Source organism: Barbus barbus, assembly GCF_936440315.1.
Source record: "Barbus barbus genome assembly, chromosome: 32".
NCBI classification, from domain to species: domain Eukaryota; kingdom Metazoa; phylum Chordata; class Actinopteri; order Cypriniformes; family Cyprinidae; genus Barbus; species Barbus barbus.
Genome location: NC_136760.1, coordinates 2,619,263 through 2,724,160, shown reverse-complemented (window position 1 = coordinate 2,724,160; position 104,898 = coordinate 2,619,263). Strand labels below are relative to the sequence as shown.

Genomic DNA, 104,898 nt, shown 5'->3' with positions numbered 1-104,898 from the left:
GTGTATTTCATGTTTATTATAGCTTGCTTATAATATTAAAAGTTCAGATTCTAAACCAATTTTATATCGTTACAATATCGACATAAGTAAACGAACAATGTGTGTTATTTTTATGTGTCACATGCACCAAGATATTCCCAAACGTGTCGGATGACATAAAAAGCGTCACTTTTGACAACTCCAGGACTTTTGTATAAAAACTACAGATCGTACTACTTCCGCATTTTTGAAGCCCGCTCCCGGATCATCTGATCGAGCCCAATGCATTATGGGTGCTGTAGTTATTCTACCTTTTTTTTTACTTCGCCATGGCCCTGTTTTGCGTTTCTACTGCATAGGTAGCCAACTTTCATAAAATCCCATCTTGTCAGCGATGACTTAACCTTACTAAGGGTTTGTTGTTGTTCATTTTGTTGCTAACAGTGTTACTTAGCCATACATGAACATATAGGGTTTATAAAAATCTGATTTAACACTAAATGTAAGCAGGAATTGAGAGGATCATACAGATGGGTTTTTCTTTTCCATTCCATTATTCATTGTCAATAATCTTCTCTCCTGTCAGTTCATAAATGCTGAAGTCTATAACATACTGGTAAAAATTTCTGAATGTTAGTGTAAAAAAATCAGCTGTTTTCAGCAAGCCAACAACAAAACACCTCAATCGCTTAATCGGAGACATCTAGTCTTCCCCTGCCCCAGAGTCGACACAATGGTGGGCTGCTGACAGCTCACTCAGGGCGGGTCTATAAGACGGTCTGTGCAGAACTACGTCATACTGACAGGAATCTCAGAACAGCCTGATTTGAGAGAGGGGATTTTAAAATAGGGATTTATAAAAAAACACTGGGTGGATTTTTATCATTATAGGGTGGTTGTGTACACACACTTCCAACACACATTTTGCTCAAACAACTTGTAAAGTTATTTTTGCATCCGATGACCACTTCAAGGCTTTACAATTAAACATTGTTTTCGCTTTGTTAGTCTTTTAATACAAGTAGTGACCTATTTCTATTTTAAAATGAGTGAAATTTTACAGGATAAATCCTATGAGCAATCTTGAACAATACCTCCCCAAATTTATTATTATTATTACTGCAGTCTGGAGACTTTAAAGGTATCTTTCTAGTTGACATCCTGAAATTGTGATCTCCAAAATCCTAAAGGAACAGTGGAGAGAGATTTCTTATAATTACTATTACAATTCTTGTCTTTTAAATGTATACCTCCCAACTTAAGACTGAAATCTAAGTTGTTAAAGTTCTAAGTGCTATAATTTTCTAGCAATTTAATTTAATTTCTAGCAAGTTCTGATGACATGGCATTAAATACAGTCATGGACTCCTTGACAGGTAGGTATACATAAAATTAAAGTTTTTCTTATAATTCAGAATAAGAATGTACTTGATTTTGAAACATCTAATACTATATTTAAACTGAAATGGATATAGAATTATATTGTGATATTACTCATTTGAAAAATGTATAGGTGGTTTTGAATATCTTTTTAACTGTAATTTTAATATTAACAAACTATCCATAAAACTGTCAAATTTTCATAAACAGGCATAATTAGCCTATCATGGGTGGGTATATACAAACACAATTTATCTCCTCGCATGGAAAAAAAATTATAATCCTTTTTATCTTGGATTAGAAATATATATACAGTATATGCATTAAACAACATTAAATTAAGCCTGCATTAAACTTTGGAACTGCATTATTTACTTTCACGACTAATAAAAATAAGAAAGGAGATATTGGATTTCCTTGTTTAACACATCTACTTATACTAAACCCTTGAGTGGTACCCCAAAGTGTAGTAGTTTAACAGAACTATTCCAATTTGTGTATAATGTTCGCTGCACAAATAAAGTTGTTGCCAAATCCAAAGAAATCAAGACCTTCAAATAAAAAGGTATGATTTACAGTACAGTATCAAATGCATTATAATAATCTATAAATAGATTGTAACTATCATAATTTAATAGACAATTACAGTCAATCCAATCTAGTCTTAGTCGAATATTATTGCCAGTATATCTTAAGGAGATGATACAAAGCGACATTGTTTGGACACTTTCCTATTGAGAATAGGCAACACATTTATATATATATATATATATATATATATATATATATATATATATATTTGTCTCACCTGGTTGCAACATTGCTCAAAGTGTATCATCACTTTCTGCCATACTGGAATGATCAAAACACTTGAGAGCAAGTGGCCTGTGTGTCTGTAACCCTAGTAATATACATTTATTAATATCTATATCTGCAACACACTTCATCAGACGATTTTTCTAAACTAACACAATACAACAAGATGAAGCCGATAGCTAAAAGGTACTATAGTTTAAAACCCGTAACACTGAGTTATTCAAAAAAGCAACAGCAAACCTGTAAAAGTTTATCTATTTTCTTCAGGAATTAACATTTCATCGGTTTTTACATCCAGACGCTGCGCAACGTTGTAGCATCTTGACGATATATAGAGGGTTCCACAATAGCTGACGCGTCGACTTGTGTGGAGCAGTCCAATGCGGCATCTAGCGATGCATTTCTGTGCTCCTGAACGGTTTGTGCGCAGCTCCGCTGAATAAATAGACAATTAATTTACTAGAAATCCCGAACATACAGTTTAAACACCGTATATACAGTGAGAGTTTGACATGTAATCACAACTAGCGCGTGAAAGTGAAAGCGTCCGTATGTAATTATCTGACCACGAGAGGGAGACATCAGACAACAGCGACCAAGCTGCAAAAGTGATTCATATTTCCATTCGGTTTCACTTCTGTAGCTCCTCTAAGTGTTAGTTACATCATCTGGAGTTTTCTCAGATAACTAAATATTCATTTCAGGCGCAGAAAAGTACCTCATGCTTCTCTATGACACACAAAACCGTGACAATCCACGACACACATGCATCACAAAGACTTTTTAGAAAGCGTGCTTCATTTAAAGTAAGCCACAGTCTATTAATAGCTATAAGATTATAACAACAAATGGCTACTGTTATGTGCAAAATACGCAACATTTGTCAACACTGTAAAAGTTTCTGACACGTTTTAATTCAGAATCAGAAAGAGCTTGGCCAATATGTTTCAGTTTCACACGAGGAATTTGTTATAATGACAGAACAGTGCAGCTGAGAGACAGCAACAGGACATAGATAATAAAGAATAATATAGGCTACACATATACAAAACAGCAAAAACACAATATATAATATAGTATAGTATAGTATACTATTCAACAGTTAAACGGAGCTTTCAGTTCATTTATATTAAAGCGAATGTTGAATTTGCCAATATTTATAATATAATATTTTATAAATATACTACTCAAGAATCGGTGCATTAAATCGAATCCAAATGCAGAATATCGCAAGTTGTATTTATATTATAGCCTATACACTTTATAGGCAAAAACACATCTTTCCTACTTACGCAATATTTGATTTTCTAAAATGAGTGAGTAAAAGTTACTGTAATAAGGGCATCCCTGTGTTTCAGGAGAACTGTCTGATCTGTCGCAGTTCTTTGTGATCTCCAGATGTTTAGTGACACAGATCAGGCTTTTCGGAATCAAGCAAGCAGTGACTGAGCTCTGATGATGATGGAGATGATGTGTGCGCGTGGGTGTGTTCACTCCGGTGCCGGACAGCGTTCACATTACAGTCCACTCCGACCACGAGAATGACGAACACGGCTTAAGCTCTCGAGGTCGGAGTCACTCGGATAACAATTTTGGAGACATTTTGGTGATTCGACTCGCCATCTGAGGAGTTTACGATGTCAGGCTCGTTTTGTCGAAGTTTATACGCCTTTAACGGGGATCAGCATCAGCAGGGACTGAAGTTTGAGGCTGGAGAAGTGATCAGAATAACGCAAACTCTGGACGGAGGCTGGTGGGAGGGAGAGAAGGACGGAGTCAAGGGATGGTTTCCCTCAACTTACGTGCAGGTGGAGGTAAACTCGTCATCACAGGTGTGTGTGTGTGTGTGTGTGTGTGTGTGTGTGTGTGCTCTCACTGAACCATCGCGTCTAAACACGGGAACTGTATCGGCTACTTTATGGTTATAAAAACGTTGTGGGAATGTTGTTTTGAAATGTTTCTAACACGTGACTAGAACGGTATTCAAAGATTACAAAAACTCTATACTAACTCTATTTCACTCTTAATTATATGAACGGCTATTTCTAATATTCTTAGGGTGGGTGGCACCAACGAGGATTAATCTTAAATCTAGATTAAATCAAAGTTTATAATAATTCTGTTGCACCAAACTTTAAACATTGTTTAGAAATAAACAGGTTTACATTTAGGCTACACCATCAGTTTGATCCTGGATTTATTTCATATATAAAATAGATTAACCTTAATCCTGTTGCTCCATAGCTTTAAACTCAAACTTAAATCTCAATCAAGGGTTAACTTTAAATTTACATGTGAGGAGGTTGAAATACAATAAAGTGCACTTACAGTTCCAGTATGTGTCTGACTGAACAAAGACAGAAACAGTGTGTGTGTCGTCAGGTCTCATAGAGGTGTTTATTATAAATAAAATTGACAATTCGAAGATTGTAAGAACGTTAAAATGCCCAGTTTTCTTATCGTGGTTGTAACGTTATTTAAAGGTTACATGAACGTTTTTAGAACGTTCGGTAGGTTCCAATAAAATGTTTAGGATATTCTGAGCACATTATTTTAAGAGCGTTTTATCTCAACATTATGAGAAACGTTAACGTTAATCAAGTTTAAATAACACCATCGTTCCTTACTTTCTCAACGTTATATCAAATATAAAAAAAGGAATAAACAGAACTTTTGGCCTAACATTTAGGCGATATAACTTTAAATAGCCTTATTGGTGAAAGTTGAGAGAACTTTCTGAGTAGTTGTTTCTTTACTAATCCTGCGGGGGGGAATGTTCTGAGTAATTTTAGGGTGTTCAGTGTGAAATCTGTGATTCATTCCTACTAATGCCACTCATTTACACGCCCATCGAAAGGTTTCAAACCGGTTCTGAATGTTTCCCTCATGATGGGCATCTGTCTCTGATGAAGCGATACCATGACCGGTGTTGTGCCCATTTTCCACTCCTTTATTACCTCTCTCTTACTTCCTCGTTTCTCAAGTTCGGTCTTTTCATATCTCTGTCAACATGAAACTTGCACTTGTTTTGTGTGAATTAAACGTTACACATTAAGAAACCATAGTCAAATGCTGATATATATTCACTCACGTCAGTTTTGTAGACTAGGCTAAGCTCAACCTGCCCGTGTTGATATCACATGTCCAGCCTAATGTTATTGATCAAGTTACTAGGCTAGAAACTTTACAAAAAGCATAAATTTAGAAGTGCATTTATCACATTCTGACATAAACACAGTATAGAGCGATTAAGGGAATCTAAACTTGCCTTACAATCCATTTGAACTGATTCAGAGGATAACGATTCCAGCTGTTATCAAGCAAATGTTAAATGACAACATGTCTATTTTTCGAGTTAGGCTATTCAGCAATATATATGTGTGTAAACACAAAAATTGCAGTGCAGAGTGGAAGATATGGCCAAAATACAATTTCACAGTATGAGGTATTTTATCTCAGAATAACTATATATCACATTATAGGTATTAAAAGTTAAGAATAATAACAAATTAAAAATAAGAAAAATGATGCAAATAACAAACAATAGTATATATACAATATAAGATTTTATGTTCAAGTAAACTTGCAGTAAAATGCAAGTTTAGCATTCAAGTAAGAAATAGGCTACGACAGAAATTAAATAATCAAATGTAAATGAAACACTGCATTGACTGAAAGAATTATTCACTGATCCTTATTAAAGCTACTAAAGTTTTTCAGCCAAGATAAGTGTGAATTTTCTCTGATTTCTTTCCCCGTTTAAAAGTTATTGGACCTGTTGGAACAGATAAGCTAGAGTCGCATGATTTATTTATTTTTCCCTAAACCTGTTCAGTGCAAACCCATCTGGAGACTTCACAGGGCTGATTGTCTACAAAACACTTAAACAAATACTAACCCATAACCCTAACCTAAACCAGATCCATTGATCAGTCAGTCCATTCATGATTTCAGATGAACTTTTCATGACAGGTGACCATGATTGAGCTGACCAATGAAATCAGCTGAGGGGCGGAGTTTGATGGATAGATAGATCCATATGTAGATGATTAAAATGCTAGTAATTCATGCTTGTTGATTTAGAGGATGCTCACTCATCTAATGTGTTTCTCATCCTTTGTTTGGCTTTCATTAGAATCTAAACATCCGAGGGTGTAAATAGTTCCTCTGATCTGTTCACCTCTACAGCATCAGTTTGTTATGGTGCATCGCCTCACTTTCTCATTTCCTGTGTTTGGTGACAAACCAAATGTGCAAATGCTGTGATATATAGTGTCTCTATAAATATCTGGCTCAAATTAATGCTACTCTGACAAATATTCACTGTGTGACAACTAACCCTGCTCTCCACTAACCTCTATATTAACACATCATGCTTGTTTTAACCGGTGTAACCAGTCCTGTACAAACATCAGCCATTGGATGGATGGATGTGTGACAGCAGATTCACATACACTATCACATACATGACAGTGAGAAAGTTCACAGCAGACCAATACCAATACCAGACCAAGACATTAGTTGATGGACTGGAGTGGTGTGGATTTCTTGAGGATTATTGTGATGTTTTTATCAGCTGTTTGGTCTCTTATTCTGACGGCACCCATTCGCTGCAGAGGATCCATTGGTGAGCAAGTGATGCAATGCTGCATTTCTCCAAATCTGATGAAGAAACAAACTCATCTACATCTTGGATGGCCTTAGAATGAGCACGTTTTCAGAAAATGTTAATTTTTGGGCAAACTATTGCTTTAATGCTTCAGTTTGTAAGCATTTTGTTAATTCGTTAATAACGTCCAACACACACATATTTGTTTCTCGAATCAAACAAACTTTGAGAAAATACATAAGCCAGATGATCTGTAAATAGATTATCTGTTCTAAATAGCTTTCATATAAGTTGTTCACCTGCTGTAACAGACTAATTAATAAAGCAGTAGTGTCAGTGACTGACGTGACAAACACTGAATGAATCTGACTGAATGCTTGGCGAATTACAGCATCGCTCTGGAAAGATTACAGAATGACTGACAGGCTGTAATTAACAATGGAAATGTTCTGCTAACCAGAATGAATTTTGTCAGACTCTCGTTCTGTGCAGAGAGAGAGAGAAACGAGTTGAACAGGAGGTGGAATACAGAGGGAAACTGTACAAAACAGGCCTTGTTATCAGTCACACTGATAACTATTGTTTGCCATCTCAGTCTGTGGGAGTTTCGTGCTTCTCATCTGAGAACGACCGTGACGCTCTTAAGTTTTACATCTGGAGAATCAAAACAAAGTCCAGAGAGTGTTCAGTCGTGCAGCAGCATGTTGATTTACATGTTTTCTCTCTCTTTGGGTCTGGAAGAGACGTCTCACCCTCTCCAGTGCTTTAACATCCCTCCGCTCACGGCTCTGCTGAGAATTAGTTTGCAAGCTTGTGTGAGAAATGACACTCCAGACAGAGTGCTGTTTCTCTCACTGATTGATCCTCTTTCACCTTATAAACTTTATATTTCATTAAACAGGCATATTTTCTCATGAGATGCGCGTAAGTGAAATTGTCCAGGTTGGTCAGGCCGCTGAAGTGTAAACATCAGTCTAGAGTTAAAGCAGCGCTCTGTCACTGAGGGCTGTTAATAAGCGTGAAAGTGATAGAATGGATGAGTGAATAATAGGAAACAGACACTTCCCTTATTTGCCCTGATGGGCTGAAACTGCTGACAGGGTAAAATAGGCCCGGGGGGGCTCCTGGCTTAAACACATTGTATGAGTTTGCTTTCTAAAGCAACCTATTCTGCACAAATATGGAGAAAACTTTAAACTCATAAGGAAGAAAGTTCTTGGCTTTTAATTATACAATATCTTTATTGTATTTTTATTACTTCATAATTTTATTACTGTCAAAAAAGAATATTTGTATTAATTTATTGTTATTAGGAATGGTTGTTAGTATTAAGAATAATCACATCTTTCTTACTGTAAGGATATATTTTTTTTATTAATAAGAAGGATTAATTGAAAACAAGAATGATTTATCTTCTAATCATATTAAATGTCTAGAATGTATTTTTTTAATTATTGTGAATAAATAATTTTGTCATTACTATAACATATATATATCATCAATAAATAATATTAGTAATGATAATAAAGAGCAATAATATAAATAATAACTTTATTAATAACAATAATACATGTTTTATTATAAAAATAAGAATCTTTCTATTAATAAGAAAGGTTAATGAGAAAACCAGAAAGATCCTGCCTTTTCATTAAATTAGAAGTCTAGAATTATTTTATTATTGTGGATAAATGATTTTACTGTTAGTACTACATTTTTATTTTCAATAAATAATATTGGTATTATTAAGTTCTTATATTATTGTTTTTCTTAATAATAATAAGAATAATAATAATAAATAATGTCATTATAAAAATAAGAATACTTGTATTAACAAAAAATAAAACAAGAAAGATCTTGCCTTTAAATTAAATTAGGAGTCTAGATATTTAAAAAAAAGTATTATTATAAAAAAAAAAAAAATATTATTGCATATTTTATTTTCAATAAATATTACTACTATTTAGTACTTATTATTATGGTTAATAATAATAACTATTATTAATATTATAATTAATAATAATATAATAACAACATCAACAGTAGTAGTAATAGTAGTTTTTTTTTTATTAACAAGACTGCCTTTTAATTTTTATAACAAGAAGAAAAGTCCCTTTAAGGGAAGTCCTAAGATCATTGAGCAGCGTCTCAGTAAGAGCCATCAGGCCCTGAAGTGCTCTGTGTTGATCCAGTGCTGTCACACACTCACACACATATGTTGGGTGGATCCGCTGGCTTTTGTGAGGGTCAGGAAAGCCTGACTCACACAGAGCGGCTCATTCATGACGACTCCGATTCTCTGAACATGAAGTCAAACGTGCGGATCTGGACCGATGGAGTCACACTGACTCACGATCACGTCTGACTGCGCTCTCTCTCAGCAACACTGGGAATACCTTAATAGATTTACGAAATTAACCATTAAAAATGCTACAAATACTCCTGTATAAATCAGTACAGACTGTAGCCAGTCATTTGAATACAGATCTATCAGATCTGATGATTGACACACACACTGTATATGCAGTATGTCAGTGGTTCTCAAAGTGTAGTATATGAGCTTCCTCTAGTGGTACGCAGCAGAATCTCTGAATTAAATAGAAATTAGGCCGCGTGTTTTTTTCCCCCGAGGCTAGCGAAGTTTTAAAATTGTTTTAAAAGGGAGCGTCTTTTTCATGCTGAGCACTCAGGCGTTTTTTTCTCGGTGCCGAAAGTTGAAGAATTTTCATCTTTGGGTAAAACTTAGCGCTCGTCACATTTTTGGCACGCTAAACAATCACAGCGGAGGAGGGCCGGGTCTAATACCTTCACACCCTGCTTGTACTACGACTGAACAACAATGGAGAAGTTAATATTGCTTGTCTCCGAGTATTTATGTCTTTACCAGATGGAATTGCCGGAGTACCGTAATATTGTTATGAAAAATAATGCTTGGAGAAACATTTCATTTTCTGAGGTGGTACTTGGTGTAAAAAGTTTGAGAACCACTGCACTATGTCATATACGAGCAACTGTTAAATCAGGCCGAATGTGTCCAACGGGCCAATGAAGGTCACGAGAGCTCAAATCCACAAGATTCAGTATTCAAAGCATTCTTTCCTGGAGTGTTTGACGGATCATTCCTGATTTTACAAGCATAGTCTGAATGAGGCGTGAAGAAGCGTGTGCAAAAGTGCAAGATTTCTACATACACTTACAGGGAAAGACCAGAGGCTTCTGATATCATACCGCTATCATATTCCATAGGGACTGAAAGCATGCATGTTGAGAGCATTACAAGAGCCTGTATTTACCGTTATTGATCCTGATGTGTCTGAGAGTCGGGTTGATGAGGTTCTGGAGACGCAAGCTGTCTGTTTGTGTCCATGGGCACATTTGGCATCTGATGATGGACGTCCTCAGGGTTTAGATGGTCAGCCATCTGAAACATGCATTATTTAATCATACATATGTCAGGACAAGCCGGCACATCAACCCAGATCAGAACATGAACCGAAGCATGGGGGAGATTGAGTAACTCACAGCATTATAGTTAACTAAATCATTACTTAAAATAAAATAAACACTAAAGTGCAAGTAAAATATTTAAAATTAAAACATATATATATTTCAGGAAGTTGACTAATGCTAAAACTGAAAAACTAAAATTAAAATATATAGACATTTCTAAAATATTAGACAAAAAAACTATAAAAAGAATAATGTCAACACAAAAAAATGTATAAAACCTTAATTAAAATGAAAACAGAAAATACAAAAATAAAATCTACTTCAAGCTGAAATGTTCAAAATTCAAAGTTGTAATCATAAAATAATTTCTTTTTTTGCCAATTTACTGATGTAATTATATATTTCAATTATATATTTAGATAAACTTAAGTCCTGCATATATTAGGGCAATTAGAAAAGCAGCATTGTATGTGACTTACAGTATGACCGATATATGAACTCAACAGAGTCTCAGAAAATGAATGAGAGCAGTTACTTGTCTTCATTTAATTTAGGCAAGGCAAGTTTATTTATATAGCACATTTCATACACAGTGGTAATTCAAAGTGCTTTATATAAAAGGAAGTAAAATAGTCATTAAAAAAAAAAATAATCACAAGAATAAAAAATAAGGAATTAAAATAATAATAATAATAATAATAATAATAACAAGGAATTTAAAAACAAAATATTGTCAACCTTTGTTCAAACTCTTCCGCACTAAGTGAAAAAACCTACCAAAACACCTGATTATTCCACTACTTCACCCCCTACTTACTTTGACCATCATATCTGACCTATTCGCTAAAACACGCGGTGCGCCCCTGTCTGTAATGGTAGGAATTTAGAGTTGGGAGAGCAATTAACGACTAGAACCCCCCTTCTAGCGTCTCACATTCTCTCTGTATTTCCTATACCTTCAAATTCAGTTTTGCCTCTACGGCTCTTAGTGCCTTAGAGAATGCGTGTTGTAAGTGTAAGGACATGAGGACTGGTGTGATATGCTCAGATTTTCTGGTTCTAGTCAGAATCCTGGCAGCAGTGTTCTGGATGAGCTGCAGCTGTCTAATGGTCTTCTTTGGAAGGCCGGTGAGGAGACCATTACAATAATCTCACATCTAAAGACCCCTCTGTCAAGCTCCTGAAGTTTGCACCACACACCACACTGACCGGCCTCATCCAGGACGGTGACGAGTCTGCTTACAGACAGGAGGTTAAGGAGCTGGCTGTCTGGTGCAGTCTTAACAACCTGGAGCTTAACAAGCTCAAAACTGTGGAGATGATGATTGTGGACTTCAGGAGAAACCCCCCTGCTCTCCCTCCACTCACCATCATGAACAGCACTGTGACTGCAGTGGAGTCATTCAGGTTCCTGGGCACCACAATTTCTCAGGACCTGAAGTGGGACATTCACATTGACTATGTTGTCAAAAAGGCCCAGCAGAGGTTGTACTTCCTTCGCCAGCTGAGGAAGTTCAACCTGCCACAGGACTTGCTGAAACAGTTCTACTCTGCCACCATTGAATCCATCCTCTGCACTTCAATAACTGTCTGGTTCAGCTCAGCTACCAAATAATTTGTGTATTATAATTAGGTTAATTTTGTATTAAAAGTAAATCCAGTACAGTAATATTGTCCTATGTATAATGTACTTGATGAGTGAGAAGGTTATTAAAGGGACAGTTCACCCTCAAATCAACATTTTGTCATCATTTGCTCGTATAATTTTCTTTCTTCTGTGGAACACAAACATATGATTATTGTGAAAAGACAAGAAAACAACTCCTGTTGTGTTGTGAGGAGGACAGAATGTGTTGATGGGCTGAATGATTTGGCTGAGCTGTCTCGGCCTCTACATACCATGTTTGATTTAGCATCACGAGATAGAGAGCACGCTGACATCTGGCACTGAATCCTTCCCACACATTTCCAGCATTCTCAACTGGATGAAATTACGAGTGGGGAAACCTCAATGAGCTAAACGCTGGAGAAACACTGCCAGCAGCTCCAGCACAGCAGAGATTCAAATCCTACAGACGCACAACATCCAACAACACACCCTGCATGTGTGACAGAAGTACAGAAACAACTAACACATCTCTAGCATCATTTGCTGCAATCAAATCCATACATTTTTCATACACTCAAAATCTGTATGCAATCCATTTAAACTAAAACCATATTATATCTGATCAGAAATTTCTCATTAATGTGAATGAATGTGATTTTGTTTTTTGTGTGTGTGAAAAAGTTTTGAATGTTAAAATGTTAGTACTGTATTTATCTCTTTTCTATCAATTAGAAAAAAAAAAAAAAAAAAAAAAAAAATATATATATATATATATATATATATATATATATATATATATATATATTCTTTGAAATTTCAAATGTCGCAATTTTTTTATACTGATGTGAAATTACAAAAACAATAGAAGTACATATTCATGTTTATCCACAAAATTCAGTCCCAAAAGTGTGTAAGATATGGTGAAAAGACTTAATATATTTTACAAAACTTTTTAACACTAATATAACTTCATAGACAATTTTACAAAATGTATTTTTGACACCTAATGGGACTCCATACACACCCAGGTCAAAATGGGAGCACAAAACATGTAACATTGTTTTATTAATTTTATTATTATTTTATAAATGGTTATATCTCTTAAAAAAATAGCTGTGTCAGCGCTGATAGCCTCGTGGGTGGCACATCGACATATAACGCTGTTGCTCTTCAGGCATCCTAAATTCGAGACCTGGCTTGTGGACCTATCTTGATCCTGTCCCTCTCTCTTTCTTCCACTTTGCTTCCTGTTCTCTCTGCACTGCAAAAAAAAAAAAAAAATCTGAAGTAAAAAAGATAAGTAAATAAATACAACCCAAATGGAAATGTTGGGACATTTTTTAAATTTGAATAAAATTAAAACTAAAAGACTTTCAAATCACAGGAGGCAATATTTTATTCACAATAGAACACAGAGAACATAAGAAATTTTTAAACTGATAAAATCTCCACTTTTTCCACTAAATGACCTCATTTCAAATTTGATGCCTGCTATAGGTCTCAAAAAAGTTGGAGCGGGGGTAACAAAGGGCTGAAAAGCAAGACATTTTGAAAAGATTCAGCAGGGAGAACATCTAGCAACTAATTAAGTTAATTGACATCAGGTCTGTAACATGAATAGCTATAAAAGTGATGTCTTAGAGAGGCAGAGTCTCTCAGAAGTAAAGATGGGCAGAAGCTCCCCAATCTGTGAAAGAGTGTGTAAAAAGCTTGTAGAATACTTTAAAAACAACGTTCCTCAACGTCATATTGGAAAGGCTTTGCAATCATCTACAGTGCATAACATCATCAAAAGCTTCAGAGAAACTGGAGATATCTCTGTGCGTAAGGGACAAGGCCGAGGATCTTTGTTGGATGCCTGTGGTCTTCGGGCCCTCAGACGACTGCATCGGCATGATTCTGTCATTGACATTACTAAATGGGCTCAGGAATACTTCCAGAAACCACTGTCGGTGAACACAATCTGCCGTGATATCTGCAGATGCCAACTAAAGCTCTATCATGCAAAAAGGACGAGGATGAGGTGTCCTGTGGGCCAAGGCTCATTTAAAATGGACTGTTTCAAACTGGAAAAGTGTTCTATGGTCAGACGAGTCCAAATTTGACATTCTTGTTGGAAATCACGGACGCCGTGTCCTCCGGGCTAAAGAGGAGGGAGACCTTCCAGCATGTTATCAGTGTTCAGTTCAAAAGCCAGCATCTCTGATTGTATGGGGGTGCATAAGTGCATACGGTATGGAGCATACAGCTTGCATGTTTTGGAAGGCACTATGAATGCTGAAAGGAATATAAATGTTTTAGAGCAACATATGCTCCCCTCCAGACGACGTCTATTTCAGCAGGACAATGCAAAATAACATTTAAACATTTAAAAGCAGCTATTAACACAGCATGTCTTTGTCGTAGAAGAGTTCACCTATAGAGAACATTTGGCGCATCATTAAATGAAAAATAGGTCAAAGACGACCACAAACTCTTCAGAAGCTGGAAACCAATATCAGGCAAGAATGGGACCAAATTTCAACACCAAAACTCCAGAAAATCATAACCTCGATGCCCAGATGTCTTCAAACTGTTTTGACAAGAAGAGGAGATGCCCCCGTCCCAACTATTTTAAGACCTGTAGCGGGCATCAAATTGTAAAATTTCTCAGTTTAAACATTTGTTATGTTCTCTAAGTTCTATTGTAAATCAAATATTGGGAATGCTCATGAGATTTGAAAGTCTTTTAGTTTTCATTTTATTAAAATAAAAAAAAAAAACGTTTTTAGAATTCGGGTTGTAAAATTTAAATAAATAAATACCTAAATGTGTCTTTTGAGGGTCTTGAAGCATTTGCAAAGTTATTTTCCCTTACTAAAAACTATGCCTTTTTTTAATAGGAGTTTTTATGTCAATGCAATGACATGAACCAATTCTGTGGAACATTTTCATAATCTAAAGAACTTTTTCCACTATAAAGAACCCTTAGTGGTTCCATGGATGTTAAAGGTTATTCAAGGAGCCATGGATGCCAATAAAGAACCTTGATTTTTAAGTGTAGCTATCCGAAGTCTTTTACAGGTCCCTATCTGTGCTTGTGAACGTGTGTCAGTGGAAATGGATGGACTGTGTATTTTAGCACTGAACATATTTTTTTCCAGTGAAGCTTCTTCAGAAATTACTGACATCATTCATTCCCCTTGTGTTGCAGAAACTGTCCTTAATGTCTCCTCTGGACGAGCCGCTGCCCAGAGACTGGAAGTGCTACATGTCACCGCAAGGATGCAGATACTACGTCAACACCGTCAGCAACGGTAAGACTCTCCAATGCAAATAAATCAGAGGTGCACAAACTTTTTAACACAAAGGGCCAAAAATCAAACCCCACTGAGGAATGTAGGCCATAAGTTCCATTACGTATGTATTATATTATATAAAAATGTATTAACATATATTTTATATAATATTTTTTATTTTTTATAATAATATATTATAATCAATTAAAATATTTATTTTATTTATTTATTTATTTATGTATTTATTTATTTATTACATATTAACGCAAAAAAGTTTAAAAGAAGTTGAAAAATAAATATAAATTATAATTTTTTCCCCTATTCTTTTCCTCTCATCTTGTGATAAGGCAATGGCCAATGGCCAAATCAAAGATGATCACTGGCATCTGCACTAGACCTACAGTCGTGCAGTGTTTTCTCGTTGGTTGCAGATGATGTTGTTGTCATGTGCAAGACTCTGAGACACATTGAACAGCAGCTGTGAATGTCTGCAGGCAGTCAAGCACGTCTGGTACAGGCTGATCTGACCAGATCAGAGGGTCGGTGTTGATATCTCCACTTCTCATTGTGTCCAAACAATCAGCATTGTCCCGGTCAGAGCCATCAGTCAGCACACAATGCCATGTTTACAGCCACAGTGTATTCTGTATGCCACAGTTAAAAGTGAAGAAACACTTTCAAAAATCACCTCCGTTACCTGCTATAACATCTCTGGGCACTTTTCTCACATTTTAAATGCGTCTATGAAGTTTCCATGCCCACGTTCTGCAAAATTCACACCATTCACACTAATGTGTTGCTAAAAGAAGCATCATCCCTTCTGCTGCAGCTTACATTTGTCTCAGCACATTTTTACCCTGTTTTCAAGATCTTTTACTTTGAATGTATGTAAGCATATTTTAATTATTTAAAAAAAGTATTTTTCAGAGTAATTTTTTACAAATATAAATTATATTATCAATATCATGATTTTGTCATGACTTTATGCCTCCTAAAAATTCTAAAATAAATTATATTAAAATACTCAGCATAAAAGGCAGTTTACAGTATTAATGGAATGTATTTTTTTATATATATATATTTATCTAGTAAGCTAATAAGGTAGGACAAATTTTTTTTTATTCAAATAATTTTTTATTAAAATTACATTTCAATGCAATGTACAGTAAAAACAATAAAAAACTGAAGAAAATACTTTGTCCTTCTACTTCAAAATGTCATGTTTAATTCAATGTGTTACTTGCAGCTTCTTTGTAATTATTTGTGAAATTTATTAGCAATTTCTGTGAAAATTTTTTCAAAAGTAAATACCACGCCAATTTTGTTTTTATTTTATTACTTTCAAACTGAGTGGAAGAAAAGCTACTACTATACTGATTTAAAGGCTTGAAGATTCACATTTAGGTACTTGACATTTAATAATGAACACATTCATCTTCCCCATGGTTTCTATTACATCACTTGTATTTCCATGGTTGCCACTGACACTCAAAAACAGCCCAACTCCACCAATAAAGTGGGCAGTAAAGGTGACATTCGCTCCTCGTTATTACTCGAGCTAAACTGTGAAACAGAGGGAAGGCGTGAGTTGTGAAAGCAAGAAAACAAATCAATCTTCCAACCAAGCAATTACAATAATCCTACAAAGTCTGTGAGTAAGAGAAACTGGAATCCACCGAGAGTTTCATCACGCCTTCCAGATCCAGTCCTGCCTGATTAATGTTTATTAGGACGTTATTAACTTCTCTGGGTTCGTTACTCATTCACATAAAGTCAGTCTCACACAAACACAGAACCAGCTAAACAGTGTGAGAGTCTTTTAAGCTCCATGGTTTTAGCTTGATTTGTTGTTTGTGTTGAAATTCACGTGGATGAAACAGAGGGTTGTTGTGTTGTGTGATCACCATGGTTACACGTGTATGTGTGTGTGTGTGTGTGTGTGTGTGTGTGTGGTTTCCTTCCTCTTCTTGGCTGTGGTTTGGTGAATGTGTTTTCTTCTGGGGAACACACATGAATATGAATAAATGAATAGCTAAACCGCTTGTTTCAGATCAACCTCACTAACCTGCAGGTGGAGAGTTCAGGAAACCCTCTGAGCTCTAAAATAGATCTACTCTACATGAGAAGGATGTGAAAAGGATGTTAAACTGTATGCATAAATGTATAAAAATGTATGCATTTCTGTTGCATTGGTATCGAAGCTTGGTTCTGCCGGATAAAAACATAAAATTATGAAAATTCCAAAAAAAAATTCCCCTCACAATTCTGCATTTATTCTCAAAATTGTGAGAAAAAAGTCAGAATTGTTAGATCGAAATTAAAAATTGTGAATATAAACTAAGAATTGCAAGATATAAATGTAGAATTGTGATAAAAAATCTAAATTGCGAGATATAAACCCGCAACTGGGAGAAAAAAATAGTCGGAATTAACTTTTTTTTATTCCATGGTGGAATCAAAAGAAAACAGAATTGTGAGATGTAACAAAAAGTTGCAAAAAAGTCAGAATTGTAAGATATAAATCTAGAATTGCGATTAAAAATCTGAATTGCAAGATGTAAACTTAGAATTGTGAGATATAAACTTGCAACTGCAAAAAAATTAAGTATTAATTGTGATGTAAAAAGTCACAATTATCTTTTTTTATTCCATGGTAAAAAATAAATAAATTTGTGAGATATAAACGCAGAATTGCAAGACATAAATGCAGAATTGTGAAAAAAAGTCTAAATTACAAGATAAAAATTCTCAGTACTCAAAGGAAAAATCAGAATTGTGAGAAAAAGGCAGAATTGTTAGATAAAAAGTCACAATTACAGTCTAGAATATTTTATTTAGTGGCAGAAAGGGCTTCCATAGATTAGCCTCCCCGAATTTTGCAAAAAAGTAACAATTGTTATCAAAAATGTTTCCTGAACACTGTCATTGGTCAAGACAACTGATAGCTCCGCCCCAAACTCATGTGATTGGTTGAGTCAGTGTTGCTGATGCTGGGCAGGTTAAGATGCTGCTCAAACTCTTTAAAATCACCACATTAACACAGTATTTACACTTTTCTGATGAAACAATCCAAGAATGGATTGTATTAATCTATATTTGAAGATTGACAGAAATTAATACCATTAACACTTTAAAAATCTGTTTCGACTTGATCATAAGAACTGAATGGAATGATCAAGACAATGAAATATTTTAGATGCATTGTTTTTTCTTCCCAAAATTAAACCTCAGTTTCAGGTAAAATCGAGCAGATCAGTTTGATTACTAAGACTGAATTCAATGCCAGTAGCCAAACTTTGTGTTTGTATTTGCTGCCATGTACGAAGATGAAATCTGTTTCGTAATGGTTTGATTGAACGCTCATAACTCATGCAGTAGCTGGAGGAGCAACAGAGCCAATACAGATGGTGCTAAATTAAAGATGAACTACAGAACGCAAAAACTAGGCCATTATTCATCGCCCACAGAGCCAAAGCACAACATTGGTCACAGATTGGAGGACCGTGACACAGTCCCGATCTGGCCAGAAGATCAGTCGCGGCTGAGCACAAACTACAACAATACTGTAGATGTCGAGCCCAGTCCTGCCGTCCAAACGCTCACAGCTCGTTTGAAGTAAATAATTAGACTAATCAGCTTCTCAGATGCTCGTTGCTTAGTAACCGGCTTCTCTGTTTCATAGTTCGCCAGGCTGTTTCCGAACTTCACAATTCTATATGGTGGTGATGGCGCAGTGGATAAGACACATGCCTTTGGTGTGAGAGACCTGGGTTCGAATCCACTGTGAGACACCAATGTGTCCCTGAGCAAGACACTTAACCCCTAGTTGCTCCAGAGGCGTGCGACCTCTGACATATATAGCAATTGTAAGTCGCTTTGGATAAAAGCGTCAGCTAAATGAATAAATGGAAATGTAAATGTATATGCAGAGGACACATGGAATTTGTATTCATGAAACTGTGTATGCATGTCTAATATAGATTATTTTCATCACATTCTCCTTCATCTTCACACTAAATACTTCTGCATTCGATCTGTTGTCAATTCATGTCTTTAGTGGTAAATCAGAGAAATAATATAATACTTATTATTACTTAAAATCCAGGCTAGTTATGTATGTTTACTGAACAGCTCAAGTAACTATTTGAAGGAGAAATACAATAATTATTATAGCAAATGACTTATGATTTGATTCCCTGTAAATTAACAAAAATGACACAAGGAAGACATCTGTACTTGCTCAATACAGGTTTTCAGTAAATCTCTGTCGATGGTTTTTGGGAGGATTGATTTGTGTCTGTCTGTGAATATCTGATACGGCCACTGTGAGAGCATTGTGCATTAAGTTATTACCGATGTGGCGTTTACTGAGCATTACCTCCCAACAGAAGAAAACAGATGATGTAATTAACAGGAAATGGTTTGATTTTGCTCTTGTTTTTTTTCCAGAGACAACATGGGAGCGGCCGTCCAGCACGCCTGGCACCCCGAAAACACCAGTGAAACACAAGAACTCTGTCCCGACAGGTGGGGAATGCACCTTTACATATGAAAACCAGCATTTATATGTAATTCAAATAGCCTAGGTGAAAAGTTGCAAAAAATGCCTGCACACTGTGAGGGTGAAAAAAATCAACAAAAGAGCAAATGCAAAACGGCAAACATTTAGTTCAAAACATAACCTTCTCCAGTAATCAGTAATAACCTAATCAGTGTGCAGTTTAAAACTGCTGTTTTCTGATAGCCATCATAAATAGTGGAAATGAAAAGACGTGTATGATGCATCCAAACTGAATGGAGAGCATTGACTGTCAGAGCTTTTGGCCAGAGGCGTTTTATCTGGACGGAGTGAAACCACGGCGGCCTCTGATTACAGATTTTCTGTTTTTCAGTTTTATCATGTGTTTGGAACCCTGGACACTCACAGATAATCTGTGGGAATCTCTAACAGCAGATATAAACAACAACAGCATATTTGATTGATTTGATCGCTCAGGTTATATTGAAGGAATAGTTCACAAGTAATCCACACCACTCCAGTCCATCAGTTCCACCACATCTTGTCTGTGTGTTTGTAAGAAACAAATCCATCAAGATGTTTTTAACTTCAAACAGTTGCTTATGGAGTCCATAATCCATCAGGAGAGAAATCTGAACAGATCAAACACCAATTACAAGCCAAAATAGCTCTAAACAAATATGTTGGTGGATTTTGATGTGAGAGAACAACAGGAGATGGACTGTTTTACTGGAGGAAGCATTATTATGGATTATATACTCATATTTTAGCAACATTTTGAAGCTAAAAACATCTTAATGAATTTGTTTAATGCAAACATGCAGCTTTTGGGTTCACAAGACATTTACTGATGGACTGGAGCGGTATGAATTATTTGTGGATTATTGTGATGTTTTTATTAGCTGTTTGGACTCTCATTCTGACGGCACCCATTCACTGCAGAGGATCCATTTCTCCAAATCTGTTCAGCCTGAAAATGTTAGGAAACAAAGTGAGAACCAGTGATTGAGAACAAAGCAGTGCTTGTTCAGTATCAAACGCGTCTGCCTCCTTAATAAATCTTAGTAAAACTTTAACAGAAAGGAGTGTGAGATACTCACTCATTAAAGATTCACAGCTTGAAATCTGTTGAACAGTTGAAGTTAATAATTCACCTCAGTGTACAGACATGCTCTCAACACCAGCCAATCAAACTCTAGTTAGATTTGCCTATCTAGGAACAGCCTTTCTAGGTCAACCGCTTCACTGTGGAAATCCACAGGAAAGATTTGAGGACAGATTTGCAGCTATCATTGATCAAGATTTTTATTCGTCACATACACAATTATACAGAGTATAACCAGCAGTGAACAGGTCAGAATTTGTAGATCAGATCACTAACTGGTCAAAAATTTCATCTGCTACCTTTAGACTAGCCCAGTATAGTCCTGCTGTAGCCTCTCACATTTAAGTCTGACAAAGCTAACTAAATAAAATAAATTAAGCAAATTCTGAAAATGCCATAGAAAATGGACTAAAATTATCCCATTTAAGCCGCTATTTTAGTCTAGAAATTTCAATAATTTTTGTGATACAATATGGCTTAAAATCACAAAAAAGCAGAACAATGTCAATCTGGAAAACTTGACCGTTATCAAAAATAAAGTGGTGCCTAAAAGTCTGAAAATGCTTCTGTTTTGCTTAATTTTATTTATTTAATGTTGTTTCAATATGCATATTTTTTAATATTTAAGACTTAAAATATGAAAATACATACTTGCATAATAAAACATATTAAATTATGATTTTGAAAAAAATTATACATTTTGTTTTAATGCTTTAGATTTAATACGTTTTTTTTTCAAATATTGACAGTATTTGAGTTTGAGTGAGAACTTGAATTAAAAAGGAAAATGAAAAGTCACAAGTTCTTAGTAATTGTAGTTTGTTTCTTTTTGTTTTAATTCTACAGTATCATTTTGAACGTTGTGACCTTGAAACATTCTTTATATCCAGGTTTAAATTCATCTAAAGCCCTATTCGCACGGGATTAGTATTACCTGGTGACCTCCAGTCATTTGTAATAATTGCGGAGGTTGTCTGTGATCTTAATCCCGTGCGAATCAGCCATTTCTGTAATTTGTAAAGTAAAAATTTCCCCACAAATGACCTACCATATTTCACCAAACACTGAGGTCCTGTGATAATTTTAGTCCCGTGCCAATCGGCATCTCTGTGATTTGGCCAGCATTTGGTGGGTTGTATATCATTTTTCAAGGTTTTTGTTTCCTGTGCGCCTTTTTATGCATCTTTCACGAAGAATGGAGCTGCGATGGAGTGTTTAGTATTTTGGGTGCTGTCATATCGCTACACCATACAATTTGCAGAAAGAGAAAGCTGAATAGGTTTAATGTATTACAAATAAATAAAGCTTGAGATATTATTTTAACCTGTATGACACGGGGCACAAAACTATATTAGTTTCTTTTTTTTCTTTTTTTTAAATCCATCTAATTGGACCATAGAACGGGACTCTCAAAGCCTTGACAGCCAGGTATCCAGGAGATTAGTCAGTAATTTCGAGTAAAATCACAGGCTTCGCTTATCCCGTGTGAATGCACCACACGAAATTCAGATGTGTGTGGGGGGAGGGGGGATTTCAAAATCACACATGGTCCCCAGATAATACTAATCCTGTGCGAATAGACTGTCATTGTGCTCTCAGACTACAGTAGATCACAGTAGTTCAGCACTTGTCCAAAATCTTTTCCTCCTCCATCCATCCATCCACAAATCAGCTAATGGAGAATCTACTGTCCCACCTCCGTCCTGAGCTCCGTTTAGTACTCTTGATTTGATTTGCACCAGCTATCAGCATTTAAAATGTCTAAAAGCACATCTTAATGATAGATGGACAGGATAATCGCGTCCACCAGAGATCCAACTTGTGGACGGCACACCATAGAGCAAATGACATTATGAGCCAGCTGAAGAGAAATGAGTGTCATTGACATGGACTGAGGGAGGAAACAGTAGACATGTTCAGGATGAGCACATCTCAGCAGAAAGCCTGTCTCATCACTCTTCCTAAACAAGTGACCAACTGGAAAATGAGGAGCATTTGAATATGTTTACTTCCTGTGATGGATGACTGTAATAAACTCACACAATTAACGGTTAAATCAATAGTTCAAATAAACATTTTCTGAAAATATAGTCATCCTCAGGCCATCCAAGATGTAGATGAGTTTGTTACTTTGTCAGATTTGGAGAAATTGCATCACTTGCTCATCAGTGGATCCTCTGCAGTGAATGGGTGCCGTCAGAATGAGAGTCCAAACAGCTGATAAAAACATCACAATAATCCACCAGTAATCCACACCATTCCAGTCCATCAGTTAACGTCTTGTGAAACCAAAAGAAACAAATCCATCAAGATGTTTTTACTAAAATATGAGCATAATCCATATAATAGCGCTTCCTCCACTGGTCTGAATCAGGAGAGAAATCTGCACAGATCAAGCACCGTTTACAAGCCAAAACAGTCCAGAACAGCTCTAAACAAATATGTGGGTGGATTTTGATGTAAAATACAACTGGAGGAGATGGACTTGTTCACTGGAGGAAGCATTATCATAGATTATATTACTGGTATTTTAGTTAAAAGCATATTAATAATGGATCTGTTTCTTACAAACACACAGCTTTTGGCTTCACAAGATGTTAACTGATGGACTGGAGTGGTGTGGATTACTTGTGGATTACTGTGATGTTTTTATCAGATGTTTGGACTTTCATTCTGACGGCACCCATTCACTGCAGAGCATCCATTGGTGAGCAAGTGATGCAGTGCTACATTTCTCCAAATCTGATGAAGAAACAAACTCATCTACATCTTGGATGGCCTGAGAGTATGGACGTTTTCAGATTTTTATTTTTGGATTAACTATTGCCTTAAATCAATGTTCTTAAACTCAATTCCTGGAGGGCTACAGCTCTGCACGGTTTAGCTCCGACTCTAATCAAACACACCTGATCCAGCTAATCAAGGTCTTCAGGATTACTAGAAACTTCAAAGCAGGTGTGACTTGGAGCTGGTTGGAACTAAACTCTGCAGAGCTGTTGAGTTTGAGACCACTGCCTTAAATTGTCTCTCAGACGTATTTAAATTAATTGTTGGTAACTATCATTGTGCTTTAGGAATAATGAGTTTGAGCGAGGGCTTTTTGCTCTGACATTTGAAATGACCCTCCCTTGATAAAGCAGAATGGAGCAGCTTGTTATCGCACACAGACCATCAGCATCAATAGAGGCTCTTTTGTTCTACAAATATAGTCAGGCGGTTTATAATTAGACCGAGTGCAGGAGGTGCTGTAACGCATCTGGAAGGCTGGAGATATTGTGTCTCAATGATAAAGGAATCGCTTTCTTCTTCAGGTGCTTGTTCTCTGACTACTGTTGTCCTTGGCCTGCTGACTGGAGCTATCAGGGGGTAGTTTACACAAAAACCGAGTCCACTGGTGTATTCTGAATGACTCTTATGAGCAGATTCTTTTTAGCGAATCAAAAACATACACAACCATGCAGTCTGATTCCTGAACGGTTGACTCTTATGAGACGATTCTTCCTAGTGATTCAGAAACATAGACAACCAGTGTAGTCAAATTCCTTAAAGAGTGACTCTTATGAACTGATTCTTTTTAGCGATTCCAAAACATGAATTGGCTTTTTTTAGTGTATCAATGAACCATATGAGTGAATTCTTCTTCTAAGGCAGTGTTGTCTGGAAAGCCGCTTTGGTGCAGCGTGTTTTGTGACAAACATTGTATGAATTCAATGCACAAAGAGAGACTTGCATTGATTCTGTACACAATAGCAGTGCATGCTTTTCATTACTGTTCTGCGTCTTTGTTACACGACCTTGTGAGAGGAAAAGATGTTGATCTCTCCTGGCTCTAAATCAAACTAATCTCAGTGTTTTCTTCCTCTCCAGTGAATGGATTTCATGGTAATGGCAGCCCGTTGCATCAGACTGAGCCATCGCATGTACTGATGCGGAAGACCAGCACAGATCAACAGGTACGGCTGATCTCTCACATATGGACTAGTTCTCATTTATACATTTAGCAGATTCCTCTGGACTACAAATTTGATTTCCTTCCCAAAGTTATTTTTGGTTGTCTCTCCATCTGCATCACTGGCATTAAAACAATAAACTAACGGACATTTATTCAAGCTGAGACTCTTTGAGCTAGTTAAATTTTTCATTGCATATCAATTTATTGATGATTCAACATTGATATGATTTTTTTTTGGAGGGATTATAAAGCAGTTTCTCAATCTGCCAAAGTCTAATATTATCCCAAAGGTGCTTTTTATCAGTCTGCCAGGAAACGAGTTGCATTTATAATAATAAATGATAATGATAATGATAAAATGAGTGCTTCTCAGAAAGAACCTGAACTTGATTTATCCCGTTTAGGTTCTTTGAAAAATCAGTGTGTTTTTGAAGCAATTTCTAGCAATCAAATTAATTACTCATGATCAGATCTGAGTATTTTACTTTATTTTCTGAGTTACACAGTACTGATGATTTTTAAAAGATATGAATGCTTTTGTTCAGCAAGGCTGCATTAAATTGATCAAATGTGACAGTAAAAACATTCATAACGTTACGAAATATTTCTATTTCAAATAAATGCAGTTTTTTTATATTTCCATTCATCAGAGCATCCTGAAAAATAAGATGCATCATGGGTTCAACAAAAATATTTGGCAGCACAACTGTTGATAATAATCAGAAATGTTTCTTGAGTGATTTCTGAAGGATCATATGACACTGAAGACTGGAGTAATGATGCTGAAAATTCAGCTTTGATCACAGGACTAAATTCTATTTTAACATATATTCACATCCAAAACAGTATACAATATTTCACAGTATTACTGTTTTCACTGCATTTTTTAATCAAATAAGCCGTGGTAAGCAGAAGAGATGTCTTTTAAAAACATTACAAATTATTCAAAATGTTCATCTGTGAAACAATCAGCACTTATTATTATTATTATTATTACAGTGTTATATGAATATTTCTCCTCACGTCAATCTGTCATTGCTAAGGTTGAGTGCTCCATGGGTTGGTCAGGCGTTTTCTTCCTGTTTAAGTGGGCGTTTTTGGCCAGAATCAGCTGTAATGTGCTTATGCTCTTAATCAAAGCTCTGGCTTTACAAGACTAACTATTAGTAAGCCATTCGTAGGCTGATTCTCCTGAAAACGCCTGTGTGCTGCTCTCAAAACATTGCATCCCGACACAGCAACATCAGCTCAACCAATCGTGTAAGTTTGGGGGCGGAACTATGTCAAGCCAACCAATGGAAAACAAGGGGGAGTGTTCAGAAAAACGTGTTGCAGTGGCACAATATCACCTTCAATGAGCATTTAGTGAAGGTGCGGCAGATGCCACCAATGAAACCCAAACGCAAGTAAACCAAGAGACTTTTCTTTTCTCTCTCCCTCCTCCTGATGAACTCAGGGTGGAGATGAACCACACACACACACACACATCGCAGCATCATGATGATGTCTGACGCTCAGTTTTGTGTCTTCTGTCAGAGTCCTGGCTCGACTTCACCCAGCAGGACGCAGGAGTGTGAATCCACAGTAACTGTGAGTATGACAGCTAAACAAACACACGAAGAAGACAAACAAACTGATCTCAGATGCTTAAACTGCATGACAAAACACATTCAAGCAAACAGGAAACCCAAACGGACAATGTTTACTTTCCTTAAGCATGTTTCTGGTTGTATTGTGAACGAATCTTTGGTGCATGCTTTTATAACGAAAACAAAATGTTATCTTGAAGCAATTTGTTCTAACTTGCTCTGCCTCTGCAATGACTTTCCTTTTCCTCTGACATCACATAAGCCGTTAGATCATCTTAACCAATAAGCAAATTATTTTTAGGCCAGGGGTTCTAAAACTGTTCAATACTAAGGACCCCAAAATATGATTATTCCCTTTACTATTATTACTATTACTATTATTCCCTTTGAGCAAGGCACCGAACCCCCAACTGCTCCCCGGGCGCTGCAGCATAAATGGCTTCCCACTGCTCCGGGTGTGTGTTCACGGTGTGTGTGTGTTCACTGCTGTGTGTGTGCACTTTGGATGGGTTAAATGCAGAGCACGAATTCCGAGTATGGGTCACCATATTTGGCTGTATGTCACGTCTCACATATTTCATTTATAAAAAAAAAAATGCCCCAAAAACGTATTTATACTGTGTGAGAAAAATATAATAAGGCAGCAAAATACAATTTTTCCAAAATTAATAAATAATTAAATAAATAAATGCTTTTACTAGGTCATGGTCTTAAAGCAAACTCTTAAAATATTATCTTTAATATTATCAATTTCGTTAATATCCTAAATGATCACATTAACTGAAAAGCCTTAATCATGCGTTTTGTAAAACTATTTTTTTAGGCTTGTTTAGCAAACTCCCACATGATCTCTGTTCTGCGGAGTACTGTGAAATTGTGCTGAAGTGAAAGTACAGATAATGTCAAACATTTTACTTAAAAGTCCTAGCTAAAAATAAAAGAAATGTATTCACATTAGCTTCAGTATTAAGTGTTTAACGTAAAAAGTAAACTTTTTTTATAAGCTTTCAGAATTGATTTTTGAAAAATTTCTCATTTTAGTATTTTTAAAGGGGTCATATAATGCGATTTTTCAAGTTTCCCTTTCTCTTTGGAGTGTTACAAGCTGTTTGTGCATAGATCAGATCCCTAAAGTTGCAAAGACTAAAGTCTCAAACCCAAAGAGATATTCTTTATAAAAGTTTAAACTTGTCCACGCCCTCCTAAAACGGCTCATTCAAACACGCTTTCACATGTCTACATCACTGTGTGGGAAGATTTGCATAACACCGCCATAACATACGCAAAGAAAGAGGGCGTGATTTCTATTCTCGCTGTCGTATTGTTGCTGCTGCTGGCGCCATGTCCTGGAGACGCTTTGTTTGGGCTTCCAAAAGAGGACACAACTAGAAATCAGTGGTTAAGCTGTATTTACAACACTGTTCCAGAACAGTACAACCCAAATATTAGAGTGTGTACAGCGCATTTTATGGAGGACTATTTCCTGAACCTGGAAGAGTAGCCTACAATTCCAGCTGTGCACAAAGGCTGTTTCTATAAAGTGGGGCAGTCTGGCGCTTCTGACTCAAAACGTGAGCAGTGTAGAGTAGTGCTTGTTGTTTGTCATTTCTCCGATCACAAATGCAAACGTGGTGTTACGTTTATGAGACACGATGCAACATGACGCTTAAAAAGACAGTATAAGTTATTATAATCAGTAATTATGTCCCCACTGGATGCAACAAATGCCTTGTTTATAATGGGTTTTATCGTTTTTGTGTCGTGGCACCAGGACACGGCATCACAATACGGTACGGGGCGTAACATTTGTGTTACAAGCTTGAGGTATTCGGCCAATCACAACACACTGGATAGCTGGCCAATCAGAGCACACCTCGCTTCTCAGAACGATGAGCTTTGTAAAAATCTATGCGTTTCAGAAAGGCAGGGCATAGAGGAGCAACAATGTACAGTATGTGGAAAATGTGTTTTTTGAACCTTAAACCATATAAGCACATTGCATTACACCAAATGCACAAAATAATGTTTTTAGCAACGTCATTGCTAATGCAATAAATTTGGTGGAAATAAATCACTATTTCCTCATTATTCTAAGACACTTAGACAGCGGATGTTAAAATGAAATCTGTTATCTGAATACATTCAGCAGATGATTTTACAGTGTTTTGACATTTTAATGATTTGTAGACTAATCATGAACTGTGGTCAAATTTGTCAATCATAGCTTTTATAAAAACACATAGTCTGTGTCTGAAAGGACTACTTCACCAGATGGTGTTTATCTGAAGAAAAAAGTCATATATATCTGGAACAGTACACTGAAAAAAATGATAAATTGAATTTACTTTTTTTTCTTTTTTTTTTTTAAAGGTAAGTGGTTGCAATCAATTTATTTTAGCTACATTTAAATAAATTTTGCTGAAAGTTAGTCAACTAAATTAGATTATTTAAATGTAGCTAAAATAGATTGATTGCAACCACTTACCTTAAAAAAATAGTATAATTTTTTTCAGTGTATAAGAATGAATAAATGATCAGATAATTTAGATTTTTGGGAAGAGTATCCCTTTAAAAGTCTGTTTTTCCTGCCAGGATTAAGAGATTTACAAACCAAGAACTGTGATTAGTTGTAGAACAACAACAAAACAACAACACATTAATGATTAATATCTTTAGCATAATTTTCACTCATGAACTTTGTATTATATTAAAGAAACTAACCTCGTATATGTACGTATTGCTTTTGAATCACCTTTCGTATCTCCTCAAATGCATGTTAATCCAGCAGGCACGGGTCTGTAATATGATGATGCATATAAAAACAACTCAGTTAATTCACAAACAACAGCAGATAAAACCTAACTGACCATAAATATACCTAAAAGACTGTAAGTACTTTGTGATGTGATAACATCTCCAAAGTGTTGTGCAAAGTTGTCACAAAACTCTCTTTCCTAAAAAAGACAAGGATAGCAATTATTAACTTGATTGAAGGAAAACAAAAGCATAGATAAATAAATTAAATATTAAAATTACATTTATTTATGCTGCTGTCACTTTAAGAAGAATCTAATATAATGATCCACATCTGTTTTTCTCTTAACTGTTCACGTTCATTTTAGAAATAACCCGACTGTGTTTGTGAATGCTATAAGAAACCGCATCCAGCATCCAGGAGGAGAACTCTTCGAGTTTCTGAGGATACAAGTGACGTCTGTTAGCAAATGCACTGCATTTGACTTAGAAAAGAAATATTAGCCGTGTAGCTTTGATAAGAACATTATTCATGTAAATTTCTGAAATTACGTTAAACTACAAGGCAGATTTAACCTCATTTGATGTGTAACTACTGATGGTCTTCTTAACTTGATTGATTTACATAGAGAGACCATAAGATGCAGCATTACGGCAATGCAGTCTCACAGGAGTCTAGTTATAAATAAACGTGGTGATCTTACTGACTCGTTCCTCAGTGAACAATCTGTAAGAGATTTATTATTGCTGGATAGACTAGTATTATCCGGTCTGTCAGACATGAGTCACTGTCTGAAGCGTTATCAGAGACACAAAGAGCTGTTCATAAGAGTTATCAGGACTTTCAGCAACTAAACAATGTGACAGTAAGAAAAATGAGAAGAGAAAATGACTTAATTGTGAAACTGTCTGATTTTTTACACTGCATCCACCTTATTATGATTGTCAGAATGAGGCTTTTTTTGTGCAGTACGTCTGGTTATTTAACTTAAAACTCGTTTTGATAAGTGCAGTATCCATATCATTTCAGTATAGTTGAATGTTACAGAGTATTTATGGGATTCCCATAAATCTGCTATCTTTAGGGCTGATACAAGCAAAACGAACAGCTAATGAAACAGAAGCATCACACAAAAACAGACTTTCCTGAATGCAGAGGGAATATTTTTAAGCCCTAATACATTTATAAATATTCATATTTATATATAAAAATGTGTGCATGTGTGTTTTTATATATGTATGTATATGTATTGCATATTAGTGCTGTCAAGCGATTAATCGCGATTAATCGCTTCCAAAATAAAAGTTTTTGTTTACATAATATATGTGTGTGTACTGTGTATATTTATTATGTATATATAAAGACACACACACACAGCATATATTTTGAAAATATTTACATGAATTGACGTGTATATATTTATATTCATATAAATTATATCCTATATAAATATAGTTAATATATAAATGTAAAATTATTCTTAAATATACATGGATGTGTGTGTATTTATATATACATAATAAATATACACAGTACACACACATATATTGTATAAATATATGTAATAATAATTATATGTAGTAATAAATAATTATTTGAGATGCGATTATTCGCGATTAATCATTTGAAAGCAACATATACATACACACACACACATTTTATATATATATATATATATATATATATATATATATATATATATATATATATATATATATATATATTCTCCTATAAATTTGTTGAATTCTAAATTAAACAAATTAATATTATAAAAGAAATGTTTCCAGTCCAGATATGGTTCTGTCCATCTGGTTATGGTTATGCATTTTAGAAATTGAAATTGACTGCATGCAATGCAAAAAAGTTATAAATGTTCAAGAACTATGTTTTATGCATTAACTCATTATAACGGACTACACAGAACAAGCAACGCAAATCAGTGTTCTGCTAGTAACTGCTAGTAGAGAAAAATGATACTAGCAGATTTCTTTCTCTCACTCTTTCTGTCATTTTCTCATTCTGAGAGTAAACAATGAAATAGGAATGATAGAGGAATTACTATAAAGCCCTAAAGTTTTCAGAATAGCTGAACGTTCAAGCGCTCAGAAAGCTGACGTTTAAACACCCACTGCCATCTTCCTTTCACATTACTGGGATATTTGCTGACATGGAGATCAGATAGTTCCCATCATGCCGACAATGACGCAGACTCTGACCAGTTTCGATTCATTAGTACAGTGTGCCACACTTGATTATCTTCATCAGAGCCGATGCAAACGCATGTGGAGACCCGTTCTCCTCCTCCATCTTTCCTCACATTATCCAGCTTCTGCACAATGGAATAATAAACCTCTGAAAATCTCAGGAGGATCAGTGTGTAGATCCAGAGGAACTTATGATCATTGTGCAACCAGTCAATGTGCACGCTTGTTCTGTTTATCCAGAAAAATCCAGTTGCAAACAAACCAGAAGTGAGACAAAAGTTGAAGTATGAGGCCAGTTCTGTGCCGTTTCCTCATTTGCTGTGATGCAGATTCAAACATTAGGCAACATGGGGAGTGTTGTGAGCTCATTCAAACCGAAGGGAATTTCCTTTGCCACCAACTCAGAGTCAGCATCATACTTTCCTCTCGCGGACAGCAGCTTCAGACCTCAGAAACGTCCACGCAAGTCATTCTGTATCTAAACAGTAGAGCCAATATCTGTGTTTTGCAAAGAAACACTGATGGAAAATGCTAACATAGAGAGGAGCAGTATTCATCTGACTGGTGTTTGTTTTGCAACAGATGCTGTTCCAAGTTAATTGTCATTTTATTAGTTTTTTTTAAGTCAATTTGTTTTTAAGTTTTAGTTAATGTTGTACTTCAACCTAAACTAATATTAATATATTAAACATTAAATAACATTAATATTTTCTTAATGCAATGACGCTTAGTTAAAGGCCTGCAGTGTGTGTGATTAAAACGCCTAAAATGTTTTGCATAAACAAACAAATAATCTGAAGCCCATAAACTGCGTAGACCTTCATGAGCATCAATTATTATATGGTCAGTAGGCTTTTACATACTAGCACGGGGTGTTGCAGCTACAGTCCTTATGTTTTCTCTGTTTAAAGTGCATAAACAGCTGCTGGAGCTCCACACTGAGCTGTAATTGATCAACAGCTGCTGCTTATCGAGTGTGTTTACAGTACAGGACAGATCATCGTACGTGGAGCTCATGCATTAACATTACAAGCTGCTTTAACTATTAAACGTGTGAAGAACTTTGCACTTTAGAATAGTTTTACAGTTTAATAGTTATTTTGAAAAGTTTAAAATGACACACACTTGAGATGAGGACTGCAGTCATATCAGCGGCTAGCGAAAAACCTGTATTTATCGTACATATGAGGAAAGAATATTGACATCAATAAAGTTTGACAAATATGCCTGCATATAGTATTTCTACATAAATCTATGCATTCACACCGACTGGTATAAAGCACACACATCTTAACGACCAGCGGCATAAAAATTATTCTCACTATTTACTTTCTTAATATATGTTCGTGGTATCATTATTCACGATTCATCAGGAATATTTGTATTTTTCATTAAAATATAAATTTTTCAGGTTTTAATTTTTCCTTTTACACCTGACGTCACCAACCAACAACAGGTAAAAACAATCAATGATTGCGAATTTGATACAGAATGTAAATTAGCAAGTTAATTTACATTGAGTAATTTAATCATTTAAATTGAGTAATTACATTTCAGACACAATATTAGGTGCTTTTTACAAATGAATTTTGCAAAAGCAACAGTCGAGTGTCTCCGAGCGACACACAGCAGCGGTGTATCATTCCTAACGATTCAGTTCAGTCAACGATTCGATGACTGACTCATAAAGACACTCACCTCTTACGTTTCTGAATGGATCAGTGATTAGAACGAATTCTTTCAGATAAATGATTCAATGATTCACTCATAAAGCCACTCGTCCATTTCGTTCCTTAATGAATCAGTGTTTCGAACTAATCGATTCAAATGAATGATTCAATGACTCACTCATTTCAAGTTTGCAGCATAGAATCTTTAAAATACGTCCGAGAGTTTTACACACCAGTCTGTTATTATGGCCACATTTCCACGCCCCGAAACGTGACGCTGAACGAAACGAACTGTGATTGGTTGTTTGACATGTCAGTCAAATGGCCTCATGAAAGTGAAAAAGTGACGTGACGTGGCCAAGTATGATTACCCATACTTGGAATTTGTGCTCTGCATTTAACCCATCCAAAGTGCACACACATTCACATTATGAATGTGGCCAATAGGCCACGACTTCCCCTATAAATCATGGGCGGGCCTTGGCCATTGAAAGCTGCCATGGATTCCAGACCTTCAGCCGTCAGTCTGAGACTAATGATTCAATGACTCACCCATAAAGCCACTCGTCCATTTCATTCCTTAATGAATCAGTGATTTGAACAATGACTGATTCAATTACTCACTCATAAAGCCACTCACCTGATTCGTTCCTGAATAAATCAGTATTCAGAACGAATCAGTTCAAATCAACGATTCAGTGACTCACTCATTAAAGTCTGAATGAAGCAGTGTTGTTGAACGAATCACTTGAATTAGTGATTGACTGACTCGTTTGTCGCCACCTGTTTGTGTAGAACTGTAACCGCAGAAAGAGTGGCTGTAAAATCTCTCCCACTAACACACAAACAAGTGAAGCGATTCAATTCAAAAGGTACATTAACTAGAGTGAATCCAGCTCAAATTTGGGGTACTTTTTGCCATTTTGGCAGTTATCCTGAATTAACCTTAACTGTTGTTCAATTTTCATTTGAGTGTGGATGATTGTTTTTCTTTGTTTATTTGTTATAATTGTTGACTGTTCTTTTATTTGTCTAGTTTAACAGTTTATGATGCCCATTATATTATATTGGTCATCACTGATGTTTTTGGATGTTAGTTTAGAACTAGTTAGTTGCTCTGTATTGAGGGTTAGAATAGTTTGTCAGCTTCTCGTTCTGTTCTTCACGTCCTGCTGCGAGCCGATGTCTCTGGATGATTTCTTTCCCTCTGTAGATCAACTGTGTGACGTTTCCTCTTCCACTGCACATATCTGAACAGCAGCTGCTCAAACCAGATGAGTGGAGCTACTGCGATTATTTTTGGGTAAGCTAGAACGTCTCCAACCACTGACAAACCACAAAGATTTGCTCATGTAGTTTAGAAAAGCCTCACAAACAGTTCGAATGACATGCTTTGCGTATTCTTTTATACTGTTTAACAGCATAAATGATCAAAGATCTGTAGTAATCTGCTTTGGCTTGTAGTTTTGAATCCTTGTTCTGCCACTTTATCACGCTTCTGTGCTCATGAATCTGCCTTGTGTTTGGTCTGTGGATCCAGGCGGACAGAAAGGACCCGCAGGGAAGTGCCAGCATCTCAGGATTCGAGGTTCTGCTGCAAAAACAGCTGAAGGGAAGGCAGATGCAGAAAGAGATGGCCGAGTTTGTGCGGGAGAGGTAAACGTTTGTCATCCAGACTGAGAGCAGAAGACAGAAAAACTATTCACTTAGAAACTGATACTAAAACAAATGACAAGTAACGCATTGAATTAAACATGAATTTTGAAGTTAAAAAGCTGAAACAGTATTTTCTTGAAAACCTATTCTTTGTTTTAGAAAAATATGATTTTATTTCCACTTTCTTTCTTTTTTTCTTTCTTTCTTTCTTTCTTGAAGGATATAATGTTTAGGGAAAAAGTAGATAAAAAAGGTGTAATTAATAATTCAAAAATTCAAAAATTCATTCATTCGTACATTCATTTATATATTTATTTAGTTATCTATTTATTTATGGGGTCAGTGGGACCAAACAAAATTTGTTTCCATAAACTATAACTGCCATACTTGAAAAAAAAAAAAAAAAAAAAAAAAAAAAAAAAAAAAAAAATATATATATATTTTTTTTTTTTTTTTTTTTTTTTTTTCTTTTTTTTTTCAAGTATGGCAGTTATAGTTTATGGAAACAAATTTTGGCCTAAAAAATATATATATATATATATATATATATATATATATATGTATGTGTATGTGTATGTATATATATATTTTATTTTTTTTGGCCAAAACACCATAGGTACTGTTGTAAATATATATATTTTTTTTTGTAGGCCAAAATTTGTTTCCATAAACTATAACTGCCATCCTTGGAATAATTACTGAAAATGTTTAAAATAAGAATTAAAGTCACAGTTATGAGAAACAAAGTCACAGTTGTGAAATATAAAGTTATAAAATCATAATTGTGAAATTTAAAGTCACATGTCACAATCCTATATGACAAAGTCTCAACTGCAAGGCATAAATTCATAATCCTGTTTTTTGGAAAGTGGAAAGAAACAGCTAGTTATAGTTTCTGAATGTCTTTATGCTACTATATTTAATAGCACAGTAGTTGTTCCAGAAAGCATCATTACGCTGATCTAACCATGACAGTATGTGTGGTCACTAAGGTCTTACAACAAATATGGTTATGCTATTGCATTATCTATGTTTGTGAAATTGTGTAATATCTTGATATAGCAGCTGTTATTTCTGTTGCCTTGACTAAAAAGATAAAAACACAACAAATGCAATTTCCTGTATTTCATTAATAGTTTATCATGATTCAGTGGCTGAGTGCTTGAAGGTGAACTTTAGGCTCTCAATTCTTCTTCGGTTATGTTTGCACTGAGATTTGGTTTGAATGAACTACAATCGGGGTTCACATGAAGTATGTTTATCCCTGAGGAGAAACATTTGAGTCTGGGAAGGAAATGACCTTAGTGTGTGAAAGTCAGAACAGACATCTGCACTCAGTCTCTTCACATGCTCTGCATGTGCCATAGATCCATGTGCTCTATTACTCCAGTGCAACTTAAATTCATTTATTTATTTGGACAGGATCAGGATTGAGGAGGAATACGCCAAGAACCTGTCGAAGCTCTCGCAGATCCCGCTGGCGGCGCAGGAGGAAGGGTATGTCACCTAGTGTTTGGAGGAAAACAATGGCAGACGTGGAATAATACACCCTCTTTTCTCCTTAATAACTCAGAATTTCATGCAGTGACCTTCAGACAGATATAATGCTTTATAAACTAACTACAGTCATGGCTGAATGGATTGTGACCGACAATGTGAAACCTCTTCATTTGTGTTCTTAAAGGAATAGTTCACCCAAAAATGAAACCGTACCCACCCTCAGGTCATTCAAGATGTAGATGAGTTTGTTTCTTCATCAGATTTGGAGAAATGTAGCACTGCATCACTGGCTCAGAAATGGATCCACTGCAGTGAATGGGTGCCGTCAGAATGAGAGTCCAAACAGCTTATAAAAACATCACAATAATCCACAAGTAATCCACACCACTCCAGTCCATCAGTTAACATTTTATGAAGCAAAAAGCTGCATGTTTCCAAGGAACAAATCCAGCATTAAGATATTTTTTTAACTAAAATATGAGTCTATAATAACGCTTTCTCCAGTAAAAAGGCTATCTCCTGTTGTCTCTCATATCAAAATCCACCAACATATTTATTTGGACTGTTTTGGCTTGTAAATGGTGCTTGGTTTGTTCAGTTTTCTCTCCTGATTCAGACCAAATAACTTCACTGGAGGAAGCGTTATTATGGATTATGGACTGGTATTTTTTCCGGAAGCAAGTAATGCTGGATTTGTTTCTTACAAACACGCAGATTTTTGCTTCACAAGATGTTAACTGATGGATTGGAGTGGTGTGGATTATTGTGATGCCTTTTATCAGCTGTTTGGACTCTCATTTTGACGGCACCCATTCACTGCAGAGGATCCATTGGTTAACAAGTGATGTACTGCTACATTTCTCCAAATCTGATGAAGAAACAAACTTGTGTACATCTCAGATGGCCCGAGGGTGAGGACGTTTTCAGCAGATGTTAATTTTCAGGTAAACTATCACTTTCAGTGTCACACATCCTCACTATTAAGTATTTTGTTTTCAGCAGCGCATCAGTCTGGTAGAGAAGGTTAATTGTTTCATGTACAATGCGAAGCGTGTCATCGAGTGCCGCCCACCGTCCCACAGACAGACGGCACAATCCGGCCATTCTTCTGACTCTCAGTCCCTGCTGTGTCGTCGCTTGTAGTGGCCATTGTTTTTTTTTTGTACGGCTCTTACGTCTATGCTTACAACCTCTTGTTTATTCCTAAATTCACTGCTTGTGTTGCTGCCATGCAAAAATCATTGTTGCAAAATTGCAAGTCGTGACCTTTTGGCTTTGCATTTTTGCCATTGTATGCCTCTAGAGCTGATAATGTGCCATTGGTGCTGTATGCTGCATATACATTATATACATTACTGTTCAAAGGTTTGGGGTCCTATTATTATTATTATTATTATTCAGTAAAGACATTTATAATGTTACAAATGATTTATATTTCAAATAAATGCTGTCCTTTTGAACTTTCTATTCATCAAAGAATCCTGAAAAGTACAATATATCAGTTTCCACAGAAATATTTGGCAGCACAACTGTTTTCAACATTGATAATAATCAGAAATGTTTCTTGAGCAGTAAATCAGCATATTAGAATGATTTCTGAAGGATCATGTGACACTGAAGACTGGAGTAATGATGCTGAAAATACAGATTTGATCACAGGAATAAATTGCATTTTAACATATATTCACATAGAAAACTGTTATTTTAATTTGCAATAATATTTCAAAATTTTTACCATATTTTTGATCAATAAATGCAGCCCTGCTGAGCAAAAGAAAAATAAATAATAAAAAGATATAAGTTCAATGAAAATATATGTATGTATAATAGCTATATTGCCCACCTCTCTCAGTAAACAGAAGCAGGTTCAGACCAGAGGTTCAGGTTGGAATCTGATGTCTGAGGAGATATTAATCATCCAATGTATTTTTATGGATTCATACAGAATAATCTTCCCTGAACAACAGTGAGAAAGAAAAGCATTGATATTCAGCCTTGTGGATTTGACTCCGCTAAAGTTTCGATTCTTCAATTCCTCCCACGTCTCTTATTGAAAGTGCTCCTTTGAATCGGGGCGTTAGTCCGAACGAAAAGGCCTCAGAACGGCTCAGTCTAAACATCCGAAACATCTCAGGAATGAGGCAGTCGAGTCTGATCCGCTCAGCATTCAACACTCATGACTGCAGCATTCATATCCAAACAGAGAGAAGATAAGGAAAAGAGCAAGAATAGTAATAAAAATTATATATATATATATATATATATATATATATATATATATATATATATATATATGTATGTTATATTTAAAAATTTCCATTTAATGTATATTTTATTAGGTTTTTATTAAATATATTTTATGAAGTATATTGTCCCTTGTCATCTTCTCTCAGCACGCTTGGAGAAGCTTGGGCTCAGCTGAAGAAAAGCCTGGCAGATGAAGCAGAAGTTCATCTCAAGTTCTCCTCCAAGGTGAGATGTTGCAATAGAAAGATGCAGGACTGCATTTAAAGCCTATAGGATTCATTCTGATCCGGTCTAAACGCACAGCTGGTGTGGAGGAATGTGCTCTGTGCTGATGTTCCACTCTCTGAAGAATATGAGAGCAGATGTTACACACACACTGTCAGTATTACTGTACATATACACACAAATGCATCTATAACACTGAAGCAATAAAAAGACATGATGTAGGAGGCTCTTTTTACTTTTGGCTTTAGTTTCTTGCGGCTTTCTAAAGTAAAATACTCGGTCTGTCTCCGATGTGATTTAGCTTCAGAGTGAAGTGGAAAAGCCTCTGCTGATATTCCGAGAAAACTTCAAAAAGGACATGAAGAAGTTCGACCATCACATGGTGGATCTCAGGAAGCAGCTGGCCAGCCGAAACGCCGCCGTGGAGAAGGTACTGACTGCAAAACATGATTCATCTCATGCGTCATGAAATGTGGCCATATTTAGTCTTCATATTTAGCCTCTTCTAAAGTTACAGGGATGTTTCTCATGCATTATTAAATGTCCAGCATATTTTCTGGAGAATTGGACCGTTTTCGTCTCTGGAGCCCATTGGGTTTCTATATATAATCTCATGCCCTTCAAACCAATGACCTTCTCATAGAGCATTTACTGATCTGGCCAACAGGAACAAAACTATTTGCTGTCTTTTAAAGGGACAGCGCACTCAGTACAAACGGTCACTATTTACACATTCACACAGCAAGCGGCGCTGGTTCTCACATGTTTTGTGATCGGTCGCATTAATGCCAAGTTTAAATAAGCACACATGCAAATATAGAAATGCATGAGTGTAAGTAATTGGCAGCATTTTTATTTTAGGTTGAACTGTTCCTTTAAGAAAGAGCGTAATGTAAAGAACAAGTGATTTTAATTGTCTTGATTTTAATGTGCTATTTTTTATAAGGATTTGAATAATTAGAGGTAGAGTTAAGAATTAGTAAATATACATCTTTGAAGATCCTTAATTGTTCACATCACTGTACAATGAGAGCTCGGATTTATTCAGCAGCATCTGGATCTCAACATGCATCAGCAGATGCTTCTAAACACCCAGCCTGAATAAAACACGTCACACTCACCTCGTCTCTCATATTCTCATGTTCTTCTTCAGGCACGGAAAGCGCTTGCAGACCGGCAGAAGGATCTGGAGTTAAAAACCCAGCAGCTGGAGATCAAACTGAGCAGTAAGATCGAGGAGGACATCAAGAAAGCGCGCAGGAAATCCACGCAGGCCGGTCAGTGCAGCTTCAGCAAACCTCTCAACCGTCCATGGCAATACAGGCCTTAGACATGACACACATGTGACTTCCTCTGAGAGCAATCCTGAGCAATCACCAAAAGAGATACTATTCATACTATTGGAGATACTAAGAGATACTATTCACATACTATTTTAGAAATAATAGGCAAAAGTATTCTATTGTGAACACAAACCTGATAAACAGCAAACCTGGAGGAACGTTTGTGTTTGCTGACATCTAGTGTTACATTATGGTTATTAAAGAGGAATTTGAAAATAATAATCCATGATGTGAAATTCTAGTATGATGCAGTTATGTTACACATCAAACATCAAATGCAAAGTTTTTCTCGTTTTTAAATATTTAAGATCACATTCAGTAAATATTAAATTTACTACACATTTAAATTGTTACTAAAATGATCGACTTTGGAAAACTGGAATTATGTTCAATAGCAGCAATACTCATCTGCTCACTTTACTCTGTTCATCCTTTCTGACAGGAGAGTCAAATAAATGAAGCAGAAAATTAAACAGAAGAAAAATGCAAATAACCACATATAACTGTAAAAATATACGAGTGTTCACAGACTAAAAAGACATGGGTTTCCATAGAAATAAAGATATTAACAGTGCTTCTTTTGTGCAATATATACATTCTTAACCTACCTTTTTATTTACCTTCTCCGTGTTTCCTTCATAATATATAATATATATTAAAAATGTTATCCTCATGAATCAGACATGTGTGCATTAATTGCACATTAAAGACAAACAGATGAATACAATATTAACTAGGAGTTGATGCACAGAGTGAAGTGAGCAGATGATTTTCATTTTATTTTGTTTAAATTATCCCTAAAAACAGTCGAATAAAAATGTTGAAAGATTTCAGAGTAATAGTATTTTCATACCACTGAAAAAGTGCTTAAATACAGATACAAAAGCAGTGCTGGATTTACACGTGTGGATTATTACTGCAAAAATCCATGTTGGCCAACATTCGTGTGACAGAAATGAACTATAAAAGAAAGAAAATCAAAAACAGATGCCACTGAATCATTTGTTCAGTGCTTGTTTCTCTTCATTCTTCACCTTCCCTTTATTAATCATTTCAACACAAAATCTGTGGAAACTCTGGATTGAAACAAAGTGCTACACTTTAAATGTAGAAGTATTAACTGATTCTAAATTTGCAGTTCCATCATGAGCTGGAGTGTCTCTGTGCTTCTGTTTCTGACAAACAGGGAAACTTATCTGCCCATGATGATGATTCAAATGTAAAATATGAGTTATGTGTATCTTCAGGTGATGATCTGATGCGATGTGTTGATCTCTACAATCAGTCCCAGTCCAAGTGGTTTGAGGAGATGGTGACCAGCAGTCTGGTGAGAGATTCACAGACACCAATAACAGCTCTGGGTGAACACAGATATGGACCATTCTTCAGATAATGCCACTGAAAATAATCAAACGGGAGATGGCAATGATGATTTTTAGTTGTTTGGGGGGAGAAAACGATGGATAAAGCCTTGGACGTATTAACACAAGTTACTACTCTGTTAACTTTGAACATACAAACATAAAAATAATTTGATTCAAGTTTCACATGTAGGTTTGGTAATGACGTGTAATAAAGCTACTCTCAAATAAATCACTTTTACCACTTAACACCACTAAACCAATGCAATTACACACACTGTTAAAATGAGTTAAATACATTACACGTGAACTAACAATCCAAAATAGAGAAATTCTAGGAAACTTGATGTTTCAACACTACTAAGAGATGCAAGCAAAGGGTGCAATAAAACTCTTGATTTACAAAAAAGCATTTTCTCTTAAAACCCCAGATGAAATAGACAATCTCCATACATCTTGTTCCTGACAGGAGCTGGAGCGTCTGGAGGTGGAGCGTGTGGAGATGATCAGACAGCATCTGTGTCAGTACACAACACTACGACACGAGACCGATATGTTCAACCAAAGCGTGAGTTAAACAGCCTCATCCACACTCACTCATACAGTACAGTCTGATGCAGATCATGAGTACTGATAACCTGCTGTTTCATCTCCAGACCATAGAGCCGGTGGACAAACTGCTGCGGAGCGTGGACCCCGCCAGAGATCGAGAGCTGTGGGTCAAAGAACACAAGACGGGCGAGCTGAGACCGGTGGACATGGACATCTGACACCATCAGACTCGCTCTCGTTCCCTCGTCCGGCTGCTTTAGAAACGCAGCTCTGGCTGAAGAGAAAGCGCTCCATGTCGTCCTAATCTAGGTTTGAGCTCTCAAAAACCCTCTGAGGCCTAAACCAGGAGAACGAACACGACTCAAACCGAGAGGTTATATACCATAACCTTCCCACAGATCTGACTGAAACAGCTCTCGAGGTGTGACAGAGACTGTGTGAACATCTGCAGGATTTCACTCGGGAGAACTGATGTTTTTGTCAGTATCTACTGATGCAATCATGCCATTAGGATTAATGCATGTGAAATAGTACTAATATATACTGTAAATGCTGCTGATGCATCAACTATTAGAACTGATTTCAGTTCTGTGACTAATCAAAGCTCTCGCTAGCCTTAAAGTGACAGTACACACACAAATGATCATTCTGTCATCATTTACTTCACTTTCATGTGGTTCCAAACATGTTTGAGTTTCTTTCTTCTGGTGAGCACAAAAGAAGATATTTTGAAGGATGTCGGTAACCAAACAGTTGATGGTAATTGTTGACTTCCATAGAAATGGAAAAAATTTGGAACAGTTGACGGTAGCCATTCACTTCCATAGTATGGAAAAAATATGGTACGGAACGAAACAGTTTATGGTACAATTTTTCCCCACTGGAGTTAATTTCCTGGGGCATTTTTTACATTCGTGAGGGTAATTTTTTATCACCAAATTAATAATTGTATCTGTGTTGTTTTTAATGTTAAACACTTGGATTTAAGTAATTACTTCAATCAATCACAATACTTTAAACTGTTGCCAATAGCAATTGACTGTTTCAAACTGTATTGAAATTATGTTTAAAAACAGGAGATAATATTGCTGCAATATTATGACAAAAATGATCATTGTCGATTATTGCTCTTGACATTGTAATACTGATTGTTGATGTTAATTAATAGAATACATGTAAAAACTTTGTTTTGTTTCAGCGTTATGGGGAAACGGCTTGTGCTTCACAGACAAACATGTCGGTCCATGACGTTACTCTTGTCTAGCACAAGTTATGCAGAAACTCCCATTATAATCACCGAAGCTACAAAATTAATCTTTTATTTACATCATATCTGCATTCTGCACAGTGTTGTTTAAGATGAGGAAATTCACAAGCGCAAAGAACTCAATCAGTGAGCATGCACACTCAACAACACAGGAGTTTTCAGCACTGACTAATCTGAATGCCTCTGATTGGCCATTGCCTTCCTAAACTCAACGGAAATTCATATGATTATGCAAAAAAAAAAAACAAAGGCTTAAAAAGCAATCTTGATGCAGTGAGGGAATCTAAATGTAATTCCAAGAATAGACACTTTTTCAAAAATGTTCACGTTTATTTTTAATTGCAACAGCAGCATTGATTTTTAATTGTTCAGGGACAATACCCCTTTTGCCTCTTTATCTTGAATTTGTGGGACATTTTATTAATTTTGGTGAAACCCCCAAGCCCCCAGTAATTTCCAACCCTGGTAGCCATTGACTTCCATAGTATGGAAAAAAACATGGAACTAACAGCTGACGGTAGCCATTGACTTCCATAGTATGGAAAAAAACATGGAACTAACAGCTGACGGTAGCCATTGACTTCCATAGTATGGAAAAAAAAACATGGAACTAACAGCTGACGGTAGCCAATGACTTCCATAGTATGGAAAAAAAAACATGGAACTAACAGCTGACGGTAGCCATTGACTTCCATAGTATGGAAAAAACATGGAACTAACAGCTGACGGTAGCCATTGACTTCCATAGTATGGAAAAAAACATGGAACTAACAGCTGACGGTAGCCATTGACTTCCATAGTATGGAAAAAAACATGGAACTAACAGCTGACGGTAGCCATTGACTTCCATAGTATGGAAAAAAAAACATGGAACTAACAGCTGACGGTAGCCATTGACTTCCATAGTATGGAAAAAAACATGGAACTAACAGCTGACGGTAGCCATTGACTTCCATAGTATGGAAAAAAAACATGGAACTAACAGCTGACGGTAGCCATTGACTTCCATAGTATGGAAAAAAAACATGGAACTAACAGCTGACGGTAGCCAATGACTTCCATAGTATGGAAAAAAACATGGAACTAACAGCTGACGGTAGCCATTGACTTCCATAGTATGGAAAAAAACATGGAACTAACAGCTGACGGTAGCCATTGACTTCCATAGTATGGAAAAAAAACATGGAACTAACAGCTGACGGTAGCCATTGACTTCCATAGTATGGAAAAAAAACATGGAACTAACAGCTGACGGTAGCCATTGACTTCCATAGTATGGAAAAAAACATGGAACTAACAGCTGACGGTAGCCATTGACTTCCATAGTATGGAAAAAACATGGAACTAACAGCTGACGGTAGCCATTGACTTCCATAGTATGGAAAAAAACATGGAACTAACAGCTGACGGTAGCCATTGACGGTATGCCATTCTAAGTATGGACAGAAAAATGGGACTAAACAATTGTTTAGTTGCATACCGGCAACTGTTTTTATGTTCAACAGAAGAAAGAAACTCTTCTTTGGAACAGCTTGAGGGTTATAAACGATGACAGAATTTTCAGTTTTGGGTGAATTGTCTCTTTAAAGTGGACATGAACCCATTTAACCACTTCATGCTATTTATTTCTGAGTAAAATCAGGATATTCAATTAGAGAAAGAAATGTGCCTGTCAAAAAAAGAAATGGGAGTTACTTACCGAAATGAACATCGAAAGGAAATCAATTATACGTTTGTCCTTTGGAATAACATGTATGAATCATGTAAGACCAGAAACATGGATCAGCAAGTACAGAGGGTCAGTGTTGATTTCAGCTTACGCAGGATATTATACAACTCAATGCAAAATCATAAACATATCCATATTTGTTGTAACAGATCTGGAATTATATTGTATACGAGTACAGCTGCTCACAGTCTCAAACTGCCAACATGGACTCAGGGTTTACATTACTTCATACTCAATTAAGAAATGAACACAAACACATGTAAAGATGTTTTATTTTCTGTCTTTTGTTCGAATATACAGAAGTCTCAAACAGTCATTATTTGGGCCCAATATTGTTTCCCCAACCCATTTACTCTATAGTGAGAGAGCTACAAATAATATATGTAAATGATTCTGCAATGCTTATTTTTGTGTGAAATCAGTTAAATATTTTCCTTAATGATCCTCAAGATGTTTAAACTGGATTTAATTGTTTTTGACAGCTTATGCATTTAACGCATCTACATTACTGATGTACATGTTCAAATAATTCATTCTCTCCCTGTTATACAAGGATATAAATGAAGAATAACTGCTGAATATCATCCATTTATTATGTTTTCTGTAATATAAATGACATTAAATTTAATGTTTAATCGTTTAATCGTATTTAAGTAGCTGTCATCAATAAATACAAAATGAATGCAAACACGACACTACTGAGCAAGGGAATAATATACACTGTAGATCTATTCAATGCATTTTGAATTTTTTCAGAATATTATGATTTAATTTCAAAGTGAATGTTTACTTCATAACAGAAACTTGTTTGTCCTATTGATTATGTAGGTGAAAATCAAGTGCACTTCCATAATGTACTTAAAGTGCTATATTTTCATGCACTAATTTTGTACTTAATATACTAAAAGTGATTCTTTAGTACTTCTTAAGATAAACTTAAGATCATCTAAGAGTGCTCAACTGTGCTATTTTGGGACACTGTGAATATGAACTAAAATGTGCTTTTAACATACTATCTCTGTATTTAAAAAATGTATTTAGTTACAATTTGTAGTACACTTGAACCCATCTTTCATACACTGGTACACTCAAGTGGTAACTAAATGCATTTTTTAAATACAGAGATAGTATGTTAAAAGCACATTTTAGTTCATATTCACGGTGTCCCAAAATAGCACAGTTGAGCACACTTAGATGATCTTAAGTTTATTCTAGTTTTTCACCTGGGTAAAGCTGTCCTCATTAAAAAGGAATATGTCAGAAATGTGCTCAACCTCAGGCCATCCAAGATGTAGATGAGTTTGTTTCTTCATCAGATTTGGAGAAATGTAGCATTACATCACTTGCTCACCAATGGATGCCCTGCAGTGAATGGGTGCCGTCAGAATGAGAGTCCAAACAGCTGATAAAAACATCACAATAATCCACAAGTAATCCACACCACTCCACCCCATCAGTTAAAAAAAAGAGAGAAAATCTCAAAAACAGCTCTAAACAAACATGTGAGTGGATTCTGATGTGAGAGACAACAGGACTTTTTCACTGGAGGAAGTGCCGAGCTCGCATTTTATTTAAAAATGTCTTGATGGATTTGTTTCTTACAAACATGCAGCTTGTGATGTTTTTATTAGCTGTTTGGACTCTCATACTGACGGCACCCATTGGTGAGCAAGTGATGCAATGCTACACTTCTCCAAATCTGATGCACGGCCTGAGAGTGAATACATTCATTTGTGGGTGAACTATTCCTTGGACTACAGTACAAAATAAACGAAACACTCAATTTTTACAAAATCAAACTAGCACAAAAGTGTAATCAAAATGACAGTTTCTTGATAGTAAAGTCATGCTGATGATACCAAATATAATACTGAACATAGATACTTGTTGTAATAAAAAGGTTTATATGTTTACAGTTATATGTTAAGACAAAAATGATGAATCCAGAAGACTGAAAAATCTCTGATTCTAATCGATCATGAGTTTCTTGATTGAATTCAAGTACGTGGGAATGAGAGAGCTGATTGTCTCGTCGTCATCAGTGACCTTCTCACCTCTGCCCTCTGACCCCACAGAGCTAGGTGACCTCACCAGGCCAGGATAGGGAGTGCTGTAACCCTGTCAAACACACACACACACACACACACGAGCAGAGCATTAATGACTCCTGCTGGAGACAGATGGTGTAGCATTTGTCCTGACAGACACTCACTGAGGAGTAGCCTTTGCCGAAGCTGCCTCTGTTCTTGGTCCTGATCTTGGTGAGCGTAGACTCAGCGATGTCGGCCCGCTCTTCTGCGTCGTCCAGCTCATGAACAGTCTTCCTGTACTTGGCCAGATTCACGTTCGCCTGCTCCTCCTGTGCATCAACAACAGCAGATCAGACAGCTTGATGTTGAAGTTTCAGTTACACTTCAAAACATTCATTAATACATTTATTTTCTACTGTTTGTATTTATTCATTCATTTTCATTGTCGTATCAGCATCAAAGGCCATATTCATTACAATAATAAACACAAAAATAATACAATATACAAATACATTTCTTATACTACATTTTAATTATTCATTATGTGTTGCACTAATATAGCATTTATTGCTCATTGTTAAGTCATGTTTTTTTCATAACACATTAGTTATTGTTAATTTACGTGACTTAACATGTTGAAGAGGTGTATTAGTGAGGCTAAATGTAGAAATTAGCTAAAGTTTTACAGGGTCCAAACCTATGTGAAAATAAAAAGGTCAAATCTATGAGAGTTACAATCCTTATAAAAATCCTAAAATGTCCTGCTGCCCCAGGCTGGTTTATGCTGGTTTGTAGCCGGTCCTTCTGGCTTTGCTGGACTTTAGTGCAGGAATATCCTGTTCTAGCAGCTTGACCAGAAACCTCATGCTGCTTTGACTGGCAGTGAAGCGGATGTGTTTATACCAGCACTAACCAGCATAACCCACAGGTTAACAGCAGCAGTGTCCTACCGCCTCCTCCACTTGTCTCTTGTAGGCTTTCATCTTCATCTGGAGTCTCTCCACCAGCTCCTGCATGCGGTGCTGGTTCTTCTGGTCCTCCTCGGACTGGAAGAGCAGCTCCTTCAGACGCCGCTCGTTCTTCCGCAGGCTCTTCACCGTCTCAGTGTGTCTCTTCTGCTCGCTGTCCAGCTCCAGCTCCAGCTCCTTCACCTGAGCGTTTACAGAGAACAGAGACCACAGCAAATCACTCCACACACCAGACACTCGGGATCAGGGCTGGATAAACCAGATAAAATTGTGATGAAAAGCTCTGGACATTTTTTACTGGCTCTTCACCACAAACCGACAAAATAAAAGATGACAGAAAAATCTTACTATTGTATACTAAAATGCACTACTAAAATGCATTATGACTTTAATCATAAGTTAATAACTTAATGACAATTTTGACTTTTTGTCAACTATAAATTGTCATTTCAACATCTCATAAATATGAACAAATTTGACTTGACTTTGACTTTTCAACATATAAATTACTTTGTCATCGTATGTCATCATTTTGACTTTTTAGTTCATAACTGTCGCAACGTAAACTTTTTATTTCATAACTTAGAATGTCTATGACTTAGTACAGTGTGTAAAAATGTACTTTTCTTCACATAAATGTCTTTGTCATCATTATGATATTATAAGTGAAGTGACATTCAGCCAAGTATGGTGACCCATACTCGGAATTCGTGCTCTGCATTTAACCCATCCAACGTGCACACACACAGCAGTGAACACACACACACCGTGAACACACACCCGGAGCAGTGGGCAGCCATGCTGCGGCGCCCGGGGAGCAGTTGGGGGTTCGGTGCCTTGCTCAAGGGCACCTCAGTCGTGGTATTGAGGGTGGAGAGAGTGCTGGACATTCACTCCCCCACCTACAATCCCTGCCGGACCTGAGACTCGAACCCGCAACCTTTGGATCACGAGTCCAACTCTCTAACCATTAGGCCACGACTTATAACATATTATAACTTATAACATATTCATCTCATAAATATGACTTAGTGTCATTATTTTGACTATTTCATAACCATGTCATAATTTAGACTTTTTATGTCATAATTTTAACTTTGTATGTCAATTTCAACTTTTTGTCAATTATGATTTTTCATAGGAATTTTATCTCATAAATATGTTTATTTCCGATCTATAACTTAAACATAATTAATCTTATAAGTATAACTTAGTTTGCCAATTTCAAATAATAAAACACAGATTCCAAATAAATAAATATATAAATAAAATAAAATGAAAAATAGAATTTAGGGAAAAATAAAACTGCTTTCATGGGGCCCTAAATGAAAGGTACCTTACTCTGTGGAGTTTAATTGTGAACATTCATTCTCAAGCTCTAACAAACATGTGGAAAGCATTTCCTTCCCCAATAATTCTAAATGAATATTGTCATCAATGTCAATATCTTATGCGCTAATATTTATGGCCCAGCCCCGCTCATTAGGTTAACGATGTTTACCCGTCCCTCCAGCTTCTGAATGATCTTCTTCCCTCCCTTCATGGTCATCTGCTCAGCTTCCTCCAGTCTGCCGCTCATGTCCTTCATCTGGAGCTCCAGGCTCTTCTTGACGCGCTCCAGATGCATGATGTGGTCCTGCTCCACATGCAGCTGCTCCAGCACACGTGCCATCTGCAGACCGGCAGCACAGTGTCACAATCAGCACCATCAGGCCGTTCTCTCAGCGCTGAGTGTTTGTGTGTCTGTACCTCACATGCAGATTTCTTGGCCTTGTCGTTGGCTGCTCTGAGTTCAGTCTGCAGCTCCTCGTGCTCCTGCGTCAGCTGCTGAACGTCCACCTCCAGCTTCCGCTTCCCGCTGGACACACTCTGGAACTGAGAGCACACAACAGCTCTGTTCACTTCAAACAGCAGATAGTTCCACATTAGCAGCATGACAACAAAATAAAAAGGGCATCATTTGCATATTTGCATATTTTTTTACATATATTTTCTGATTTCATTTCAATTTTAGAGTAATTTTTTATTTAGTTGTTTTTATTAGTATTTTTATCTGTCTATATAGTTTTTATTCACTTTTATTTAAATTTTAGTTTTAGTTATTTTAGTACAAGTTAAAGGGATCATATGAGGCAATTTTAAGTTTTCCTTTCTCCTGAGTGTTACAAGCTGTTCATGCATACTAGATAAGATCCTTGAAGTTGCAAAGATTAAAGTCTCAAAACCAAAGAGATATTCTTTATAAAAGTTAAGACTCTACCACGCCCCCCTAAAACGGCTCATTCAAACACGCCCCACATGTCTACGTCACGATGTGATAATAGTTGCATAAGGCGTGGTTTCAGTAACCGCAGTAGTGTTGATGCAGCCATGACAGGGAGACGCTGTGTGCTTCTAGGGGAAAGCAAAAGCACTTTATTTGGCCTTCTGAAAGTAGATGCATTTAGTAATCATTAAGACTTACAACAGAAAAGCAATGCATTTTATGGACGACCGTTTTGTGAACCTAGGAGAGGTGGTCATTCTGACTTTGCTATGACAATCTGGCACTTCTGAATCAGCGACTATGTTGTGTTATTAGTTTAAGTATTTTCTATTGACTATCAAATGTGAGTTTTGCGCGTCGTGTGCATGTGTGTGTGTGTGTGTGTGTGTGAGAGAGAGAGAGAGAGGGTCACAGTGGAGTCAGCTATCTTAATCGCATTGTGTGTGTGTGTGTGAGTGTGAGAGAGAGAGAGACAGGGTGTACTTGACATCACAGAGGAGTGTACAGCCCGTCAGAAATCGTCTTAATTGCGGCTTTTGTGCAAACACATACGAGCTTCATCACTGTGTCTGCCACGCGACTCGGGTTTGAACTGATGGTAAAACTAAGGACATTATTAACTGTCTTTAATTTTGAAAGCTGAAGCTCGCGATTATGGAAAGGGGCGTTACAATTCCGACGCGGCTTGCAGTCTTCGGCCATTCACAATGCACTGTGTCAGTTGGCCAATCAGAGCAGACTGCGCTTGTCGGAAGGAGGGACTTTGTAGAAAAAGAATCGTTTGAGAGAGGCGGGGCATAGAGGAACTACATGTACAGTATTTGAAAAATAATGTGTTTTTTGAACATTAAAGCATGTAAACATTCTGTTACACCAAATACACAAAATAATGATCTTTAAAAAAAGCATCATATGACCCCTTTAAACTAAATGAATATGAGAAATTTTGGACATCATTTGCATATAAAAATGATAAATGACCTGTGTTTCTCGTACTGCTGTAATTAAAAAAAAAAAAAAAAAATGGACCGAGGCACTGCAAAAGACTAGTTGTCCAAAAATACATAAATAACACAGAAGGTTTGGTAATCCATGTTAGAAATGCCCTGGAAACATTTGGACTGTTACGATTATTGTGGCCAAAAGAATTCACGATAACAATAGACTTGCACTGTGAAGATGTATTTTTTAATATTACGTTTATGTTGAATATATATCCGATTAAGCTCAAATCAGATGTGTTTGGTTGAATTATTGCAACACGCTTCTGTTTCTCGACGCTCATTTTAATTTTAGTATGAGTAATTTTGTTGTGTTTTGTCATTTTAGTAGCTTTTGAATATGTCTGTATTTTTTTATTCACTTTTATTTCAGTTTTAGTTATTGTAGTATAAATTAAACTAAATGGAAATGTGAAATGGTGCCTTGGCAAACTACCTAAAATAAAATATGTTTTTAATATTTCATTTTATTTCAGTTAATGGTTATTTTATTTAAAGTGACAATTTTAGTTTTTTTAGTTTTAGTTATCTTCGGCCTTGTTCATTTCTGACTGAGAGTTTGTAAATGTACTGCAAGGGATCCATGGAGAAGAAATAAAGATTCTGAAAAGATTCTGTGACATGAAATTTGAGGCAAAGCAACTCATGACCTGATAAGGACTATGTGATATAATCAAGTTTTTAATGAAGGTTATGATGAGTCTAGTGTGTTGTAGAGCGGTGTGGATCAGCACCTGGCTGTCGAGAGTGTTGTATTTCTCTGCGGTCTCATGCAGCTCCGTCTCCAGGCTCTTGCGCACTCTCTCTGCCGCCTCCAGCGCGGTGTGGCCTTCCTCGCCCTCAGTGACCAGCAGAGTGCAGCGGCGCTCCAGCAGCACCTGCTCCTCCCTCAGCTCCTCCTGCGCACGCGCCTCCTCCACCAGCTGAGCCTGGAGCTCCTGCAAGAGACACACAGAGCATGTACCACACATACAGTAAAATATACATGATCCCTTGCTGATTTTGTAGGTTTGCCCATTAACAAAGAAATTATCAGTCTATAATTTTAATAGTAGGTTTATTTGAACAGTGAGACAGAATAACAACAAAAAAAATCCAGAAAAAATGCATTTCAAAAAAGTTATAAATTGATTTGCATTTTAATGAGTCAAATAAGTATTTGAACCCTTCGCAAAACATGACTTAGTACTTGGTGGCAAACCCCTTGTTGGCAATCACAGAGGTCAGACGTTTCTTGTAGTTAGCCACCAGGTTTGCACACATCTCAGGAGGGATTTTGTCCCACTCCTCTTTGCAGATCCTCTCCAAGTCATTAAGGTTTCGAGGCTGACGTTTGGCAACTTCAACCTTCAGCTCCCTCCACAGATTTTCTATGGCATTAAGGTCTGGAGACTGGTTAGGCCACTCCAGGACCTTAATGTGCTTCTTTTTGAGCCACTGCTTTGTTGCCTTAGCCGTGTGTTTTGGGTCATTGTCATGCTGGAAGACCCATCCACGACCCATTTTCAATGTCCTGGCAGGCTTCACTGCCCTGGCCCTGACGGTACATGGCCCCGTCCATCATCCCTTTGATGCGGTGCAGTTGTCCTGTCCCCTTAGCAGAAAAACACCCCCAAAGGGGTCATAGGCAGCATTCCTCCTCCATGTGCTTTCTTGAACAGAAGGACCTTGCGGCCGCTGTAGGCATAGTGTGCTACCAATTGTTTTCTTGGTGACTATGGTCCCAGCTGCCCTGAGATAATTGACAAGATCCTCCCGAGTTCTGGGCTGATTCCTCACCGTTCTCATGATCATTGGAACTCCACGAGGTGAGATCTTGCATGGAGCCCCAGACCGAGGGAGATTGACAGTTATTTGACAGTTATTTTGTGTTTCTTCCATTTGCGAATAATCACACCGACTGTTGTCACCTTCTCACCAAGCTGCTTGGCGATGGTCTTGTAGCCCATTCCAGCCTTGTGTAGGTCTACAATCTTGTTCCTGACATCCTTGGACAGCTCTTTGGTCTTGGCCATGGTGGAGAGTTTGGAATCTGATTGATCGATTGCTTCTGTGGACTGGTGTCTTTTATACAGGTAACAAGCTGAGACTCCCATTAAGAGAGCGCTCCTAATCTCAGCTCCTTACCTGTAGAAAAGACACCTGGGAGCCAGAAATCTTGCTGATTGATAGGGGATCAAATATTTATTAAAAATCAATTTATAACTTTTTTTGAAATGCGTTTTTCTGGATTTTTTTTGTTGTTATTCTGTCTCTCACTGTTCAAATAAACCTACCATTACCAAGCCTTTGTCACTGGCCAAACGTACAAAATCAGGGGATCAAATAATTTTTTTCCCCACTGTACATCAGAATGTTCTCCTGCGTGAATGCGAGCTGCACCTTGATCTGCTGCTGCATCTTCTTCACAGTCTTCATCAGCTCCGCGTTGTTCTTGTTGAACTGGTCCACCTGAACCTCCAGCTCATTCACATCACTCTCCATCTTCTTCTTGAGCCGGGCCGCCTCCGTGCGCGCCTTCACCTCCACATCCAGACTGGCCTGCAGAGACTCCAGCGCCCTTTGGTGGCTCTTCCTGAAACCAACAAAACATCTCTTTCGCTTCTGTTTCACTGCCTGAACTGGACGATTTGGATATGTTTATCTTTACAATAACGGATTAAAGCATATTTTAAACTAGTCTAAGCTGGTTTGGTGGTCTTGGTCTCCCAGTCTGGACTTCAGGTTTTTAGAACTTTGTAGTTCTAAATTCGCAATATTACAGGAACCAGAAGAAGCTTACCATAGCACTTATCCCATGATAGATAGAAGCAGGAAATAAAGGATGAGGTGGAAAAACAGAAGAGTTAAAGGACTGAAATGCAAATAGGACAACATTGATTCAAAGCAGATGTTTTATCAGAGGCATTTGTCCAAAAAGGGCACATCAGGCAATTTTCCCATCTATCACAATCCACCGAACCCTTTAACACACACTCATCTCAGTCATATCATGCACTGATCAAACCTGGTGGCCTCAAACTCCTCTTCTTTCTCCTGCAGTCTGCGCTCCATGTCTGCTTTAGCCTGAGACACTTCCAGCTGAAGACGCAGAACCTTGGTCTCCTCGGCCTACAGAAACACACACAGACAACACATCTGGTTCCTCTCTGAAACACTAGATGGCACAAAACTCACAACAGCACTTTCAGAAACACGCTTTTCACTTTTCATGTGGAAGGCAGCAATGCAAAGCTGATTCTGTGCTGATTTGATCTAATATTTAATGTTTTATTTTTTTAAATGAATGAATATATATTTTTAGACAAAGGTTTTTCAGTTTTCTTCAAAGTAATGCAAATAAAAGCAAAAACAAATAAATACAATAAAATTCAGTATGCAAACTGATTTAAGAAAACCAACCACAATTTAGTGTGCAAATATTATGATAATTTCACTGCTCCCAGTTACATTTGAAATTCTGCACACACATTCATCAGTAATAGTACTACAATAATTCCTCTCAGCTACTGCCTATAGTTTTAGAGGTTGAAAGTTACTAAAAAAGTAAATATCATGAATTAATTCCTCTACACGTTCAAATCTACTGCTTCAAGTGGATAATGAACATATCAAGAGTTTCTGAATGGTTCCTCTGGAAAAACACAAACGCCAGATGTAAAGCAGCGCTCCTCTGTCTTCTTGAACATCATCCATCAGTGCCGTCAGCTGGACGGCCGTCAGACCACACAAGCAGAGGTCACGGGGTCAGCGGCCACGTCATGACATGTCATTTTAAAAAACACAGTCTTACAGCAGCTCCATTTATCATCAGCTGGCATCTGAGCCAGAAGGTGAACACTTCTTGAGTAAAAACATGACAAGCCTGAGAGGATTCTGTCGTTTTTACTCATCGGTGCACATCCTGGTGATTCAAACCGATTAAGACCGCTTTGGTTGTTGGGAAATAATAATGAGCAAATCTAAATGTCATTGTGCTGTTGTGTTTGGCTTCTGCTCTTTACTAAAGATCATACTAGTGTTTCTGAACACCTGGTCAATTGAAATAAGTCTTTCTGATTAAAATGAAGACTGGTTAATCTCATAAAGGCATGTCTGGAATATTTTTCACCAAAAAGTGAATATAAATAAATAGGAAAGTATCTTTTAACAAAAGGATTTTTTCTTTTTCTTTATAAATTTTGGTCATAAACTGAGAGAAGTCTCTTCTGTTCACCAAGGCTGCATTTATTTGATCAAAAAATTTGATCGAAAAATTGTGAAATATTATTACAATTTAAAATAGCTGTTTTCTATGTGAATATATTCTAAAATGTATTTATTTCTGTGATTAAAGCTGAATTTTCAGCATCATTCCTCCAGTCTTCAGTGTCACATGATCTTCAGAAATCATTCTAATATACTGATTTACTGCTCAAGAAACATTTCTGATTATTATCAATGTTGAAAACTTTTGTACTGCTGAATATTGTTTGCGGAAACTGTGATTCTTTTTATTTTTCAGGATTCTTTGATAAACAGAAAGTTCAAAAGAACAGCATGTATTTGAAATGGAAATCTTTTGTAACTTTATAAATGTCTTTCTAGTCACTTCTGATCCATTTAATTCATTCTTGATGTGTAAAAGTATGAAGTTCTTCAATAAATAAAATCTTACTGACTCCAGTAGGATACATATGTACTTGTATTACAGTAATGACAGTTTTGGTGAGATTTACCTCTATTTATAGAGTAATCATCAAGCAGAAAAAGGAAAATCGGAGTATTTCTCCAGACCTCTAATGCTGCCTCTGACTCCTCCAGTGACGCCTGCAGCTCGTCTTTCTCCATCTCAATTTTCTTCTTCATTTTCTGAAGCTCGTGGACACTCTTCCCTCCATCTGACAGCTGGTCGGTAAGATCTGCGATCTCCTCTGAAACACAGATGCAGAATTACAGTTTATTTGGCATTTTAGGAGAATTCTGAAGCATCATTCTCTCCGTCCATTATTGAGTCAGCTTGTTTTTGTTGGACTGCCTTCCTCAACTAATTACGGTCTGAAAACCGCAGCCATTCAAACCAAGCCTATAATGACAGATGGAGACTGACGGTCCCACATCACGCTGGCTCAGTTCTACTGTAATCTGTGTTTATATGAGTTCTGTCATGTTTTTACAGGCCATCACACATGCATCTTCACAAAAGGTTTGAAATAAACAGATATCCATAATGACGTGATGGTGACAGACGTGTCAGCGTTACCCTGTAAGGCCTTGTTTTCCCTGCGGAGAGCCTCGCTTTGCTCCACGGACTCCTCATAGGTGGTTTTGAGCTTGAAGAGCTCTGCGGCATGTTGTCTGCTCTCCTTCTGACAGCTCTCCACCTCCGACAGCAGCTCCTCAGACTTCTGCCTCCAGTCACTCAGCTGTTTGTCCAGCATCCGCTGCTTCTTATCCAGAACTGCGGCCACATTGTTCGCCTGCAGGAGGGACAGTCATTACTAGCACTCCGCTGCCTGGCCGAATCTGTGAATCTGGCCTGTGCAGAATTGCTTGTCAAAGCCTGACGTAAGACATGTTAACAGCTAAGGTAGTGCAATGGTGTTTCATGAAAGACCAGCTTATATTGTGTTTTGGCTGGTTGTAGATGCATTGAAAATATTGTTTTCTTAATTTTAATGGATTCTCATTTTGATGAACCAAGAATCCAAACACTATAAAACACTATAAAACATTATTTGTAGTGCCTCCCATTCAATAAATGCTTTGTTGCTTTTGATTTCAAACAGTCTCAGCTTTCATAATCTGTACATTTTATTATGAAATACAAGCAATAAGTGCAGTTTTGCTGCTTTTTAATGTTTGGTGACAGATGGCCTAATGAAGCGATCATCTCTTCCTCTTTACTAATAGTTACAGCACCAAATAAACATGAATAAACAAAGGAAACAGAACAACTGACTGAAATAAATCAAGGAAAGACATTAAATGACCATAAACATGATAGCTAGCTTACAGGGTTTATTGTGTAGTTTATAGCATTTGTTGATGGAGCTTTTTCTTGAAATAAAATTGTGCTATCGAGTCGAGATTGAATCTGAATCTCAAGCTTGTGAATCGAAAATGAAATTGAATGAAATTTCTCTCAATACCCAACTATAGTAACTACACAGTAAAAAAACAACTACGTACAGTATTGATCTTTTGAGTCACAAACACAAAGAAACTATATCCCAGATATCTTTGATTTATAAGGTGAATGCAAAGACAGCATAATTCATCTATAAATACGGCTACCAAAATTAAACATTTAGACAATTTATAGCATTACTAATAGAAAATTAGCTGTACAAGAAATCTGAAGTTGCCACGACAGAATGAGATGCATTTCTTGAACAACAAATTTAAATTGACAAAACAAAGTATGACAATCTGAATTCAACAAGCTGCACTGAATTATACATTTTTTACATTGTACAGCGTTACAGCATGAATGCAAAAAATGTGTTAGTAATTTAAAAATGAATTCAATAGCAGTAGATGTTTCACCAGCGTGCTTATATTTCTAGAGAGCTTTTGTGAATATGGAACTGCTCAGATTGCACTGACGTGTCAGTAGATTTCATATTTATGCGTGAGAGTCTTGTGTACATCTGCGAAGGGCTCATACCTTCTCCAGATCCACACACAGCTCCTCCACCTCTCCCTGCAGTCTCTGCTTGGTTTTCTCCAGACTGGAGCACTTGGCCTGTGTGGCCTCCGCTGCCTCCTCGGCCTCCTGCAGACGAGCCAACAGCTTCTTCCTGCAATGGACACTCGTTACGAACATGCTGGTGAACTTAACATCATCTACAGAAGAACAGTCTGGCCCCAGATGTTCAAAAGAAATTTGACTGGTTTTCGGCTACTGGATTGGATCAAATCTTGAATGTGTGTCGTTCAAAAGAAAATGGAGTTTTGGTTTTGATCTGGAGCAAACATTCAGCATGTGTTGTACAAAACATTTTAGATTAGGATCAATTTGATTCAGCAAATCCCAGCAGAAGGGCAGATTCAGGGTGGATTTCATGTATGCACATTTATATTCTGTGCTTTATTTATTTAACCGTTACAATAATAAAGCAGATAAAGATAGAAGTAGAATATCTATTAAACTTTTCAGTATAGTAAAAGAGATTTTGTCCCCAAAAATGTGTCATTATCAAACTAAAATAATATATTTAATTACTTTTAACTGTTATTTACCACTATATATATATTACAAAGACACTATCTGAGAGGAACCAGTCAGAAGTGGTTTATAATAACCGCATCACTTATTGCATGAATATTTGGTAACACTTTAGGATAGAGACCAATTCTCACTATTAACTAGTTGCTTATTATCATGCCTATTATTAACATATTGGCTGTTTATTAGTACTTATACAGCACATATTCTGCATGACCATAGTCTACATCCCTAAGCTTACCCAATACCTAAACTTAACTACCTTACTAACTATTAATAAGCAGCAAATTAGGAGTTTAGGAGGCAAAAGTCATAGTTAATGGGTTGCTATAGCGAGAACTGGACCTTAAAATCAAGTGTGACCAAATATTTTTTATGGATTATGTGCATCAGATGAAATTGAAAATGGAAGGGGATGTTTGTACTGTATTCTTGTGCAGTTTCTGTCTTCTCAAATAGAAACTCTTTAATTAACCAATGCTATTTAATTAGAACTGGTACCCTGTCTTTGTTAATCTGGAAAACTGCGAATCTGGTTCGGAGCAATCCAATCCAATGTGGCCTTGAAAACCGGCATGAACGTAACATGGATTACCTGATCCTGGATAGCAAAACATGGGATTTCCAAATCCAGATCATTCTGATTCAGATTTAACGTTTTAAATGGGCTGCACGATTTATCAAAATAAAACCAAATTCATGATATGGCTTATTGCAATTATCACACTGCAAATGCTCTGATTTAATTAAATAAATATGTCCATCATGGGTTTCAGACTGAAGGGCAGCACTGTGTTCATTCACACGCAAGCAGTAATTTTGTAGAGTTATTTTGTTCTTAATTCAGTGTTTAATTCAATTTTTTTATTATTTTACAGCCATATTGATATATAATCACAACATTTTGGCATTCCCAGCAAACCTTTTTTTTTAATCAGAAAAATATTTTGTTTCCCTATATTACCCTTGTATCCCCGGACCATTCTGAATGTTGCTACAGGCACAACAAAGAACGTCCCTGCAATAATGTCCTACTCAAAGCGTATGGTTACACCATTAATGCATACTTGGCTTCTTCCAGCTCGTCGCTGTGCTGGATGGCATCAGCCTCATGGCGGCTCCTCCAGTGCGTGACGTCACTGTTGAGTTTGGAGATGAGGCGCTGCAGCTCCTGTTTGCTCTCCTGCTCCTCCTCCAGCTGCTCCTTCAGCGTGTCACACTCCTGCCGCAGCGCAGACAGACTGCTGCCCAGCAGCGCTTTAGCCTGACAACAGACCGAACCATGACACAATCACTGCAAAACAATCTCCTCCATTGGAGTTTGATCAGTTAACCGCACACACCTTGACCTCCTCATCTAACTGTTTCTTGAGTTCCTCTTGTTGGGATATCAGCAGGGCTTTCGATCGGCTCAGGTGGCTGCCCTTGTTCTCCATCTCCTCCATCTGCCTCGTCAGCTCATTGTTTTCAGCTGCAAAGGCAAGTTTGAATACTTTTAAAGCATTTTTAAATGTGTAAGTCCAATTAACAACTGTTTAACCAGATGAAACAGCCCATGAAATCAAATCTGGAGTGATTCGTGGCTTTAGATTGTGTGTATTTCCTCTGAGGCTACACTAAAAGTGGACAAAACAGATTTCAAGGTATTTTTACACATGCAATTTAGAGCCTTGCCTGAGCCAATAGTCAACTCACCTTGCTTCCTGTCTATATTCTGTCCTATCATAGTAAAGGCAAATATAAACCTTAAAAAAAATCTTTATGCTATGTGAAAATGATGATGACTCATCTTGCACTCAGGGGCGTGTCCAAATTGTTATCCAATCCAATCAGAATGAAAATGTCCCCTCTCCCTAAAATCATCTGCTTCTGACTAGCAATTGTGAATCAATTTTGCTCAAAATATAAATTAAAGTAAAACCAAAAATGGTGTAAAAAACATAAAATGGGTAATTCTGAGATATTGTTTAAAATAGAATTGCATCATATATAAAGCTGCAAGTGCAACTGCAAGATATTAAGCCATAATTAAATGAAAGAGTCAGAATTGACAGATATGAAGTTGCAAATGCAAGATATAAGGTTGCAATTATGCCAAAATGATTTATTTATTTCAATTCTCTATTTATAAGTATATGTAAGGGTGACATCTTTTAAAACTCAACTGTTCAAAAGTTTCTGTATAATTTTTAAAAGTTTTAAAATAAGTCTCTTCTGCTCACCAAGGGTGCATTTATGAAAAATTAAATGAGTAAAATTGTTAAATATTATTACAATTCAAAATAACAGTTTTCTATGTAATTAAATGTTGAAATGTAATTTATTCCTGGAATCAAAGATGAATTTTCAGCATCATTACTCTTCAGTAAACTGTGATACATTTAATTTTTCTTTAAAAAAAATTATTTGGTGAACAGAAAGTTCAAAAACAACAGCATTTAATTTGAAATCTAAACTGTCGATTTTGACCAATTTAATGCATCCTTGTTCGATAAAAGTAAGTATCAAACCAAAATTTTTGAAGTGTAGTGTGACTCAGGTATTGATGTGAGATCTTCATCAGTCACCTGTGAGTCTGTTCTTGGCAGCTGTAACCTCGTTCACAGTTTTCTGCAGGTCTTCATTCCTAGTGTTGGCATCACAGAGCAGCTCCTCCAGTTTTCTCATCTGAGTGTCAGTCGATGCCTGATGTTACACATGATCATACATGACATTAGCTTTAATCAGTGGCTCCTGCTCATGTCTCACAAACCTAATGAAAGGCCTGAGACGAAATCAAACAAATCCTACAGCAATGATTCACTGAGATCCAGATGAAAAATAATAATAATTGCGGTAGGCATTTATTTCTGTTGCCCAAGAATCAAATCTGAACCAAAAGTGATGGAAAGTTACATTTCTTCAAATCTGATGAAGAAACAAATTCATCTACATCTTGCATGGCCTGAGGATGAGCACATTTTCAGCTAATTTAAATTTTTGTCTGAACTATTCCTTTAAAACAGTCTCCCAGCCAGGCCAAGCTGGTGCATCTGGTTTAACAGCTGACATATCCCAAAACCCCTTTAAAACCAGTAAAACAGTGCAACTTGTCAAGATAAGTTCTCATAAAGGTCTTTTAATGTGTTTTTCGGTGCTCAGAGCATCAGGAGAGTCTGAATGCCGTACATCTGCAGCAGTAAATGCTCTCCTGAGAGGCTGAGTGTGTTCAGAGCTGACCTTGGCTTTCTGCAGTGTGTCCAGCGAAGCCGCCAGATCGTCCACCTCCAGCCTCAGACTCTGTTTCTCTTTCTCCAGTTTAGCTCTGGTTCTCTGCAGGCTCTCGCACTGTTCTCCCAGCTCCGACAGAGCATCGCTGTGACGCTTCCTCAGCGCCGCGGCCACCGCCTCCGCCTGCACCGACGACTCCTCCAGCTCCCGCCGGAGACGCTGCAGCTCCAGCTCACGCTTCTTATTCATCTCCATCTACACACACAGAACATGGCACAAAAAAGTGCCATTGCATGTTTTACACTATCGTTCAAAAGTTTGAGGTCAGTAAGATTAAGAAATTAATACTTTTGTTCAGTAAGAATGCACTAAATTGATCAAAAGTTACAGTAAAACATTTATAATGTTGTAAAAGACTTCTTTTTCAAATAAACGCTGTTGTTTTGAACTTCTGAAATCCTGAAAAATAAAATGTATCACGGATTTCACAAAAATATGAAGCAGTTTTCAACATTGATAATAACCAGAAATGATGAGAAACAGAAAACTATTTTAAATTGTAATAATATTTCACTTTTTTTTACTGTTTGTACTGTATTTTTGATCAAATAAATGCAGCCTTAGTCAGCAGAATAGACTTCTTTCAAAAAACAAAAATCACACTGACAACAAGCTTTTGAACAGCAGTGCATAAAACATATCACTTTCATATTCTCATAAGTGAAAGAAAAATTTTATTTGATTATGAAATCCAATTTCTGCCTTTAGAGATAAAAAAAATTCTGATAAACGGAATGGCAGAGTTTATTTGAAACATGTAATTACAAAAAAATATGCAATTAAATTTGATTTACTTATAGTATTTGAACAAATATTTAAAACAATCATAACCAGTGTTTTTTTATATACCTGGGAGGCCGTGGCTCCTCCTGCTTCCTCCAGTTTGTCTGTCAGATCATCCAGTTCACGGCTCAAATCAGCGCGCTGCTTCTCCACCTGTGGAAAAACACTGTACATTTACTCCCAAACACACAGCTAGAGTTTAACAGTCATCATCATGCCACATATTCCAGATTGTATATGTAATAAATACATGTACAGATAATAAATTTGCATGCTCATCCACAGTTCTGCTTTAAACAGAGATGTTATAGAGACGATCCACATGCAGGTCAGGACATGAGTGTGTATGTAGAGTTAAAGCAGGGCAGATGATAGATGTGGGGAAGTGATTAGAAACAACCATAACAAGAGTCTAGTCTAGACCCTCCTAGTGTCTGGATCACTTACAGAATTATGCTACAACACAACATTACATTACAGAGGGACAAAATCTAAAACATGAGATCTTTGATGGATCCAAGAGCCTAAAGGCAAATTCAAAAACCATCATAACACTTTAACAAAACACACATGAAGGTTTGTTTTTCAAATCTAGAGCCGAACTCATTGTTGAACAGCGATAAAAATCCTCAGTGCTGTTCAACAGATGCTTATTAAAATGAATAAACAAGACATTTGTTTATGCTACAACACATCAAAGCATATCTTGAATGCAAAAACAGGTTTCTTCATTTATTCTCCAGCTGTTTGAGATATAATCGTCCGCAGCGTCACGTCAAATGATGAGAATGAGAATAAATATAAGCACACAAGGTGAGAGGAATCACAGGCCAGAACAGAAGCTGGTGATCAGACACGGTGCTGTACTGCAATAAAGCCTATCAAATAAAACAATTATGCAACTATCTGTTAACATTAGACATGATCAATATTTCCTCATAATCCATGTGAGATGAAGGCTGCTCTCCAATACAGCCACTGAGTGTGCAAATAAGTTTATTATAAATTAATTTTGGAAAATATATCTGTTTCTTTATCATTTCAATTTTGAAATGTGTGCTTGTGTCTTTAAAAATGTGGTCCCACTTTATATTAGGTGGCCTTAACAACCATGTACTTGCATTTAAATTAATAATTTAGTACAATGCACTTATGTAAATACATGTTTTTACATTGTACTTATATTTTAAAAATACCTGCATGTAATTACATCTGTAATTAATTTCTGTAATTACATTTATAATTACACTGTTGACCCATCCCTTATACCTTAACCTACCCATCCCACCAAACCTGTCCCTAATCTTACCCGTATCCCACCTCAATCGCAGCAAAAGTGTTTTGCAATACAACATGACCACAATAAGTACATTGTACTTATTTTTTGATGCAAGTACATAATTATTATGGCCACTTAATATAAAGTGGGACCATAAATGCCATTTATAGTGTTATAGATTTAGTTGTTATATACAGTGTTCCCAAAGTCTTGGAAATATCTGGGAATATCTAAAGTGTGATTTCCAGGCTGTAAATTACTGTTTTAAGAGCAAGCTGTATAAAATAAAACTAAATTTATCCAGACATAAACTGTAAAATAAATATCAAAGTACAAATATAGGGTACAACGGGGCTAAAGGCGCCTTTGATATTATTTTCCTCTAAACCGCTAGACGGCACAAAAACATGGCTTAGCACTTTCCAAAACATCCGCTTTTCAAGATGCACGTGCTTTATTTGTCTGATCTTTGACGCGATCGCGCGCAGCAGTGCAAAGTTGATTCTGTGCTTACTTGACCTAATCATTTATGGGGTTTTTAAATTTTGTAGATTTAAGTAGCAAATGAGAATCGCTCAAATTAATGCATCTATTTTGAGACAAAGGTCTATTAACAATTTTCAGTTTTAAGATATTTAAAGCAACAGTTTTTAAATAACAAAAGAATATGTAAAAGTATGGTGTTTGGGGTAAAAAGCGCCCCTGCTGTTGGAGCTAAATTAATTAACATGATAATTAATAGATCGCGGACTTATCCATTTGTTGACATGACATGGTTAGATTCAGATGGTAAATATCATATATTATGTTGTTATAAATATCATATATATCATGTATGTGTCCATATTAGAGATGATCACCATGTTTAGAATGAAACCATCATACTGTAAATATATTTTCAATTATTATTGGATTTCCTTCAATACTTTCAGAATCTTTACTTATTAAAATTATTTTGTTTCTAAATATATTTTTTATATTAACATATTAATTACAGTGTATTTATTGAACAAAAAAATTATTATTATTATTTTAAATTAAGCAGAAAACAGTACAAACTTTGCTAAAGTTATTATTTTGAACAAGCATTAACTTAGACATTATTAAACAAAACATTATTTTAGCTGAAGTATTAGTATCACTACCGTGGGTCTTTTACCCCGTGTGTGGGGTAAAAGGCCCCTGTTACCACCTCATACATTTTTAAACAAAATAAACAACTTAAATTATTTATTTTCACACAAAATCTGTTGCTACATTAATGTAATTAACTACAGCAATGTAATGCAATTATACATTTTACGCGCAGTGAATAGCTAATTTTTTCTTAAGGTGGGCCTTTAGCCCCGTTGTACCCTATATATATCATGGAAATTCATTAGTCTGAGAGGGTCCAGGTTTTATGAAGAGACATTTAAGACTAAGTTCAGATCATTTAAGGAATACATGTAAATATATCAATATGTTTTTAAATGTAAAAATGAGCATAACATGAGTTATTAGTTGCATTAGCAATACTTCTAAAACAAATTAGTCTGAGTATACAACTTCCAACAGATCTCCATCACTTTTTCATTCATTTTACAAAAACGATCGTTTAAAAATTACTTTTACTGGACCTCCTGATCACAATGGAAAAAACCGCAATGTTGTTCCTGAGTATTTTTGTCTCATTTTCCAGTGCAAATTTCTAAAGATTCAGAAATCAAGATACATTGACTGGAAAAGTTAAATGAAATGAAGTCTTGGTTTATGAGAAACTGATCAAAATGAAGTGAGTTTATGATTAAAACAAGAACAAATATCTGACAATAGGCTCAAGTTTTCATTCATCCCACTGACAGATAGTTCTTGATTTACGCATAAACTCACTTCATTTAATTCTCATAATTCATATCTTAATTTTGCACCTCCAGTAAATGTATCTTGATTTAAGGATGTTTAGAAATTTACACTAGAATACAAGTCAAAATATTTTTTTTTTTTTGTGCAGTGCACGCAACATTTAATGCTATAACTTTATTTATTGAAGACTTTCTGCTCTGATTTAAGGTTTTCATTTGTGGAAGGGCAAATTAAGCTTTTTAAGCTCTGCAGAAACCCTGTCTGTATATGTAAATGCAGTCATGCTGTAAACTTTCCGGAGCTCATCATAAGGTATGTAGAGCCTGTATGTGTTCAGTCTAATGGAGATATATAAGTGTCAGGATGCACGTGTGCTCTTGGCGTGTGTGTTTGCAGTAGATGAGGGCTTGAATTCCTCTGTGGAAACCTCTGGAATATAATGCGGTACATCCGATGCTATCTGAGAAGAACAATGGCACGTCTGTGTCGATCCTCCGGAGGTCTGTGGAGGCAGAAGCATGATAAACGCACACATGTCCGTGCTTGACTCTCACACTAGCCACCCAACACGAAGACACCTTCACATCCACAGCCACGGGCCATGTCACTCCGTCAGACAATATTCCCGCTCAGCTTTATGAGGTTCTCTGTAGCTTACAGCAGAAGATCACAGTGCTGAATAACGTGACCTTTAACAGGTTTCTGTCTCCGGGAGCTCCACACGAGAGCCTGTGAGTGCTGGAGTCAAGCCATCGCTTCCTAAAGACATGAAGTCTGCATGCAGATCAGGTACAGTGCTTTTATTTTAGGACATGTACAGGCATCGCCGCCTAGAAACGGATGAATGAAAATGTATAACTTCCATCAGGAAAGAAATGGGAATAAACAGCCTTCAAGGAGTCGGAAATATCATATTTATGATTTCACACCATAGGAGTGATCAAACGAAGATGTATGGGAAATTTTAAATTCTAGATGATACACAAGATGTGATGGAAAAGGGTTGTATGGCTGTTGCAAATCAATCTGTAGTTTTAATTATAGAGATTACAGACAACAAAGGCAAATTTAATTACTGATACAAAGAGTCTATTATTTTTTACGGTTGTGCGATGACATGATAATGAATATTAGCTTTTTAAGAATGCGTGTAGTCATAAATATTTTTTTTTTCTGAGAGCTTGACATCATAATGAATATTATTTTTTTTTCAGAGCGTGTGACATCATGATAAGGAATGTCACAATTAATATTTTTTCAGAGTGCATGCCCAAATAAAGATTGTTTTTTTTCAAAGGAGTCGTCATAATTATAATTTTTTCTGAGTGCATGGCATGCCAGCTTTCTTATAATAGCATTGGTTACTAAACTTTTTCTTAGTTACCCTTTATTACATATTCTACATTAGAAATTCTACTAACTATAAGTAGCCCTGCAACTACACTTCAACTAACTCTCATTAGAGTAGACTGTTAGGTTAGGGTTTGGGTTAGTAGAATAAGTTGACATATACTTGCAAAGTTACTCAAAGTCAGTTGAGTGTCCATCAAAATAAAGTTTTAGCAGATATTAAGCCGACAGTCTACTAATACTCTAATGACAACTAGTCAACTTTTGTTGTTTCAAAGTTACTTATAGTTAGTAGAATATCTAAAGTGGTCTATCAGAATAAAGTGTTACCATTTTCTTTTATACGATGCTGAATCTTCATCACCTTTAACACTACAGCAGCAAAAAGCTCTTAATCATGAGAGTTTCAATAAGAGTTGGTGATTTCTGGTCACATGGGTGACAAAGGTTAAAGATCAGACTTCGACTGCATGCAAATGAGCATCAGTAGTGTGATGCATCAACTGCACAGTCAAGTAGAAAAACAGCTTGAGCTATATAAAGACTGAGGCCTTCAGCGCATGTATCATGCTGATTGCATTTATACGCTGAAACACCCCTTGAAGAGCTGGGCGGTGATAAGGCTGGGCTGGATAACTCTGGGCTGATCTGTTATTCCAGGTGCAGATGATTTATCCTTAAGCAGGAAAGGGAAAGGGAGAGAAAGGGAAGTGGTGTGTGGCCGAGTATGGTGACCCATACTCGGAATTTGTTCTCTGCATTTGTTCCCTACAGTAGTGAACATACACCCGGAGCAGTGGGCAGCCAATGCTGCGGCGCCCGGGGAGCAGTTGGGGGTTCGGTGCCTTGCTCAAGGGTCTCACCTCAGTCGTGGTATTAAGGGTGGAGAGAGTGTTGCTTATTCACTCCCCCCACCTACAATCCCTGCCTGACCTTAGACTCGAACCCACGACCTTCGGGTTACAAGTCCGACTCTCTATCCATTAGGCCATGACTGCCCGACTGAACGAAGCAGAGGTGCCTCTGCCCCAAACACAACTCAAACCAATGCCAGACTCTGTCCACATCAGCCCTGACTCCTGCCGATAGCTGATACCCGTCAGATCTGCACAGGATTACACACACACACACACACATATGACCGGATCACAGAGCAGAGCGGCCGTCCAGCATAATTCATTCGTTTCCACGCTGAGGTCAGGCCTTCACGAACAAATCGTTCTTTTGAGCAGATTCTGAATTGAACTTTAGTTCAAGTTTGATGGCAGAAGGTTCAAAGCAGCATGTGTGAATCAACAGAATCAAATGAGCCGATTCAACTGAGGATTTGCTTTGTGCAGTTATGTTAATCATAACAGATTGTAAAACTTTTACAATCCTACAGATCTCTGTTTCTGTGCTATTTTTTAATTATTTCAAAATCTTGAGATTTAAACTAGATTTAGCCAATACTGCTTCAATTTATTAATAACATATATTTAATGTATGGAAGCTTACTTCCACCACTAAATAAAAAATAAAGGGTAATTGCGAAAAAATAACGGTAATTGTGACTTCTTACATCTTTTCACAGTCACGCAATTCAGATTTTTTTCTTAGAATTGTGAGATATAAATTCACAACTGTAAGAAAATGTCAGCTATACTACAGAGCTGTTCTGAATGCTTGAATCTGATTGGCTGATGAACGTTCTAAGGTGTGCAGTTATTTTCAGGGAAAAGCATGGCTGAAGTAGTTCCAGGCAGCTCTTGACCGCAATATATGTCCATATAACTTCGGCAAATGATTTCAGTTATTTCAAAGGTCCTTACAACAGAAAAAGAACCAAAACCCACAACAACACTGAGAAAGCTAAAAAATATAGCAACCAATTGGATAAAATGACTAATTATTTCCAAATTTTTGTCATGAAATTACTTTAAATTATGTACGGAAAGCATATACTCTCTTTCTCACACTCACACGTAACGCTTTGACACACACTCACACAGAAACGTGAAAAAAGCTGAGCAACTTAAAAGCTACGTGTCATTTCTCACTAGCGAGGTAATAACGGTGTTCTTGAAGCAGTTCAACTTACAGTTTTACTATGAGCAGGGATGATGCTGCTGAACAATGCTGAGAGATGCACAGACTCAGGTAATTCACACACTCTCTCTTTAATAACTTAATTATTTTGCATTAGTCTGCTATCAACAGCTCAAGCCTCCATTGCCAGCTCTAAAATAATGTTTTGGAATTAGCAATGGCATTGGATGAGATCCATAAGCAATTAATCCTACTCACAAGAGCATTTTAAGCACTAAAACCAGATGAATGTCTTGAAATACAACATCTGGACAATGTCTTGAGGTGCAGTAACCGTAGTATAAGCATAATAATTGACCACATCGGGTGTGCGTTATATTCGAATGATTCAACAGCCCTTCATCAATTAATCCTTAAAGAATTCAACTTGAACAGATACATTAACATTAACAAATGAACTAAAAAAACAATAAACAAAAAAATGCTGTGGTCAACAAAATATTTATTTCTAAAAACTGCTGCATTCATTTTCATGAATCAATTCCGTATGAATAAAACTTTCCAAAGCGACATATGGCAGGAGTGTGTTTGATTATCAGCTCAACTCACAAGATGCACTGATACTTGCTGGAGAAAACAGGTTGTAACTAGAAAAGCTGCACTATTTTGAAAACTACAGTCAAATATATAGTTTAGTCAATTGCCTTTTTGCTACTCTGACACTGAGAGACTGCACATTTCTGTTTTATAGGAGCGTATCTGAAGGTTGACCTGTAATCATTTGCAGGTACATTCAGGTGCCACAAATACCTCATCAGTCAAACTCCCAGATAAGCTAATGGACGACATTAGAGTCTCGCTTATCTGGCAATCCTGGACAAAGATCTAAGATTGTGTGTTTAAGAGATGAGGTCATTGTGGGCTGTTCATAATCAGCAGACGCTCGTTAGGTTAGATTTCTGTGTCGTACCTTTGCCCGTAAGGCTCTCTCAGCCTCCAGCTCTTCCTCCAGCTCCTCAATGCGGACCTGTGGGATGAGATACAGGTCAGCGTTACAGAAACCAAATACAATCATACTTGGTATAGTGTAAAGTGAATCATTCCATGTATACTCTCTTGAGCTTAAAAAGCATATACACTTTCATTTAAATGCACAAAGAAAGACAGAATCTGTATATACACACAAACTACTGTTTGAGTTTTTGATGTTTCTAAAAGTAGCCTCTGATGCTCACCAAGGCTGATTTATTTGATCAAAATACAGTACAAATTGTGAAATATTTTTACCATTTCAGATAGCTGTTTTGTATGTGAATATATGTTAAAATGTAATTTATTCCTGTGATCAAAGCTGAATTTTCAGCATCATTACTCCAGTTTTCCGTGTCACATGATCCTTCAGAAATCATACTAATATGCTGATTTGCTGTTCAAGAAAAATTTCTGATTATTATCAATGTTGAAAACAGTTGTGCTGCTTCATATTTTTGTGGAAACTATGATACTCTTTAATTTTTCAAGATTCTGTGATGAATAGAAAGCTCAAAAGAATAGCATTTATTATCTATTATTAATATCGTGTCTTTACTGTCACTTTTGATCAAATTAATGCAGTCTTGCTGATCTTACTGACCACAAACTTTTGAATAGCAGTGTGCTTACATATTTTTACTGTATCATCAACTCAGTATCAAGAGATTTTTTTTAGTGAAAAAAACATTGTAAAGGAATAAAGACATTTGAAATAATTGAATAACATTCCATTTTCCAAAATAACCCACTCCTTTGGCTTTCTTTCAATGTGTCCAAATCTAAGATAAGCTCTCCAATCAGCGTGACACCATAATCACACAGTAAAAAAACACAGAGGAAGAGCGAACGGCCAACTATATGGGACACGCTGGAATTATCACAAAGCAAATACTCTGGGTCAAACCCTTTTCTGTGCACACGGCAAAAACTTCTTTAATAAATGTAATAAACTTCCTTAAGAGTTATATTAAACACAAAATACCATAGTGCCAAAAACATGACATTAGGAAATGTAAACTGGGTAATGCATTTCCTACTGGCAGAAATTTATGACTGCAAGTTTGAAAACAGTGATGAAATCCTCATCCTCATGTCTTGTGGCACATAATGTCTTATGAATGATCTTCTCTCTGTCATAGGCAGGAAGTTTGTCTGAATCGCTGGAGGACACACATAACACACATGCTGACAACCTCAGATCCAACACACACACACACTCAGAAAGAGATTCAACTTGAACCCAAAGGCCTGAATGATACTCCCATTTAAAAATAGCTGAATTAAAAGTTACTTTACAGATCAAGCTACTGATGTTCCACACATGCAGGGACAAGCAGAAATGTGAACAATACAGGGAATAACATCCGCAAACTATAATGCAGTGAAGAGTTCAGGAACTCACATGCCAGCGAAGGACTTCAGCGGAGAGAACAGCCATGAGCAACAGAGACCGAAGCAGACTGAGACACACACACAGACACACACTCTCTCTCACACACACACACACACACACACACACACAACCTCACCTCAGACAGAAGGGAATCCACACCCCCTTCACACTCACTGAGCAGTTCAGCCTGCCCTCCATACACATACACACACACTCTGCTATTCTTATCATTGTGGGTTCATTCCATAGGTGTAATGGTTTTTATACTGTACAAAGTCTATTTTCTATCCCCTTACCATAAACATACCCGTGAACCTACCCCTCACACAAAACTTTCTGCATTTTTAGATTCTGAGAAAAACTTAATTCTGTAGCTTGCTATAAGCTTGTTCCCTCATGGGGACCATAACATGTCCCCACAAGGTCAAAATTTACTGGTATTACTATCCTTGTAGGGACATTTTGCCCCCATAACATAGGAAAGACCAGGTACTGCACACACACACACACACACACACACACAGAACAGATCAGCCGCTCACACTTTATTTTAAGGTCCAGTTCTCGCCATTAACTACTAGTTTGTTAAGTTTAGGTATTGGGTAGGGATGTAGAATATGGTCAGGCAGAATATGTGCTTTATACGTACTAATAAACAGCCAATATGTTATAGACATGCTAATAAGTAACTAGTTAATAGTTGTCAGTCCTCTGTAGTGTGTGTTATGTGTTCCCGCCTCTTGTGTCCATATTTAGTTTGTTTCCTGTCCTTGTTTAGTGTGATTATTAGTTAATTCTTGTCCAGCTGTGTTTGTCTCATTATCCTGTGTATTTATAGTCCTGTCTGTTCAGTTAGTTTTCGTCTGGTCTACTTGCTACTCCCCGGTGTTCCTGTCTGTGTCAGCCTTGCCTTGTCTTGCCCTGACTGTTATTTTGAGTTTACATCCTTGTCTGCGTGTTCCTGTATCCTCCTCGTGTGACCATAGTGAGAATTGGAATTTTAATTAACACAAAGGCATTGTGTGACTTCAGAAAACATGTAATACTGAGAATGAGTCATACGGTTATGATAGTTAAGTGGTGTTTTTCCATCCTCATTTGCTCCAATTGCATGGAAAAGAGCGACCAGCAAACTATTGATAATGTTCCCTTCTGTGTCAAACGAGTTTGAATGGAAATGAGTATAAATAATGACAGAATGATCAATGCATTCCTAGTGAACGAACCTGATCGATCATCAAAAGATCGATTGCAGACAGTTCTTCCATATCATTATTTCTAAAAGACACTATCCTGTCATTCCTATGATGGTTTGCGTACATATGTACATCATGTTATTACTTGTATTTATTTGACTCACATTAAGATGATCTGTCTCTCTGCCCATGAAAGCTGCCCATCTCACAATGCTCATCTTCTGATTAACAACAATCACGATTATCTGATTAATAAACACCAACCAGCACTTCAAAACTTCACCTGAACCGACCCGACAGAATAAGCCAGCGCTCCATGTAACATTTGCCTTCGTCTCCACCTGTGTAGTAATTAATGGGCAGACGGAGCCATAAAGCATGCATTGTGTGATACGCTGAATGCCTTCGCTGAAAGTGAAAACATGTCCACCCTCACCAACACACGGATCGACTTTCCCCTTCATTAAAGCAGACAAGCACGAGAGACAAAGAGCGTCTGTCTTTCCTAAACAAGCTTGAGTCTGCTGAGAAACCATCTCCTGTCTTGTCCATCTCAAGTCTTTCAGCCTCACCATAGCTCGGGAAACAAAAGGAATCTGAATTACCATGAATTTTATGTGAAATGATTGTAAATGCATTAGAATAGAAATGTATCTGTGGCAAAAGATAAATCTCCATTGTACGCCATCTCCTCCTGATATTGTCTCTGAAATGGCCTTAAAAAGAAAAGCTCACCCAAAAATGATAATGTGCTGAAAATGTCCTCCCCTTCAGGCCATCCAAGAAGTAGATGAGTTTGTTTCGTCATTAGATTTGGAGAAATGTAGCATTGCCCATCAATGGATCATCTGCAGTGAATGGGTGCCGTCAGAATGAGATCATAAAGCTGCATTTTTGTAAGAAACAAATCCATTGTTAAGGCATTTGTAACTAAAATACAAGTCCATAATCCATAATAATTCTTCTTCCAGCGAAGAAGTCCAAGACCAAACAGTCCAAACCAGCTCTAAACAAATATGTGGGCGGATTTTGATGTGAGAGACAACAGGAGATTTTTCACCCTTTTCACTGGAAGAAGTGTTATTATGGATCATAGACTCATATTTTAGTTAATAACGTCTTAACGATGGATTTGTTTCTCTTCCAACATGCAGCTTTTGGCTTCACAAGATGTTACTGATGGACTGGAGTGGTGTGAGTTACTTGTGATGTTTTTATCAGCTTTGATTCACTGCAGAGCATCCATTGGTGAGCAAGTGATGCAATGCTACATTTCTCCAAATCTGATGAAGAAACAAACTCATCTACATCTTGAATGGCCTGAGGGTGTGCACATTTTCAGCACATTTTCATTTTTGGCTGAACTACTCCTTTAAATGGATTAATATCATGCATTGCTAAATTAATTTAGATCTGGAGAGGGTGTCACACCCACTTGACATGAAGCGGGACTGACAGAGGTTAAACTAACATTGCTTTTCAACAGCTTTTAAATGCCTCAGACATTCTCTAACTCTCTCTTTCTTTTCAAATATATCATTCTGCTGTCACTTTCTGAATCCCGTGCAAAAGAGCCAACAGAGCACTAGTTAAACAGACTCTGCTTAAAAAAGCAGTGTGAGGTTACAACCGGAGCCTTCTTTCCCTCTCTAGAGAGATCGTTATCAGCTCCTGAACTCCTCAACTATGTTTTAGTCATCTCTGGCTCACAAATCAGAGTCTTGGACCCCCACAGCGCTGAAAGACAGGAATGCTGCAGCTCTCCCACGAGGCCTCACCTGGAGCTCCTTATTCTTCCTCTGGAGGCCTGCGTTCAGCGCCTCCTCAGCCTCCAGCCGGCTGCTGGTGCTGCTTATCTCCACATCTTTCCTGACAGAAGACAGACGGAGAAAGAGAGCGTGTGAGGATGGGAGTGACAGGGCTAATTTAGCAGGCATGCCCTGTGTTGTTTGCTAGCCGTGTCCGATAAACGTCACCCATGTTTCAGATTATTAAACGTGCCAGTCAATCTCAGAACACCATTTGAAGATCTCATTGATTGACTTTGTGATTTGTATGTTGTTGTTTTAACTAAAGAGTCTTTAAGGCAAGTCAGTTCACTTGATGGCCATCTTAGTAACACCCTGCACAGATATTTTCTGTTTTTATTGGGAATGTAAGTACAGCTATGGAGTTGGCATATAGCAATGGAAACCATATGAAATGGGAGGAAAAATAATATTTCAATGATTTTTACATTTTCAAACAAAAACATTTGTGTTCCTCCAAGAAACTTTACATTCACTCAAAAAAGTGTTTGTATCCCCAAGAAAATGTGTGTTCATTCACAAAACCTTTGTGTTTCCCAAGAAATGTTGTGTTCGCTTGCAAAAAAACTTGCCTTTCACCAAGAAAGTTTTGCTAGAGAAACTTTTGAATTTTTCTGAGAAAGACATAAGCATTTGCTAGTAAAAGTATGGAATTCTTAACTTATTTTATAACTTATGTTTGCTCAATTTATATTTGTGTTCACTCACAAAGTGTTTGCTTTTTACCAAGAAAATTTGCATTTGCTCAACAAATTTTTTAATTCTTCAGAGAAAATCTGTGTTCTCATACAAAATGTAAGTGTTCTCTAGTAAAAGTATTGTTTACCCAATAAACTTTATATTTTCTCACAAAAACTTTTGCATTCCTCCAAGAAAGTTGTGTTCATTCAAAAAACTTTCGGCATCCTTGAGAGACTTTGTGTTCATTCACAAAATTTTTGCGTTTCCCCAAGAAACTTTGTGTTTGCTCAAGAAACGTTTGAATTCTTTTGAGAAAAAACTGTTGCATTCACTCACAAACTGTAAACGTTCTCTAGTAAAGTATTGTTTCCCCAAGAAACTTTACATTTAATCACAAAAACTTTTGCCTTCCTCCATGAAACTTTGTGTTTGCTCAAGAAACTTTCGAATTCTTTTGAGAAACAAAACTTTTGCATTCACCCACAAAATGTAAACGTTCTCTAGTAAAGTACCGTTTCCCCAATAAACTTTTGTTTGCTCAATATATTTTTGCGTTCCTCCAAGAAAATTTGTGTTCGCTCAGAACTTTTCAATTCCCCCCAAAAATGTTGCCTTCACTCACAAAATGTTTGCCTTTGATTCTTACGAGAAACTTTGTGTTCACACTCATGTAAGTGCGTACAAACGTAAGTGCTCTCTAGTAAAAGTATTATTTCCCTGAGAAACTTTGCATTTGCTCAAGAAATTTCTTCTGAGAAATAAAACTTTTGCATTCGCTCACAAAGCACAAGTGTTCTCTAGTAAAAGGATTGTGTAAGTGTTCCCCAGAGAAACTTTACGTTTTCTCACAAACATTTGCATTCCACTGAGCAACTTTTCATTCGCTCACAAAATGTTTCCGTTTATTTTTTTCCAGTGGCAACTGCAATAAATAGTCACAATTACCTCTTTTTTAGGTGGAAACAGGCTTTGTTACATGTTCTCTGTACCCTGTCTGGACTCTAATGTTGAAGTGTTTCCTGTGCCTTGTTTGTAGTCAGTTTGTAGTCCTTTTGTGTATTGGTTCCCTGTGATTTAGGTTCCCCAGGTGTTTTCTATTTATCACACCCCTTGTTATCTTGTTAAGCTCGTTCCCTTGTGTTTAAATAGTGCTTGTGTTTCACTCATAGTTTGTAAGTCAGTGTCTGCTTCGCTCTCTAGCCCGCTGGCCTCTCTGTCTTCCATGTCTCAGCCAGGAGGACCAGCTATGAACTCTGTCGGTTCATCCACGGCCAAGAAGGCCACCAGTGAGCCCTCTGACTGTCCCATCAGGGCCATGAAGGCCGTCTGTGAACTCTCTGCCTGCCCTTTTACGGCCGAAAAGGCCGTTGTGGACCTCCCAGTGATCTTGACTCTCATTGCACCTGATCCGCCTTGGTGGTCTGCTGCCTCATTAGCTCCACTTTGGTTGATCTCTGCTCTGCTGTGGTGGTCATCTGCTCCGCCCTGGTGCTAGTCTGTGCTGCCTGCTCCGTCCTGGCCCCTTGCTCTGCCCTCTCCACCCTTGCCACTTGCTCCACCTCAGTCTCCACATCCTTTTCCTCTCCATGGGCCTGGTCCACCATCCCTCCCCCGTTCCGCCTCTGCTCCACCTCCCTTTTCTCGTCTGGAATCCGCTCTTTAGGCGGGGGGCTATGTTACATGTTCTCTGTGCCCTGTTTGGACTCTAATGTTGAAGTGTTCCTGTGCCTTGTTTGTAGTCAGTTTGTGTATTGGTTCCCTGTGATTTAGGTTCCCCAGGTGTTCCTTTTTATCACGCCCCCTTGTAAGCTTGTTCCTTTGTGTTTAAAGCTGCAGTCCGTAAGTTTTGCCTCTTTGTCACCATCTCTGTTTGAAAACCTGGAAGCTCTGTGCAGAATTATCTTCGGTGCGTGGGGTTGTGAGTCGTCACAGCTCCCGCGCGGTTGAATCTAATGTTTTGAGGAGTATGTGTGTCAGTCTGTCAGTTACCGCAATGGTGTGGATACTGTACTTAGGAATCACATATTCTAACCTACGTCTTGGAATATATGACCCAAAAAAGAAATTGTGTGTATATTGTCATCTGAACAAGTAACTAACAAGTCCGCCACGTTTCTTCTGACCTATTGAGGAAAAAAGCATTACAATAAATCATGCTACCAAATAGTAATTAAATCTAACGATCGGTTAGCTCTTATCACATCTTACCGTGCAAATTATTATTACTGTTATATTTTATTCTCAAATTATTAATGTTAACAACATCAGCATTGGGTGACAATGAGTATAGTGTGTATTAGCGTGTAATTTCAATTTCTGTACAGTCTAATCTCTAATTGTCATGCCTTTCGAATTTCATATTAAGAAATTCTTTTAACCCAAAAAGCGAACTATGCTCCCTTCAAACTGGTTGTCTTTAAAATACAAATCTTGTGTAATCCCAGGCTATCTGTAATCAGAAGCACATTTAAAACTGGAATATGATTAAATTTAATTCACATGCGTTTCATAAACACATAACACTTTCTGGATCACAATCCACCATCAAAATGATACATTTAATTATTCCAGCTGCTGTGAGAAAAGAATATAAACGAGCCGCCACCTGCAGGATCCTCACATGCGATAGCCTACTAGCCGGGACATTTTTTTTATTTTACAGATGTGACGTAATGACGCAGTGCCATGCTTGAATTTTACCCCAAAAACCTACCCGTACCACTCAAATTAGAAAACATTATTATAAGCTAACCGTTGTGAATCAGGCTAAAGTAAGGCAATCGTTTTGAACACTGGCTGGTTATGTACTTGCTCAAATATTAATTTCGGATCATTTTTAACCCAAAAAAGTTACAGACTTCAGCTTTAAATAGTGCTTGTGTTCCACTCATGGTTTGTCAGTCAATGTTCATATTCATGCATATTTTGTGTTCCCTGGCTTATAGCATCCTGTATGTTCTACCATCTTTGTATTATACACTCCCTGCATTTAGAGCCTCGCCTTTGCCTGCTCATTCATCACGTAAGAGGCTTCTGTTTCAAGAACGAGTAAAGTCTCCAAAACTGTTGGTAAAGATTCAATATCATACAGAATGTCTTCAAATCAACAATAAACAAACAGGTGAAGCTGATTGGCTATTTTAACTGAAAGGCGGAGCTTCCATTCATACATCCACCATATTGAGCAGTTTTTTTCTCATCCTCCTCTTCCACATATTATCTCTGCTCTTAACCCTTTCACCATTACTCAAATATTAAAATATTTTTTTTTTCTTTTTCTTTCTGCCTCCATGAAACAGCTGGTTTTGCTTTCTACAGAATATACGCCATTCTGCATACTAACAAGCCTGAACAGCTCTAGGAGCCTGGAGGCCTTTAACTCATCAAAGCAGAGATAGCGGCGCTCCAAGCACATATCATGTTATAGACAAGAGCCGTCCAAACATCTGTTTTGCTGCTATATCTTCTCTTCATCTTGGAGCCACATAAGACATCAGTGACTCCAAGAGATAATTTATTTTTATATTAGTTATAACATTATATGGAGTCCATAAAATTTTTGACAGCGAAACCATATAATACAAATAAATATTGAATAACATTTTTAATGTAATTTTATTGCTTACAACTTACATTTTTATGATTTAATTAATTATTAGATTTTCAACTCACACACTGCTTACAATCCCAGTTTCTGGTTTGTTTAATTTTCGACTAAACAAAGAAAAAAAGGGACACGTAAGGCATTAGAACAACTGTTTCAGAAGTAAATGAGATAACTGTGATTCATCTGTGATGTGCAGTTAATTTATCTTCATTTGCATTTGTGAAACGTCTCCTCACCTCCTGATCATCTCCTCCAGACTGGCCCTCATCTTGCCCATCTCTGTCAGGTTGTCCATAGTGTTCCTACCGTCTCCCTCCAGCCTCCGTCTGCTCTTCTCCAAATCCATCCTCTGTTTCCTCTCCTGCTCCAACAGATACTCCTGCTAGGAGAACATCAAGCAGATCGGTGTGATTTCTTTATTTATCTGTGGCCCAGACCACAGTGATCTGCTGATCTACTCACATCCTCTGCCTGCAGCTTCAGCTTGGCTTTCTCTTTGGTCATGAGCTAACTTTGGTCAAGCAGTTCACTGCTGCAACTCATTATAAACCATTTTGCAAAAAAATATTTTTCATTATTTAAGAAACAATCACAGCAGTGACCTGAACCCTTTAAGTTATTTTCCAGATTAAAGTCGGAAATGACCTTTTGTGCCAGAGGGATGAACGCTAACCTGTTAACGACCTTCAACTTGTCTTCCAGATGGCTCTGTCCCATTTAAAAGAGCAGCCTGTGTTGATTGCATTAGTTACCTCTCCTCATGACTGACCTTTACACTGCAGCATCCTTGGAAAACACTGGTCAAAACTGTCCAACATATGTCTAAGGCTACTGTTCTGAGTGATGGATTCTGGAACGTGAACAAATACACGCAGAGAATGTGATTCCATGTCATTTCAGCAGCACTCACCTGGCTCAACTCCACCAGGTGCTCTTTTTCTTTCTGCAATTTCTGAACCAGCTCGTTCTTCTGGGTGAGATCTTCAGAGAGCTTCCTCACTGCAGAGTCTGAGGACTAGAGAGAGTTCAGGTGCATCCGATTTAGGAATATTTGTAAGATAAACATTTGCAATTATGAAAAGTATTTCCAATTATGGCCAAGTCTCAGTTGGGAGAAATAATAAATAGTAATAAATAAAGTTTCAATCACAAGAAATAAAATCTTTGGAATTGGAAAAGTGAAGTTGCAATAACGAGAGCAGTAATTTTGTTAGAAAAAGAAACTTATACTGACTTTGCATGTGGCAGATGTGATTTGTTTCAACAATGACATGAGGGACTAATGGAGCACACGTGTGTGTGTGTGTGTGTGTGTGTGTGTGTGTGCATGTGCGCGTTTTTGTGACAAATGACGATATAAATTTGTATAATGACACAGGTATGACACAGGTATTACAAGGTGAAGGTGACTTTTCAGGACATTGACCCATGTCCCCACTTTTCAAAACGTTTATAAATCATACAGAGTGAGGTTTTTTTGGGGAAAGTTGAAATGCACAGTCTCCTGTGAGGGCTAAGTTTAGGTGTAGGGTTGGTATAGGGGGTGTGTGTGTGTGTGCGTGTGCGTGTGCGGGTATGGGCCTGTTGGAGCTTTGAGAAGCAGATCTAGACCAGAAGGGTGGAGAGGCTTCTCAAATACTTTTATCCTGATACCACAGCTGTCATTGTTCCTCTGAACTCAAAAAGACATAAACTAGAACTACGAGCAGACAAATAACCCCACACATCTGCACTTACTGTAAATTGTTAAGCGATGAGACAAAATTATAATTGGAATAATTATGGACTACGTGCTGTAATTGAAAGGCAGCACACCTAGCTTGAATTAGAAGTCAGCACAGCTTTATGCAGTGCAGTCAATGTAACAATTACTGCCATCAGGACACAACGCCTATGGAACTGACTATATTTTTGAATATATTTTTACAGTTTTGTTTTAAATTTAGAAATTAAAGCTAAATGTAATGCTAAGACTTGAGTTGAGGTCACACATGATGTCACCCACAGTTTTTCTATAGCAACAAATGGACTCCAAACCATTTCTGCTTGAAGTGTAAAGGAGCAAACAACCGTACAGGCCTGTTCTTGTGTATGTCAACGTTAGCGGCAGGATTTTACACATTTATCATGGATAGTATGTCACCCAAACGATTGCCAAAGATCCTGCCAGAACAACTATCACCAAATATTATTTTCATGTCAAATTTCAAATGTAAAGCGTTAGATAAAGTGAAAGAAAAGTCAGAATTATAAGTAAAGGTAAAGTCGTAGTTTCAAAAAAATTAAGTCTCAACACATGTAACTGTAAGAAATATAATCACAAATATTTATAATTCCGATAAACAGTTTCAACTATGAGAAATAAATCATAATTATGAGACAATGTTGCAATAGTAAGAAATAGTTGCAATTACAGAAAAATAAAGTGGCAACATGAGAAATAAATTACTGGAATAAATTACTGGAAATAAAGTTACAATTATGAAAAATAACTTGAAAAAGACAAAACAGAGTTGCATTTATAAGAACCAAAGTCGCAATAATAGGAAATAAAGTTACAAGAACTAGAAATAAAGTTGCAATAATGAAAAATAAAATTGCAATTATGGCAAATAAAGTCGCAATCATTAGAAACAGTCACAATTATTAGAAGGTGCAAAATACTAGAAATACAGTGCATGTCATGACAATAAAGCAATTACGAGAAAAAGATGCAATTATGACAAATAGTGCCAACTAAATGCCAACATGAGAAATAGTCACAATTAAAAAAAAAATTAAGTCCCTATATGAAACATAAAATCACAAGTTTCAAGAAATATTCACAATACGATAAATTATAAAGCTGCAATTATGAAAAATAAAGTTGCATTTATGAGAAAAAATTAAGATATAAAGTCCCTTTTTTACTGTGAGACAACAAAAAACTTAAATTTTTCCATCATTTTAGTTTTACCAGAATGTTTATAAATGCATACAGTATTTACCAGTGACCCTGCATGATCCCTTATTATCTGAATTTAACACTTAAAAATAGTCAAAATCTAGATTGGTCCCCATAAGAACTGTAGGTCCTCTCCTCTGCTCTAAATCATGAAGCATGAAATATTCCAATACAGTTTCATATGATATTCTCCAGACTACTAATGATGCATGATTTACAACGTGGAAAAACCTCATAAGAACAGAAATGGCTGCAGTCCCTCCACTGTAATGGGTCAAGCGCGTGTCAGCCAGCGTGTGAACCTCAGTCCTACCTGCTTGTCCTTCTCCACTGAAGTCAGCGTGTTCTCCAGCTCCTCTAGGTCTTGGCGCAGACTGCAGCACTCGGCCTCGAGCCGGTGACGCTGGGAGGCCAGCTGAGCGGCGGCACCCTCCTCCTGCTCCAGACGCTCCTCCAGTCCCACCACCTGTGCCTCCAGCTGAACGCAGCGCTGCTCGGCCTGTTGGAGGCTCTCCTGCTCCTGCTCCGGGGAAGACGAGACAGACAGAGGACACGGATGAGTCTCCTGCTGCATGTCAGCCTCGGGGGACGCACTTCAGAGGGTGACGACAGGAAAAGAGCAACAAAAGAGGCTCAAAACGTAAAGCAGCCGAGCTCTTCACAAGCGTCCTGTGATCAGAAGCTTCAAAACATGAGAAGGACAAAGTGATCTTCCCTCCATGAAGCGGATGATTTAACAAACTAGTCCCAACAGGACATAAAAAGCTCTGCTTTTACAGCTTGTACTTTGATACATGCCATCAAGTTAAAAACACACACAAGTATGAGGGTCCTTGCAAAGTTGGCCATGGATGTGTTTTGCCCACGAGCATATTTCTCCATAAATGTGCTTGTTCTGTTTTGCTTTCAGTCATTCGTGTTTGACTTATTAGTAAAGCATCTGTTTTTATCACTTGCTTATCAACTAAGTCATTATTGGCAGTGTTACATCACCTTAAAATGTTACAGGACCAACTGCAATATTTTTGTTTGAGCAGCTCAACTGGAAGAGACAGAACAACACTGGCTCAACCAATGGTGTGAGTTTGGGGCGGGGCCATCTGTTTTTTTGACCAATGGGAGACGAGGGAAGTGTTCATGAAACAGAACTTCCTTGTAATTATGTGCAGTTATAAATAATACAAAGATTATGACTTACAAGAAAATACTAGGCCTTTCTTAAAAAAAAAACTCTTTATTTCTTTGTAATTATTTGTGAAATTTACTAGCAATTTTGACTCAAAATTGTTTCAAAGTCATTTTTCTCAATGTATGACCCTTTATTTATTTTCTAACAATTTGATCAGCTTGTTCCAGAAGACCAGCTAGTTAATTAAAGACCTCAATAAATCATCAGGAGCCACGGGTATTAATTTAAGTTTCCTGATATGCTTTTTTTGTCTCTCAAAGTGATGGTAGCTATTGACTTGCATTTTATGAATCACCAAATTTGAAGACCACATTTTCGTTAAATCAACATCAAATGTTGATTTTTGGGTGAACTGTCCCTTTAAGATTGTTAAAAATTGCTCCAGCTAAGAGTGTGCTGTGGTGGGTGAGTGATGACTAATCTGGATTCTGCTATGAATGATTGTATGGTTGTGTGTTAAGGTTTAGTTTTGTCTTATTTTGATCATTGAATCTTTATTCTGTGAAGCACTATGTGATAATTATGGAAGCCCGTTTCCACCACTGAATAAAAAAATTAAAAAGGTAATTGCAACTTTTTATCTCACAATTCTGACTTTTTTTTCCTCATAATTGCGTGATACAAACTCACAACTGCGACTTAAAAAGTCATAATTCTGAAAAATAAAGTCAAAATTCTGAGAACATATCACCATATTATATTAATTTATTAACATATTAACATATTAATTTTTTATTCAGTGGTGGAAACGGGCTTCCATAATTACCCCCCCCCCCCCCCCCCCCCCCAAAAAAAACCCTGGACTTTAACTCGCAATTGTGAGTTTATATCTCACAATTCTGAGAAAAAAGTCAGAATTGCAAGAATAAAAAGTTATAAACTTAATAAAAAGCTATAAAAAAAGATATAAACTCACAATTGCAAGAAAAAAATTCAGAATTGAGAGATAAAAAGTCGCAATTTTATTTTTTTATTCAGTGGCGGAAACGGGCTTCCATAGATAATAGTGTAAGTGCTGTTTAAATAGATTACTTGCTTAATGGATATCTGTATCAACATTTGTAGAAAACATGCAACACACATGCATTATGTGCCACTATAACTCAGATGGGGTCCGTTGATTCATTCATTAAACATGATGCATAGACATTCCTGTTCCATTTGCAAACAGTAATTAGTGGTGTTTGCTATGTTGCCATGGCAAATGATGAAACAGGTGGGTGAGAAAAAAAAATTAAAAATCACACTCTTAGTTTGAAGGAGGAAGCCAGAGCCCTATCTAGGGAACATCAGAATCGAGAAAGGGCTCTTGTGACTTTGACCAATAAAAGACCATCAAGCAACTGCGTAATTAAAACCAAATAACAACATCCTGGCAACCATCAACACTCAAACAACTTTTGGACAGGCATTTAAAAATCAAGTTACTTTCGGATCTCTGAAATTACACACTTTTTAACAACAAAAATGAATCATATTATCATGTCAAGAAACAGCTTTTTTGACCAATAAGAAACCGCCAAGCATTGTCTTAGCGACCGCGTAGGAACTTATTAAAACCACTAAGAACCATCCACAAAGCACTAGGAACTTTTGCAAACACACTAACATTTTCTTCTGAACATTTAAAAATATAGCTGATCTTGCAATTCTGAAATGATGCTCTTACTTTTTAACAACAAATATGATCTAGTGTAAGGAGAGACCCTGAGCCCCAATTAGTGAATATCACACTTTTGACTTTGACCTATAAGAAAAGTAAAGTAAAGAGACTTTATTGTCATTGTAGTAGCTCACAGAGGCCAGCAGCAGTAAAACAAGAAAGCAGCACACAGAACATAGTAAATGTAGTAAAAGTATAAAATTACTGTATAAAATAAAAAGGCACTTAGTATAATAATAGACAAGATAAATTTAAGGATAGAAATGTAACAGTATTTACAGTATAGTAGTTGAGTGCAGACATGAATGTCCCATAGAGTGTCTATATAAAATATAACACTATTTACAATGTGGTAATTTAGTGCAAACATTAATGTCCAATAAGTGTCTTTGTGCATTAGCAGCAAACATGAGGAAGGGAGAAGAGAGGATGGGTTAACTATTTGTGTGTTGGGGGGGTGGCACAGGCTACAGCTCTGGGGAAAAAGCTGTTCTTTAGTCTGTTTGTGCGGGTTCTGATTGTCCTATATCTTTTCCCTGATGGGAGGGGTACAAAAAGTCTGTGTCCTGGATGAGTTGGGTCCTTGATGATGTTGCTAGCTCGCTTCTGTAGACGGCTAGCATAGATCATGTCAAGGTTCGGGAGTTTGATTCCTATGATCCTCTGAGCAGTTTTGACGGTCCGGGTCAAAGCTCGGCGGTTTTCTGCAGTGCAGCTGGAGTACCACACTGTGATGCAGTGACAGAGGAAACCACCAAGCAATGTTTTAGCAAATGCATAGCAACCTATTAAAACCTTTCTGAACCAAATAACAATGTCCTGGCAACCATCCACAGCATGCTAGAATCATGGCAGCAACTTTTGCACTGGCAAACGCACTCACGTTTTCTTAAAAGCATTTAAAAATCAAGTTATTGTGCATAATTCTGAAAATATGCACATGCTTAAAAATGACCTAATTTATCAAAACAATGCAAGGATGCTGATTACGACACTAAAATATATCCAGATGCATTCACCCAAAGCAACAAAATGGTGAATTGAATGTAAACATACACAGGTCCATGTTCTCTAGGAATCAAAGCATCACTGGCATCATCATGCACATGCATTATCAATATAGCAGACTCGCGCTGTACCTGATGGAGTGGGATGGATGTGGTGAAACTATCCCAGTCCAGCTCCTCGTGCTCAGCTTCTACCTGTCGCTCATCCGAGAGCGAACGCCCAACAGACACGACCTGACAAACACCATCCATCTCTGAGCAGCGTCTCGCCCTCCTCTAACAGCTGGACGCCTCCTGTGTTTCTACACAACACCAACGGCGTCTTTCTGAAGTCCTGCCGTGGTCGGACAGAAACAGGTGCACAGATGATTGCCTGATGTCGAGGTGTAGAGTAACAGACTGTGTGAGTGTCGTTGTGCCATCACAACAGCACTCGCGTTAATTCTCTGTGCTGCACGAGACGCGGAGCAGCCAATGATTTGCAGTCCGTTTCGTGCATTTATTTAAAAAACCAAACCATGCCTACAGTCTGGAAAATGTCTGAGAGTGTCAGAAGAACAAAGCTATTATTGTAATCTATGTGAAAATCTGTTTGCCATTCAATTTTACAGACAAAACACTCTGTGCTTAGACATCAAACATTTATATCTACCACAGGTGAACCAAGACCCATCACTGGCGGACGCTGATTACATCTCAACAGGTGTGACTAAATCAACATGCAATTGACATGCTGTATGTAGTTTGTGTTTGGTGAATTGCGTACTCAACCACATACCATAGCGGTGATTTATGGCCTGACACCCACTGGCAGAGATTCAACTGCTCAGAGTTTCAGACCAAATAATGGTGACCATTATGGTGGCCTCTTCATGAAACTGAATGTAATCATCCCACACTGATGATGCACAGACAGTGACGCCTTCACAATCTGCTTCAAATATGACCATAAATTATACCCAAACAATATAAGCTTCCCACTTTCACATGAATGAATATCAATATGATTTCATGCATTTTTTAATGCATGTTTATACTATGCCAACTGCTGAGAAGAAGCTCCAACGGGTGGTAAAAACACCCAAATCAAATGAATAATTTTATTCATTATTATTATTAATAGCTTAATTTCATTTATTTTATTATTAATATTATTATAACTTGGTTTCAGAATTTTCTTTATTATTTGAAAATTGAAAATTATTAGAAAATAAAATTATACATTTTTATTATAAATTATTACTTTTATTCAGCAAGGATGCATTGTATGGATCAAAGATGACAGTAAAGACAATTATAATGTTATAAAATATGCTGTCCTTTAGAACTTTTTTTCATTCATCAAATAATCCTGAAAATAAAATTAATAACAGTTTCCACAAAAATGAAGCAGCTTCAACACTGATAATAATCAGAAATGTTTCTTGAGCAGCAAATCAGCATATTAGACTGATTTCTGAAGGATCGTGTGACACTGAAAACTGGAGTAATGATGCTGAAAATTCAGCTTTGGTCACAGGAATAAATTACATTTTACTATATATTCACATAGAACACAGCTACTATGAATTGTAATAATATTTCACAATTTTCTACTATATTTTTGATCAAATAAATATAGCCTTGATGAGCAGAAGAGAACAAAATCTTACCGGCCCCAAACTTTTGAATAGTTATTGGCTCTGTACTTGTACTGTGTCTGCACAATGGTAACAAAACTAACTCTTATCTTCTTCTAATCTAATTTTATTTATAAAAATGTCAACTAAACCCATGGCATGAAACCCAACCTTTTGTCTGCATTTCAGAGGCATGTTGTTTTCAGAAGCATAACAGCATAAAGTCTTTTTCACTCATGTATGTCTGCAGATGACAGATAGCCATCACTTCTTCAGAAATGGTTCTTCATAACAGCCCTCATTCAACATCCTGTAACCTTTCAAACTTCAGCGTCCAGTCTTAAAGGAACACTCCACTTGTTTTGGAAATAGGCTCATTTTACGACTCCCCTAGAGTTAAACAGTTGAGTTTTACCGTTTTTGAATCCATTCAGCCGATCTCCGGGTCTGGCGGTAGCACTTTTAGCTTAGCTTAGCATAGATCATTGAATCGGATTAGACCATTAGCATTTGGTCATCAAAAATGACCAAAGAGTTTCGATAATGTTCCTATTTAAAGCTTGACTCTCCTGTAGTTACATAGTGTACTAAGGCCGACCGAAAATGAAAAGTTGCGATTTTCTAGACCTGAAAGTAGTCCCCAGCTATATCATAACTATTTACCTAGCTGGGGACTACTTTCAGGCGCTGCGTAATATCATTGCGCCTGCTGCACTCATGGTACGGCAGCAAATTTACTTGATTATTACACAGGATTGAGAGTATAGTTCCTAGCCATATCGGCCTAGAAAATAGCAGCTTTTCATTTTCCATCGGTCTTAGTACACGATGTAACTACCTGTCGAGCTTTAAATAGGAAAAATATCTAAACTCTTTAGTCATTTTTGAGCGAGATGCTAATGGTCTAATCTGATTCAATTATCTATGCTAAGCTACGCTATAAGTGCTACCGCCAGACCCGGAGATCGGCTGAAGGGATTCAAAAAACGGTAAAACTCAACTGTTTAACTCTAGGGGAGTTGTAAAATGTTCCTTTAAGTAAGCTAAACTCAGATGTTCATTGAGAGGACAGAAGTTTCTCTGAATCCAAGAGCACATGGTTAGGATTGCATTAGAGAAACATGCTCAGAAAACATAGATCTGTTAAACCACATGCTACCTGCTCGTATGTTGCAGTTGTCTCTCAGAAAAGTCGTGTGTAGAAGTCTTCTGACCTCTCAGTCATATTTGTTGCATTTAAGGTTCATGACTGGGTGGCGGTACATAACAGAATCATTAAGTGTGGAAAAACTCCTAAAATGCCGTAAATATTTAGAAAGTGTGGATAAAATGTGGCCCGTTAAAACTAAGAATTACTCTAAACAATAACTCCTCAGTTTATATCTCATAGGAAACACTGGAGCAGCTGTGATTACAGCACATCTGTGATATCAAACTGCTGTTTAATGAGCTTGTGAGACTGGAAAACATTTGATATATGACATGCACTGATCTATGGAAGTTTAGATTTAATCCATGAGTATTCGAACATTTTTGTATTTAACTGCACAATATAAAACATTAGTAAATAGATGTTTATGTCAGGCCTATTAGGATTTTACCATATCTGAATCTGCTTTCAATTATTTCATTCAATTCTTGGCCCAAAAGTGATGCGTTAATGACTATTAATGGGCATTTTACTGCAGTATAAAGCACTGTCATAGAAGGGTGTAGAGCAGACATGCCGTTTGTGTATTTCCTCTTCTAGGGACAGGCCTCATTCACAAATGCAGCCCTGCACCTCAGGACCTGCACCACATGCGCAAGTAATACAGCATCACAGCGTTCTACTTTCATTTCACATTATCGGTCATTAGATGGTAAACCATTTTTGCTGAGAACATTTTAAGTTGGAAACTATGGAAACTTGTTTCCACCACAGAATAAAAAGGTTATTGCAACTTTTTATCTTATAACGCTGACTTTTTTTTTTCTCTGAATTCAGATTTTTTTTCCACAATTTTGAGTTTATATCTCTGAACTATTCATTCACATCTCACAATTTTCACTTTTTACTTTTCTTGCAATTATAACTTTTTTCACAGTTCTGAGATTACATTATGCAAATTCTAAGTTTTTTTTGCAAACTTTTATTCGCAATTCTGAGTGTACATCTCGCAATTCTGCCTTTTTTTACATCTAGGGTTCTGACTTTTCCTCACAATGACATTATTTTCTATAAACTATTCGTTGACATATCGCAGTTCTGACTTTTTCTCGAAATTAAAATTTTTCTCTAAACTATTCGTTTAAATCTCGCAGTTCGGAATTTTCTCGCAATGACATTATTTTCTCTAAATTATTAGTTTAAATCTTGCAGTTCTGACTTTTTCTCACAATTACATTATTTTTTGTAAACTATTAGTTTACATCTCACAGTTTTCTTGCAATTCTGAGTTTACATCTTGCTGTTCTAACATTTTTGAAGTTCTGAGTTTATACCTCGCAATTTTGACTTCTTTCTTGCAATTCAAACTTTTTTTGCAAACTTGCAATTCTGACTTTTATTTGCAATTCTGAGTGTACATCTCAAAATTTTGCATTTCTTTACATCTCGCAATTTTGACTTCTTTCTTGCAATGACATTTTTTTCTCTACAATATTAGTTTAAATCTCCTAGTTCTGACTTTCGCAAATCTGAGTTTACATCTCGCGATTCTGACTTTTCATCTTGCAGTTCTAACATTTTTGCAGTTCTGAGTTTATATCTTGCAATTTTGACTTTTTCTTTATCTCACAATTTTAACTTCTTTCTTGCAATTGAAACTTTTTTGCAAACTTGAAATTCTGACTTTTTTCTACAATTTTTTCACAAGAGTTTACATCTCACAATTCCAATTTTTTCACAATTCTGACTTTACATTTCGCAATTCTGACTTTTTCTTTACATCTCACAATTTTGACTTTCTTTGGCAATTCTAAATTGATATCTTGCAATTCTAAGTTTTATTTTATATCTCGCAATTCAGAATTTTTTCTCCGAAATCTGAGTTTACAACTCACAATCCTAAATTTGCTATTCTAGATTCATAGAACTAAAACTGAAAGACAATCAGAAGCTGTTAGGAAATAACAAAATGCCTATTTTGATCTGCATTCGATTTGGAAGTTATCGTGATATGAACCGATTCCAATCTCATAGTGGAAGAAACGCAGCTAGAACTAACTGTGCTAAAGGAAAAAAAGATCAGTACTCAATGAATGCCTTCAATGTGATGTTAAAAATGTGAAGTGTGGCTTTAAATAACATACTCTCTAATAAGACCCAATTAATCTACTGTACTTACCCAGCAATCAGTGGCTGTGATCTGGCAGCAGAGGACAGATGAATTATGGCTGTGTGTAATCTAGATCTGCTATAATTACAGAAGGGAGAGAGATTTTCTGACAGGGGATGGAATCAGGGAAAGCGCACTGGAAATAAACACGATCAGCCAGAATAACCACTGAGTCAAACGTATGTTTCATAAACACCTGATATAAGATACGCATTTGTCCAGTTTGCGCTGAATTGATATTCCTGCACACAGAACAGGACAAAACGTGAATCGTTTCTGATACCTATCCAAAAGTACAGTAAAAAAAAAGAAAGTTACCTGTATCTGTTTCATCATCCTGTCTAACCTGAGCCAGGAAGTGATGCTGTGTATTCTGAGCTGGCAGCACAAAGATATTTCACTCATAAATCACATGTTTCTATTGCCAGATAAAGGTGCAGAAAAGTCAGAAGACACCTATCCTTTCATACTCTGAAGAAAATCATTACTGGCAATAAACTTGGTTGGCAAAGGATGGCACTGCAAAGGATGACAATGTTTCTCAAGTTAACAAATATTTTAGATTAATTTACTAATTATTAATTTATAGTAGACTTTAATCTTATAAATGAAAAGCTGCTACTGGAACATATTCACGATTAGCGACAAACTTAAAAGGTCACTGCATAAATGTGTAAAAAAAACTTGTTCACTCATCTGAGCTACAGTACAATGATTTACAGAAACAAAGAGAAGAATATGAGAGAACTGAGGCTTTGGACCGGAGTGTCTGCTAATGCAATCAGTTCAAATAATCCCCTATCTTGGCCCTGCTGCACCGTGGCATTTCTGCAAGCGCTGGCAATATCACCACAATCCCAGAGCCTCGTACCTCGTACTTATTCATCCCAGCAGGCAACAATAATGCTGCAGTTCTACCCACTTCCCATGCTTGTGTAAGGATGGGTGTAAAGACAGACAACTACACCACCCTGTCTCTCCATCACAATAAAACCCAATCAGATTTCTCTGTGAATTGTTAGGAAAGAGCTCAGTCAACAAATAAAAACTGTGCAAGAGAGTATCAGTTCACAGAAGGAAGGTGGATCTTGCACATTTGCTGAATAACTCTATGAAGTCTATGAAATTATATCATTATGTACTGTAAACTGTCTACCAGCAGAGTATTATATAATAACTATCTTAATATGAAACAGCAGGAATAAAACCATATACAGCGGAGTCCAGAACTCTGAGAGTGCACTGAAAGTATGGAAAATTAAATTTAGAATTTTGAAAAATTTAAAAAGAAGCATCATGACAAATTAATATTCAATATGGAAATAAAAAATGTATATTTTATTATTATTTCAAATGATTAATTCTGCATTTCAAGGTCACTAATAAGATCATTTAAAATATAATGTATAACATATAGCTTAAAATAATATTTATATTACTAATTAGTACTATAATATAATTTAAAAGCATTTGCATTCAAGTAAAATAATGCAAAACAGGAGTATTTTCACTAGTGCTTTCACTCTTGGATCCCACTGTATGTGACTGTATTTTAATTTGCAATATATTTTATAATAATATTTGTATTTAATTCATATTTGTAAAATATTAATATTTAAATATATCTATATATACATTAATTAATGATTTTAATTTTATTTACAATGACAAGCATGTGCATTAAGGTTGAAAAATACAAAAATGCATTTTTACTAGTGCTCCCATTCTGGGATCCCACTGTATGTCACACTAATCAGATCATTAATACAATTTGTAATATATATTTTATAATCATATTTTTTAAAAGATTATTACTTTAAACTATTTAAAAAAAAACGTTTTGGAATTTTTTAGAATATAAAAAAATAAATGCTTTTATATATATATATTTAAAAGCATGTGTATTAAATTAGAATAATGCACTAGAGAAGCATTTTCCCATGGGGTCTCAGACTTGGACCCTAATGTAGTATATGACACTAATCATATAATATTTACTGTAATTAATCATGCTTATTTTATAGCAATATTTGTAAATTTATTTAAATTGAAAAGCATGTGCATTCAAGCATAAAAATGCAAAACAGAAGTGCTCTCAAACATCTGGACCCCACTGAATGTGACACGGTATTCAATTAACCTTTCCAGCAAATCTTTCCAGGTAAAGAGACATTTCCTGCACATGAAGTCAACAGCATCAATGCCAGCGAGCAGAAAGACTTACAGCACGCATCCGGATGAAAACGTCATGTTTCTCCTTGCACAGCTCTGAGTTTTCCCCCTCCAGCTGCCGGACGCGGGACAGCAGGCGATCCGTCTGCTCGATGGCTTTCTTCAGCTCCTCTCGATCCCTCATCCCTGCCTGTGGATGAACCTGAGCAGCACAGAAAGAGCGTTTCTTCAGTCAGACTGCCGTCTGGAGCCCCTCCTGCTTCTGGGGCCTTTTGGCCCAATTCAAAACAAGCCCGACTTCTTCCACTGATACATTTCCACTACAATAACTCTCCCAGATCACACACACACACACACACAGAAAGAGAGAGAGACTGCTGCAAGGTTTGTGCTTCAATGTACTGAGGTTCAGATTAAAACCCAAGAGGAAAAATCATTAATAGGACTGCATTAAACAGTTTCAAGTTTATTTGTATAGCGCTTTTTACGATACAAATCGTTGCAAAGCAGCTCTACAGGAAATTAAGTTTCCACAATATATTTATATATTGCAGAACTTTAATATATTTAACTTATGGCAAAATTTGGTAATTCTGTATGTTGTCTGAGCGTTCATATGAGGGAAGAGAGTCTTTCTGTTAAAGTAATCATATGTTATTCATCATGAATCACGATATGTACATGATTACAAAGAGACATAGCAGAAACTCCTATAGGGACGTCTTTTTGCAAATTCAGAACTGGCATAAGTGACACTCATTACACATGACAACTGACTGGTGAAGTATAAATGTAAAGTCACGAAGCTGGTCCACCCCTATAAAGCAGACAGAAGATTGGGAATGGTCTGTTTTCATAAACAAAAGAGGAGATATACATTGCTCTAAGACCAGGTTAAGGGTTTTTGCATGAATATTGCCATATATATTGTAAACAAATTATAACTGTATGTGATTTGAATGATGAGGGCTTTTAAAACTACATTTTTACTTCAATCCCACTTGGAACTTGGAAGTAAGCAATTTTTATGTATTTACTTATTCTTTATTTATTCCTTTTTTCATTTTTCAACAAACCCACACATTTTTTTTCATTCATTAGCCATTCTATAACTAGAAAAAAGTGCAGTAAATACTAAAAACTACCCGTTTGTTTATGATTGTGAACAACATGTTAACCAATAAAGTTTGCAATATCAAGCAGCATAATGGTAAACAGGTCAAATATGTCTTTTTGTACAGTATAGGTAAAATAACTGGAAGCATGAGACTGGAATCTCGCACATTAAAGTTACAGCCGCACCCACTCTTATGGTAAAAGTAATGGCTATATTGTTATTGTCACGAGTCTGTTCTGTTTTTGCCATGTTTTCCATTGACCCAGTTTCCCCGATTAGTTAATTAGCTCCTCACCTGTTTCTGTTCTCCCTTAATGATGACCTGCCTTTATAAGCCTGAGTTCTCCCTTGTTCCTATGTCCGTTATTATTTGATGTTACTTGTTGAAAGCTCTTATTATTCAAATATCTCTTATTCTTTTGATATCCCGTTGCCCGTGTGTTTGTTCTGCCTGTCTGGAAGCACGTACCGTAACAGTTATGTAGCTATATGCAGGGATGGGCAGGATTTCAAATACATGTATTTAAAATACGTATTTGAAATACAAAATACTATTTTGTATTTAAATACCTTTGAAAAAAATCAAATGTATTTTGTATTTAAATACATTTAATCTTAGTATTTTTGTATTTTCAAAATACATAAAATACTTTTTGCCAATCAACCTCTTTATTAGTCTGCTGGTTTCCTGTATCAACTAGTTCAAACATGCCACTTTCATGCATGTGAGCTGCAGCTGCATGACTCCATCTAGAATTGGGTAATTAAATTTTCTCGATTCCTGTAAAGAAACAAGGAATAAAACTGCCTACGTGTGCTATCAAAATTTCCTATTTCCAATTTTCAGAAGTCCTGATTACAAGCATGTTGCATTCAAGTGCTTTGCTGTTAAAGTCAAAATCATAGATATTTAAGATATTTAATTTTGATTAACATCCCATTTGTTAACAACTATATCATCATTCACAGTGCTATCTTTACAGTTAGCTTGTTGATGATTCTGGATTTTCAGTTAAATACATGCTGTTCTGTGTATAAACCATACAAAATGCTTGAAATGGTCATTGCACTATGTGTATGACTTTAACATTAAAACAAGGTAATCTTGCTATTGTGGGAAAAACAGCATACCTGTCTCAGCAGGTTAAAAAACCCTAGCAAAGGGAACATAGCATTAGCACTAGTCAGTCTTGTTAGTTTTTGTTTTTTTTTTGGGGTCAGATTTTGGTTTTATCAACTAGTCAAATGTGTTCATTGAACTTTAATCATTACTGCGTGCTATAGTGATATGACAGTATAAATGTTGGCAATGATATAAAGTGTAAATTGATTTAACCTTTTCTATATAATTTATACATCGTTGTGGTATGCAAATATATCTGTGGAGCTTCTAGTGGGCAGGAGCTATTGACAGAGTGATAAAGAAATATGGATAAATGAGTAATAAGCAGCTTTCTGTGTGTGTACCTCAAGACAAAGATATCTATAATGCTAATAAATAAAGAATTTTTATTTTTAATTGTTCTAAGGGCATACTCACATTAGGCACAGCTGCCTTATACTCAAGCTAAAGCGAAAATTGTCCTTTCGCTAACAGACAGATATCACAGGATTACAACCCAAATTCCGAAAATGTTGGGATGTTTTTAAATTTCAATAAAATGAAAACTTAAAGACTTTCAAATCACATTAGCCAATATTTGAATCACAATAGAACATAGAGATCATAAAAAATGTTTAAACAAAGGGCTGAAAAAGCAAGAAATTTTGAAAAGTTTCAGCTAGTAGAACGTCTAGCAACTAATTAAGTTAATTGACATCAGGTCTGTAACATGATTAGCTATAAAAGTGATGTCTTAGAGAGGCAGAGTCTCTCAGAAGTAAAGATGGGCAGAGGTTCTCCAATCTGTGAAAGAGTGTGTAAAAAGATTGTGGAAAACAATGTTCCTCAACGTCAAATTACAAAGGCTTTGCAAATTTCATCATCTACAGTACATAACATCATCAAAAGATTCAGAGAAACTGGAGATATCTCTGTGCGTAAGGGACAAGGCCGAAGATCTTTGTTGGATGCCTGTGGTCTTTGGACCCTCAGACGACACTGCATCACTCATCGGCATGATTCTGTCATTGACATTACTAAATGGGCCCAGGAATACTTCCAGAAACCACTGTTGGTAAACACAATCCGCCATGCATCTGCAGATGCCTATCTTGCAAAAAGGAAGCCATATGTCAACATGGTCCAGAAGCACCGTCGTGTCCTGTGGGCCAAGGCTCATTTTCAATGGACTGTTTCAAAGTGAAAAAGTGTTCTATGGTCAGACGAGTCCAAATTTGACATTCTTGTTGGAAATCACGGACGCCGTGTCCTCCGGGCTAAAGAGGAGGGAGACCTTCCAGCGTGTTATCAGTGTTCAGTTCAAAAGCCAGCATCTCTGATGGTATGGGGTGCATAAGCGCAAACAGTATGGGCAGCTTGCATGTTTTGGAAGGCACTATGAATGCTGAAAGGTATATAAAGGTTTTAGAGCAACATATGCTCCCCTCCAGACGACGTCTATTTCAGCAGGACAATGCAAAACCACATGTTGCAGGTATTACAACAGCATGGCTTCGTAGTAGAAGAGTCCTGGTACTGAACTGGCCTGCCTGCAGTCCAGATCTTTCACCTATAGAGAACATTTGGCACATCATTAAACGAAAAATATGTCAAAGACGACCACGAACTCTTCAGAAGCTGGAATCCTATATCAGGCAAGAGTGGGAACAAATTCCAACACCAAAACTCCAGAAACTCATAACCTTGATGCACAATCGTCTTCAAACGGTTTAAAAAGAAGAGGAGATACTACACCATGGTAAACATGCCCCCGTCCCAACTATTTTGAGACCTGTAGCAGGCATCAAATTTGAAATGACCTCATTTTGTGCATAAAATTGTAAAATTTCTCAGTTTAAACATTTATCTTATCTATGTTCTATTGTGAATAAAATATTGGCTCATGTGATTTGAAATTCTTTAAGTTTTCATTTTATTCAAATTTAAAAAATGTCCCAACATTTCCGGAATTTGGGAGTCAATTGTGCTCAAGCATGGATCAGATCCCCTTGTATGAGTACATCCTAAATATAAGTGAATAGAACGCACCACAACTACAATCATAAGAGCACAAATAATGATGAATGATAAAAACATTGACAGCCAATCGGAATAATTTCTGCTTTAAAGAGCTTGAGCATTTAAAGTGACAGATGACACAACTACATTGTATACTTAGAATACACTAATATAGTTACCTTTATAATTATCATTCTTGGTGTAAACAGGCCTTAATAGCGTTACTTCATTGGATGGCAAATGTATTTTGTGTATTTTCAAAATGCAAAATACTGTATACTGTATTTAAATAAATTTTCCCACACAGTATTATGTATTTGTATTTAAATACATTTTTCAACACAGTATTTTGTATTTTTATTTTAAATACATTTTGATGTATTTGTGCCCATCTCAGGCTATATGGGATCTTCTCTTTTATGGTACTGTATCATTAGATGGTACAAAACAGCAGGAGTTCAGATATGATTCAGTATCTTCTGGTGTATATTGCCAAATCACTACTAATGTACCACAATATTAATATTATACAGCAGTTAAAAGGTTAATATTAAATAACTTACATTTTAGAAACAACACACTGACAGATATTGTTGCTCTTCCAGCGAAAATAATTCCAAATGAAGCGAAAGTGTAATTAATCCGTGTCTCCAAGCATCTTTCCTTCTGAATGAATCAGTGTTTTTTGGATATACAGATTCTTTCTCTTTTATACAAGTAAAAATATAGGAAGCTCAGAACCTGCATTGTACATATAGAGCTTATTTCTATGGGCCCTGTTTTAACGATCTAAGCGCATGGTCTAAAGCGCAAGGCGCGGGAGCACTTAAGGCATTTCCAAATGGACTTTTGCTAATATAGCGCGCCCGGCGCATGGTCTAAAAGGGTTGTCCCTATTCTCTTAATGAGTAATGGGTGTTTTTTGGGGCGTAACGTGCAATAAACCAATCAGCGTCTCATCTCCCATTCCCTTAAAGAGCGAGTTGCGCTCGGTGGATTCGCTATTTAAACGGCGGAATTTTAAGGCGCACAGACTGAACGCCTCTCCAGAGAGCAAACGGATCTGCTCATGCGCGAGCAAATAGGTAGGTTAATTCTGATACATGCAATGACTATCCATTATGACATTTTTATATTTATGTAGCCTACACAATAATATTATTTTACACTGTAATCCTTAATTTTTTTATATTTGGCATTGTTGTGGGCTGCTGCGCGTCCTTGTGTGTAATAAGCAAAGTGAACTCGCGTTGTGGACCTGCCCAGAGGCACATTCTATATTAATGTGCTCTTTAAATAACCAAAAAATAATAATTTGCGCCATTGACTTTCGACTTTAGACCAGGTTTGAGTTGGTCAATGGTGCAGTCTATTTTCAGTTCCTCAAAATAGCAACGCGCCAACAATGTGCTTGAACACACCTCTTTTTTAGACCAGCACGCCCATGGGCGCACAAATGGGCGCAAATGCATTTGTTATTTAAACAACGTGGCGCAGGATGGGAAAATGAGAACTGCATCGGGCTGAAACTTGCAAAAACACTTGCTCCGGGTGGATAGGGCCCATTGAGTTCAACAACATTAGTCTGTTTAGTTGCAGATGCAGATGCCTGGCAACTCCTTTTTCATGTCAGCATTAGCTTATTGCCTGCAAAGTCTGATGAATATCATAAGTGTGCCTTTATGAGAGCTTTTACTGTAATGTCAATCATTCCTCTCAACTCAATTTTAGCTACAAGATTCAACAAGCAAATCTGGCATTACCACCAAAGCACAGATTTCAAGTTTCATGGATGGAAAACCAGATGTTAACTAATTTTCCAAAACATATTCAAAAGCTATTTAAAAATAAAAAAAGGAAGAATTTCTGCTGAAGCTCGAGCCAAAATGTCAGTGGAAAATGTCTGTCATTAAGAAAAACAATCCCGTCTTATCTCTAGAGAAAATCTGATGTATGTGTAGGTATTTTATTAATGAGAGAAATGTGAACATTTGAACACTATCAAAGTGCATTTAGTGACTCTATGCACTCCAAACAAAAATCCTGCACAATTACAATTTGTGACCTAAAAACCTAATCTTTCAAGCATGTCAGCAAAATGATTGGTGTGAGTGCTCTTCAAACAGCTACAATGTAAAATCCCTTAAGGCCTCATGAAAGACACTGTTTGTGTGGTGAAGTTTTCATGTTTCAACTTGAGAGGAGTATATACGTCAAACTGGACTGTCAAAACACACAAATTGCATTATTTGTGAGATCTAATACCTGAAATAAGCCTCCTTTGCATTAAATACTCCGTTAAATACAGTCCCTCTTGCAAAAAAAGACTTTCACATTCCTACTTTCACAGTCAATTGTTCAAGGCCCAGATCATGAGCAGCAGTTTTCCAAATAAATTTGTTCCCCTACACTGCATTCCAGCTCTACAGAGGTGACACGCACACACACACACACACACACACACACATGGGTCTACAAGCTTTTTAACAGCTGTAGCAATTTCACCATTTCACAAAAGCATTACTGATTAATTTTTACAATGAGAATGCATGTGACATTTGTGTCTCTAACTGACCAAAAGAACATTTTAATAGGCTACATATTTACATATATTTAACGTTATAATGACATTTTGCTTAATTGTAGACAGTGGTGTTGAATTCTCATCCTGTAACATAATACATCCACTAAAACTACTTCTTACACATTTGCTGAAGAGCTCTGAATTACCCATCATCTCTGTATTTATTTTTATTAGATCTCTTTCAAGGGCAGCAGTGGCAGAAAAGATGGCAGAAAAGAAATGGATAGTCAAAAATCCATATGTTTGATGTTGAAATAGACTTGTTATATTGTATATTGCAGATTACAATGTTGCAATCTAAAAACAGATGTTTTATGCATGATTTCCTGGACATACACATATGGCATGATATATGTTGCATGCACATCAAAGCTGCTCCTAATGCATTTGTGCTGCAGATGCTGGTAAATCAACTCCACTTACATATTGGCAGGACAAAAGTTGACCTAGATATAAACCAAAAAACAATAAAAGATGCTATCGCAACTCTGACAGTAAATCACTGGTGCAAAAAAAGAAAGAAATAGTATTATTAATTAATCTACATGTATGTTAATTTATAATGTGTGTATATGTATGTATGTATACATGCATGATTTGATAAAAATAATAAACACGTTTATATTTTATAAAATATTAATTGTAAAATAGTATCAAATTAATATTTGTTAAATTAATTTAACAAATATTTTTAAATTTTTAAAAAGTATTTATTAAAAGTAATTTTAATAAATATATAAACTTGTAAATAACCTATTTACATATAAATGAAATGTTTCTTGAGCAGCAAGTTGGTATATTAGAATGATTTCTGAAGGATCATGTGACACTGAAGACTGGTGTAATGAAATGCAGCTTTGATCACAGCAATTAAGTTTTAACATACTCTTCTTACTGTATTTTTAATCAAATAAATGCAGCCTTTGTGAGCAGAAAAGACTTCTTTCAAAAACATCAATGAATATTGAAACTCTGAATTACTCTAAACGTTTGCCCCCCACAGTGTGTGTGTGTGTAACTAAGAATAAAATGCGAAAATCAGTATCAGTCTGAAATCATTCTCATTTGTCATTATTAAAATCTATGGCAGCCCAGCTGAAGACCCTTTGAATTGTGGCACGGGACTGTGGTTTTGTTCATATGTTTACATTCCTGGGGAGCACACGTGTGTCTGCATTTACCTGCACATTAAAACCAGTCAATAAAAAAAGAAACACTGATCCATCACACACATACAGCAACTAAAAACTCAGACCCTCATCAGAGCTCAAACACGTGTGTGTGTGTGTGTGTGAACATGAGGCCCACAGAAGCACCCAAAAAGTAGAAAATGCTATGTCTTACGTGTTGACTGTGGATGATGATGGGCTGGTACTGGTGGAAGTCAGTCTGGATCACACACACTTTCTTATCCATCCTCAGCACAGGCTCAGGCTCCCATCCTGCTGTCTCCTCCACGAACGCAGAGGAAGTGAAGCGTATGTTACCTGAGCCGGGCTAAACGCTCACAGGGGGAGGAACTCCAGCACAAAAAGAAAACATCAGACTCCCTCTGACACTCTCCACCTCCTCACAAACACACACACACACACGATTGTTTCTGTGAATTGTGGGGACTTTCCATATACTTCTATTAACTTTATACTGACCAAACAATATTTTCTATCCCCTAAGCCTACCCCTTACAGAAAACCTGTTTGCATTGTTACTCTTGCAGATAAACGTATAATTGTTAATATTTTTCCCCTCGTGGGGACCACAGGCCAGTCCCCACAATGTCAAAAAATTCAGGTTTTACTATCCTTGTGGGGATATTTGGTCCCCACAATAAACACACACACGCCTCACTAAAAATCACACACACTCAGCAGGGATTCACACAGATTCACTTTCTCTGTCATTACTAAACAGCTATCATTGTCTTTTAGATTTTTTAATGTTTTTGAAAGAAGTCTCTTCTGCTCACCATTGCTGCATTTATTTGATCAAAAATACAGTAAAAATAGTGAATTATTACAATTTCAAATAATTATTTAATTTGTATTGTTTTCTGTGTGAATGTGTAAAAATGTCATTTATTCCTGACTCTGATCAAAGCTGAATTTTCATCATCATTACTCCAGTCTTCAGTGTCACATGACCCTTCAGAAATCATTCTAATATACTGATTTACTGCTCAAGAAACATTTCTGATTATTATCAATCTTGAAAACGGTTGTGCTGCTGCCTTTTATTGTGGAAACCATTTATTTTGCAGGATTCTGTGATGAATGGAAAGTTCAAAAGATCAGCATGTATTAAATTTTTATTTATAAATGTCTTTATGTCTGTCACTTTTGAAACATTTAATGCTTTGCTTAATAAAATAATTAATTTCTTTCAAAGATATCTTATCAAAAGTTATAGGCCTATCAAACTTTTGAATGGTAGGTACAGAGCCTGATCCCATGAAAATGCGTATAAATAGGAGCCTACACCAAATAAAAATGAAAACTCCTGGTATTGATACACAAAAAAAAAAAAAAAGGACTTTGGCATATATATGATACAAACGTGTCTGGCGTGCATATAAAATGCAGTTTTCACATACATATGACACGCATCTACCCCACAACCCTAATCCTACCCATCGCGTAGCATATACACACCAATGTCCGTTTTTGCATATCAATGCCACAAGTTTTCATTTTTATTTGCCGTACTATTTATACGCACTTTCATGAGATCGGGTTGGTATAAACGTTCTAACAAGATACAGTATATTTAAGTTAGAATACATATAAACTAAGATATTGTAATATTTTGCATGCTTAAAATGCACAACATCGGCATCGGGCGATTGAATAAAAAAATATGCTGATAAGCCTATGCCTTGACAAATAGCTCAAATGTGCTCAGGGTTTGATAGCGATTAGATCACATCAGAAGTACGGAACATGGTGGTGGGAAAGATTTGGGGTGGAATTTAAAAATAGGCAGCGGATATTTGCACTTAGTGTAAATAGCAATGGATTCTATTTACACCAAGTGAAAATAGCAGTATTTTTTACCGATATGTAATTTACACTAAGTGCAAATAGCTATACATTCTATTTACACTGTTAAAATAGCAAGATTTTCTGCTATTTATATTACTTATTTATATTACTGCAATTATCGGCACCTCAGTATTATAGTGCATTACAAAACAGTACGCAATAATAACATATTGAGCGTAAATTATATTTTTAATTCAAATGATTAAATGGATGCCACCTTATTGGGACAATAAAGCCCTCCCTACACCTCCCTAAACCTACCCGATACTTTTATTTTCAACTTTTTGATTATAGGCCTATCCTTAATTTTCATTGAAAATAAATGCCTTTCTAATGCAATATGAGATTTGAAAAGGGAGAAAAAAGTTCGGCAAAAGGCTGACCCGAACTCGGGTCGATCGCGTCAAAAAGCATGCATCTACACCACCGAAACTGATGCTAATTTAGCATCTTTTTTTTAGTCTTAACTAATCCAATCACATGTTATTGGGTGGAGTTAGTGTAAATAGCCTTTGCCAACAAGGTGGGCTATTTGCACTTAGTGTAGATAGACACTCTGATGATTTGCGTTCTCTCGCAAAGATATTTAATAATACTATTGATCAAGCAGAATAGCCCAGAATACTAAAAACGCTTAAGGTAGGCTAATGAATGAAGACAGAACGGAACATAGTGTTTTCTATGGGGAGAAAAAGCTTAACGTGCAGGGCGTTGCGGTTCATATTCTGGGCTATTCTGCTTTATTGCTAATAGTAATATTATTAATATTCATATTAGCCTAATAATTGTATTGTTATTTATTATCGAATTTGGTCCTCCAATGTCACATGACCTGTATGACCCTTATGAACCTCTCAGCAGGGGCCTAATGCCCGTTTTATTTACTTAGGGGGCGCTGTTGGCCTACTTGTAATGAAATGAAAGTAAAATACACAAATTGCATTAAGATACTTGTGTTTGTGAATAAATAAAGCAGTATCGACGTCATAAAATCACGATTCTGTTTTGATTTAAAGGTCAGAAGCTATAGCTTGCATGAATAAAAATGACACTTGTAAATTAAATAATTCGATTTATTTAGTAACATGTCATTTATTTTTTCAAATGGATTATGAAAACTTAAATATAAGGAGCTCTAAAAGTTTCAGCTGCATCTGTCTGAGAAAAACACACACAGCAGAGATTACTCTCATTAAAAAAAAAGAAAGATAAAAACTTTAGTAAAGTTTATTCTACACTGTAAAAAAGTTCTCAATTTTTTGTTTTTACAGTGCTGTAAAAAAAAAATCAAAATTTGAGAAAACTTCAAAGTTTAAGGCAACCAGCTTCAGCAGATTTGAGTTTTCTCAACTTCTTGTATTCAGTTTATATAACAAAAAGATGAGAACTCAAAAATCTGCTGAAGCCTTAAACTTTGAAGTTGTCTCAAGTTTTTGCTCAAAACTAACCAAAATTAAAAAAATAATATTTATAATTTCCGCACAAGAGAAACTTGTTGTTTCAAAACAAAGGGAAATATATATCGTATCAGAGTTTTGAAATACCAGCTATTCTTTTTTTTTTTTTTACAGAAAATCCAATCAGCAGTAAGACCACCGTTTCTTATTCAGCTGTAATAGGCTAAATGTCAGGTTTTTTTTGTTTGGTTTAGTTTTTTTGTGGAGTTTGTACATGATCATTGTTGATGTTCATGAGTGTTTGATGAGCCTCAGTGCCGACGCTCCTTTCTAAAGTTAAAAATGCCATAGGCTTATGAGACCTGATGAGAAAGGCTCATCTGGCACCAAACAATAATTACCTTAGACATGGAAAAATGTCAAGCAAGATCTTCAGCCTTTCACAACACAACAGAGAGAAACGGCCTGAGGAGTTACTAATGATTCCGATGGGAAAATATGAGCTCCATGTGGTCTGATCCTCAATGACTTGATCATCTTCACTCGAGCCAAACACCAGCTCTAATAATCACTGATCTGATGACACATGCTCATCCAACCCAGTCCATGTTTCTTCATCCTAATGGACCATCCCCTCTCAAGCTTGTATAGGCATGTACTGTATATAGGGAGACGGGGGCACGTTGTCACAAGGTCCATATCTCAGTCTCTGTAAGGGTTTGTACATACGGTGAGCTTCTTCAGCAGTGTTTGATGCTGATTTCAAATATCCAGTCCATATGATACAATTACAATTTTTTAAGAAAACTCCAGTTTCATTATATTTTCACCAAGTAGCAGTCAAAATCAAAATAATTAAACACACTCGTATATTTGGACAAGCGAGAACTAAAAAATGAAGATGTTCTCAGGATGAGGGTATTTTTTCATAAATGATATGGCGGGGCAACTTGTAACATGAATTTAAATACATTTCATATATTATTAATGTAATCTTTTAATTAAATTGTTTGCCATAAAAATATATATTTTTTTAAAGGATCTTTTATGCAATGAGTGTTTCATGAATTGTGTTTTAAATTATTGAAATTTAAGAGTAGATTCCTATTTGGGCAAGTTGTCACATACATTGTTATTTTATGCAATCCATAAATTATTATTATTATTTGCCAAAAAAAATGTTTCCAT

The 104,898-nt window shown here is 36.6% G+C and overlaps 2 protein-coding genes across 2 annotated transcripts; one reads left to right on the top strand and one right to left on the bottom strand.

The window, feature by feature from the left end:
* Positions 1-3,524: 3,524 nt before the first annotated feature.
* LOC306851992 (growth arrest-specific protein 7-like) lies at positions 3,525-45,427 on the top strand. The gene is made up of 15 exons (XM_079388548.1): positions 3,525-3,989; positions 15,034-15,136; positions 19,568-19,645; positions 24,610-24,695; positions 26,231-26,284; positions 34,126-34,215; positions 34,453-34,568; positions 35,991-36,065; positions 38,462-38,540; positions 38,842-38,970; positions 39,694-39,817; positions 41,131-41,210; positions 41,714-41,812; positions 41,901-44,388; positions 44,441-45,427. Exons 1-14 carry the CDS (start codon positions 3,813-3,815, stop codon positions 42,012-42,014), a joined length of 1,404 nt encoding a protein of 467 aa, XP_079244674.1. The 5' UTR covers positions 3,525-3,812; the 3' UTR covers positions 42,015-44,388; positions 44,441-45,427.
* On the bottom strand, positions 45,047-92,681 carry LOC306852277 (uncharacterized protein MYH16). The gene is made up of 22 exons (XM_079388993.1): positions 92,506-92,681; positions 81,797-82,003; positions 79,450-79,554; positions 78,776-78,921; positions 74,222-74,312; positions 69,793-69,849; positions 62,387-62,473; positions 61,487-61,732; positions 60,835-60,952; positions 59,611-59,738; positions 59,335-59,531; positions 57,707-57,839; positions 56,300-56,516; positions 55,834-55,970; positions 54,065-54,168; positions 53,440-53,632; positions 51,792-51,995; positions 49,540-49,665; positions 49,292-49,462; positions 47,773-47,973; positions 47,005-47,151; positions 45,047-46,910 (listed from the first exon to the last, which is right to left on the bottom strand). Exons 1-22 carry the CDS (start codon positions 92,635-92,637, stop codon positions 46,761-46,763), a joined length of 3,297 nt encoding a protein of 1,098 aa, XP_079245119.1. The 5' UTR covers positions 92,638-92,681; the 3' UTR covers positions 45,047-46,760.
* Between the last annotated feature and the right edge of the window lie 12,217 nt (positions 92,682-104,898).

Excerpts from the sequence above, each read along its gene's own strand:
- LOC306851992 (XM_079388548.1), top strand. The coding sequence starts at position 3,813 with ATGTCAGGCTCGTTTTGTCGAAGTTTATACGCCTTTAACGGGGATCAG. Across the intron at positions 36,066-38,461 it reads CTGGCGGCGCAGGAGGAAGG|CACGCTTGGAGAAGCTTGGG; the intron begins GTATGTCACCTA and ends ATCTTCTCTCAG. Across the intron at positions 38,541-38,841 it reads ATCTCAAGTTCTCCTCCAAG|CTTCAGAGTGAAGTGGAAAA; the intron begins GTGAGATGTTGC and ends GATGTGATTTAG.
- LOC306852277 (XM_079388993.1), bottom strand. The coding sequence starts at position 92,637 with ATGAGGGATCGAGAGGAGCTGAAGAAAGCCATCGAGCAGACGGATCGC. Across the intron at positions 49,666-51,791 it reads ACAACACTCTCGACAGCCAG|TTCCAGAGTGTGTCCAGCGG; the intron begins GTGCTGATCCAC and ends GTGTGCTCTCAG. Across the intron at positions 49,463-49,539 it reads CCAAGAAATCTGCATGTGAG|ATGGCACGTGTGCTGGAGCA; the intron begins GTACAGACACAC and ends GCCGGTCTGCAG.